The following is a 123,632-nucleotide window of genomic DNA, read 5'->3' on the forward strand; positions in this document are numbered from 1 at the left end:
TATTCTATCTCGCAGTACCCATCTATAGTTTGCAAATTAGAGTCTGTTGCCACTCTTATTTATTTTGCTTCTGTACTGGCTTAGGCACTGTCTTGGATTTTTAGGACACTTACCGCCTACACACAAAGTTCGTGGGAAATTGTGATGAAAAGATAAATATTTACAAGGTAAACTTATTTTTGGTGCAAAGATCTTTTGGAATCCGTGCAAAGCTTTTTCCTAATACACATTTTGTTAGTTCTACCACGCAATTAAGTTCTTACACGCAGCTAATTCCTGCAGCTAAGTTCTTTTACCAGGATAAGTTTGCCACCATTAAAGCCAAAATACCAGATGCAATGAGGTGCCTAGGAGGTCCTTTATTCCAGCAGGGTGAGGATGGGAGCAGAGGAGGGAGAAGAGAGAGAGATGGGAAACATCTCCTGCCATGGTGGCAGAAGCAGGCTGCAAAGGAAAAGAGGAAGGGGGCAAGATGAAGCAAGATCGGGAAAGGCCAAGCTGAAAAGCCACAGCATGAGCAGGTGGAGGAAGGAGGAAGTGAGGGAGAAAGAGCAAGTGGATGGGAGGGCAGCCATGAGGGATTGGTGGATGAGATTGTTGGAGCACAGGGGATTGGCAGGTGGGTGGGCATCAGGGGGAGAGGCCGCGAGGGATTGGTGGAGAGGGCTGTCAAGATATGGCACGATGGGGCCCAGCGGCATGGCCTAGAAGCTAAAGTCCTCACCTTGAACGCACCAGGATCCCATATGGGTGCCAGTTCTAATCCCGGCAGCTCCACTTCCCATCCAGCTCCCTGCTTGTGGCCTGGGAAAGCAGTTGATGATGGCCCAAAGCTTTGGGACCCTGCACCCATGTGGGAGGCCCGGAAGAGGTTCCTGGTTCCTGGCTTCGGATCGGCCTTGGCGGCTCACTTGGGGAGTGAATCATCGGATGGAAGATCTTCTCTCTGTCTCTCCTCCTCTCTGTATATCCAGCTTTCCAGTAATAATAAAAATCTTTAAAAAAAAAAAAGATATGGCACCATGAAAGTACAGTGGATTGGTAGGTGGTGAGAGGTGAACTTACAAGGTTACAGTAGATTGGCGGACAACAAAATTAGAACCTGAAGGTGGACGAATCTTAAGAAAACTAACCTAGGGGAAGCGGATATTTAAAATAGCTCCAAGTACAAAATGTTAAGGGCCTTCAGGGCTGATGTTCCAGTCACTCCTCACACATTTTATGTGAAAATTTTGAAAAGCTCATGTATACATAGACTTTGATTTTGTGCAAAAAAAAAAAATAAACTTACAATTTCCACAAACTTTTGAAATGTTTCTTCATATGCTTATAGTGCCTTACACAACAGAGTGTTCATCAAGATTTGTTAACTGGATGATGGGTCAAGGAAAAGGAAACCTGACAGTCCATGCTAATATGGTTTCTGTTAAATTAGGATATTCTGCCTCATTTTTGAGCCATCACGGGAGCAGCATGAACTCAAGTGAACATTTACAAAAAAGAAAGCATTCTTGCAGACACTGAAGAAATCAGTCATCTGACAAGATGGTGTAGAGGAGCATATCTCCTTCCGTGACTCTAATGAAGTCCTCCTTCCCCAAGAGATGAGGATAACCAAGGGGAGACTGTCATTCAAAACATCATAAACAAGTGCTTTCTCACATATATTTTTGATTATACTCCTGCTCTCAACCTTACCAGTTTGTACAGTCTCAGGGAAACATTGTTCAAATACCCAACCGAAAATCATTGTCCCAGTGAAGTGTAATGCCCCTCTTCAGCAATCCATGTGGACATAACTGGAAGGAAGTCGGAGAAGTCCTTTAGAGTGCACATAAGTTTACAACTTCGGAACGTCATTGACCGTAGAGGAAATAACCCTTTTCATTCCTGAATACTGGTATTATTTTGAATGCAAAATGTGGGTATATGTTTTGCTCTTTAAGATGCCTGTTCAGCCAAGGCTGCAGAAGCTCATTTAAATAATTATCTAATGAAGGGTATTGCTTTTCTAGCTTGTATATTAAGGGTGCTCAATCAGCAGAAACTCTAATTAAAAGATGTAGAAATTTAAATGGAGAACCTCCGGCTTTGGGAGTGTCTGCCAGTAAAGTTAATAAAAATTACAGCTCCTGCTGTTCATCCAAAACCAACAGCATGCTCCGCATGGCTTGGAATGCATCCATGGCCTCCCTGCAGTTACTACGGTGAGCAGTCCACCTTAAGGACACCAAGTTGCTTCCCATCCACAGCCAGGCACTTCCTGAAGGCCCGGTTGGGCTGGCATCCCCGAGGATTTTTACCCTTTATTACATCTTAAAACAAAACAAAGACTTTTGTCCCTAATTATCCAGCAATGGACCAGGACAACCTAACTTGCCAATGAAAGATTAGTAGCCAACCTAAGAAGATGAGAAGAAGAAACTAGAGGCCTGGGTACAATTTGGTTTTAATATTTTTGGCATTCAACAGCAGGAATTTCAGGAAGAGTTTTCCATGAGTAGTTATTCCATGGAATAGCCCCTTCCAATTTGTCTAGGGAAAGCTGGAGAGGCTCTTGAGACATGATGTGAGTCCTCACTTGTAAACTGGTGCCGTGGCATGTCAGGCTAATCCTCTGCCTGCTAGTCCTAGCATCCCACGTGCACACCAGTCCGTGTCCTATCTGCTGTACTTCTGATACAGATCTCTGCTTATGGCCTGGCAAGGCATTGGAGGATGGCTCAAGTCCTTGGGACCCTGCACCGTTATGGGAGAGCCAGATGAAGCTCCTGGCTTCAGATTAGTTCAGTTATGATTGTTGAGGCCACTTAGGGAGTAAACCAGTGAGTAAAAAATATCTCTGTGTGTGTGTGTGTGTGTGTGTGTGTGTGTGTAAAATCTGCCTTTCCAATAAAAATAAATCTTTTAAAATAAATTTTAAAAAGAAAAAGAAATTTGATTGCAAATGCTTCCTTAAAGAAAGTAATTTCTCACATAGAGAGTCTTAAGAAAAAAAGATGAAAAGAAAACCCTGAGAAACGGGAACTTTTCAAGGCTCTTTGACCCTGCCGATTTTCAAATAGGAAGATTCAGGACACTCTAGGTAATAACAGGAGCCAGCTGCTTCCCCAAGTCTTCATGTAGGCCCACTGGGAAAAATCTGGTCCTCTGTAGATCTGCTCTCTACATCAACAACCCATCAGCTGTTAACGGAAGCAGAAAGAGTCCCTTCACTTTTCATCTAGAACCATCCAACTTAAGGATGCACTCAGCCCAGAACTTCTGTTGGATTCTCAAGTGGTAACTCCAGTCACACATACCTTTTGCCTTGGAGTCAGTGACTGCAATGTTTGCTTTAATCATTGGGTTTTAATCAGAGATCCTGCCAGCTATGACGTGGGTAGTGTTGGTGCTGGGATACACCATAGCACTGGTGCTGCAAACTCATCAGGGTTCCTGGCTCACTCCCAACACCACTTCAAAGGGCGCCTTTGGTTTTCCCTCCTTCTCCCTCTTCTGCAGCATCTCCTTCCCTCCTTCATTTTGTTCCTTTGTTTACTATCTCATTTTGCTTCTTTTTCTCCTTAGACATTGTCCAACTCTGCTAGAATAGTTTAACACTCACTTAGTAGCTACTTACTGCTTGGAGAGGATCCATATTGCTGCAAACATGGATGTGACTGGGCACTGTCCCAGGATGCCTGCCCTTGCAGGGCCCCATTAGGGCATCGGTTGGCCTCCAGTGAGCTCAGTCTAGTTGTTTCTTACTTATTAGTTGTATCGATCACCACTCTCACAGGAATGACAGAAATTCTGGTGCAGATATTAACTCCAAAATACAGAGCAAATTTCAGCTGCCAAGAGCTATTTCAAATACTGTTCAAAAGATTAAAGAAAGGCCAGACAACTTCACCCTTCTTTTTTTTTTTTTTTTTTTTTTTTTGGTCTGACCTATTTCTACTTTCCCTGTCTGAATTGTTAACAATGTTCTATATTATTTTTCAAGCATCTTGGTCAAAAAAAATTTTAAGTTTCTTTATGAACATTTTTTATTGGATTGAACCAAGGCAAATCTCTTATAACTTGACTGCAGCAAGCCTTGGGGTGCCAGGAGGCTGGAGAAGAACATTTCCTGTGGCTGAGTAGAGAGTTTAACACCTTGCACCAAGCCCACCTGCTCCCCTGCCTTTCATGCAGGTGCTATCCAACCCATTCCCCAGCCAGCAGGTTCAATTTATAGTATTTGATTTCACAAGAATGGCACTATAGGCAAAGCGAGCTTATCAAGCAGGGCAATTTAAATCCACAATGATTTCCAATTGGATGAAAAAGCAAAAATCATGTTTTGATTTCATGACTTTGCTTTCTTTTGTCCAGTGATGGACCAGTAGTAAATGAGTGCAAGACCAAGTTCCCAGCACAGTGTTGGGTAGAAGCAAGGATGAGAGCTGATAAGAAGGCTGGAATGCTGGCTGTTGTGAGGTGTACTGTCTGGCCTCTAGCTCCTTCCCTGCAATCATCTTTCCGAATGGTTATGAAATTAAAGAGGATGATATTTGCTCATAAAGTCATTCATCACATAAAAAAGGTGATGCCATGCTATGATTACAGCGGTGCTCTGGAAAGCTCGGGTAATATTAAGCAAAGTGAATTTCCTTTTAGACCATGGCAATGACAGTAAGTGCCTACAGAGATGGCCAGTGACCAAGTCAGTAATAATGTTTATAAAATATATTGCAGATGTTGGAGGACAGCCACTAGGTGAATTGAAAATATAAAATCTTTCCCCGCCCATTTGCCTATCCAATTCAACTGAAGCTTGAACATTACTCATTAAGGAAAAACTAGGAACTAGTAATCTGAACTGGGTTGCTCCTCTGGACTACTTTCAGGTAGTGGGGCACAGCAATTATCAATCAGAAAGAAGAGTTGCCCTCCAGTGATTTGAACAATCAGTGTGAAAGCACTCCATATGTGGCTAGGACCATTACAGCACAGTCATGTCCTACATTAAGTCTCACTAATCCAAGGCATGGGTGCTACATGGCGACAATTTATAGCTGCCGTGTTATATTAAATCACACAATAAATTAGCACTCTAGTCACGCCATCATTACATGAAAAGCCAGTCCCAAGGTCCACAGTACCTTTAATTCACTCATAGATCTTTAATACAAGAACACACAGAGCCTGCATAAAGCTGAGTAGGTACACAAAAACAACACATTTGGTTCCCTGTCCAGAGATCCCTAAATTATACACTCTTTGATAAATCACCCCCCAAAAAACAAGAATAATGGATTATTGCAATTTTTTAAGTTAGATCTCTTGGCATCAAGTGAGTAAAAGCAAACGCTGTCTCTTCCATCATGCCAGGACTGAGTGTCCCCAGGCTGGAGTGGCTCTGATGCATTGGGGATGCTCTTAGTTGGTAACTAACTGTTCTTTCCATGGCATCTAGTTTAATTTATGGGATATTTTTAGAACATATCACAGAGATTAGTGTTGCACTAACTTGCAACCTTTGACAATCTACTAAATTAATTTATAATAAGGGAAGGATTTGAGAAAAATCATGGTCCTTTTACCTTCATGTTATAAAATCTTGCAGTGGTGACATGAAAGAAATAAATGGCAGATATGACTAAGATGACTTTTTAAAAATGCATCCATTAGTTTAATTTACTCATAATTGCCATAAGCCATGAACTATTGTTTGAGTTCCATTACAAAATAGTATTGTATTAAAGGTGGCTTTATTATAATACTCATCAAAACTAACAATTATTCATGAAACTAACATTTTAAAAGTAAATATTATTACCTTACCTAGTAACATGACTATGTCTTCAACAGTCCAGTAAAATTTTTAAGAATATTTTTAGATTTACGTATGTATGTATGAATGCATGAATGTTTTTTAAAGGCAAAGCAACAGAGAAAGAGATCTGTCCTAAGAGTGTGGAAACCTGCAGCACCAAGATTAGCCTGTAGGAGGGAGGAAGGATGCTGTGGTTTGAATGTGGCTTGTCCCTCCAGAAAGTCATGTCACAATGTACTGGCCAGCGTGTGTGCTGCTTAGAGGTGGGACCTTTCAGAGGTAATGGGGTCATGAAAGTTCAGTTCTCACGAGTGAATTTATCCATCCCTAGATCAATGGGCTCTTGAAGCAGCATCTTTGTTACTAAAGCAAGCTGTCTTGATCAGACTGCTCTTTCATACTCTGGGATGTCCCAGGCCATATAGCAATGCCACAAAAACAAAAACAAACAAACAAACAAAAAAACACCCAGACGCCAGGCAAATGTTGTCTACACCTGCCAGTCTCCAGCCCTGTGAGTCAAACTAACTTCTGCTCTTTGTAAACCATTCCTTCTCAACTATTTTGTTATGGCCGCAGAAAAAAAAGACTAAAACACAAGGAACTGGGGAGAGCAGATGAAGCCCTCAAATACTGTTTCTTTTCTTTCCCAAAAGCATCATCTTTCTCACTGTGGGAGATGAGATGAGCATAAATCAGTCAGGAGACTGAGCTGCAAGAACGCGAGGGGCCGGGGTTTGATTCAGCAGTTAAGATGCCCAAGGCCCACATAGGAGTGCCTGGGGTCCATTCCCAGGACCTAGTTCCGGTTTCCTGCCAATGCAGACCCCATGAGGCACAGGTGATGGTGCAAGCCATTGGCTGTCTGCCTCAGTGCTGATTGTTGTAGGCAAGCATGTGGGGAGTGAATTCACAGATAAGTGTTCCTATTATTTTCCTCCCTTCTTCTTTAAATTTATATTTTAAAAAAGATCTATCCATTTCCATTGGAAAGACAGATCCACAGAGAGAGGGAGACACAGAGAGAAAGATCCTCCGACTGCGGTCCACTCCCCAAGTGGCTGTAATGGCTGAAGCTGGGAGCCAAGAACCTCTTCCAGGTTTCCCACGTGGGCACAGGATCCCAAGGCTTTGGGCTGTCCTCTGCTGCTTTCCCTGGCCACAGCCAAGGAGCTGGATGGGAAGTGGAGCTGCCAGGGCACAAATCAGCAACCACATGGGATCCTGACACTTGTAAGATGAGGATTTAGCCACTGGGTTACCACGCCAGGCCCAAATTTAATTTTTCAGAAGAACTTGGAGCAAACCAAACCAACCAGACAACAAATTCAAGTGTGTTGTCTGCAAGTGGGGGCAGGGTAGAAAGAGAGAAAGCCTTGCTCGCAGCATTGTTCAGGGCCCCACTTTCTTCCCTCTGGGGCCAGGCAGTGCTTAACTACAATAGAACTATCGGTCTAGGAAGAAAGGATCAGCAAGTGCCATTTTTTGCTTTTTAGCAGCTTTATTAAAATATAACTCGGGCCCGGCGGCGTGGCCTAGCGGCTAAAGTCCTCGCCTTGAACGCCCCGGGATCCCATATGGGCGCCGGTTCTAATCCCAGCAGCCCCACTTCCCATCCAGCTCTCTGCCTGTGGCCTGGGAAAGCAGTCAAGGACGGCCCAAAGCTTTGGGACACTGCACCCATGTGGGAGACCCAGAAGAGGTTCCAGGTTCCCGGCATCAGATCGGCGCGCACCGGCCCGTTGCGGCTCACTTCGGGAGTGAATCATCGGACAGAAGATCTTCCTCTCTGTCTCTCCTCCTCTCTGTATATCCGGCTGTAATAAAAAATAAATCTTTAAAAAAAATATATAACTCATATGCCATATAATTCACCCAACTAAAGTGTATAACTCAATGGATTTGGGTGTCTTACATTATTTCTATTTTTAATTTTGATTAATACAGGCCTGACAGTAGCCTAACGACTAAAGTCCTCACCTTGTACGCACCAGGATCCCATATGATGCCAGTTTTAATCCTGGTTGCTCTGCTTCCCATCCAGTGCCCTGCTTGTGACCTGGTAAAGCAGTCAAGGTTGGCTCGAAGCCTTGGGACCCTGCACCCATGTGGGAGACATGGAAGAAGCTCCTGGCTCTTGGCTCCGGACCCACTCAGCACCAGCCGTTGCGACCACCTAGGGAGTGAATCAGCGAATGTAAGATCTTCTTCTTTGTCTCTCCTCCTCTCTGTATATCCTACTTTCCACTAAAAATAAATAATAAAATCTTTAATTGTGGTAAATACATATAACCTATAATTATGTATGATGCTGAGGAGATAAGCACATTCACAGTGCTGTGCCAACATTTCTTGCTACTTTTTTCTAAAAATTTTCAACAAGCATCTTTTTAACAAGTGATGGTAACAATATTCTTATCCCTTCCATTCTCTCGCCCTGACAAGATTAGTCATGTGGCTGCTGTTAACTTCAGGGCAATCTGAGAGACCATGGTTGGCAGCGAGATACTGAGCTAACCATGAAGGCCTTCCACAATTGACAGGAAGACAGAAAAAGAAGGCCTAGGGAAAACCACAGTTACACCAAAAAGGCAAGAACACTTCAGAAAATTCACGGAAAATGGAATCCAAAGATAGTTTATTCTTATCCAAAAATGTTTGAAATCACTGTGTACCAGGGAATCTTCAGAAATTTCATGGAAAATACATATTTTGAATAAAAATGCATAGATTTCCATTTTGGGAACCAAAATAAACTTGTTTTAATTCCATTTTCCATGAATTTTGAGGTCATATATATATATATATATGTAATGCAAAATCATACGGGCTACGGTCACATCTTTTGAACTGTGGTCTAAAAAAATGTATTTATGCTCCATATTTCAGGGAGATCATTAAGGATTCACCAAACATGTGTTATCTTAGTAGCTCATCATCTATATACAAACACAATGAATAAGCATCAATATTTTATGAAGAACTCATGGAAGGCAGATTTGGGAGTAAAAAAATAGGCTCTTTTCTCCTCCTTATGGCAAGTAACCATCTTTTTGAATGATTGTTTCTCTATCTAGTAGATAACTCACAGGACACACAATGCAGAAAGCACCGAGGGTCCCAGTGTGTCTCCCTCTGACCTCTATCTCAAAGCCACCACGTTTCCCCTCACAGGGACAATCATAATCACCAATTCTTTACATAGTCTTCCAGAGATGGCACTATAAGCGTAACACAGTGTATCACCCCTCTGTGTAAAGGCGTGGCAGCATATAGTATGCACTTGGCTATTTCACACACATTTTCCTAATGTATTTTAAAGATCATTGCCAAAAAGAACATGGTCTTTCATTTTTAAAAGCTATGTGTGTTCTCTTGGTTAGCTGTATCGTAAATTATTCAATCATTACTCTTTAGATAGGAATTTGGAGTTTTCATAAACTTTGGTGCAGCAAAATTGGTTGAGTGTATATGCTTTTCTGCCCATGCGCAATTATATTTCTTGGATAAACTCCCATAATGATTTACTGGGTAAAATAAAAGGGGCACCAGTTGTGGGTGTTTGAGCTAACAGTTGAAACATCAATGTCCTGTGTCTGAGTTTGATACCACATCCACCTCTAAACTCCAGCTTCCTGCTAATACACTATTGCAGGTCTTCTTGTTACTTCTTGAAAAAAAACAAATACTAAGAAAATGAGAAACTGGGAGGATGTGGAGTCTATGGAAAGGTTAACAATGGGAAAAGATCCTGTTTGGAGTTAGAGATGGTCCCGCCGTGCAGTAACAGGCAGAAGCCAGGGAAGAGTGAACTTAGGTGCAAGAGCAGGGACTTCTGACAGTGAGCTTCTACGTTGAAATGCCCTCCTGATAGACCACCGCTGTAACTGCCTCCTAATGCAAGCTTTGTACCAGTGACACCTTGAAGGAAAAAAAAAGAAAGAAAATTCCAGAGTAGGTTAGGAAGACCTATCTGAACAGCAAGTTCAGCTTAACAAGAAGTGAGCAGTCCAAATGGGCAAATACACAAAGACAAAAACCAGATTAGCCAGGGCCAGGGCCTGGGAGAATCAGGAAGAAAAGCATAGTGACTTAGAATGGGTGCAGGATTTCCTTTTGAAGTGATGAAAATGTTCTAAAATTAGACAATGGTGATGTCTGCTCAACTCTGTGAATGCAATAAAGACCAGTAATGGTACACTTAACAAGGGTAAATTATATGATATCTAAATTATATTTCAATTAAGCTGGCTTTTTAAAAAGTGATCAGCACTGCAGCCTGAAGTAGAAAGCAATCAACATCAGGAATTGGTGCTGGAATGTGAGGTGACAGTGCTCAATGAACCCTTGGAAACTCTGATCGAGACCCCTAGTATTTCCCAGGTCACACAAGGAAAAGAAACAAGTTTTTCCTGGACATTAAAGGAGAGATTGATCCAAAAATTTAAATCTCTTGAGGATGCTCATTTTTTAAAGCAGTTGAATCCTTTTCTACAGTTCACTCTTATTCAGCCCATTGCTTGTTCAGTCTCTCAGTTTTCACAAGTTCGAAACCACACACACACACAAACACACACACTCACATTTACTCCTTGTGTGGTTGAAATACTATTAATGGGGCCTGGCACGATAGTGCCTTGCCTTGCACGTGCCAGGATCCCATATGGGTGCTGGTTCTAATCCCAGCAGCCCCACTTCTCATCCAGTTCCTTGCTTGTGGTCTGGGAGGGCAGTCGAGGGTGGCCCAAAGCCTTGGGACCCTGCACCCTCATGGGAGAACCAGAAAAGGTTCCGGGTTTCTGGTTCCTGGCTCCTGACTTCGAATCAGGGGTGAATCAGCAGATGAAGATCTTTCTCTCTGTCTCTTCTTCTCTCTGTATATCTGACTTTCCAATAAAAATAAATCTTTGGAAAAAAAAAAGATATAAGGTTAATGCCAGACCACAGGAAGGTAGTGAGAATGAACTGAATCAGTACATATAAAACACTTAGCATTGCACCTATCAAATAGCAAGCATGACAATGATAAGCATTAGGTTTTACTCTTTAGAGCAGCCTGCAGTATACAATATTCTCCAATCTCCAGTAGATTTGTGAAGCATGAATGTGGGATCTGGTGTAATTACAAATTAAATAAAAGATAATAAGTGAACCATGGTGTATAAGAGACCAGCGGTGACAGGGTCATCTCATCCCAGGTTGGGTGCAGAGGTGAGCATTTACCCTGTGTGGTGAAACAACTAAACAAAGCCCAAACAATTAAGCACCTCCTCTCCACCCTGCTGGACCAGTAACATTTAAATTGCGTAACTTGAGACTTTGTGGAGTTGAAATCCTATGCTAGAATGGCATAAGCAGATAATACCAACAGTAAGAGACTTTGCTTTATGTAATTGACAATCTCAAAAATAATGACAATTCAAGGTTCAAGTTAGTTTAATACCAGGGTCAAGGCCAGTACTTCCCCCTCTCTTCCCCTTGCTTTTTTTTCTCCTTTCTCCTTTCCTCTCTTCCTGATGTTCTTTCAGTTGTTTTCTTTGTATTGTTTCTTTTTCTTTTGGCAAGATGGCAACAATACATCTGCTGACTCTTCTCCATGTCCTAGTTTGAAATCTAGTAAGACAAAAAAATGCTAAACGAGTAGTTGAAAGCATGTGAGTTCTTCAAACCAAGCTAAGTAGCCAAGTTAAGGAAATACTGATTGGATTGGCTGGGGCCACATCCTGAGATGTAGGAATGAAGACAACACTGAGTCTTACGAATGCAGAGCGGGAAGGCTTGGGATTCCATCTTGAGATCCTGTCTTACCAGTGTTCTGCTATGCTGAGATTCAGAGATTTTCTGCTCACAGACTCTCCACTGACCCTCAAGAGCAGGGGAAAGCAGGTGGGGAGAAAAACAGATCCAGAACGAGAAGTCCTGGCTATGGCTATAAAGGTGCAGAAGGTAGGGAATGAGCAGGGAGGGGGCACAGCTTCAGCAGATTCAGTGACGAATAGGAGCCTGGCAGAGCTAAGAGGGACTGGAAAGATCAAGGCAACAAATGAGTCAGGTCTGCATCCTCACAGGAAGGTTAACATGAAAATACAAGTGTCACGGCAAGTTGTCGGAACATGCTAAGAGAAAATCCAGAAGTCGATAGAGGACAGTACCCAAGATACAGAAGGGAAAATTGATATTAACAATAATTGCCATGGCACACCAGCATCAATATGCGTCGACATTTGCTCACAGTGCACTTAAAGTGTCACCCACACACATAATGTCACTATGGCCAAGTGCAAGAATGACCATCACTCAACATGCAAAATGAGAGAGCAGAGGAGGCCAGAGGGGCTAGTAGCTTGTCTTCTCCTGGCGCTTTCTTTAGGAATATCTAACTTACAATTTCCAGCTCTACAGGAATCAAGCAAAAATCTTCACCCAGGACTTCTGGCTGTAGCTCCAACATGTAAAAAGAACTTAGAGTTGTTATTTCCATCCTAACAACAGCAAGAAGAACAAACTAAAAAAAAAAAAAATGACTATTCCTGGACCCATCAGAGAACTTGAGTGACAGACCATGTCACTGTTCCTGAAGCTAGAGGGTCAGGAGAATAACCAAAAGTCACAGCTGACACCTGCTCACTTTGAAGAGAAACAATGGAACCATAAATTAGCAGAAACATTGAAATAACACCTTGGGCAAACTTCTGGAGCTTGACTATGGACTGTCATGAGAGTGAGAGGCTCCTAGGAGCCACAGTCCTAGGAGGCACACATATTTTCATGAGTGTAACCCCCAGGAACTCAACAGGTGGTGAAGAACTGTAAAAGTTCCCTTTCCCTCTGGCAGGGGAGAGGGGAGAGTAATCGTTGTGAGGGGCTGATGCTGTGATGTAGTACACTAAGCCTCTACCTGAGGTACCAGCATCCCATCTTGGGCACTGGTTCATGTCTCAGCTCCTTCACTTCCAATCCAGCATGCTGCTTATCATCTGGCAAGGCAGTGGAGAATGACTCAAGTCCTTGGGCCCCTGTACCCACAAGGGAGACCTGGAAGAAGCTCCTGGCTCCTGGCTGACTCCTGGCTTCAGGTCTTGCTAGGCTGTGCTGCTGCGGCCATCTGGGGAGTGAACCAGTGGACAGAAGATCTTTTCCTCTGTTCTCCTTTCTGTAAATCTTCCCTTAAAGTAAAAATCAATAAAGCTCTTAAAAAAAAATTAAGCAAGCAGCATCTGTTTGAAAGTACTTGAAGGTGGGTCCACAGCAGATTTCAGAATTGAAATAAAAAATATGTTCCATCAGTTAAGGACATTTCAAGCCCCACTTTTAACTTCATAAGTACTGTATAGCTTTTGACTTTTTAAGTTCCTTTCACTGGCTCACACCCCCAGCGGCCACAATGGCCAAGGCTGGAGCCAGAAACTGGGCACCCAATCCAGATCTCCCACTGGGCAGGCAGGAGCCTAATGACATGAGCCATCACTGCCTCTCAGGGTCTGCATTAGCAGAAGGCTGAGTTTAGGAGCCGAGGCAGAAATGGGAACTTAGGCTCTCTGATGTGGGATGTGTCATCTTAACTGCTAGGCTAAACGCGAGCCCCAAAGCATTGTCTTCAATCACGTAGAGAACCAGGTCCTGTTACAGCATGACTGCTTTTTGCAGAACTGCTGGCTTTCTAGGAGTTTATGTTACTGCCTGGCTCTGCTCAGCACCCCCAGGGACACGCACATGCCTGCTTGCGTGGGCCACAGGCTTGTGATCAATCTATGCCTTAGTTATCCATAACGAACTAGATAGCAGTCAGAGGGGCAGCAAAGGAGATGGCACAGGAAGGTTTGTGTGACATTGGGCTGTGCTTTAGAATCCTGTTCCAGATGAGAAAACACAGAAGGGCATAAGGCAGGGATCTGCATCCTGCAGAATGGATGTAGGAACAGGTTATCAAGGCAGGGGCCCATCACAGTGCAAGATGGAGGTGTCATCTTAGAACAAGAAGAGCATGTAAGCCGTCTGAAATGGAGGCACAAAAAAAGAAGCCTCCAGTGAAAGTCCCCTCCCACTGTCCCCCACCAAGACTCCTGGAGTTCCTTAGGGGTCTTCTGTCTGCCTGGTGCCAGGTCTGGCAGAGGCCAAAGGGCAGGGTGGGTCTGAGTTAGCAGAAAGTGTCTACTGGCTAATCTTATGTCCATTTGGCCTGGCTGTGGTGCTCTCTTGTCCTCCAGTGGCCATGCAGACTTTGATGTGAAGATGGTCTAGAAATGTGATGAACATTTGACATGTGTGGACTCATAATGCAGGTGGTCCTCTGTAACCGAGGTGGGGCTCACTCAATCAGGTGAAGGCCTTAAGAGGTACGACTGTAGTCTCCAGGAAAAAGAGCAATTCCGACTCCAGACTGAAGCAGGGACTCCCTCCCTGCCTTTCCCACCTGACAGCCTGCCCTCGGGATCTCAATCCTGCTGACCCCACAGTCACAAGTTCCTGCCCAGCTCTCCCGTGCAGCTGCTGCTTGTCTGGGGAGCCGCAACAGTGGCCTCTGCAACTGTGTCGACAGGAAAGAGTTCATCTTCCTGAACTAAGTGCAAACTCACACTTTGGGGAATCTCTTCTGTCAGTCAAACAATTACTTCATTCACTTCTCTGACAGAAACAGTAGTGTTCACCCGAACTACACACCATGTACAGCTCTGTTGCTTTTCTTTGATTCTCAGCTTCACGGAGTTACACCAGAATGTTGCCTTCCAGCACACTGCCATCCCAAGGAAGGCTTGTCTTCAAAAGTCATCTTAACTCGGGTCAACCTTTCCTCCTGCAACAAGAGGAGGGCTCCTCCGCCAGGAGTGGCCGAAAGTGGGAAAATCAGCAACCAGGATCAACAGCAATTTGCCACAGTTACCCTCACTCACCAGACTAATGATGCTAAATGCTAGTTCCCAGAGCTTGTAGGCAAAGGAGAGGCCCCCTGCTCTGCCTGTCCTGGCAGGGGCTGGCAGTTCCTTCCCTCCTTGACTCTTACACACTTCTGACTCCACATGAACTGGCATCTGATATGTATGGCTTTCATATGTGAGCAGGAGATGGTAATTTTTATTTGTTTTATGATCGCTCCCTTTGCAAGAAAACACATGCTGATTACTTCGCTGTCATTTTAATCCAGACTGCCATACATTTTTTTAATATGTCCCCAGTGGGTTGGCACCTCCCTGCCTGTTGCTGCACACCGTGAAGGCCCAGGCACACACACCACAGCAGCAGTAGAGCAGAGAGCGTCTGCCACACATTTCTGACAAGACATCTGTTAACAGACTCATAGTTTATTTTTGACAAATTTAAGATAGAAAAATATCATAAAGTGAATATAGCAGTTGCTCTTTTTGTGACATTATTGGGACACACAGTGCAACTTGAAAGATTATAGGGGAGACTCTTCCAGCTGAGCTTCAGTTATTACTGAATGATAGTTCAGCTCTTGCATTTACATGAAGGAATATTGCACAGTAAAACTGGCTTTTGAAAAAGGTTACGCCATTCAACAACAAATAGCATAAAGCAACAAACCCAAAACAACTTTTAAAATGTTTTTTTTTTCTAACTACTAAAAGCAAACTTCAGGAAAGCTAAAAACTCACGCTTTCAAAATAGCTTCAATACTTTGCTACCATAACGTAACAGAACACTTACTCTGAGAAACAAGTGAAGGAAAGTGAGAGTAAACACAATATTTCAGATGACTGTAGGTAGTAAACATCAATTCAGCACAGTTATACTTGTCATTTCAACAGTATACTCTGTGCCCAGCTGGCAGTACAACCAGTAGGTCTGTCCTCAAAACCTGCAGCCTGGGATGTCATCCTCAAACTTCAAAGCAGTCATTCCTACACTCAGTCTGTGGAGAGGGCAGCTGATGGGCTCTTGGTACATGCAGATACTCAGCTATGGCTATAATGGCAAACTAAATAAATAAATAAATAAGTGGGTCAGGAGTCTCTGAAGCCAGAACCACTGCCTGACTTAGGGACATCCCTTCCCATCCTCCCCACTCCCCTCTCTGTAAGGCCTCAGGCCCAGCAGCCTTTGAATAGACCACACAGCTGTTAATTTCACTAGCTTCCCTTCCCCACCTCTCAAAGAGCAGCCAGGAGGCCTCTCATTACCATGTGATTGTTTTCAACCTGTAAAAACAAGTGCACATACAATGTATCAGGGGCTGGCTAACTCCTCGTTTTCTATCAGATAGTCTTTCTTCATATACCTGGTGCCCCTAACTAACCTCCACACCTCCAGATAAGCATCCTTCAGGGACCTCTTGCTCCCTTCTTCAGAGAGCCCTGATGTCTGCCTGCTGCTCCTGGCCACCAGCGGGACCCCTCGGGGGCTGCCGCTGGCCCCTTGCCCACCCTGCTGCAAGCAGTCACCTGCTGCTTCGCCACCTACTGCCCCGCCATTTCCACCCTCTCCTGGCAGCTCCTCCATAACGAATGGCAGCTGGTCTCCACTTGGCTGCACCTCCTCTCCCTCCGGCTGTGCCTCCAAGTCCTCATAGTGGCTTTGCTTTCTGGTCTCCAAGAATTTGGCCACGCAATAAATGATGGAGCCCAGGGTGTTCACCACGACTCCAGCAATGAACAGAGAAGTGGGCTCCACGTCGTTGAAGGCTACCATGCCCACCGTGATGGTGGCGATGCTCTTCACCACGCCCACGAAGCTGGTGGTCACGGCCGAGTTGATGTAGGTGCAATGCAGTGTGGTGAAATTCATGGCGCAGCCGATGAGGATGCAGGCCACAAAGATGCAGACCATGGTCGGGTCCTTCCAGCCTGGAAAGGACCAGGCGTGGATGGAGTCGGTGCTGGCGAAGGAGCAGATGACCAGTAGCGGGGTGGCAGAGATGGCGATGACGTACTGCGCAGTGAGTGGCCCGTGCTCCGTGTCAGCGCTCGCCTTCTGGATGAGAACCAGGTAGGCAGCGTGCACCAGCACCGCCAGTATGCCAGTGACATACCCGATGGGGTCGCCCGTCAGGTCGCCGGCTCCTGGAGCATGCACCCAGGGAAGACAGCGGGGGGCCCATGCCGGAAAGAAAAAGAAGACACGGGGTTGGTGTCCGTGGGTAGTTGCCCGCGCGGCAAAGGCAGTGGGGCCGCGGTCCAGCTCTAACCACCCATTTCCCCAAGTGTCAGCGGATGTTCTGCTGCGGCTCCCCGGGAAGAACGCGATAGTCAACTCCAGGCAGTACACAAGGAGAGGCCCCCTCCTTATCCTACCCCGAGGTCAACCCGTCGTCACCCGGCTCCTTGAAGTGGGCGCCGCTGCTCCCACGGTACTGCCTTCCCGGCCCGCCCTGAGGGGCTCCACCAGGGAGAGCAGCACTAGCTAGGTTGGATCCTGGCCCCAGCGAGCTAACCAAGTCCGGGGCAGCAGAGCGCCTGCCCCTCCCAGAGCCTCCAGGAGTAATTCCCTTGCTCCCACCCTCTCCTAGCCAGGCCGGCCCGCCCCGGGGTCTCGACCCACCCCTTGCTCCTCGCGCCCGCAGCCCCTGAGCTAGACATCCCAGCCTGGCCCCCCGGGCGCCCTGGCATCGCTCCCAGCCCTCCCCAGCCCACCCCGCTTGACCCAAGGAAGTTCACGGTCCCGCTCCTTCCGGCTGGGTCGGCGGGCTTTGTGGACTCCGGCTTGCAGGCCCTCAGGGAGGGAGGAAGGGGTGAAGAGGGAAGGCCGGGAGAGGGCGGCGGGCAGGGATACGCAGAGGGAAGCAGGGCTTGGGGTCGGAAGCTTGACGCCAGGTCGGGGAGCTGCGGGTGTGTGGAGGAGGTTCCGCTGGATCTCAGAACTCCCCTTGGCCAGCCAAGAGGCCACGCCACCTGCTCTCAGCTCCTCTGCCTCAGTCTCCCCAACGGGAAGCGAGGGCCTTGTAGGGAAAAAAGCCACCCCCGCGGCCTCTGCCTGGCTGAGTGGGCCGGGGTGGGCTGGGGGAGGGAGGGCGCGGACCCCGCTCACCTGCCAGGGCCGCGCCGCAGGTGGTGATGAGCACGGCCGCCAGCACCCCTGGAGAGGGCACGCCGTTCCTGAGGACCAGGACGCCGATGAGCATGGTGACCAGGGGCAGGCAGCGCTTGAAGACCACGTACATGGGCAGGCTGAGACCGCGCAGGGACCAAAGCGTGAGGCTCGATTGCAGCGTGGAGAGCACCGCGACCCCCGCGAAGGAGCGCGCCAAGCTCAGGCCGAAGGGGGGCACGGCGATGAGCCCGAGGCGCCGCAGCAGCTCCAGGCTCAGCGCCGCCGTGGAGCTGGTCAAGCACTGCACCAGGGTCAAGAAGGAGAACTGGTAGCGGCTGATGAGGAACTTGAGCAGGATGTTGAGGGAGCCAGAGAAGACTCCGTGCGCGATGGCCACCGAGATGCCCAGCACGCGGCCACGGCACAGCTGCCGCATCTCGCCGGCCCCGCCGCGCCCAGCGCCCGCCGAGCTCCGGGACCTGAGCGAGTGGAGTCGAGAGGAGCGCGGCGAGGGCGGCGGGGATGCCCGCCCGGCGCCGCGGCCGTGGGCTGGGGACCCCGGCTCGGCGGCAGGGGGCAGCTCCAGCCAGGCGTTCCTCGCGGCTCGCGGTTTCGTCTCCGACTACCCCGCAACGCGGCGGAGGCAGTGACGGGGGCGGGGGATTCCGAAAAGTGGCGGGGGTGGGGTGGGGGACCGGTCTGGGAGGAGTGGCGGGAATCCCGGCGACCGTGGTGTGTGAGTAGGAGACAAGCCGAGGTAGGTTGCGTCCCGCGCTCGCTGTCGCCGTCAGGGCAGATGCTGCACGCAGGGCAGCCGGGCCCGTGGGCACCTGCGCCCACCAGCTCTCGGGGCGCAGCCCAGCCCTCCCGCGGTGCCCGAGCCCGGTGCGGCGGGCTGGGGAATCCCGGCACAGCTGAGGCCGATTTTAGAAACAGCAGCACTCCGGAATCCAGCGCCGTTTATTGGTCGCAACAAGTGACGGTGCCCCCAGCCCCGGGCCCCAGCCGCTGCTGAGGCTTTTCCGCCCACGCGCCTTCCTCGTCGGATCCCGAGTGTCAGGGGCTGCGCTGAAAAGGAACCGACGGCCCCAAGCCCAGGTCACGCGTGTTTTACAGTTGGGAGGCCGCCCCTTCCAGTGTTGGCAGTGCACTCACAGCCGCGCACCTACCAGTGACGCTCCTGGCTGAGGAAACCCCTGCAGCGCGGTGACCTGGCCAGGCGCTGGAGCCTGGGGCGACACACACCTTGAAGGTGTGGCGAGGGCGTGCAGCAAGCCCAAGAGCAGAAACCAAGTCTGCGGGACAAGTGGTGGCTCTCAGTTTCGGAGGAAAGAGCGCCAGCCGTGGGGAAGATGGTAGAAGCGCCGGGAAGTGAGGGTAGTCTGGGGCGCGCGGAGGGGCCAGGGACCCACGGCCCTTCGCTTGCCAGGACTCCAAGTCGCAGCCTGCGAGATAGTCTTGGAGTGTGTGGGTACCGACTTGCCCCAGTCAGGGCACACCTTCACCCCGCAGGACTGAGGGTTCTCTTACAGCCAAGAAAAAAATGGAGATTGTTTTTGCGGGTGCCCAAGACTAAATTATCTGAATTCAGTTTTCAGGGAAGTAGAACTCAAACTCGTGTTCACTCAGCTTTGGTGAGGGGTTTGCTCAACTGAGGTCAGGGCGAAGCGCCTGAGTTGAGCTTTGCGCGCTCCTTGAAATGTGCGCCGTGGCCGGAGTTTGGGTGTTAGGGTTGGGTCCCAGGTGGCCGCGCTCCACCCCTTTTCGGTTCTCTGCCAGCCGTGTGTCCGTGTGGCTGCCACCGAGACGACAGCCTTAGTGTTCGACGAGGCGCCACATTGCCTTGAATAGGAGCCCCTATTTCCCAGTCTTCTGCACGTTGTTTCCTACTGTGCTGAACCTGACACCTCACTCCGGGTTTTCATGTTGCGATTGCAGGGAAGAAAGCATTACAGTAGGGATCCGCGGTTCTACCTCTGTCCTTTTATGCTGCGGCGGGAGAGCCCAGTCTTGCCTCCTTCCCAAGGGTCCTGTAGCCAGCGCCTAGCAGGGCCGCCTGGCTCCTAGATCCTGATGGGTGATCATTCACGAAAACGTTTTGTGAGTGGCCCACTGTGCAACTTTCCAGGAATAACACATTGGCCAACCTCAACATTGTAAACAGGTGCTTCTGGTTCCCTGGGAAGCTCGGGTTTTTGCAGCCTGAAGTCGTGATTACACTCCACTGACCATGCAAGAGGTTCTGCTTTTGTAAGCGTGATGTTGTTTCCTTAGGAAATAAGGAAAATCCAAAGCAATAATTCAAATTCATGTGTATGTGTGTAGTGTACGTATAATATTCAGAATATACTCAGAAGCCCAAACTGTGAAATTTACCTTTTTAAAGACATCAGCAAATAACAGGTTTCTGCTTCTAGGGACCATTGCAATTAAAGGATGGCTGCCTTAAGCCGTGCTCAGCGAATATCGGAAAGAGCTTAGTCTGGAGAGATGATTCATTTCTGCCAGCAATTATACTTGCTTCCATTTGTGATACTAACATTAGGTAAAAGACAGCCTGATTCAGCTGCCTTACCCTTCCTATTTAGGCACGACTAGCTTTAATAACTGAATCCACGGTGGCATGAAATACAACACGCTTTCTCCTCTTTCTTGCATTCTATTCTTTTTTTTTTTTTTTAACTCCATCTCCCACAAACCAGTTACTACTGGATATGTTCCTAAAGAGTACTTGGGGGGGGGGGGAATTACAATACCATGTGTGTAGCAAGGTTAAAGGAATAACATGCCTACCTGAAGGTTAACTTCAAGAAGCTATGGGACTTGTTAGGTGTCAGGATGTCAAGGGTCAGGATTCAGTTAATTGGCTTTCAAGAGCATCCCACAAGGCTGGTACTGGAGGTTGCTAATAACCTTCTGTGGCCCTACATGTTTCAGTACCACTTGGTGAGAAAACCTGAGCCAAAACAGCTGAGCTTCCTACCGCTGAACTCATGACTTCCAGAAACTGAGGCAACAAACTTGATGTTTTGCACCACTAAATATTTGGTGATGCGTTACATGAAGGGAGCTAATGAAGGTATTCTTCCACCTCTGGACACTTTGTTGCTTTAGTTTTCTACTTTCCTCCTACAGCCAGGCATTCAAGTTTTATCTAACAATGATGTCAGTGAGTATCCCTGGACATTTATTCCTAAATATGTTCAAGTACCTCGGGGATCCCAGTAGAATTGTCAGGTCAGAGAAATCTTGATTGCTAAACTGCCTACCAAAAAGGTGCTTAACACTGCTCTCTCATTTTAATTAGTATCAGATATTACTAATATCTGCATGTTTGCCAAACTTATAAGCAAAAGAGATGTAATTTTAACTCACATTTGTGATCAATGAGATAATCTGGCTGAACCTTTGTGAAGCATATAGGATCATCAACAAGGTCATGAAAAATGCATGAACAATTTTTGCACCAAAATGTTATTTTTAATCTCCATTTTCCATTAACTTCAACAAACTCCCTTGAGTCAAGCATGTGCCTTTCTGCTTTTGTGATGTGCTTGACTGTTTATTGGCAATACTTTATCTAGTGTAGGTATTAACCATTTGTTATGTTGCAACCATACCATATCCTTTCATTATGTGTTATTTCTTTTAGCTTTGCAAATGGTGGATTTAGTAGGTCGTCCATATCGTTAGTCTTCCCATATGACATTTACCAGGTCAGACAGCCCAGGGACACAGACCAGTGTGAGGGAAGATGGGGATGGAAAGCTGCCTGATTTCCATAGTGTTGTTGCTGGGGCAAAGGTGCCCCAGGTCCTGGTCCAGAGGGCCTTGCTGTCGTCAGCTCAGTGAGGTTGAACCTTTTTCTGTGAGCAACCCTCTAAGCACAGAAAGGTTTTATTCCAAAACTGATGTAATTAGATTATACTTTAGATCCGTCTCTGGCAGCTGTGTTGAAGATGATGGCCGAGGGTACAGAACTGGAAACAGATGCACCACTTAAGAAGCTGCTGGAACTGTCCATGCAGAAGCTAGTTGTGGCCTGACCCGAGGCAGGGTGGTTGGACTGAGGGAAAAGACATAGAATGTAGTGATCCATTTGACTTGTGTGGATGGAGAGGTGCAAAGCAGAGAAAAGTAAGAACTGGCATTGAGGACCTACACCAGCCTTTGAGCTAGATGCTTTATTGGCAACAAATGATAAGGCACGGGAAGGAAGAGAAGCCGGTTTAGTGAGCAATACTGAGTTTGCCTGGAACAAAATGAGAGTAGAGGTTAGTGGGAGACCTGAGTGGACAAGGCAGGAGATAATTGATTTGGGAGTATTCAGTGTACACAGAAGTAAATGACAGTGGATTAGCACTTCCAAGGAAAAGCCTGTTAAATAACAAATTCATGAGAGCTCATTTTTGGAAGAGTAGTGTTATTGCTAAGATATCCAGTACAGAAAGACCAAATGCAGGAGGGACAGCTGGATCCCAGCCCGGCTCTTCTGGGGCAGGCTGGCCCTTAGAAGCAGCACCTGAGCCAGGCTCAGCGTCTTAGCACTTGGAAAGGCAATTGTGTCAGTGCTATCAGGAATAACCAACATCTCGTTACCTGGGAGTTCCACGCTGGACTTCTCCATGGGCTAATTTTTCTGTTACTCCTAAGAAAAACAGGCCATGTAGCAGACCAGTGAGCGGCTGGATTCAGTCATTCCAGACTTTCATTTTAGCTTCAGTACTTCCTGCCTATTATAACTCCTGAGATCTCGGGCTTCCTTGTCCAGAAAGCAGGGAGGGCTACCTTGCAGGGATGTGACAAAGATCAGAGGACAGCATATATAAATATATAAAGAAACACCGTGCCCCGATGACAGATCCGAGTCTGGGAGTTGTTCTCTTCCTCCACACACTCTTTCCTGTGTTCTGTCACTGTTGGAGCAGAAGCTGCCTGGGGAGGCAGACAGTATGAAAGCGCAGGGCTCAGAAGCTAGCAAACACTGCTTTTGCCATCCTGGAAGGAATGACTTTTCCTCTCAAGGTGTTTAGCTTGGGAGCTACCAAGGACTCAAAAACCTGCATTTTCTTTCAGGAGAAAATTCAACTTGCTTTCTTCTGGTTTCCTAATACTATCTTCAGTATGACCACTCAACTACACTCATATTTCTAAGACCTTGAGTTATAGGCCAATGGTCTGACATGCTATAGCAGTTAGGAAGTTGCTTGGGAGGGAGGTCTGCCTCCTATCAGGCTGCCTAGGTTCAAGTCCTGGCTTTGTTTTAATTCAGCTTCCTACTAATGCACACCCTGGGAGCAGCAGGCAATGGCTGGAGTACTCGGGCCCGTCACCCATGTAGGAGCCATGGATTAAGTCAGGGTTGCTGGCTCTGGCCTGGTCTGGCCCAAGCTGTTTTAAACATTTGATCTCAAGCTCCTTTTCTACTTTTCAAATACATAAACAGTCAGGGCTTTAAATATCTATAACATCTTTGACATAGACATGAAATAGAAATTAAGGGAGATGTCAGTTTTTAAATCACAAGTTTTGGTTTTAAAAAGATATATGGTAGACTGTGTTGTTGATAAAATCTCTTGCACTCTAAGAAAAGAATAACTCGTTATTTCATTTTCACTGTAAATATGACCCAGAGTATTTTAAAGGATGGACTGTAAACTATGTGGACTCGAAGAACCACTAGCATGAAACTGCTTTTATTGAATCAAATCTCGGTGTGATGCCATTTGTTTACAGGAAGAGAGAAAAAAAAAAGCTCCATGAAACCCACAATGGTGACAACTCTTAGGATTGGCTGAGCACTGTGTATATTACAAGCCACTTAAGTTAAGCAGTGCCCTTTTTATGGGGTCTTTCAAAAATAATTATTGCTGATTTAAGAACCAGCAAGAGCTTTACTTTCCCTGAGATTACCCATTCTATAACAAAATTTATCAAGTACCTTCTACATGCCAATGTGGCAATAAGGCCTTCCTGGCACAGGGACAGAGTCCGTAGCTGGAAATCTTAAGTAGCAAATTGTTGGCCCAGTCAGTATAACTTCCATATTTTTAAGTTCATTTCTTACTCCACCTTTTCAAAATTTATTTTGTCTCAATTTTGCAAAGACGCAGTTTAAACTTTTTTTCTGAAGCGAACAAAGAAATATATATATAACAATTATTTTCACTATTACAAGCATATTTTGTTCTTCAACATTTTCAAAAACTTAAAATTGAATTCTTACTTTCATCATTTATAACATGCCTTAATATTATATAAAGATATAGATATCAGTGCAAGCACTGTGGTACAATGAGTTAAGCCGCTGCTTGGCATGCCCACATCCCATACAGCCGGTTTGAGTCCCAGCTACCCTGCTCCTGATCTAGGCACCTGCTAAAGCAGCTGGCAAGCAGTTCAAGTACTTGAGATCCTGCCACCCACTTATGAAACCCAGAACTAGTTCCTGGCTCCTGGATTCAGTCTGGCTCAGCCCTAGCTGTTGCACTGGGCCAGCTGTTGCACTGTTGCAGCTATTTGGGGAGTGAATATTTGGGCAGAGAAAAGATATTTCTCTTTGTCTGTCTTGCTCTTTTTTCTCTCTTCTCTTCTCCTTACTCTCTTTTTCCCATTACTCTGCCTTTCAAACAAGTAAGTCTTTAAGACATACATTTTTCTAATTATTGTATATCTAGAGATTTTTCTAGGAGACTCAGGGAGGTAGCCAGGAAGCTTATGGCATTATTGAAGACTAGCTTCAAGGGCAATAGCTGGAAGCGTTAGCAAGACCTAAGACTTTATTTAATAAACAGTTTTAAAATTTTCTGATAGCAGAAAAATGGAAACAGTGTGTTATGAAAGTAACAAATACCTAACACAGCATGCAAAAAATGTTTAATAAAGGAAGCTCTTAACTCACAGCAGTTCATGCTCTGAAACCATGGTACCAGTCCTGGAGAGAATCTCACTGAGTCTGCCAGGCACACAGTAAATGCCCAACAAACAACTACTCAATAGATGAACACATGAAATGTTGATTACAGCCCTGACAACTACCTCTGGACAGGTAGTCCTGCAAATACACACATGCTGGAACAATCTAATTGAGGATATCATGAGTGATAAATTATCAAGAGACGTAGTTTATTTTGATTTCAACAGCAGTGACTATTTTCTTTTCATCAAAAGTGACATAAGAATTAAATATGTAACTATCAATATAATCTACTGATCTCTCACACTTTAGTCCATTTCACAACAGAAGTTACATTTTAATAGACATTATAACATCAATTATTCCATAGGATTTTCAGAAATATGGCTTATATACCAGGCCTAGATGAGCCAGAGTCTTTGTTAGCTGCCTCAGAACAGACTGCAGGGTAAATTTGAAAAAGTTGAAATCCGAATGGCATTTGCCAAAGCATGACAGCTGTGTTGTCACGAGTTTAATGGTGCTTTTACGCCGTATTCAGGCAACCTCTGGTTCTGACCACAGCAGATCTCAAGCAGGAGCAGCAAGACAAGCAGGATCATAGATCTTTATTGTTTCATCCCAAGAACAGTCAGCCACCTGTGAAACAGAAACAAAGAATCATATGTGGATGGACAAAAATTCCAAATGGGTTGCAAATGCTAAAGCCATTTAGAATGTAGAGCATCCACTAGTAAATGCAATTTAACTAGAAAAGCCACAAGGGTAAGTTTTTGATAAAAGGTCTATTCTTTTTCTCTTTTTAAGATACAGTTAAGGAATTGTTTCCAATGGTTTCAACTTGCCTACAAGGAATCTCCCCTCTCCTACTCAGCCTGAGAGCTTACAAGATTCCTGAGACAGACACTGGAAAGATGCCTTCTGGGACTACGAACACACACTGCTCAGTGTGTGAGGACAGAGAGGAAGCTACAGTGTTAGGTTTTGTCTTCAGAAAATGATCCATTCAACCCTGAATGTGGAAAGTGCCCTAACAGAGACTTTGGAAAGACACTAGAGTGCAGTGCCATGTGGGGCAGCGTCTGGAAGACCTGCAGATGCTGTGGCATTCACACTGGCTCTCTGGCCCCTCAAGCTGGAGCGGCACATCTGCAACCCAACTCTAATCTTGTTTAGGGAACTACTAAAAACAGTGCCACACAAAGGCAAACTCCTGATTATCTGCCTACCCTTACACTTCAGAGTTGCTATCCCACGGGACACAAAGATTACTATAGTAATTTACCTGACTCAGCTATCTGTACCTTTTCATACGCTAAGCCCTTTAGTGTGTTAAGCATCAACCACTCTGGAGAAGAGAACCAGAGAAACAAGACTTCGGCTTCTTTCTAATGCAAGGTATCTTAAAATTGACATTTCCGAATCCTTGTTCAGCAGTCTCCAGCTTCTTATTTACTCAGGATTCAGAACTGCTGATAAATGTCAAGGCCACGGCATCAGCACCGTTCATCAATCTAGACTTAATTGGTAACACAAGAAAGACCTAGAAGTGCAGTGATACAAAGTCATGAATAGATTGATTCAAATTAATGCAAATAATAACGATATTTCTCCATTAGTTAATTAAACCACATCTTGTTCCATAAATTTAAAGCTTATGATAAAAACCAAGAAGATAATAAAGAAAAGAGCACTTTACTAAACTAACCAAGAGGCTTGTAAAAAATTTCTGGTCAGGAACATAGATTGCGCCAAGGTGTTCTATGGCGAGGGGGACATGGTTTTCATTAATTACCATGCCTGGCCCAGTGGCCTCTGGGTGACAGAGCATGGCCCTTTAATTCTAGGACTGAGAGTAAACACAGGGCTCTTTCTTAATGTCCTCCATAGTCCCCACTCTGAGATGAATCAAAAAGATATTAAGACTTTGCTAACAAACAGACAAAATAAAGTAGACAGCATGGAAGAAGTGACTTTACAGGAAGGGATCCCATTCATTCTTTCCTAACCCCTATCCTGCTTCCTCATGACGAAAGCCATCCCTCCCCTTTCCAGAAACATACTCTTGGCCATGCAGAATTCTCTGGACAGAGAATGAAAGACATGACAGAATACCTCCTTTTCCACAAACCTAAGTACCCCCCTTTTCACACTGATATTCCTATATGAAGACCCTTTGCCCATGACCTTGCTTTCAGAAAAATGGTGGGGGGGCTGAAGTAGGGGAAAAGTTTTGGAGCCATTCCAGATGAGTTACCTGAATTTGTGCCTTTCACTGGAGTATTTTACAATCTGTAAATTATAGAAAACTGACAGCCACACATATGTTTTTCATTCATAAAAGCAGCCAATGAATGCTGTCCTATGGAGTCTCAATGGATGCTCCAATTTTGCCAATTTTGTACCAATTAGTACATTAATTCTGGTATTCAGTGATTCCCTACATAAGGGTACTCTGAGAAGTGTATGAGGAAATGCAATTGAAAGATAAATCTGGGATGGGCTTTTGGCACAACGATTAAGATGCTACTCGGGAGGCCTGTTTCCTGTGTCATAGTTCCTGGTTCAAACCCTGGCTCCTCTGCTTCAGCGAGAGCTTCTTATTAACTGTCCCCAGAAAGGCAGCAGATGATGGTTCAAGCACCTGGGTCCTTCCATGTGGGAAACCCAGACTGAGCTCATGGCCCCGGCTTTGACCTGGCTTCTGGCTGCTGCAGGTATCTGGAGAGTGAATTGGTGAATGCAGTTCTGTCCATTTCTCTTTAAATTAAAAAATGAAAACATAAACTGATTTTAGAAAATCAACATAAAATTTTTAAATGTTGAGATTTATTTACTTACTTTTTAAAAAAAAATTATTTTTATTGGAAAGTCAGTTATACAGAGAGGAAGATCTTCTGTCTGATGCTTCACTCCCTGAGCAGCTGCAATGGCTGGAGCTCAGCCTATCTAAAGCCAGGAGCCAGGAGCTTCTTCCAGGTCTCCCACAGGGGTGGCAGGGTCCCAAAGCTTTGAGCTGTCCTCAACTGCTTTCCCAGGTCACAAGCAGGGAGCTGGTTGGGAAGCGGAGCCGCCAGGGTTACAACCAGCACCCATACGGGATGTTGGCGAATTCAAGCCAAGGACGTTAGCTGCTACACTATTGTGCTGGGCCCTATTTACTTACTTTTTTAAGATTTATTTTTATTGGAAAGTCAGATTTACAAAGATAAAAAGAGACAGACAGAAAGATCTTCCATCCACTGGTTCACTCTCCAAGTGGCTGCAATAGCGGCAGCTAAGCTGATCTGAAGCCCGGAGCCTCTTCTGGGTCTCCCACGCAGGTGCAGGGTCCCAAGGCTTTGGGGGCCATCCTCTACTGCGTTCCCAGGCCACAAGTAGGGAGCTGGATGGGAAGTGGAACTTGAACTGCGCCCATATGGAATACAGATACATGAAAGACAAGGATTTAGCCACTAGGTCACCACATCAGGCCCAAGATTCATTTATTTTGATGCAAAAAAAAAAAAAAATTAAATTCATGGTTCCATAAGCTTTTTGACAATCCACATATGTGTCTGTTAAGATTTTTGGGTATAGATTCTTACATGAATTAAATAAAATCCTTTACACAGGTGAAGAATCTTGATTATCCTTTTTAAAATGATCATCTTGCAGTAGTCTAGTGGCTAAAGTCCTTGCATTGCATGTGCTGGGATCTCATACAGGCGCCGGTTTTAATACTGGCAGCCCCGCTTCCCATCCAGCTCCCTGCTTGTGGCCTGGGAAAGCAGTTGATCATGGCCCAAAGCCTTGGGACCCTGCACCCACATGGGAGACCCAAAGGACGCTCCTGGGTCCTGGATTCAGATCAGCTCAGGTCTGGCCATTGCAGCCACTTGGGGAGGGAATCATCAGACGGAAGATCTTCCTCTCTGTCTCTCCTCTCTGTATATCTGTCTTTCCAATAAAAATAAAAATGATCATCTTATGTGGTAACACACACAGACAGAAGTAACCATTTTTTCTATACAGCATAAAAAAATCACTTTTTTATAGGATGTAATGGTGATTAACAAAACACTGCTGTATTGAAAAACAGATATTCTAAAATGGGCAAGAGGTGAATATCATGACATTGGAAAGAAACAGGCAGAGGTACCAGAACTGCAGTAAAGTGGGTTAAACTGCAGCTTAGAACACCAGCATCCCTTTTTTTTTCAGAGTCCCACCTCCAGTCCCAGCTACTCTTCTTCTGATTCAGCTCCTTGCTAATGTGCCCTGGAAGACAGCAGAACATGGCCTGAATGCTTGGACCCCTGCCACCCGTGGTAAGATCCAGATGGAGTTCCAGGTTCCTGGCTTTGGCATAGCCCAGCCATGGTCCTTGCAACCATTTGGGGAGAGAACTTGTGGATGGAAGATCTTATTCTCTGTCACTCAGCCCTTCAAGTAAACCTTTGAAAAATAAACAAAAATTTAAAAAGCTGAGAATAACTGCTATAAGCTTGTACATGAACTGGTTTCAGTCTCACTGGCTTTGCTTCCAATCCAGCTCTTCAGTAATGTGCATGGAACACAGAAGAGGATCCAAGCATTTGAGCCCCTGCCACCCCTGTGAGAGATCTGGGTAAAGCTGTTGAGTTGAGCCTAACCTGGCCTAGCCCTGGGGAGTCAACCAGGGGACAGAACAATCTTTCTCTCATTCTGTCTCTATCTCCCTTCTTTTTTGTCTTGCTTTGCCTTTCATATAAAAAAAATCTTAAAAAAAAATTAAAGGCAGTCAATAATCTAAGATAGACAGAATTAATTTACCAGTTTATCAGAGGATATAAAAAAGCTTCCAAGTTCTAAGTACTTAATTGTAAAAGAAATATATAATATGACTCCATTACAAATTATCATTCAATGCCAAGAAAATGATTTTACAATAACATTTTTATGTGGCACTGAAAAAAAAGAAAACCAAACTTCAAATGGGTCAAAAGAATAAGCTGCAGTCTCCCAGAGGCATTTCCTAAGGCTGCAGTTCTCAAGCCAAGCCGTGAATCATCTGGGGATCACAGACAAGTGGGCCCCTCCGCACAGCCTTGTGTCCCGAGTGTGGCTCTGTGGTCAGCACCACCAGCACTGCTCAGGGCTGGTACCCAGCCAGGATTCCCTAACCCAGTGTTCACAGAACACCTTCCTGAAGTCCATAAATGCAGCATTTGCCTAAGTACACACTGCAGGGAAAAGAGGAGAGACAATTTGCAATTTCCTTCATATTCTCAATCCCTGACCCTAAACACAGTGATTCAGAGCGCTCTGCAGCTGAGTATCACAACCAGCTGCTGTTAGGCAGCACAATGTTTCTTCATAGAGCGGGAGGAAGACAGAGAAAGCAAGTGCCAGCGATCTTCCAACTTCTGGTTCACACCCCAAATGGCTACAACAGCTATGGCAGGGCCAAGCTGAGTCTATAAGCCAGGAATGTAAAAATTTTACATTCCAAGAACAGCTGAGGCCAGTGTGTGCTTCTGATAAGGCACTGCCTACCTTGACCAGGGTGCCTGCCCTGTTGTTCGTGGGATCCAGGCACAGTGGAGGCAGGGGAATGTTGTAGGCAGTGGGATCAATAAGACTAAATGAAGAACTCAAAAGTTTCAGCTTGAAGGCAACTGAACTCCATCATAAATCATCTGAGGCAACTCAGCAATCTTTTAACAGGGGAGATTTCCCTGAACCCCCTCCAGGGCTTCTTGAAGGCTGACTGCCAAGGCCTGTCATGGTTAACCCTCTTCCCCTACAGTGCAAGTGTGCATGTGGACGCTGAAGGGCAACAGCCTCCAGGCTCGGCCTCTGATTCAAGTGGAAAATGTATTCCTGCCCTCCAAGCCCGCTGTGATACATTTCATCTCAAACTCCCCTATCAGTCTTCTTTATCCTGTGACCAAAATGCAAATCTTCTCATCTAAACTCAGAATCAACAAGCATTTATGTGAAAATATCATCAAATTGTATTTCTTTATGTAATAAAAGATTCGAAGAGAAACAGTCTTCATACTGTTCTTCAGCTGCTGTTTTGCTAGGGTAGTGAATAACTAGTAAAGTAAGAGCTCATATAAGTTCTATTATTAATTTTTGCTTTGACGCAGTGTAATCAATATTTCTAACTTTAATAAGCACACTGCGGCAGACACTGCAGTTCTTCAAATACCTGGATCCCACATCAAAATGCCTTGTTGAGTTCCCCTGCTTCCAATGCAGCTAGCTGGGGAAGTAACGGCCCGCATGAGAAAGCCAGTGAAAAAAATTAAGAACCCCTGGAAGAAACAGAAGCAAAAATGAAACAGATTTTGAAGGGAAAGTGATGGAGATGCCCACTCCTAGGAACCCCATGGTATAGCTGGGCAGAAAGTCAAGTCCCTAGACACTGACCCTGAAAAGGGTTGAGAAAAGATACCTTAAAGAGCTGATTAAAACTGTCATACTGAAAAGAACTTTAAAAAGTAATTTGGGGGGCCCGGCACCGTGGCCTAGCGACTGAAGTCCTCGCCTTGAACGCGCCGGGATCCCATATGGGCGCTGCTTCCCATCCAGCTCCCTGCTTGTGGCCTGGGAAAGCAGTCGATGATGGGCCCAAAGCTTTGGGACCCTGCACCCATGTGGGAGACCCGGAAGAGGTTCCTGGTTCCCGGCTTCGGATTGCTGCAGCACCGGCCGTTGTGCTCACTTGGGGAGTGAATTATCGGATGAAAGGTCTTCCTCTCTGTCTCTCCTCTCTGTATATCTGACTTTGTAATAAAAATAAATCTTTATTTTAAAAAAAGTAATTTGGGGAAGGTGTTGCAGTATAGCAGGGCAAACTGCTACTTGGGACAGCCATATTACATACCGAAGGTCCCATCTGAATCCTGACTACTCTGCTTCCCATGCAGTTTCTTGCTAAAGCACCCTGGGAAGCAGGCAACAGATGACAGCTCAAGTACTTGGGTCCCTGTCACCCATGTAAGATATATGGATGGAGTTCCAGCCTCCTGGCTCAGCCTAATCCAATCCTAACTGCTGTGGAGTACTGGGGAATAAGTCCAAATCAAAGGATGAAAATCTTGGCCTGTACACAAATGTGTAATGTGTATATGTGTATCTAGCTATCCTCCCCACCCCACCCTCCTGTTCTGCCTTTGAAGCACATGAAAATAAGAATAAATTCCTTAAAATATAAGAATAATTTGCAGTGTGCTGGGTCAGTATGCTTGCCTGGATTTTAAAGCAATCCTCTCCAGACAAAAAAGGGAAAATGAGCAAGAGAGTAGGGGCTTCAGCAACAGGAGGCAGAGGCGAGGGTGGCCAAGGTGCCAGGAAGCCGCCCTTGCCAGGACTGTGCGAGTGCAGAGGCCGGAAGCACAGGTTGTCCCAGTCCACCCTAGGAGGGCACTGAGATCCTACAGACCTGGGCCTGGCCAATGTTTGGGGCTTGGGGAAAACAACAGGCTCTTGTTATATAACTTTCAGCTAAAAAAATTACACAATTACTAAAGCAGCGAGAGGAAACGGCAGAGACTAATGCCTGAGGACACTGAATGCTTCTGGGATATGTTCTTTTCAACTCTACAGCTTGTCTGCTCTGACAGACGCTGAAAATACCATGTAAGATCAAGAATGCACCGGACACAGCTATCCTATCAACAATGCCGGCCCCATTCTAAAACTCAGTTTTCAATCTCACATAAGAATTCTGACCTACTATCAACCTTCAAAGTTTGTTTAATTTTACTTATTTAAAAGGCAGGGCAAGAGAGAGAGAGATTTTTCATCAGCTGATTCGCTTCCTGAGTGGCCACAACATCAAGGGCTAAGCCAGGCCAATGGCAGGAGCCAAGAAAACCATCAGGGTTTATGGCATGCAGTGTCCCAGGTGGCATCTTAACCTCTGCACTACAACACCCACCCCATGCTGATAATCTTTAAGTCTGGAATTGTAGGAATAGGGATTTGAACCAAATTATAAACTGAATTTTTAAGTAATATCCATTATTTTGGTAACAAAAGAGATAATTTTAAAAAACACTTGAACTTCAAGCAACTGAGAGTCAGAACCAACTTTCAGTACCAGCTACTGAAACAAAACAAAAATACACAAAATTGGACCCTGCGCAACGGCCTAGTGGCTAAATCCTAGCTGGCATGTGCCAGGATCCCACCAAATCATGTCCTGGTGCCCCACTTCCATTCCAGCTCTCTGCTTGTGGCCTGGGAAAGCAGTTGAGGATGGCCCAAAGCCTTAGCACCCTGCACCCACATGGGAGACCTAGACAAAGCTCCTGGTTCCTGGCTTTAGATCGGCTCAGCTCCAGCAGCTGTGGCCACTTGGGGAGTGAACCAGTGGACAGAAGATCTTTCTTTCTGTATATCCTTCTCTCTGTAAATCTGACCTTTCAATAAAATAAATAAATCTTTAAAAAATACACAAGCTTTTTTTTTCAATTTTAAGAAAGTCTTTATAGTAGTTTTTCGTTCCCCGTATGGATAGACCAAGACAGTTATTCTTCTGGATGACATTTCCTGAGCATGTTGGGAGTCCCAGAAGGTGAGTTTATGTCAATAGTATAACCACAACTTTAAAAAATATGCATATGAATTGGAAATGACTGGAAATTGGGGTAAGGGTGGAGCTAATTAATATTCAGGAAGAAGTTTCTGGAATCTTAGTAACATTCTAGCTCTTAATCTGGATGGCAGTTATACAAGTATGGCCACTTCATGATAACCTACTGAGCTGAAAATATGCACACTCTTCAGTGTGGATCTTACATTTCTATTAAAGTTTTCTTTTTTTTTTAAAGACTGAAAATAATAGTAATATGGTCTAGCACAGATTTTTTCCAATAATGATAGGATCTTGATTAATCATTCCTCTCTCTTTCAAATGGAATTTCCCAAATTTCACCATGAGATGAACTTGATTAACCTTTATTTATAAATTTTATTAAACACACATCTTGGAACAAATTGATAATCTCTACTTAGAAAAAGAGAAAGAGAAGAAATAATTATGTCCCACAAGAAATGTGGGAAGATGTAAACATGGAGTCTGCCTATATACTAAAGGAAGTTTCACGGAGCATTCCAAATAGCATAACTGATACTCTAAGTAAGGACTACTAATGGTAAATTAGTACACAGAAAACCTAATCATACAAATGGGTACACTACAAGTCTAGAACCACAAGTATAAAATGTAAAAGAATATCCCATTTAGAAATAACAAGGATAAGGTGGGAAGGAGAGGACACTATGACAAATCATGATCAGAGAGGAAAAAAAAATCAAAGAAAAATTTTTCTCAAGTGAAAAATAACTTCAGTCTGGTTAACAAGAGAAATCACAGAGCATTTCTCAGCAATTATCCTTGAAGAATGACCCCAGACACTTTATTTGTCAAGTTTTAAACCTTTAAAGACTAGATCTTTCACATTCTGTCAAGAAGAAAAGTGGTATAATGTAAGAATGCCTTTCAATTTCATTTTTCACATCTTTAAGAATCCTGAAATGAGAAAAAGACTTATGACTACAGAACCTCAAATAAATCTTTTCTAAAATCAAGATTATATTAAGACACAGAGTCCCAAAGTCACGTCAGCAAGGTTCTATACTGGCTAAGATCACAAGAGACAACAGGGTTTAGAAAGCAGAGGGAAAGATACTAAGACGTAAGAGAGATACTTTCTGAGAGTAATGTATGAACAAAGGGTGAAGTTATATTAACTTGAGATCAGTACGTTTGGCCATAGTTTGTGAGAATAACAGATAAATACGACATGTAAAAAAATGATGTCAGGGCAGGCATGTGGGCTGGCAGTTGAGTCACTGGCTGGGATGCTCGCATCCCACATTAACAGAACGTGTGGCTTTCAGCCCTGGATCTACTCCTGATTTCAGCTTCCTGCTAATGCGCACACTAGGAAGCAGCCATGTTGGCTTAAGTAACTGGGTCCCTTCCAACCAGGTGGGAGACCCGGATTGTGTCCCTGGCTGTTCACATTGGCCTGGTGTGGTCTTAGCTACAGGGACCATGTGAGAAATGATCAGCATATGGGATCTTTAGTCCCTCTTTGGCTGTTGATTTTTTTTAACTTAAAAATAATAGCTGAAACCACTAAGCATACCACAAAGGTTAGTGTGGTTGATCTGAAATGACTACAAATTCTTTGCAGCTCCTCCTGTCAAGAGATGAACTTGACAATCCATATCTGAGCTGGTCTCCTGCCCTGCTCTGCAACCAAAGGATGTCAGAGGACTCCGCGTCTTCTCTTCTGGGGGACTTGCAGGTTTGGCTCTCACCCCGAGGACATAGAGCTGCTAAGTACAGAAGCAAGAGCTCCCCTGGAGACACATGCAAGAGCGCCAACATCACCCACCAGATGGGAATGGGGCTCATCTAAGATCATCCAGACCCAGGTAAGCCACAACAGGGACTACAGGTGAGACCAAAAGAAGAACTGCCAGGCTGGGTTGAGCCCAAACTGCTGATTCACAGAACTGTGAGCAAATAAAACTGCTGCTTTAAGGCAGTAAGTGTCACAGAGAGGTCTACTACATAGTAAGTGAGAAATGCAATGCAACGGAGAGAAAGACAAAAGGGTTACCCAAGAACTTGAACCTCACCTCCTCTTGAAATGAGTCCAATATTTTATGGTAAAAACCACCAAATCATGAACATATTTTAATGCATTCTGAATTACTGAGCCCCAGATACTGCATTTTTTACAATCTGAACGTTTGTGGCCACATTCTGTCAGGCAGATACACTGGTGCTAGTTTTCCACCAGCATGGTATTCACTGACTGTCACATTTTGATAATGTTCAGAATATTTAAATAATGTTACTACTCTTATTGCACTGATCTGTAATAAGTTAGTTGCACTTATTTGCATTTACTTGAAAGACATATATAGGTTTGCTCCCTAAATAGTCACAACAGCTGCAGCTTGGCCAGGGCAAAACTAGGAGTCCAGGATTCACTCTAAGTCGCCCATGTGGGCGGTAGTGACCAATGCTTGAGCCATCACCTGCAGCCTCCCAGAATACACATTAACAAGAAGCTGGAATTGACCTCAAACCAGACACTCTATGCAGGCATCTCAGGTAAAGTCTTAACTACTGTGCCAAAAAAAATTTTTTTTAATATTTGTTTATTGATTTGAAAAGTAGAGTTACAAAGAGAGGGAGATGCAGAGACAGAAGAGAGATCTTCCATCCAATGGTTCACTCCCCACAGGCCACAATGGCCAGAGCTGGGGGCAGTCCAAAACCTGGAACCAGGAGCTTCTTCTGGGTATCCCGTGTGGGTGCAGGGGCCCAAGGACTTAGACCATCCTTCATTGCCTTCCAAAGCACATTAGCAAGGAGCAGTATCTGCAGTTTAGCAGCTGGTACATGAACCGTGTCCATGTGGCAATACTGGTAACGCAGGTAGCGACTGTATTTGCTATGCCACAGCACTAACTTCCTCTCTTTCCTTGCTCCACATCCAAAACAGTATTTATTATATGATAGGGGGAGAAGAGCTGGTGAGCGAATGCAATACCACCATTGTTACTAACATAATATCACTTCCACAGCCCATGGATCAAAGAGTTGACTTTCAAGTCCTACAATTTAAGAAACACATTCCAGGGCCCGGCGGCGTGGCCTAGCGGCTAAAGTCCTCGCCTTGAAAGCCCCGGGATCCCATATGGGCGCCGGTTCTAATCCCGGCAGCTCCACTTCCCATCCAGCTCCCTGCTTGTGGCCTGGGAAAGCAGTTGAGGACGGCCCAATGCATTGGGACACTGCACCCGTGTGGGAGACCCGGAAGAGGTTCCAGGTTCCCGGCATCGGATCGGCGCGCATCGGCCCATTGCGGCTCACTTGGGGAGTGAATCATCGGACGGAAGATTTTCCTCTCTGTCTCTCCTCCTCTGTGTTTATCTGGCTGTAATAAAATGAATAAATCTTTAAAAAAAAAAAAAGAAACACATTCCATAAGGTTATAACTGCCACAGGCAGTGATTCCTCTGATGAATTCAGGCAAAGTAAATTGAAACCCTTCAGGGAAAGACTTACCTTTCTAGATGCCATTAAGGACATTTGTGACTCAAGGAAGGAGGTCAAAACACCAACATTAATGCGAATTAGGAAAAGTTGTTTCTAACACTCATAGATAACTGAAGAATTCAATACTTCAGTGGAAAAAGTGACTGCAGACATGGCAGAATCAGAGAACCAGGCTGCGGAGGGGAGGTTACCAGGTGAGACCATGCTGCCTCAGTGCTGGAAAGGGTGGAGGGTGGGGAGCGGGGAACACGCTCCAGATTCTCCAGGAGTCAATCAGAATAGGGGCTACTAAGGGCATGCTTAACAGGTGTGGAATGACTTCTGGGGGCTTCCACTGACCAGGCCATTACACTCACAGGTAATCGAGGGAGCTGAGATCACTGGTTCAGAAAGGGGAATCTGGAGGGCATGTTTGGGTGAGGCCAAGGGATTCATCCACACTGGAGAGCAGGGCTGAGCTAAGCTGCATCACCTGCCAGTGCACAGCTGCCAGTGCACACCTGCCAGGGGACAGGCTAGGCAGAGCTAGGCTGCAGCACCTGCTGGTGTGTTGGAGCAAGACTGAGCCACATCAGGCTGGGCTGCAGCACCCACTGGTATGCAACAGAACTGGGGCTGGGAGTGATTCAGCAGGGGATTTGTGGGCTTCCCCAGCTGGACTGCAGCACCAGCAGTGTGCCCGAGAGCTGCGATTGCTGGTGGGCTAGGCAGTCAAGGTTGTGACCCTCACTAACGCCAGCCCCAGGAGCAAACCAACTGGGCCAGACTGTGGTACCTGCCAGCGCATGCAAAAACCAGGTCCAGGGGCAGGCAAGGCTGGGCTGGGATATACTGCAGCACCTGGAGACACATGCAAAGGTTGGAGCTGGGAAAGGCTGGCTTGGTTTGGCCACAGCATCCACCAGCAGGTGCCGGGACCTGGGACAGAGCATGCCAGGCTGGGCTGCCACACCAGCCAACATGCTCAAGATCTAATGCTAACAGCAGGTCTAAGACAACTTGGTAAACTCCCCTGCTAGGCCACAGCTCCTGCTGGTGAGCATGAGAACCAGGGCTGAGGCTAGGCTGAGCCAGGCAAGGCTGTGTGTGTGACCAAGTCTGGGGAAAGCCAGACTGGGCTAGGTCACAGTGCCCACTGGTACATATGAGGGCCAGAACCAGATATACACTGGGCTGGCCTAGGCCACAGCACCCACTGGCACACACAAAAATCAGGGCTGGGAGTACCTAGTTATTTGGCACCATTGAGACTAGGTTGCAGCACCCATCAGGGTGCGTTAGAGCTGGGCCTCGGGTGGGCTAGTTTTTGCAAGTCCACAGCACCCCTGGTTTGCATGAGAGATGAGGCTGGAAGCAATTCTTACCAGGCAGCTGTATTTACCAATATGTGTATTGGCTGGTGAGGAAGACACATTGAACCTGACCCTGCACTCACTGGCACACAGAAGAGCCTAGTCTGAGGACTTCCCAAGTGAAGTTTCTTGGGGGACTCTCCAACTAAACCACTGGATTCAAACCCTGTCCTCAGGAAAAACCACAAGATATGCTGTCTGACCTTGGAGTACATATATTGGGACCAGGCCTCCTGAGCTGCTGATATCCATGTAGTGGAGAACACACGCAGATGCATACAAAAGACATGACAGCCTGTACATCTAAGCCAGCACAGGATGTCAAGTGGCTCATCAGAGGATGGAAAGCAGAACAGTTGGACAGTCTCTTGGCCAAGCTTTGCAGCGTCTGGGTCTCTGGATGCACTGAGGTGGACCTGGTCAGGTAACAGACCTTGGGAAGATTCCTTCAACCCTGACGCAATGAAACCAACAATGTCTCAGAACTATCAAGCATTCAAGTAGCACCCTCAGAACATTCTGCCCCACATCAGAGCTCCTAATGCATCAACAAATGACCCGCCCCCCTTCCCGGGTGCCAATGTAGTTTGATAGCAAGAATTAGCTTCCTATACAGGAGTAAAAGAACTGAAACATTTATCTCACCCACCTTCCTGTACACCTCAATCCTGCTCATCCTAATCAGAGGCCCACAAGGGTATGCATCTCTCTCAACTATGCGATCAATATTAAAAATAAATAATTAATAAGAAAAAGAAACAGTACGAGGACTAGCATTAGAAGTGCATCCTGAACTCTCAAGATACAACTATACAGGATGAGGAGCTGCTATTTATGAATGGGCAAAGAAAGTGTTCTCTTTCAGTGGAACGTGTAGTTGAACTTGACAACAACAGATTCAGAACCCCACCTATACTTAGTTGATAAAGAAAGAGCAGGGTCTGAGAGGACTGCTTTGGGTAAAATGCTATCAAACAATACTACAAGCTACAGAGAAATCATTCATGAAAGGAAGAGTGAACTGAGGCAGAACCTTAATTATCATTTATTAAGAAAACTACTGCAGTCACTCCAACCTTTAGCAACCACCACCCTGGTTGATCAGGAGTCAATTTCACTGGGGCAAGATCCTCTACCAACAGAAAGATAGCAACTTGATGAAGGCTTGGATGATCACTTTCAGCAATAAAGTACTTTTAAATCAAGGTCCATATATTGCTCTTTTACATACAATGTTATTTGCACACTTAACACAGTACAGTGTATCTTTAGATCAAAATCACAGGAGCTCTGTTTCCTTTGTAGCCTACTTCCAACACATCAGTAAATTCTACTATGTAATCTCTGAGTTAAGGCTGGCATACTTGGAAAAAATTGGTATACACAGAGGCATAACAGTAATATACACTCATGAGTAATCCTAGTATTTTCTTTTTCATTTTAGTTTATTGCATACAATCACATTATTGCTTTCTTTTTTTTTCCCTTCCTTCCTTCCTCTACTTGCTGTCACAATATCGTTAAATATTGGAGAGATAAGCTTATTACTGTGAAGTAAGTGAATATGCTGCTGTAATAATTTGGGAAAAAATAATAAGGGAGAGGGTGCTAGGGGGAAAGACGGCAAAGTGGGAGGGCAGAACTCCTATGCTTCTAAATCTGTATTGTGAAAAAGTAAAGTCTACTAATTTTTATATAAATCAAAAATACGAAAAATTCTATTGTTATTTTCAAAACGTTAGGCTTAGGAGAATCAAGATGGCGGAATAAGGAAACGACACAAATAGACGGAGAAACATTAGCCAGTGTGACGCAGAGAGGACACACTCCAGGAAATAGGAGAGGACAGAACAACAGCAGAGGGCTACCTAGAGACTGACAGACACAGGAAAGCAACGTACACAACGGTGTGGTGTTGCAGTGACTGATCCCCACTGGTATTCAATGAGCAGCAATCTGAACTGCACCTGTAGCTGGAACTCCACCAACAACAAGGTGGGAAGGGACTTTCACCAGGAGCTCAGGAGATGAACCCAAAGAACTGCTCGTCCTGCTGGTCTTTTTGATTTAACCAAGAGCAGAGACAGAGCGGCAGATCCCAGATGGGCAGTGCGAAAACAGGGTGGATTTCACAGCCCACTCCACCTCCCAGAGCTGAATCAGGCGCCATTTTTTTTTAAAGATTTTTATTATTATTGGAAATCCGGATATACAGAGAGGAGGAGAGACAGAGAGGAAGATCTTGCATCCGATATTTCACTCCCCAAGTGAGCCGCAACGGCTGGTACGCGCTAATCCGAAGCCGGGAACCAGGAACCTCTTCCAGGTCTCCCACACGGGTGCAGGGTCCCAAAGCTTTGGGCCGTCCTCGACTGCTTTCACAGGCCACAAGCAGAGAGCTGGATGGGAAGTGGAGTTTCCGGGATTAGAACCGGCGCCCATATGGGATCCCAGGACTTTCAAGGCGAGGACTTTAGCGGCTAGGCCATGCCGCCGGGCCCGTGGTGCCATTTTGTTTAAGGAGGCAAAGGCTATGGGACAGTACTGCGCATGCACTGAGCTGGGAGAGTTCCACTCATTTCTGGTTCAATGAACTGCAACAGCTTGGCATCCTAAGGTTTCCCCCAAGATAGATCCCGGTAGCCCTCGGACCTGACGGCCAGCAGATCAAGAACTCTAGTAATGGCACATCAAGCACCATTTTTTACAGTGTGGCAAAGGCTTTAAGATTGCAGGAACAAAAAAGAAAGCAAAAGAGAAAAAACAAACAGAAACAAACAAACAAAAAGACTGCAGGGACAACAGTGAGCTCTGTATATGCTGAGCTGGGAGTGAACTCACTGAGCTCAGTGCATTGCACTAGTCCCACAGGGAAAAATAACATAGACTTTAGCATCATATGGGTCAAAATAGGTTCATGTGGCTCTCTGACCTAATGGCCAACAGATTCCAGCAAGATCAGCACCACCAACAAACAATTTAGTTGTATATGACACCTGGTGTCTCCCTAATCCTGGGACCTGATTGAACCAGAAGTGAGAGAAAGGTTGTACAGACAACGGTGCAGCCTCAGCCCAGTATCACAGGAGGTGGAGAGTGGTGACCCATGAGCTGGGGTTATGAAAACCACAGTGGAAATCTAACATAAGAACCCAGACTTGCACTCGCTGGAGGGAGTGGCACAAGTGACTGCAAACAAAGAGCCTTGTGCCAACTACAATAAGTAGAATTGAACTGCAGACCTGTGGGTGACAGAGCTTAGAAACCTGCCTCAAGGAGAAGAAACTGCTAACTAGGGCCCAGCACAATAGCATAATGGTTAAAGTCCTCGCCTTGCATGCACTGGGATCCCAGCTCCCTGCTTGTGGCCTGGGAAAGCAATCAAGGACAGCTCAAAGTCTTGGGACCCTGCACCCGCGTGGGAGACCCAGAAGAGCTCCAGGCTCCTGGCTTCGGATTGGCGCAGCTCCAGCCGTTGCAGCCGCTTGGGGAGTAAACCACAGAATCGAAGACTTACTCTCTGTATTCTGCCTTTCCAATAAAAATAAAATCTAAAAAAAAAAAAAAGAAACTGCTAACTAGACGTACAATGACCAAGAACAAAAGAAGAGACAAAGGCACAATGAACATTACTGAAGACTGCTCTGTAAAGGAGCAAGGAATATGTCACACAGGAAATGAATCAAATGAAAGCTGATGATATGTCAGAAATTAAGAATACAGTAGAGTAAGTTAAAAGTACAATGGAGAGTCTCCAAATTAGAAGGAAGGAGGTAAAAGAAAGAATCTCAGAATTAGAAGACATTTCCTGTCACCAGGGAGAAACATATAAAAAGATGGAAGCAGAGCTGGATCAAGCCAAAAGAAGTGTTCAAGAATTGAAAGACACTATTAAAAGGCCAAATATAAGAGTTATGGAAGTTCCAGAAGGTGCAGAAAGAGAAACTAGGATTAAAAGTGTATTCAATGAAATAATAAAGGGAAAATTTCCCTAATCTAGATGAAGAATTGGGAAACAAGATCCACGAGGGGCACAGAACTCCCAACAGGGTTGACCAAAAGTAGTTTCATCACGACACACGATAATCAAGCTCTCTTCAATTGAACACAAGGAAAAGATCCTTAAATGTGCACATGAAAAAAATCAATCAACATATAAAAGAATGCCAATTAAACTCACAGGAGACCTCTCACAGGAAATTCTACAGGCCAGAAGAGAGTGGAGCAACATATTCCAGATTCTAAAACCAAAGAAATGTCAGTCCAGGATAATGTACCCAGCAAAACTTTCCTTTGTCTTTGAAAATGAAATAAAATTCTTTTACAGTAAAGAAAAGTTAAAAGAATATGCCTCTTCCAAACCTGCCCTACAAATGATACTTAAAGATGTTCTCTTGACAGAGAAGAGGAATAGCGCCCACCAAAACCAAAGGCAAATGTGAAGAACATCTCAGTAAAATAACAATGGAAGACTAAATCAATGAACAACCCATTGCTAAAACGACAGGACCAAATTACCACCCATTCATATTAACCCTGAATGTAAATGGCTTAACTTCATAAATCAAATGTCATAGATCTAGTAGACTGGATTACAAAAACAAAACCCTTCTATTTTTTGCCTACAGGAGACATTTCTCACCAACAAAGATCAGAGGAAACTATATCTCATGGATTTTGAATTTTTTTTTTAGTTTCATCTCTTTAAAACACTTTCTCATTAAATTCTTCAATGACTCACAGATCATACAGTAGCATCATTTTCTTCAAGAAGGTTCCTGATTTTCTTATTCATTTCTTCAACGACATTCAGTAGTGTGTTATTCAATTTCATGGCATTGTTAATTTCTTTTTTCCTCCTGTTGCTGATTTGGTTTTTTGTTCTTTTCATTTAAGGGGATATATAGTAACTGTAGTTACTATATCTAGTAGTAATGTTATTTAGTTTCATGGCATTGTAAATTTCTATTTTTCTTCCTGTTGCTGATTTTTTATTGTGGCTTTTCATTTAAGGGGATGTATAGTAACTGTGTAATGGAGACTATCATATCCAGGTGTGAAGATACAATGCAGTATACATCTCTATTTCCAGACCAAAGATGGTCTCCCAATAAAACTGTTTACTCTATGTTGACAATGGGATGTTGGAGTTTCTGCCATTGTCCATGCCTACAATGATGGACATGTGAGTGTGTATAAAGAACTATACTGCAGTAATAATACAAGGGAACTCAGTGAGGCGGAAGGGGATTGGGGAGGGAGGAAGGGAAATCCCAGGGCCTACGGAACTTATCATAAAATGATAATAATAAGAAGAAGTAGTAAAATTTTAAATAATGTTAGGCTCAATCATATGAAAGTTTTAGTATTTTCTCACATATCTTACCATTTTATATCTGTCTTTTAGATGGGCTGGTTTGACTATTTACATTTAATATAATACTTACACTACACATCTTTGAAAAAAGCATGGAAAATTTATCCATCTAATTTTTTTTTTACATTTATTTATTTGAAAGGCAAGAAAAAAAAGGAGGGAGATGAACACTGATAAAGAGAGATCCCATCTGCTGGTTCACCTTCCGAACACTCATAACAGTCAGGCTGGGCCAGGATGAAGCTGGGAACTAAGAATTCAACATAGGTCTCCCATAAGAACTCACTCACTGCCACGTCACGGCACCCACATTACTGTGAAGCTGGAGCCTGGAACCAAACCCAGGTGTTCTGTCTGATAAGCCTAATGGGTGTCTCTGCCATTAGGCTAAATACCTGCCTTGTGTATTATTTTTTTAAACAAGTTTCATTTGTTTTCACTTTTTTTTTGAAAAGAGAGACAGAGACAGAGAAAGAATGTTAATAACCGCTGTGACTAGACCAGAACTCCTGCAGGTCTCCCACGCGGAAGAAAGGGACCCAAGTACGTGAGCCTTTATCTTCTCCCCCCTGCCCCCCAACCTCCGGAAAGCTGCATTGCAGGTGAAGTAAATGAGACTCAAACCAAACACTTCAACATGGGATATGGGCAGTCCAAATAGCAACTTATGCCACTGCAGCTCATGTCCACCTCTCCCTCTATGTATTACGTTTATATTCTATCATTCCATGAACTTTCTGAAGCATCCTCATATATGCTGAATCCTTCTATCTAGGACTCCAAGTAACCACTTTCCTTTGCCTGGTTTACACCAAAAGACTGAAAACAGGCCTCTTAGCCTCCACTCTTACCTACTGTCTGTTTTCCTACAACCACAGCATCATCTTCTAAATACACAGTCCGGTCTTACCACTTTCCTGCTAAACCTCCAACAGTCTTCTAATACAATTACAATGAACACCACACAGGTTTACAATACCCTGCAAAATATGGCCGCTGTCTACTCTTTATCACCAACCCCCATCCTCTAGGCTACAATCACATTGGCCTTCCTTCTGTCCCTTAATCACACCAAACCCATTACTGTCTCAACGATCTGACATATGCCATTACCTCTGCGGAAAACATTCCTCCCCTAGGTTTCTGAATGGCAGGCTCTATTTCATTAGTCAGTTTTCAGCTCAGATTTCATGGGAGAGCCTTTGGCAGACCGTTCAAACAACGTACACCCTCCCCATCATTCTGTATCAAATTGCTCCAGTTCTGAAAAGCGCTTATTACCACACACTAATACTCAGCAGCAAATAGGCACTTGACAAACACATACTAAATTAATAGATATTTTCCCGAAGCATCCTTTGTTCCTCTATTGTAGCATTTTCCACACTACTGTAATTACCTGTTCCGCCCAGCTGTACTACTCAACAAATATGACAGAATGAAAGAGCAAATCAATGCATGTCAAAACACCATTGAAACAGGCACTACATAATAATACTTTTAATAGAATAACATACATTAAATATAAATATAAAAGCTACATTAATAAAAATTCTTCAATATTTCATTTATATGACCAGTAACACATAGTGAAAACTTCATAAAGAAACACACTAAAGAGTAGGGAATATACTAGACTGAACTGTGCTCCCTGATTAATATGTTGAAACCTTAGCCCCATGGGTGACTATATTTGGAAACAGGGACTCTAAGAAGGTGACTTCTTCTCTTCAGGCTCTACATTTGTGAATCCAACCACTGATCCAAAATATCCAGAAAAAAAATTTTTACTGTGTTGGATCTCAATACATACAGACCTTCTCTTGTACTTATTCCCTAATCAATATGGCACAACAACTATTTACACAGTACTGACATTGGACTAGCTGTCAGAAATAACCTAGAGATGTTTTAAAGTACACGGATGGGGATATGCATAGGTTACACAGGCCATCATAGAGTGGCAAGGCATCCACACACCTTGGTATCCACAGCAGCAGTGTTCCGGAGTCAATCCCAAGGAAACAGAAGGTGAGATGGCCTCATAAGGTGGAGGGCCAGGATTAGGGTCCCCCACATGAAAGGCATCTCCTCCTCTCTCTCCGCCATGTGGAGACCAAGTGAGGAGGTAGCCAGGAGAGCCCACATGGAAACCAACCCTGTCAAACACTGATCTGGAACTTTGGCTCCAGCATGCTAAGAAAATAAAGTTTTGCTGCTGATGCCACCTAATTAATCCCCAGTGTTTTGTTGGTGGCCTGAACTAATGCAGGGAGAAACAAAATTCAGTGAACAGCCTCAGTAATGATTTTTAAAAACATAACAAGACCATTAATATAAATTTTAAGAATTCTAATGCTGAGTACCCTACAACAGATCAAGAGATCAAGAGGACACACACTCCTTCCCGCTGCAGTACAGGCCTCACATTGCAAAGTCCCTGACCTATTGGCACCTCTGCCTCTGAGGATCTGTCTACTGACTCACCAGATTTTACACAAGCCTACCTTCCAAACAGACCTCTATACTAGGTCAGAGGCCTGCCCTGATGTAAGTTCCACCTGCTCTGTAGGGGTTGTTTCAGCTGTCTGTGTACATTCATTGGTGAGACAATCTGATGCCGGGCCGGACTAAATGCTCTATGAAGACAAGGGCCATGTTTATCTTTACTCACTGTTCAATGCCTACTACCTAGCACAAGGTCTGCTGAGTAGTAAAATGAAAATGTTTGCTGAAAGAACAAATGAAGGCAGAACTCATTTCTTAGGTGACTCCAGTTCTCAGAGTCCCACAATAGATGAACTCAGAATTGATTTCTAGCATAGTTGAATTGTGTAATATGCTGCTGAGCCCGTGCTTACTTATAACTCAAAGTCTCCTGCTTTGCCACTATCACTTGCTGTTAACAGCAACCACTTCCTTAGTTCAAACGGAATTTGCTTATCCAACTAACTGGAAGAGACAGATGGTAATCACCAGGCTACACACAAAATACATAGTCTGGCCATAAAATCTCTTATTATTTAAGGATGTATATCATCAATTAATAAATCCTCTTAATAAGGGTGGGTCTATGCGTGGAGGATTTAAGGAACATGTGGCACTCCTCTGCAATACCCAAGAAACGGAGCAACTGCAGGTGCTGCTGCAGGTTCCAGTCTGGCTCTCACAGATCACCTGAAGAACGGTTACTAATGATTCTTATTTTAGCATTGCTATGTTTCAACGGGCACATAACTTTTTTTTTAAAGTAGGATAGAAAACAGGCTATTAAAAAGCATCTATGGTAAACATAGTTCTTAAAACAGAAACTAGTTCATATATAGCACATTTACATTAAAGACAATGCTATTTCACTGATCATTTCAATTTTATCTCTTCTTACATGCTAGTAAGTCATTTTTAAATGATTATTTTAATGTGGAACATATTCTAATGTCTATAGAGAATATTTTAAGCCCAGAACTATATCTTCTTTAAATTAACTCTATGTATTTATTTAAATTTAAGACACAGTTATATGAAATGAGATTTTCTTTTTGTTTAACATCTAAAAACTTACCGTAAAGTATGATTCCTCAGACATACTTTATAATTTCCATGTATGATTTTGAGTTTCACTGATACATTCACTTTTTTTCAGCCTATGTTATAAATTATAAAGTACTTCATCACTGAATATATTGCAATGTTTCTACTCTGAATTTATAATTTCTAAAAATGAAACAGCAATAGCTTTTTAAAAACCCTGAAGAATATTTAAAGTACAAGAGATTTACCCCCAAATCCTCAAGGAAACAAAAGGGGAGAAATATAGAGTTTGCTCATTACAGTAACTTCTCTCCGTCTGAACTTGTTAGCTTTCCCTGGGTTGCACAGACCAAGCCTGAGGAAAGGATGCACTATGGTCTCCTTGCTTTGCAGGGGCGCAGTTGAGTCTGGTATACTCTCCTCCACCTCAGGGAACTTTCCTTCCCATTCCATCCCTCCCTCTCTCTCACTACCTCTCTCTCATGCTTCTCTCTACTACAAAACATACTCATAGCCTTCAACCTATTAGGCCAAACCCAGGGCTCTAATGATGAAATTTACATAGAAAAGATCACGTTACTTAAATGAATGCACTTAATTCCACCATAAATGGAACATACATGTTTGTTCATAAAGAAATACATGCTGCACAGACAGCTTGTTGGGAACCACATGGGCAGCAAACCATATCATGAGATAGCACCCATTACCTGAGTGGGGCTCTGAAGACTGAAATCTAAACCACAGGTGAATTCTGTATGATGCTCCACTGTTTCAAGAAGAGGATCAGGTCTTGAAAAGTTCCAGAATCTGTGAAGATAAAACAAAACGAAATAGCATAGGCACAAAAATGCTCCCAAACCCTTGTACTAAGAAAAATCAGAGATTCAACTTAGCAAAGATTTTTATCAAAACAGGCTCAATCAATTTATAAATGTAAGCTCCAGTACTAATGATCTAGTAAGAAAAAACTTTCCATTCCACCATATCAAAAAGCAAGAAAAAATTATTAAGCAATCTAGCTACATAAAATACCATTGTGTCTCCATTGGTATATCACTTGATGGAAGCTTAACAAGCATCAGTTTAAAAAACATTTCACACTGCACAAGGACATTTGAAATCAGAAACCCTGTGCCTTTGCAGCAATTTCTAAAAGCATTCATGACTGTAACACAAGAATACTGGATTAGATGAACCCTAGCACTTGGTTTTTAAATACTACTTCATTTCTCAACAACTGACTTGAAAAGATTTTAGATTCAATTTACATTTCAACAGAAATTCAACTTCTTATGAAAACCTCTTTAATTCTAAAGCTATCTCTTTTTTTGTCTTGAGGTACTAACTTATTAAATTCCTCATCAATGTAATTTCTAGAATCAAGAAATACAGAAATGTGTTTCCTGGGCCAATATTACATATTCTACTCCTCTTCCATGGACCAGGAGTGGTAATATTTACCATAAAACAGCTCTGATTTTACTGTGCAGAGAATTTGGCCCCATTTTCAATACACAAAATAGTACTTTATTTCTAAAGCTTTATTTGTTCATCATCATTTTTACTTGGCTATAAAAATGACATATTCAGAACCATAGAAATCACATTCTAATTTAGCTTCTCTAATGATCTACAACATGGAACACACTGAAGGTTTGGCAGATCCCTTTGAAATAGAGTAAATATACAGAATCAACAGTCACAGTTTGTTTAACCTGGTGGTATTCTTTTCTTAATAAATACAGAGTTGGCCCTATTAACTGCTGAAAAGGATTGTTGCTATGGATAACCCACTGCGTGGGTACCTGAGAGACAATGAATGGATTAGCTCATTTAGAAGATTACTGAAAGCTCCAGATTATTTAGGGAGGATGATTTACTTTTGCACATTTGCCTGTTTAAACAAATGAGGGAACAAGCTGTAGGTTTTCTCAGAAACCCTAAAGTAGACTCTGTTTTCATATATTTGCTTGTTCAGATCAAGACAATGAATATACCAAAATCAAATCTTCTTGATAGTGTTTATATAAGCAAAAGTAAACATGAGGTTATATAATTTCATTTCTGAAGCATGGTTATTCATTAACTTACATGATTTAAAACAATAAACAAATTATTTAACATATACCCATAATGTTCCAGGAAAAAACTCAAGATGGTTTTTAAAATACACACTTCATATGACAGAAGAAACGGAGTTAAAAGAAAATTAAAAGTAGGAAAGAAGTTGGAACTTCAGTAAGATCAGTAAATAGAACACAACTCTTGAAATTACATGTACTTGACAAAGGAGGACCTCAAGATGCTAACTTTCCTAGTACCCAAAGGAAAACCAAAAACAAAACCAGACTCCAAACTGACACTGTCCCCTGGAAGGTGACAAGAAATCACCTGAAGAACATGACACATCCAACACCTCCTAAGTCAACACAGAGAGGTGGTTTCAGGGGCAGGCATGTGGTACAGCTGTGAAGTCACCACCTAGGACACGCCTGTTCCAAAATGGTTGAGTGGCCTGGTGCCAGTCCTGCCTATTCCACTTCCGATCCAACTTCCTGCTAACTAATGCACACTGTGAGAGGCAGCAGATGATGGCTCACGGGCCTGTTTCCCTGCCACCTGCAAGGAAGACCCAGGTATCTGGGATCAGCCCTGGCCAAAGTGAGCATCTGGAACGTGAACTAGCAGAAAGAAGATCGTGGTTTGTCTCCCCCTCTCCCCTTTTTAAACTAAGTGAAAATACGTAACTTAAAAAGAGAGAGGTTTCACTGCTACTTCTGAGTCAATGGTACCACCTCAAAGGGCAATTTAGTAAAATCTATGCGGTGGTCAATTGGATATAAACCATGCATTCCGATCTCTGATTTCACTTAAAATTCAGATTTTATTTCAGTAAAACTGATAAGCTAAATATGCTTTAGTAAAACCACTAGAATTGATTTCTCTAAGAAGGATTTTTTTTTTCAATTGTATTTGAAAGGTAGGGAAGACGGGCATCTTCTATTTCCTAGTTCACTCTCCAAAATGCCCACAACAGTCAGAAGGGAGCCCAGCTGAAGCCTTTTGCCTTCTAGGATAAACATCAACAGGAAGCATGACAGGAAGCACAGCAGCTGGGACTCAAACCAGACATTTCAATATGGGATGTGCCATCATAAGCAGCAACTTCACTGCAGAACAAAATACCCCGGTGGAAGTTATAACAAGAACTCATACATATCTTCAAGCCCAGTTTCTGTTATCATTCTTTCAAGTCAGTTAAGGACCAAAGTTGCCCCAGGATGACACAGGAGGGCCTTAGGGAAATATGTGCCTGACAAGCACATGCGTGCGAAGCCATCAAGCATTCGCTGGAAAGGGTGATGAAGGAGGTCACGCATTCAACGGTCTGAGATGCTTTACAAAAAATTTCATTCACATTTGCTCTAATACACAACTAAATGGGCAGTCAATACCTCGGAGAATTCTACAACAGAGTCACAGCCATTATGATTCTAACCTGGGATAAACATTCAAGAATTAGTCTGCAAATAATTCATCAAACAACATGCACCTTATACTTTAAGGAAGCTCTTTGTTGGAGACATTCTAGTAAATGGACAGGGAAGCACAGTTCACCATTCTTGGACAGAAATCACATGTTACACAAGATATATCTAGTATTCAGTTTAAGGTTGTAAAAACACAACAGTATGGCTCATTACATGCCTAGACTAAAATGTTTTAAAGAACTAAAGCACCAGATAAAATAGAAAAATGAACAATGATCACAAAAACTTGGAAAAAGTACCAGTAAGGAATACCTGGGTAAAAACTAAGGGACAGCAGCAACCTAGAGCAGTAAATGGGCCAGCAAAGTCAGCCTTTGGTTTGGGAGGGTTTGCTTAACATGAAGAACCTAAGCAGTGGATGATGCCCCTGTACTCATGTGGGAGACCTGGAACAAGCATGAATCTTCAGGCTCCTGGCTTCAGATCGGCTCAGCTCCAACCACTGTGGCCATCTGGGGAATGAACCAGCAGATGGAGAATCTCCCTCTGTCTGTAACTTTGCCTTTCAAGTAAAAAATAAAATAAACATTTAGAAAAAATAATTATCAATACATGAAAATAGTTTTTAAAATCATTTTCAGAAAGACTGATCGATTTGTTTGAGTTAGAAAAATGGAGAGACAGACAGAAATCTTTCATCCACTGGTTTCCTCCCTCAAATGGGTGAAAACACCCTGAGAGAGCCGTGCCAAAGTTATAAACAGCCAGGAGACTTATCCGGGTCTTCCACAGGGGTACAGGGGCCCAAGTACTTGTTTGGGGCCTTCGGTCACTTTCCCAGGCTCAATAGCAGGAAGCTTGACAGGAAGCAGAGCAGGCAGGACTCAAACTGGCATCCACCCAAGATACCCCTCCATTGCAGGTGGTAACTTAACTCACTATGCCAGCCACTAAAAGCCACTTTTAAATACAGTTAATTACACAAACTAAGTTGAGAAAGTCAAAAGCTAAGCAGAATGCTTAAACTAATGATTTTTTAAAAAATAACAAAAGAAATATATGTAGTCTCTTCTTTATTCCATCTAATGCTAAACACTGCCAATGATCTGATGTACATGTATTTTGTACGCCATATTCATTCCAGTTCTACCACGATGGGATGAGTTGCAGGGAAGAGCTGACTGGAAGGCAGGTCCTTCTCCAGACTGTCTCAAGTTCTGTTACAGAAAAGGACATGGTCTTGCCCGGGAACTTTCTTCTGGGCTCAAGGGTCTCTTAAAAACCATGTATTTTAGGACCTTCAGGCACCTGCAATACACGTAAAAATGGGATCCTTTTTTATTTGGAGAAGTCAAACTACATCTCTTATTAAGTGGTCGAACAAGGCACACAATTATAAGTAAGATGTTTGTTTTGGTCTAGTATCTGGTGCCTTTTTGTCTCTTCACTGATGAAATCAGTGACTATTTAAGCTCCCTCATTGGAAGTAAATAGATTTAATAGGCCTCCAGTGATTAAAATATTAAGGAACTATAGCAACATTTTTCATTTAAATTAGAGATCATGATACAATGTCATAATAAAAACTGGTCAAGTTACTTTTTGCCTGTTGACTTCACAATTCTCTAATAAATAAAGTATGCAGCATTGTATTATTTTAAAAATTTAGCAGAAATTACTTTCTATTTTACTCAAATGTAATTTGAAGTCTCTGTACTAACAGTTTTGAAACTTCGCCAACAGATAAATTCAGCACAAAGTTTAAAATATCTTAGGAAGTTCTTTTTTCTTTCTGGTCCTTTACTTATGAGTGAGGTATTATTTCTTTGTGAATCATTGCTAACTACAAGTTCAGGGACATGCAAGGTGAGATTCAATGCCTTACTTGTACATTAACTTCAGCTCTATTTCATAATCTTAAGCACAATGTGCCATTACAATCCCCTCTGTTTCCAATGCTTGAGTCTAGCAGTCTCTAGAGTAGTGAGCCACAATTACTCCCTTCTCTCCAATAAATCCCTCATTCATTAGATAATATATGAGTCCTACCACATGCCAGGTACTGTGCTAAGCACCATAACCAACAGGCCCAAGACTTCAACCCTCCTGCAGATCAGGTCAAGAGAATACACTGACTTTTTTTGTGAAAAATCTCTAAAACATAAATGTATGAATAATTACAACTGCCATGGGCTACAGGAGAAAATGCAGGATGAAAGAAAAACTGCATACAATAAAGTGACACTCAGATGCAACCTGAAGGCTGAGGAATTCGTCAGACGCAGAGCAGAAAAGCAGCTTGCTCTTGGTCTGCAAGGAGCCTGGTCTTTGTGACAGAGACAACCTGAGGGGACCAGGACTAGGAAAGGGGGAGAATGCCACCACAGGGAAACGAGGCAGGACCACAAAGGTCTTGTAAGCCACTTGAAAATTTGGGGATTTCCCCTTAAATTTAAAACAAACTCAGCTCATAACCAAAACATTAGAGATTTTTATATAGCATAATCCTGTATTTTTTTTTTATTTTCTTTGAGAAACAGAGAGAAAAATTGAAATTTCCCATCCACCATTTCACCCCTCAAATGCCTGCCATACCAGTGGCCAAATCCAGGATACAGGCAAAATCCAGGTCTCCCATGTGAATCCACCACTTGAGTCATCACAGCTGCCTCCAGGGGTAAGCATGCATGAGCAGAAAGTTGGAATTGGAAGTAAACCTTGGACCCAAGCCAAGCACTTTTGATGCATCTTCACCACTCAGTCGAACACCTACCTCACTGAATGGTTTTAAGTACTAATTTATATGGCTAGTTTTGCCTAATTTCCAGAGTTGCAGTAATTTTATTTTAGAAAAGCTTTAGATTCACAGAAATATTTTGAAGAAAGTAGACAGTTTCTGTATACCCAAAGAAGCAGTTTCTCCTAGTACTAAGCATTTTACTTAGTACAGTCACCTTTTTCTTTTAAGGTATCTCTGATCACTGCAAGAACAGAATAAAAGACTCAAGAGAGTGTGCAGGAAATTCAGTGGGTATAAAGAGGTGATAGCAGCTTACACTTATGGTAGTGACAATGATGATGAAGAGAAGTTGAAGAATTGGAGATACACGCATATTTGGGGAGAATTAGTAGGATCAAGTGGTTAATGCAATAGAAGAAATAAAAGATGACTTCTAAGTTCAGCCTCTAACGCAGCACTTACAATAAAAACCTCTAGGCATTTCCTTCTTTAGAGATCCATCTCTAACAGGCACTAAGCTCCCTGAATTCAGGAGAGCTTATTATTTAGGCTGCATACATAAAGGGGCTTATACAAGGACACACAAAGAATGTTTCATGAAGCAATGGGTAAAGGTAAATCATCTAGTTAGTCTGGGATATGACAAGGGTATTAGAAGGTTCAAACATACTCCAAGTGATCATAAGCTATAGCCAAGGTTGAATCCTGTGACCTAGGAGTCACTTAGAATCACTGAAGTAAACTACAGGTTCAAAAATTCAGATCTGCATCAGGATCATCTGGAGGGCTTATTAAACTCAAATGCAGACAGTTGGAGAAAGGCTAGAAAACAAGACACTTTAAAAAGAGAATCTGCATTAGATGTCAGTTCCTAGGTGACACTGAGACAGCTGGCCCAAAACACACTGTGAGACCCACACATCTGCAAGTCAGTACTGGTATAAATGGATTACATGCTGGCTCTAACCACCATCTAAAGGCAGAACTCTGGGGATGAACAATGGCAGCAGACACAAAGCACAGGCTACGCAGACTTTCACAGGTGAATATGCCTGTTATTTCATATACCTAGATTTTGATTAGCTCAGCAAACCTGGCATGAAAGGCTGCTCTCATCTATGACTGTCAAAAAAGCAGTAGCACAGTATCACTGTGAGGTGCAGCTTCCCAGCAATGATGAGCACAGATGATCGCAGACTGACTTTTCCCCTCTATCAGTCCCTCCTTAGCAAGAAACAAGTGGCACATCTAGCACTTTACAGTGTGCATGGTGCTCCCACATTGTCTTATACTGCCCTGGACTACTGCAAAAACTGTCAAGGTAGATTCAATAGGTGCAGTAATTCTCATTTTTAGCGATGAGAACAGGCTCAAGGAAATCAAGCAACCCATGATGATACAGCTAACACAGGGCAGCCCAGAGCAAAAACTACACACATTGTGTCCAGTATGTTTTAAACTAAAATATGCTGCCATTCACTTTTCCTGTAGGCCTAGACCAGACCTAAGAATTCAGAAAATAGGTAGGAAGCTGACTCTGATTAACATCCTGAATGTTCAAAGAGGCTTCCCTCAAAGGACTTGGCAAATTCTGTAAGCCAAAGCCCATGCCAGGTCTCCATTAGTCAGTCAATTTACATTTAAAACCAATATCGTAAGGCAATTATGAGCCGGAATAAATCTGAATTCCCATGACAAGAAGTTTAGGAATCTCTTTTCCCCTGTACTTTTTTTATATGCACTTAAACACATCTTTACTTTATCTCTTCTACACATCACTCAATTGATTTTCTCCTTTTATAAACACAGACTTCCAATTTTTTGCAATGACCACCAAAGTAAAACATATGAAATCATGGACTTCTTACTTTATTGCCTGGATCATTTTGGGTGGGAAGTAAAAATTCAAAAATGTAGTCTAGCAAGAACAATTTTAAGTGTGAAACTTACTATTCACTTGAAAATTTTATAGCTGCTAGTTCATTTGTCTGCAATATTAAAAAACTGCTTGTGTTATTATTCAGAACCTATAATAACCAACTTTAAAACAACAAAGCAGCAACTCCCTGCTAATTGAATATATGACTAACATGGAAAAAAAATAACTAAACAATCTTCAAGGATAATTTTTTAAAATAGTCACAAACATCCAAAGATCACACACTACTATGAGGCTTCAAATTATGAAAAACAGGAATGAAAAGTTAGCAAACACTTTCCATCAACTTTTTGAAGCTCTTTTATATCTTCAAATATATAAGGTTATCCATGATAAATTTCAAACTTAGGTTGCTCTGTCAAAATGAGTGAATTATACTACTTCATAATTAAAACCTTCATTAGATCAGTTTTTCGAGGGGCAGACATGCCTACATGGCAATGCATACAATGCTCCGGGACCACACACCACAGAGCTAGAGTACTTTGACAAATTAAAGAAAACCATTAGGCTGATGGGAGACTTGCTCTCAGTATTGATGGCTGCAATCCACAGAGATGCGGGATGACTTTCTGAAGCATGGCACATCTCAACAGGCTGGAGTAAAGGAAAAAGAAGAAAAATTCCTATATATTTGTTCATAGTTTGCTAGTAGAAACTGAAGAATAATTACATAACTTTTGCAATTCAGTTCCAAATAAATATTTTACTAAAAAGAAAACAAAACAGGAAGAAGTCTCCTCATGAAAGATATCCATGCCTTAGTGACGACACCAGGCTCCAAGGGGCAGGCGTGATGGTCGGATGGGTTACCACTCGGGATGCTACATCCTACACTGGAGTGCCTGGTGTGAGTCCAGCTACTCTATGCTCCCCTTCCAGCCTTCTGCTCTCCACATGGAGGGTGATGCATCATGGCCTAAGAACTTGAGTTCCTGCTGCCTGAAGGGTTCTGCCTGATCTAACCTTTGCTGCTGTAGACATTACTAGCAAATGGAAGATCTCTCTTTCTTTGCGTGTGTGTGTGTGTTCTGTGGCTTCACCATTCAAATAAAAAAAATCACTAACACTTTTTAATTTAAAAAATAAAAAGAATAGCCTATGTACAATTAAGCTGTGACTGACTCCCAAAACGTGGCTAGCCGGAGCAAAAGCGCATTTTGCCTAAGTACTGATGGAATATACGATCAGTTGAGGCTGTTAGAACTTCAAATCATTAAATACTGAAAATCCTTGCACTTACCTTTGGCCACTTATTACCTTTAGCACCATGAAATACCCCATGTCCTCATCTCTGCACCTAGGCATTTATGAGTCAACACTGGCACTGGCAGCTGCGGGAGGTGGGCAAAGTTCACCATGGTGTTCTTTATTCCTTTACTGAACTCTCCTCAGCAGAGCAAAGAAACAGGATGGGCCTTGGAGAGAGTGCAGAGACAAACAGGGAGTACACCAAACCACTGCGCTCTCTTTTCTACTGACTGCAAGTGAAAGGCAGCAGTCTGCCGAAAAAGGAAGGGTGAGGAAATGGCTCTTAAGGTGAAGTGGTTTCAGTACCTTCCCTGGTCCTGCTACCCTAAGGCTTTTAGGACCCCCAGACCCTGAGACTATCACTCCGCTGTTGTATTAAAGCTGTACAGATGGCTTGTTTTACACAGGGATACATGTGCACTGCACACCGACACACACATGCATGCCATAAGATGGAGAAAGGTAAGGGACTCAGCTGAATTTGAAGAACTGTCATTTTTTTTTTTTAATTCTCTGTACTGCTCATTTCCTTAAGTCATATCTCTAAGAATTCAATTTCACAATACTTACTATTGCCATATTCCCACTTAGGGTTTCTAGATGGACTTCAAGGGGGAAATGATTTATCTCTGACGTCTTAGGGGACACATTAAACTTCTACAGCCTTCTACAGTTGAGCTAAATAAACAGGTTCAGTGTGTATGCACGTACTCAAAAAAGCAAAGACTGAGGTTTTCTGCTCAGTTAACATTAAAAAATACAAGAAACTGTAATTGCTAGGTTAGAATCAAGACTCACACCATCAACAGAGGCTTCTTGTAACACCCCCTCATCAACCCTTCACCCCAGGTTCACCTTAGATTCTTTCAGTTGTTTCTTTTGATAATTTGCTCTTTTTCTAATTTCATTTTCAAATATTCATTTCAAATATTACTGTTATGAAAAATGAGGTAAAGCAACATCACCTACATTAGAAAACACAAATACTATGTATTCAACAAAATTCACTCAGCCGCCTTACTGAAACCGCACAATAGAATGTTAAAAAAAAAATTAAAACGCAAATTAACTGACAAAATCCATCAATGTTCTGTTGGAACTAATCAGCACAATTCAATGTTCAAAGCAACGACTTACCCAGCATTAAGCGAAGGCTTAACATTCCTCACTCCTGTTAGATTTATCTATCTATTCATGGGCTTGCATTACATTGTGAATTAGACATGCATTTGGCTTGACTCTTAGAGAAAAAAATGTAGCACTAAATAGTGCTGAAAATGTTCTGCAGTTATAAATCAAGCTATTTAACATCAGAAGTCATACAAGATGTTTTCTAATTAATGTAGGTTGTTTACTTTTATAGGAAATTATTTTCATTTTCACCTGACATTTAACTTACAAAATAACATTTAACTTCATGAGAAGATCTTTCTTGTATAACAATAAGTAATACAAGACTTTTTTTTTTCATACAAACAAGTGGGAAAACTCTTTACAAATATATTACAAAACTAACTCATCACCAAACCTAGGAGTTACTGCTTCATTCCCTGTACCTTAACCCACAGTTACACAAAGTTTAGAGATTAGTATGTTGCATATTACAAAGGATTCCAGGGAAAAAATAGAAAAGTCTACCTACAAGTGTAGTTCACAATCAGGATACCCAAACTACAGTCCCAAGGTTGTTATGTGACAGAATCTTCCATGTCATTGGTATTGACTTAAACATAGTAAAACAGTCAATATTTCTCCTTGTAAAACATTTTCCTATCTAAACATGGCTTTCCACTTTGAAATTAGTCTTATTAATGACTGTTTTCTCATTAGCGAAGTAAACCATAATAAAACGCAACCATTTGCAAACCTTTTATAGCCAAAGTGATGACAGAGCATAGTAATTTTCCACATAATCCATATTCACTCACATCTACAAACACTAACTCTTGTACAACCATGTCCCAGGAATTAAACAACAACAAAACAGGTGAATGCTATCCTATAAGCAGGCTATGTGCTTCAATAACACAATACATACTGAATATACTAAAATGTCATTATAAGAATTAGACAGATACAGGAAGATAAAGACTGTACCATCACTCTGAAAAAGGAAAACTACAGATGACGACATTGAGATCCTTTCCTGATATCAGTGGTAAAGTCTGGCAAACCCACGCCATGATGTGAAAAATGGGATAGGGTTACAAAGACATTGTCTATCTAAGCTCTCTGAAAGGCATGGAACTTAATACATCTTATGTCACTTTAAGAATTCAATTACGGGTCTGACACGATAGCATAGTGGTTAAGTCCTCGCCTTGAAAGCCCCAGGATCCCATATGGGCGCCGGTTCTAATCCTGGCAGCCCTGCTTCCCATCCAGCTCCCTGCTTGTGGCCTGGGAAAGCAGTCAAGGATGGGCCAAAGCCTTGGGACCCTGCACCTGCGTTGGGAGATCCGGAAGAGCTCCTGGCTCCTGGCTTCAGATTGGCTCAGCTCCAGCCATTGCAGTCACTTAGGGAGTAAACCATCGGACAGAAGATCTTCCTCTCTGTCTCTCCTCCTCTATGTATATCCTACTTTCCGATAAAAATAAATAAATCTTTAAAAAAAAAAGAATTCAATCACAGTTTCTGCAACTGTTATCATGTATTATCCTGAGCGCCAAGATTTCCTGTGTCTTTGATGTGCAAATGTAGGAAAATTAAAAACAACTGTTTTGAAAAATGAGGTGCAGTGGTCACTGGGAGGTGTGCGGGCACTCACAGCCAAGTCGCTCACCTGTTTATTCTGACTGACCTTTTTTCTGGGTAAGGGGGAGTGGGTGAAGCTGAAAGGGAAGGTTTGCAAGGCAGAGTACATACTCAGCTATACTATGTGTTTACTTTGGCTGACCTTTTTTATGGGGAAGGGGGAGAAAAAGAATGATCTGCCTGTGGAAATCTCTGTGCTAATAAACATAAGGATCAAAACGCCCATCAACCACACCAAAGTTAAGACACTTACTATATAAAGGCAGATTCCGTGAGGGGAGAGGCGACAAAGATAAAAAGTATTTCTGTATCTGTTGCTACTGTTAAGATTCTCAGTTGGCTACAATCCAATTAAAGATCATTTTTCCATTCATGGCAAACCAGTCATGCACCTTATTCTATAACTAAATAGTACACGTATATTTATTAGAAGGCATTACATTTTCATTATCTTATTTTTGCAGGAATAAATACAGTTCCTGTTTTTTTTAAATGTCCAGCCTTAAAAACATTAAAAAAATATAAGATAATGAACATTCAATAACCATCTAGTTTTTCCACTGTTAAAATTTCACTGTTTTTTCTTCATCTTCACATACTTACGTAATTTTTAATGATTTATTTCTTTATTTGAAAATCACAGTTATACAGAGAAAAAGAGAGATACAGATTTTTTATTCACTGGTTCACTATCCAGAGGGCCACAATGCAAGGCCAAAGCCAGGAGCCGGGGATTTCTACGGGATCTCTCACAGGGGATCTGGTGACCCAAGCTCTTCGCCAATCTTCTACTGGTTTTCCAAGGCTATTAGCAGGGAGCTGGGTCAGAAATGCAACAGCCAGAACAAGAACTGGCAACCATACGGGATGCTGGCATTTCAGGCAGTGAGTGGATTTAGCACTACTATACTACAGCACCAAACCCAAAGTAAAATATTTTTGCAGAGTCATTTAAAAATAAAGTATAGATATTGTGACTTTGCAGTCTTTGTGATATTGCTGAGTTTTAGCAATTCTGATCATGATTAAAAGAATATATAATGATATGGTACTATGCATAATGTTTGAAGAATATATGTTCAAGTATACACGGGATTAAAAAAGAGAAAGAAAATAAACTGTGTCCCTGATATGGGCAGGGAATTACAAAAGTCCTCAACCTATGTTGAGATTCCAGCTCCTAACAATATACCTTGGGACTGGCATTATGGTATAGCTACACCACCTGCTACAACAACTTCCCATATGAGAATTTGTTAAAGTCCCTGGTGCTCTACTTCTGGTCCAGCTCTCTGCTGACGCACCTGATAAAGCAGCAAAAGATGTCCCAAATGCTTGGGTCCCTGCTATCCACATGGACGATCTAGATGACATTTCAGGTTCCTGGCTTGAGCCTGTCCACTCAGGCCCTTTGGGAAGTAAAACAGCAGGTAGAAGATCTCTTTCTCTCTCCTCCTCCTCCTCCTCCTAGTCTGTTACTCTGCCTTTCAAATAAATAAATAAATAAATATTTATAAAAAAATTTTTAAACCGCAAAATGGATAAAAGAGAACAATGCATCTCATGATTAGGAAAAAAAGCCTCAGGGAAATGTGATTGTATTAAGAAATTAAGCATAACTAAATTAAATTTTACATTAAGTAAATAAAAAATTTTATAAAGATTTATTTATTTTTAGTTGCAAAGTCAGATATACAGAGAGTCAGAGAGTCAGAGAGAAAAATCTTCTGGCTGATGATTCACTCCCCAAGTGACCGCAATGGCCAGAGCTTAGCTGATCCGAAGCCAGGAACCAGGAGCATCTTCCATGCAGATGCAGGGTCCTGAGGCTTTGGGCCATCTCGACTGCTTTCACAGGTCACAAGCAGGGAGTTGGAAGCGAAGCAGGGCTGCCGGGATTATAACCAGTGCCTATATGGGATCCTGGCACATTCAATGTAAGGACTTGAGCCGATAGGCTAAACAAACATATAGACACTATACAGTAATTTCAGGGAAAATATTCAAAATAGGCTGCAATGAAGCAGAAATGGTCACCCGGTTAAGGATGTGAATAAAAGTCCACACCATGTGATCACTGCTCTGGTTGATGCAGCACCACATTCCTGAGCTTCACTTCCCCACCTCACCCTCACAGTGTGATAAAAATGCCCACGGCAAACCGCCTGAAGCAGTTTAAGCAATACAGTTATCTTACTAATGGGTACAGCCAGTTAAAATATAAATGATTAATACCAACTATACCCAGACAAAATGGGAAATGCATTGCCGAGTATTCTCATTCAAAACACCTGCCCTTGTTCTGAGCCCTTATTACAGGTCAAGAGCATTTATAGGCACTACCTCATTTAACCCGCTGAAAACCACCTTCTGTAGGTGTCATTTCCCGGGTTTCCTGGCTAGTGAACAGAGGAGGCAGCTTTTCATTCCAAGTTTGATTCAAAGGGCCACATGCTCACCTAACCTGGCAACTGAACTTGCCTCAGGCCTCTAGAGAGTAAGGGACATGTAGGGAAAGAGCTGACTCTAGGTAACTCCCTATCCTACTTTGTGCTTCTGTCCCGAACGCAAGGAGAAGGCAACAACAAAAAGCCAGGCTGGGACCTCTGGTCTGCTTTCATTGCCACAAAACAAAAATGATTAGTTTACCTTGAAGGCTAATGCTGCGATGGATCTCAAATCCAAGGGAACAGTCTTCTGTCGCCATCCATTCTGCCACTAATAAGGACAGCAGAAAAGCCCCAGCTGACAAGTGCATTAACTCATCACAACAATCCAATGTAGCAGGTACTGTTGTTCATTCCATCTTATGGATGAGCAGCCACATGATTTCTAAATAACTTGTTCTGAATGATCCTCACTGCTGTGATCCTCGGGAATGAGTCAGGTCCTAAGAACTCCATTGAATCTGTGCCTTCTATGACTCCAAAGCTTGCATCTATGACTACAGAATCTCACATTCCATCAATGAAATGGATACTTTCAGGGTTCCCCAAGTGTATGTGTACTTTCCTCCAAGGCTTTATTCTCATCACTTCCTCAGCAAGATACTCCAAGCTATCTATTACAATGCTTGGTATGTAACAGATATGCAAAAATATGCCCCAATGTTAAAGAAAAGTACACTTGTACAATTTTGTAAAATAGTTTAACAGTTGAGTTGAAAACAATGGTTGCTGGTATAGGTAAAGTCAGAATCCCATCATACAAACTATGGATGATACGGTGAGGTATCACTGAAATTAAAATTCACTTTTTTCACATAAAAATCTTTAAGAAATGAAGTAACTGATCTGACTCATTATTAAAAAAACACCACCCACTAAAAATGTTTGAAAGGTTAGGATATTTATAAAAGTATCATGACACCAAAGAATATTACGCTAGTTGAGGCTAACTTGATCATTTTAGCTTTATCATTTTATGAAAGATATATCTTCAGAAGTCTGAGAAGCATTTACTAAACTGTAGAAATAATCAACTGTTTCTCTCCATTTAGGAAACATGTAACAGACACAGCTTACACCTCTGTTTGGCCGCCATGCCTCTCTATTTTGCTGATTTCTGATCGTGTATCAGATGATCTGATATGAAAACCAAAACAGCCATCCAGAACTCAACTTGTTGCTCATGTATGCTTACTAAAGCCATACGGTTTGGCAAGAAAAACAAGTAACCTAAGAGAGAATACACCAGGACAATGTGCTGCAATCATGATACTAACATTCATAAAAGAATGGAAATAATTTACTATAAAACATTTTGGATTCAGTACCAACTTGAGTGAAATTGGTATGTAGTACATTGCTCATTAGCAAAAGGAAGTTCTGATATTTCTCATAAAGGATGAAGTTTTCCTTAACCAAAACCATACTCAAAAATATAAAATGTCATGTTCTATATTACATTTTAGATTTTCATTACTCAGTGAAGTATAATCAGCTGCTAAATAAGAACTCAAAGCTTCTTCCTCTACTAGATATGATACCCATCCACACAAAAAAGATGCTAAATTTGCATTTCATAACACTAAAACACCCATGGATCATCCATTTTGATATCATCCACCAAATGAATTATGCTAGAATGTAACTTTTAAAGGTTAAAAAATGAAGGACTGGTGTTGTGGCAAAATAGCCTAAAACACCAGCATCCTGTATGAACACATCTGGGTTGTGACACTTCTGATTCAGCTCCCTACACATGTGCCTGGGAAAGCAAAAGAGGATGGCTCAAGCTGGCTCCTGCCACCCATGAGGGAGACTCAGAGGGTGTTTCAGTCTCCTGGCTTTGGCCTGGCCCAGTCCCAGTCATTGCAGCCATGTGGGGGAGTGAGCTGAAGCTTCTGTACAGCTAGAGAAACAATCAACAAAGTAAAAAGGCAACCCACAGAATGGGAGAAGATCTTCGCACACGACATAGGTGATAGAGGGCTGATCTCCAGAATATACAAAGAGCTACAAAACAACCAAAATGTCAAAACAAACAAGCCACTCAAGAAATGGGCACGGGAAATGGGCAAACACTTCACAAAGGAACAAACCCAAATGGCAAATAAACATATGAAAAAATGCTCAAGTTCCCTGGCAATAAGGGAAATCCAAATTAAAACATCAATGAGGTACCACCTAACGCCAGTAAGACTGGCCCACATGAATAAAAGCACCAACAACACTTGTTGGCGAGGTTGCGGGGAAAAGGGAACCCTATTCCACTGCTGGTGGGACTGCAGGCTGGTACAGCCTCTATGGAAATCAGTATGGAGAATATTCAAACAACTCAAAATCAACATACCGTATGATCCGGCAATAGCACTCCTAGGAATATATCCAGAACAATTGTTTTATGAGAAACCAACATGCACTCCTATGCTCATAGCAGCACAATCAGTAATTGCAAAAACATGGAAGCAACCAAAATGCCCATCAACAGAGGATTGGATAAGAAAGCTATGGTTCATCTACTCCATGGAATATTACTCAGCTATTAAAAAAAACAAAATGCAGTTCTTTGTGGCCAAATGGGCCAAACTGGAAACCATAATGCTAAGGGAAATGAGCCAATCCCAAAAGGTTAAATACCACATGTTTGCCTTACTTTAAGATGATATGATGTTATGTACAACATGTTATGCTATGTACGTTATATGTTGTGTATAAACTAAAATTGAAGTGTAGGTGAGGTGGTCACAGAAGGTGGCTGGGAACTCGCATTTACTTTTAACATATTGGTTACTCATTACTATGTCAATTAATTCCATAATGATGTAAATTTTTGCTGATGGTATGTTGGAGCTTTCAATTGACTGGGATGATACTCTGCTCGCTCTGCCTTCAGACCAGAGAGGGTATACCTAAGAAGCCGTTGAACTTGACTGGACAATAAGATGCTGGACTCTATGTTTGGTATACGCTTGCAATGGGGGAATCTCAACTGAACTTGAACTGTGGTTATGCAACAAGGTGGAGGAATCCACCATGGTGGGAGGGTTTGGGGAGGGGTGGGGAGAACCCAAGTACCTATGTAACTGTGTCACATAATACAATGTAATTAATGAAGTAAAATAACAAATAATTAAAAATAAATAAATAAATAAAATAAAAAAAAATTTTTAAAGTTTAAAAAACTAAAGTGAATGTAACTATGGGCACTTAGACTGGAAGAGCCCGCATTATACAGACAGAGTAGCTATCCAGAGGTTAGCAATATAGCTGTGCAATTACCAGTGCTAAAAACTAACCAGGTTATTGCAGGTCTCATACATTAAATCTCTTTTCTTCTTGCTAAAATCATTCTCCTAGCACTAAAACCAACACCAACCCAATCAAACGTAAAATGCTTCAGCGGGTAAATTTAACTCACATCACATGGGATAAAATCCTATCCAAACTACACTTTTTCTGACCTCTGTCATCTATGGTCAATACACACAAATAATGAGAAACCGGATTCACACAAGTCATTAATCCAATTAAAGTCTTGTCAGCAAATCGCTGAGTTACAGATATCCAAGTTCATATACATAATATACTCAAAAATGAAAGTTTTTTCAATTGATTTTATTTCCTTTTTAAATTTATTTTCCTTTTCATAAGTGATAATCTAATATTGGAACGAAAAATTTCAAGTTATGCTATGTATGGAGGCAAAATAGTGCTTTAGTAGCTATAATGGGTTAAAATTAACATTGCATTTCTGAAAATAAAATGATGTTGCTCTATAGACGCTGTCAAGGTTAAAAAAGTTTTGTACTCCATATGTGGAAAATGTTTACTGCTTTTTCAGAACTGGACTTGTTTGATGAGCGACTATGTCACCATCAGTGGATAGACAAAAAATAAGCAAGACCAGCAGGAAATAAGGAGTTGAGTATGAGATGGTGCCAGATGGACACTCAGGGCAACATCCAGCATGTTCATACAGCTGGATGTGTCCTGGGTGGAGAAGGGGGCTGCGAGTTCTTACTCATATTGGGAAATTAGAACACAGCAAAGCCAAAGGGAACCCGTGGAGCTTAATGGGAAGCAGGGGGAGTCCATGACATAGCATAAAGAGAAAGGGGTTAGATCACAAGCACAGAAAGTGCAATTCCCGGGACAGGAAATTTCTAAAAATGTGATCAGCAGTGTAACAAGGCTCAGCATGGCAAATGTTGACACTGCTGGGTTTAGGTACAGCAGAGATCACTGGTGGCTTTGTCAGAGAAACTTGGGTAGAGCAATCAGGAGCTTGAAGCCAGGGGTGGGGGGTGGGCTTAACCCTAAGTGCCAGAGCCTATAAGCAAGCGTCCGAGGGTCTAATGCATTAGAGCAGAACATTTTAAATAATCACTTATATTAATTATATTTTATTAAATTTAAAATTAATATAATAACATTTTTGATGGATAAATTGGTATTCAGAAACATTTCATTCAATCTGAAAGCAATTTCTAGGCTAGTGGTTTTCCTTCTCGCTCACTCCTTTTTTTTTTTGCTACACAAAAAGTCCTGAGTAAGCATAATGATTGCCAAGAAATCATAATCAATCACAAATGAATTGTGCAGTGCAAAATCATTTCCAAAGAAAAGCATAAAAATCTTTTCCACATAATTGACCCTATTTAATCAGTGATGTGCATCCATTTTGTAGGCCCCAATAATATATTGTAAGACTTCCACGGCAGAGGATCCTGGGACAGTGAGGAGTTGAGAGAGGCCCCTACAAAAAAAAAAAAAAAACTGAAGCAGACACTGCAAGCATGGTTAAAAAAGGAGAGAAGCCAAAGAGAAACACATGATAAAGGAAGACATGCAGGCAAGCAGAAAACTCAGGAGTTACAGGCTAATAGAGGAGGGAGAAGCAGCAATTGCAGGGAGCAAAGTCCTGGGTTACACAGGAGAACAAGGGATCAAGAGTACTCGCATCCAAGTACTGCAATTAGGAGCAATGAAGAGATGCAGATTTAGACAAATGTGTAGGTGGCAACTGACACAATTTGTGCTTCATTTCCATGGCTATTTTTAAAAAGATGTATATATATCCTTTTGCTGAAATTGTAGGGAGTAGGGCTCAGGAGGTGGTCTGAGACACTAGAGTTGAGAAGAGCGATTAACAATTATCACACAATTTTCAAGTATGTCTCCTCTCAGCTATTACCAATTTCCATATTACATGAAACGAAACTTGGTCGCTAAGTAACATAGGATAATCACCTACTCAAATATCTTTTTTCCAACTATTTGCTAATGCTCTACTATTTGGTATGACTTCAACTATTCCATATACTTAGAAACACACAAGCTTACAAATAGAGTAAGCACGTCTCAGAATCAAGAGCTAAGTCATTTCTCATTCAAGAGCACTGAAAATCTATCCCCCAATCTACAGATATGTTCAGGATTCAAAAACAAAGTAAAGGCTAAGTCTTTGAGAGGAAAGAAAAAAACAAAACTGTGAACCAAAAATGGTGAGGATTCTGAAGATAGTTTGGTACACATAAGATTTTACAAGTAATGCAGAACACATTCAGTCATAATAAATATTCCTCAGAAAAATGTATATGCACAAAAGCAAGGTATATTCTTTAGAGATTTTTAAGGGTACTGAAGAATGTAGATAAAACAGGAAGTGATCAGTAGAGTTAAGATCATGATTATAATTGCAAAACCCACATATAGGTTTGAAGTAGGTCTCCTTTAGTCACAAACACCACCGAAAGAAATTTAGGATGTCCCTCAGTTGATACAGTCCAAACCTCAGAAACCCAATTAAATCACTTAAGCAGGCTCCATGGCTCACCCGGCTAATCCCCCACCTTTAAGCAAGGACATTCCATATGGGCGCTGGTTCTTATCTGGGCTGCTCCACTTTCAATCTACCCTCTTGTTTACGGTCTGGGATGGTAGCACAAGATGGACCAAGTTCTTGGGATTCCCACATGGAGACACAGAAGAAGCTCCTGGCTCCTAACTTCTGATCAGCTTAGCTGCAGTCATTTGGGGAATGAACCAGTGGATGGAACGTCTTTCCTTCTCTCCGTAAATCTGCCTTTCAACTAAACATAAATAAATCTACTAAAAAAAATCTGTTAAGGACACTAAACATGAAATCATGAAAAGACTAACATGTCATTGCTGCTTGGGCCTTCAGTGGCCAGTTTAAAACACCAGCAAGGTTCTGAAATTCAAGAATGAGATTCTGCCTCGGAACTCCCTGTTGATCACCTGAGTGACACTAGCTGGGAGTGGATCCTAACTTCCTTCTTGCTCCTGTCCAGCCTGTAGGGAGGATCTAATGCTTCCAGGGATTCTCATCTGTTGAAGGACTTTACTCCAGCATTTCCTATTATACACAGCACACTCCATGGACTCTTCCTGCTCCAAGCAAGCTGTTCTCTTCTTCCTTTTTTTTTAAGATTTAATAATTTTGATTACAAAGTCAGATATACAGAGAGGAGGAGAGACAGAAAGCAAGATCTTCCATCCGATGATTCACTCTCCAAGTGACCACAATGGCCAGTGCTGCGCCGATCCAAAGCCAGGAGCTGGGAACCTCCTCCAGGTCTCCAACATGGGTGCAGGATCCCAAGGCTTTGGCCCATCCTAGACTGCTTTCCCAGGCCACAAGCAGGAAGCCGGATGGGAGGTGGAGCACCCGGGGTTAGAACCGGCACCCATATGGGATCCTGGCACATTCAAGGCGAGGACTTAAGCCACAAGGCCACGGTGCCGGGCCCTCTCTTCTTCCTTTAAATATTTTTCCTTCCCCAAAGACTCCTGTTGCTCTTTTTTGCTCCACACTATTTCCCTTTGGTTTATCCGTTCTTACAGACTTAATCATCAGTGAGTCAATGGCCTTCAAAACCATATGTAGCTTTACCCTCCAGGCAACGCCCTAGCTGCACAGCTTCCTTCTCAAAGTGTTTTGGGTAGATGGTAAGCATTGACAACTTTTCTTCCTCTGTCAGGTTGCCAGTCCTTGGCTCCCTGGCTAAACACTCTCTAACCATGCCTTACTATTTCATAAAGACTTTTTAAATACTTGGTTATGGTATCACTTTACCTGATAGCTGGGAACTAAAGTATGACTGCACTTCAAGATTTCCCTGCCTTCTCTCTTGTCTCAGTTGAGCAATCAAAGTAAGAGCACGTGATTTCTTTCAATGAATTGTTAAAAAATGTTCTATCAGGGCCTGGCAGGGTAGCCTAGTGGCTGAAGTCCTTGCCTTGCATGAGCTGGGATCCCATATGGCCACCGGTTCATATCCCAATTCCTCCCAATCCCATATTGGGATTCATCCTCCCAATCCCATATTGGCCACCGGGATATCCCAATTCCCACCCAGCTCCCTGCTTGTGGCCTAGGAAAACAGTCGAGGAGGGGACCCTGTACCACCATGGGAGACCCGGCGGAACCTGACTCCTGGCTTCAAATTGGCTTGGTTATGGCCATTGTGGCTACTTGGGGAGTGAACCAGTAGATGAAAAATCTTCCTCTCTGTGTCTCCTTCTCTCTGTATATCTGCTTTTCCAATAAAAATAAATAAATCTTAAAAAAAAAAAAGAAAATCAAGACAGAAAAAAAAGGAACAAATAAAAACTAGAGAAAATTCAGTTCCTCAACGTATCCAGGCTTCGAATTACGAATAAGAAGAAAGTTAGCAATCCAAATGATCCATCCCCCAGTGTTCCAGATCTAATCTAAGCCTTTGCAGACAACAAGAATAGTTCAGGAAAGAAGGATGGAAAGAACAAGAAAATGAGCTGGAATCAGTTAACACTGGTCTAAGACCACACCAGAAAGCACCGCTGATGCTGTGAATAACGATATTGGAAAAATATAATGTGAATTAGAATACAGATTTGAAAGAACAGAGGAGACAAGGAAATAGTCTTGGAGAGCTAGAAGTTTAGGGAGAAAGAGGATTAACTATAAAGAAACAAGCATTTAGGAACATTAAAAAAAAAAAAAGCACTAGATCAGGAGTTCAAAGCAAAGAAGTAGACAACAGAAATGAAATAAAGCTAACTGAAACCAAGAAACAAACAGGCGGGGAAGAACCCACACAATTATATCAGAAATGAAGATAAAATCACATAATGCCCAACAAAGAATATTTCACTTGAAAACAAAATTGTAGATAAGACAAAAACTAAGGAAAATCCAATGGATGAAGAAAGAAAACAGAAACAAAGTAATATAGAAGATAAGAAAATGATTCCATTAATACAGAGTTGAAGTCCTACAGACAATGAAACAATGGGTCAGAACTAAGAAATGTTATAGAAACATCATAGGACCTGGATTATACCTTTAAGAACTCACTGAACTTTCTATCCTGCAGCAAGGAAAACAGAACTGCAACAACCAGGGTCAAACAACTTACAAAAATGACAGAACGTGACTAGCATAATAATTCCCAAAGAAACAACACAAAAAGCAAGGGGATTAAAAATCAAATGCTGCATTCAAGGAGAAATTAAACTTACTATAGCACTGTATACTATATCTCTTAGAAGAAGGGGGCAAGGTAAACAGAACTTAGAAATGTTCAGGTGATGGAAAAATGACGCATAAGAAATGATAAGCTAGAGGTTTAACAGCAATCAGAAGAAAATTCATAGCCTTAATCACTTAATAAAAGAGTAAAAATAGACTCTCAGATCGAAAACCTAGAAAAAACAAAACACAATAAGCTAGAAGAAAGTACCAACAAGGAAGTAAAAAGAAAAAAGTAAAAAATGCAAAACAGATCTAATACATCAAAAATTCCACCTGCTAAAGAAAAGCAACACAAACCATTAAATAATGCAATCAATGGAGAAGTCACAATATAAAAATTCAGAAATGATCAGAGTGAAACAACCACTGAAAACAGAAGCAATTTAAAAGGCAAAAAGCATTATACATATCTATACAAACTTGAAAAGCTACACAAAAGGATAATTTCTATAACTGATCCATTAAAAATGGAAAGCTTAATGGAAGTTCCATTTTCATGATAGAATTTTTTTTAAGTTGAGAAAGAAAAAGGAATACACATGAAGTATCATTGCAGTGAACAGCTCAGGACTCTAACAGGGCTTCAGAGACTAATTTGCCTACATGCTGCATGAACAGTTTCCAGAATTTTAAAAATGGAGGAAAATGTTTTAATTCTTTTCTCTGAATCAAGTAAAATATTATTGTAAAAGCTTAAAAAGATAAATATTAGTATCATCTTTGGATATTGATGCAAAAGCTCTAAATAAAATGTCAACAATCACAGTCAAACACTGAAGTAAGGAAACTATACACTAAGAACGAGAAGGACTTAGCCTAGGAATGCCTCTGATTGAATCCTTTCATATAATGCATGGATGCAAGAGCTCGGAGAAGACAGGATTATTTCCACAGGTGCTAAAAAAAAAAGCTTTTAACAGAACTTTAGATTCATTCCTCATTTTTACAAAAGAATGCATATCACAGCATTGATAAAGAAATACGCTTATGTTAGTACAATTCATCTTAAAGCCAAACTAAGGGCATTTTCATTAATACCTTGAGTCTGCTCTAAAATGATTTAACATTGCAATAGAGACATTTGCTGATAAATCAGACAGGAAAACCAGACCTTCACACAGAGCAGCTAGGCTAATCTTCGAACAGAAATAATTTATTCATATATGTGGCAGGATCGTGAAAGTAGGAAACATATACTACAATAACAATGGTAAACAGTCACATGTACCCAGCTCACAACTGTTCATAATAGATAAACATATTAACTTGGTATTTTATTTCATTATGAAATATATTAAAAACACTGTACCTTACAGTAAAATCGTAAGAGCAAGAGGCCAGCACTGAAGCATGAAATGGTGAAAACTATAGAAAACAAAACAAAATGAAATCTCTTTGAACTTAGCAGTGATTATGCCATACTACTTCCTATGGTCATTCAATAAACATCAGTATAAACTTCAATGTAGTCAGGGATGTGTCTTAAAATGCTCTTCAACTTTACACACTTTAATTTGAGGCAAGAATCTTTTGGTCCTTTTCATACTCATCTATAGGATAAAATTTAGTTTTATATTCTCCAAACATCTAGCTCAAGCTTTTTAAAAGTTTATCTGGAATAAAATAGTTTCAAAATGTTGCTGTTCTAGGAAATGAAATGCAATTTCACACTGGCTATACTAAAGAATGACTCTTACAAATATAAAGGCTTTCTATGTAGAATAGCACACATATCAGCAATGACATAATCTAACAGCTTTATGAAAACATGATTGGTACAAATACATCAAATATTTAAATGTTACGTTAAAATCTCTAATTTTTATATAAAAAGTTAACATTTCATTATTTCTAAGTAAAGCTAATGAAAACTATCAAGGATAAAACATGCTAACTTAAAAACAACAACAAAAACAAAAAATGCTAACTTAAAAACAAGTAATTTCTAGATAAGTCATAAACATTCTTCAACAGGCTGCCCTTTGTAACTGTACTTCCTCAGCATTTGTCTTGCCAACACTGCAATAGGCACATATGTGTATATAACTACATCTGAACAGCCCTTTATAGTTTTGGTTGGTTTTTTTTGTTTGTTTTTTTGTTCAAAGTACTTTCACTCTATTACTCCATTTTGTTCTCAGAACTGTTTACTTATCAGCTACATGAAGTTGAGCACCGAACACTGTCATGACAAACTAAAACTATGTAACCAGCATAATTTTAATAGTAACCTGAATTAGAATTTGTAAAAGAGTAATATCATTATTTTATTATCAATATCAATAAGGTACTTCTCTGCCTTTAATGTTAAAACAGAATAACAGACCCCAGAGATGTCACATGAGACTGTGTTGATTGTCGCCTGCAGAACCTGTGTGAACAAAAGCTGGGAAGCTAACTCTTGTCACTGTAAGGAGCATACAAACAACTGTATCCTCCCCTGCAAGTTACAGAGAGGAAAAGTGGAAATTTTTCTGTTTCCAATATGTGTAAACATTCATATAAGGAACAAAAAGAAGTAACCATCTCTCTCTAGCAATTTCAACAAGGACAAAATACCTACCTACTCAAGGGAAAATGGAAATCAAATACCAACACTCAACGACGATAGTTTAAAAAAAAAGCAGTACTTAAGGAAGAACTAGACTGAGGATGAAAGAAACATGAAAACATTAAGTCCTGAAGGTCTACCCAGTTCTAATTCCTTTAAAAAATTATTCAAATAACTTACCTATTTTAACTTTTCAATATTCACTCATTAATTGGGTAACGAAAACATTATTTTATGTATGTTTCATTGATTGCTTATATTTTCATTCTACATACTAAAACACTTACTTTCACCCTCCTAATAGCATAGGTGTGACCAAGAAGCTCAAACGCTGGTTGTCGTACATTTCTTAAGTCCCAGCCTCTCAAACTACAATCCACTGCACCTGTGACCAGCAAATTCTGGAAAACAATTTAGATAAAAGTGAACTGTGAATTCTGACAAACAAGCACCAATAATATCTATTCTCTGGTAATTATTTAACATGAACCTAAGAGTTATCCCTCAGAAGCTGAAAACAAGTACAAAAGAAGAGATCGCAACAGACACTATATAGCAAAAATACAACACTCAACAGAAGACAACAGTCTATCTAATGTGCACTCTATCCTGCAACAATAGAACAGAAAAATGCAGAGTGTTGATAGCACTGTGGATTTTTCAGATCACCTCTGGGAGTAGAAATAAGAGATTAAAAAGTATATCTGTCAAAAAAAAGTATATCTATCAGGGCCGGGATTATGGCACAGTGGGTTAATCAGGTTCAAACCCTGGCTTCTTTTTTTTTTTATTAAAGATTTATTTATTTTTATTACAAAGTCAGATATACAGAGAGGAGCAGAGACAGAGAAGAAGATCTTCCATCCGATGATTCACTCCCCAAGTGAGTGCAGCGGCCGGTGCTGCACTGATCCGAGGTCACAAGCAGGGAGCTGGATGGGAAGTGGAGCTGCCGGGATTAGAACCGGAGTCCGTATGGGATCCAAAGGCAAGGACTTTAGCCGCTATGCCACGCCGCCGGGCCCCAAACCCTGGCTTCTTGCTACTCTGCTTCCTTCCCAGTTTCCTGCTCACATGCCCAAGAAGGCAGAAGATGGTCCAGGTACATGGGAAATCTGGAACGGGCTCCAAGCTTCTTCTGGTCCAGATTTGGCTGTTATAGCCATTTGTGGAATGGACCAGTGCATGGAAAGTCAGCGCCTGTTTCTCTTCCTCTCTCTAACCCTTTGTCTTTCAACTAAAGGGCCTTTCAAAAAATACTATCTGACAAATTAGCTGGTACACTTTTTCAAAAGGTTTAACAGGCATTGAAAATCAAGTGGACTATTATTTCAGAATATTTGCAAGAGCTAAACGTATAAATTTAATTTTTCTCTTCCTCTAAACCTAAACAAAACATTGCTCCCATCTCTATAGGGGCAAAGCCTAAAAACAAAATTTTATCAGACCTAGAATCTATGCCAATGGTGCTGAGGGTCCAACCTAGTCAGGCATAGAAATTCCCCCAGCCATAGTCCAAGATGAAGCCAGAGTTCCTTGCTGACCAGGACAGAAGCTAGGTCCACAATGCAGCTTACCCCATCATCCACAGCAGACTTCCTTGGCTATACAGGTTAGGCTTTAGTTAGCTCCTTGGAGGAAAAGTTTCTTTTGATTAAAGAATTTTTTAAGGTTTATTTATTTGTTTTGAAATTCAGAGTTAACGAGAGAAAGGGAGGAAGTAAGTAAGAGAGAAAGAGATATTCTAAGCACTGGTCTGCTCCCCAGATGGCCACAATGGCCAGCGTGGGCCACGCCAAACCCAGGAGCCAGGAGCTTCACTTGAATTTTCCACACAGATGGCAGGGACCCAACACTTAAGCCATCTCCTGCTGCCTTTCCCAGGCTAGTAGCAGAGAACTGGCTCGACATGGAATAGTCAAAATACAAATCAGAACCTACACAGGATGCTGGCATTACAGTATACCTGTCACAACAGACTCTCTTGAAAAAAAATTTTTTAATTTATTTATTTGAAAGTCAGAGGTACACAGAGAAAGAGATCTTCCTGCCACTCCCCAAACAGCCACAACAGCTGGAGCCTGAATACCGCGACATAGAAGCTTAAACCTCCGTGTGCGGTACTACATCATGTGAGTACTGGTTCAAGCACCAACTGCTCCCTGCTAAAGTGCCTGGGAAAGCACTGAAAGATGGCCACAGTGCTAGGGCTGCTGCATCCACACGGGAGACATGGAAGAAGCTCTAAGATCCTGGCCTGGGACTGGCCCAGCTCCAGTTACTGTGACCAACTGGGGGGTAAACCAACAGATGGGAAGATCTTTCACTCTGTCTCTCCTTTTCTCTCTCTGTAAATCTGTCTTTCAAATAAAAAGTTAAAATATAAATATTTTTTTAAAAAGAATCTTGCCAATACAGTAGAATGATCTTTTAAGATAATTAATTTACTAGTAGGGAAAAAAAAGAAGTCATCAATTTGCTGCAATTAGCAAAGCACTTTGGGTACATAAACAGAAACATTAACATATATTTCATCCATTTTACTATAAAGTTCAAATGCTCATGTAGTTAATTGGTGCTTTTGCAAAAAGCTATACTGGGTCACTGTTTTCTTACAGAAGCATGGAAACTACAAAATCTGAAAAGGGGAAGGCAAAACATAAAATTTAAGGTTGGTATTGTGGTGAAACAAATTAAGCTGCTGCCTGAACTAGCAGGAGCCCAGCTCAAGCCCCAGCCGCTCTACTTCTGGTCTTATTATAATACACCTGGGAAAGCAGCAAAAGATGCCCTAAGTATCTGAGCCCCTGCCACCCACGGGAGAGGCATGGTTGGCCCCCCAAGGTCCTGGTTTCAGCCCAGCCCAGCCCTAGCACTTGCAGTCATTTGGGGAGTCAATCAGTGGCTGTGCCATGTCTCCTCCTCTGTCTTTCTCTGACTCTCCCTTTCAAATATATTGTTTAAAAAACGGAAAAGAAAAAGAAATAAAATGTATAAAATGATAAAACTGCCAATTTAAAAATAAAGTTACAAACAGCTTTGCAGGCTGAGTAAAAGTGATAATGAATAGAAAAGATGAACAGAGTGGCATGGTTAAGACTAATCAAGGAAAAAATTATACAGATTTTAAAGCAATTTCCCAAAACAAACAAGTAAAGCTGCACTCCTGAACTTCTGAGAATTTCTGTTTCTTATTTTGCCTGTTTATGAGCACTTAAATCCAATTAATGCTAATGCAGGTCAGTCACAATCATTAATTGGAAATGAAAGGCCCTCATTTTAACTTAGTGGGTCCACAGACACAACCAAAGGCCACAGAAACAAAGACAAATACAATCTAGAACATCAACATGAGGAAGAGCAGCCACTGGGGACAAAGTCACACACCCTACCTCATTGTATTTACACCAGTCACAGCTCAGAATTTCCGCCTGGTGCGCTGGAACCACAATCCTCACTCCTGCCGTCTTCATGTCCCAAATTCTGAGAGTCTGGTCGCCTGGAAAAGAGGGAAGACATGGTCACTCTCCATCTTGGCACCTGGATGCTGAGGGACATACTGTGCTTCTAATGATAAACCAAGTTAAACTCTACTGCCTTCCCTGTCAGGATTCTGCCAATTTAAAACATTTTTAAAACATTAATAATGCAGAAGAATCACTGACAGTGAGGGAGTTAAAAAAAAAAGCACTGAGATAATGTTTTTGATTTAATCAAAAATCTAAATGTCACCTTGAGACAAACACAATAGTGATTACACTTCTGGTCATTCTTTCCGAGGGCAAAACGAAGAGCATCAGATTCAGTAAATGCAGCTAGCACTCTGCACACACCATTCTGTAAGAAACAACTCAGCAAGATTCCCTGTTAGTGTGGTCAAATCTACAGAGCTAAAGCAGAGAGCTGACCTCTCACAGGAAACACTACAGGCCAGAAGGGAATGGAGCAACATATTCCCGATTCTAAAAGCAAAAAACTGTCAGCCCAGGATAAATATCCAGCAAAGCTTTCCTTTGTCTTTGAAAATGAAATAAAATTCTTTTACAGTAAAGTTAAAAGAATACACCTCTTCCAAACCTGCCCTACAAATGATACTTAAAGATGTTCTCTTGACAGAGAAGAGGAATAGCAGCCACCAAAACCAAAGGCACATGTGAAGAACATCCCAGTAAAATAACAACAAAAGACCAACTCAATGAACAAATCATTGTTAAAATGACAGGACTAAATTATCACCCATTCACATTAACACTGAAAATGGATCAAACTCATCAATCAAACATAGATTAGCAGACTGGATTTAAAAAACAAAACCCATCTATTTGTTGCCGACAGGAGACACATCACATCAACAAAGATCAGTACAAACTACCTCATGAATTTTGATGTTTTTGTTTTCACTTTCATTTCTTCAAAACAGTTTTCTTCTCATATTAAGTTCTTCACTGACTCATAGATCATACAGTAGCATCATTTTCTTCAAGAAGGTTTTTGATTTCTTTTTCATTTCTTCAGCGACACATCATTCAGTAGAGTACTGTTTAACTTCATGGCATTGTAAATTTCTATTTTCCTTTCTGTTGTTGATTCTGTATTGTGTCCAGTGGCTATCATAATCATGAGTTTGGCATGTGTCCTTTATTCTATGTACATGTAACACTTTCACTACATTTTTATGGATCCATTTATATGTATAATTTCCTTGTGTGTGATGTTTCCTTCTTTTTTTAACTTAAAAACACCATCCTGCTACCTTATAAAAGGTTAAGAACCGCTTTGACAGATGAAAGTAACATTTCTGTATCCAGCTCAGAAGGTATGCATGAAAGAGAATGATGATATTAAATGTACCAAATGGAAACTGCTCAGAACTGATACAGATCAGAGCTTCAAATACCTTCAGGACCCTAAAAATAATCACTGTCCACAATTTAACCATGTAGAATTTGTTTGAGGAGTCTAAAAGCTTTGATGAAATAACCTCTATGCCCTTTCCAGGCTTTGTTGCATAAAGGTGGCTGACATACCCATGCTTGGCAACACCGTCTAGGAATAGCACATCCCTGTCCTACCAGGCGATTCTAGAAAGACCTGCAGTTGAACCCACAAAGGGGCAAGGCACACCAAGGCCAGGTATGGGATCACATTCCCTGCTCTGAATTCAGCTGACAGATCAAAGGGGTGTATTAGAGACATTTCTGTCCATAAACTACATACTAAAAATATAGTTTCAATCTCTCTTACAGCAGAACGCATAAATGATAAGATTCAGGAGCCTGTGATGGCCATGCACTGGTTAATGGGGGAAATGAGTCTGTACAGGAACAACTTCAGAAGAGACTCAGAGAATGTGTCCTGAGGGGACAAAAGCATCTCTTCCCTTCCTGGGTAAGCTTTTCCATAAATTCCACAAAAAGTAGAAACTGTCACAGTTCCAGAACTTGCAGGCAAAGGCAATTACTTATGATGAAGGAAGTAAATGGTACTCACCCAAAGCTACACTCTCTTAAAAAAAAAAAAAACAGTCCTAGAAAAACACATTTGATTCAACACAGACCTAAATGCTGCTAAATCAGCTTTCAAAAATTTATATCTAATACTAGGTCTGAAATGATAAAGTCTGCAATAGCCATGACTAACAGCATTGCCCAAGATTCAATCAGCATGGCAAGCATTGTGTTATAGGTAGGTGAAGCTACCACCTGGAATGCCAGAATCCCATATGGGTGCCAGTTTGAGTCCTGGTTGCTCCACTTCCAATCCAGCTACCCACTAATATGCCTGGGAAAGCAGCAGATAGTCAAGGTGCTTGGGTCCATGCAACCATGTGGGAGACCAAAATGAAACTTTTGACTCCTGGCTTCAGCCTGTCCCAGCCCTAACTATTACAGCCATTTAGGGAGTGAACCAGTGGAAGGAAGATCTGTGTCTCCCACCACCCCTCTCTTTGTAGCACTACCTCTCAAACAAGTAAAATGGATTTTTAAAAGTGAAAATGATTCACTGAACTTGTGTTCACTCCAATATACTACATGAACATGAGAACTGCTTAAAAGGAATAAAACATTACAACAAGCATGTGACAGATTAAGAACTAACTTTTTAACAACTTAGATGAATGAACCTCACAAGAAACAAACCAGACACGGAGCTGGCACTGTGATATTGCCAATGTAAGTGACAGTTTGAGACCCACTTCTGATCCAGTTCAGTACTAATGTACCTAGAAAGGCAGAGGAAGACGGCCAAGTGCTTGGACACCTGGCACCAATGTGGGAGACCTGGATAGAGCTCCACGCTCCTGGCTTTGGCCTGGCCAGCCCTGGGCACTGTAATTATTTTGGGGAATGAACCAGCAAAGGAGGATTTGTTTCACCCTTTCAAATAAATAAGCAAATCTTTTTAAAGAAATCAGACACACAAAGTATATAAACAGGCAGCTTGAAAGCAGAGAGATGAGGCTGGTGGGTGGAGCTTGTGGTTATGGTCTGCTCCTTGATCTACATGTTGTCACACAGATGTATTCACTGAGAAAGCTCACCAAGAGTATTCCTGATGCGTGTAGGCACTGTCCTGTATCTGTTTTGACTTCAAAAAGAGATTAAACCACACTACAACAACTAAGGTTGGGTGTGGCATTATTCTTCATTTCTCTGGCACAGTATTTTTGTGATATACTACCATGTACTAGCAGCATTAAAAACAAATAAATAAAAACAACCCAAGGCCATGGCTTTGCAGGTGAGGTATGGAGCTTAGAAACACGACAACTGCTCTGCAGGAGCAGGAATGCCACTTTCTTGGGAGTCACTGGGGCTGTACATATCTGGCACTCTGGCCTAGTCACTTTGTTTCCAGGTAAGAGAGGGAGCTTCTGAACAAAAGGCACCATGACTCACCATACTCATTAGCCACAGGAACACGTGTGCTTATGTTTTAATCACGTCTTGGGGATACTGGCCTTTTGTTTTAGTCAGACATTCATCAGGGCCCTGTGACGCTGCCACAGACGCACCTGAACTACCAACTTCTCTCATCAGTGGCCGATCTGCTACCGTCCACAGAACCCACACACTTAAACACACTTTATGGAATCAGAACTGCTGGCTGCAGCTCAACTAACTCCAAACTGGAGCAGGTAAGGAGTTAGGTAAGGAGAATGAATTTAAAACTGTGAAGTAAATTGAGTAGCAAAAGGGTGTTTTGGGCCCTGAGTAACTTTAATCTAATTGAAATGCCAGATGCCTATCAGATGGAATGTGATTTTTTTCCTTACACTGGAATGAGGTTTATTTTAACTACTGGCTGGACCCCACACATTCAGGCATGGCTATGATTTATGCAATTATATGGAGTCTGCAGTAACAGTAATTTAGTTTTCATGGCTCAGAAGAAGATGCACATAATATTAATCATCTTTATGTAAAAAGCTAAATATTCTTCCCTTCTATCACATACCATTTAGAAATAAGAAGTTTGTGGGCCCGCATGAGGGGTCAATTGGCTAATCCTCCCCCTGCAAGCACCAGTATCCATATGGGCGCCGGTTCATGTCCTGGTAGCTCTACTTCGCATCCAGGTCCCTGCTTGTGACCTGCAAAAGCAGTCAAGGACGACCCAAGGGAGAAGATCTTTATTTCTGTCTCTCCTTCTCTTTGTAGCTCTTCCTTTCCAATAAAAATACAAATAAATCTTCCCAGACAGAGCCTTGCACACTATCCTAGTGGCTAAAATCCTTGCCTTGCATGCCCCAGAATTTCATATGGGCACCGGTTCGGATCCTACCTGCCTTCCGATCCAGCTCCCTGCTTGTGGCCTGAGAAAGCAGTTGTGGACTTCTCAAAGCCTTGGGACTCTACCTGCGTGGGAGACCTGGGGAAGGCTCCTGGCTTCTGATGAACTTCAGATGAGCTCAGCTCTGGCCATTGCGGCCACTTGGGGAGTGAATCAGCAGATAGAAGATCTTTCTCTCTGTCTTTCCTCCTCTCTATATATCTGACTTTCCAATAAAAATAAACAAATATTTTGTTTTTTTAAAAAGAAGTAGTTTAGGGCTTGGCAGCGTGGCCTAGTGGCTAAGGTCCTCGCCTTGATCCCATATGGCCGCTGGTTCTAATCCTGGCAGCTCCACTTCCTCTCTGTCTCTCCTCTCTCAGTATATCTGACTTTGTAATAAAAACAAAATAAATCTTTAAAAAAAAAAAAAAAGAAGTAGTTTAACTATCATGAACTAAACAAAACACAATGTCCTTTAAGAGTTCTGCTGTGGAAGGAAACTGACACTTCACTCTAAACACTGGTCACTTTTTGTCTTAATTCTGCTAATGATAAAAAAAATTTGAATTCTATATTTGCAAATACAAATTAGAGGGTGACTAAATTCTCAGAGTAACCTAAATGCTAGTCTTATTATATTATCTTAAAATCAAAATTGTTATAAGCAGCTGAATGACAGAATTAGCTATACATGTATCACAGGAATAGACATAAACAATACATCTCAATTGCCTATCAAATAAGCTTCTGCCATAAAAGCAAGTATTTTGCAAGCTTCAGTTTAATAACTAGGAGTGTTGCACTTAAGACTATGCTCATGCAAAGATCATGCATGTTTTATAACAAAACGCCTGTATATGAGCAAGAAGACAAAACAAGAAAATTAAATATTAAAGCACATAATAAAAGTCACCAGGAAAAGGGAGAAAAAAACTAAAGAGTTCTGGGAGACAAGACACATTTTCTCTCCGACTTCAGCATTGAAAATAGTCTGTGAATTTTTTTAAGGAGATGAATATATATTTGTATAAAAACAAACATGCAGTTCCCACTATATCAACAAGAAGCAATTAATTTGGCATCTTTCTTAACAATTAAAACAAACTTTAGCTCTGGTTTAAAAATCCTAAGACAATTACTCCCATAACAACCAAAAACAGTGTTTGGCTGTTTAAGGCATATAAGTGGAAGGCTGGCATCTGCTAAGTAGTTCAACAACCTATCATTGCATTAGTAAGTAAACCTGTCTGTGTCCCTTGAAATGGCTAAGGCACTAGGAAAGTTTCAGACACTAACTTAATTTTTACCAAACCACATTCTTTCCACTATTTTTGCAAAGTTAAAGAGAAACTTAAAATTTTTTCACACTTATTAAGTATGCTAATATTTGAAAATCATCACCAAGACTATTTCAGGAAAATGCCAAATGTTTAATAAATCACTCCTCCATTGAATTTCCTAAATCATAAAAGCTGGCAGAAAAGAGGTTTGCTGTATTCCATTTCATAGGAAACATTTTGAAAGACTGCTTTAATTTTCTAAATATTTATTTATTTGAAAGGCAGAGAGATAGAAAGAGAGAGAGAGAGATCACTTCCCTCCAGTGATCAATCCCTCAATGGCCAGAGTGACGGGAGCTGGGCCCTGGGCCAGTACAAAGTCAGGATCTTAGAGCTTATTCTGAGTCCCCTTCCTGGGTGCAGGGGCCTCAACACTTGGGTCATCTTCTGCTGCTTTCCCAGGCACATTGACAGGGAGCTGGATTGGAAGTCAAGCAGCAAAGGCTTAAAATGGCACCTGTAAAGGATGCTGTTGCCACAGGTGACGGCTTTACCCACTACATCAAAGCACTGGCAGATTTTTTTAAGACATGTATTTCAGAGGTCAGCACCATGCCTCAACAGGCTAATTCTCTAACCTGTGCTACCAGAAGCCCAAATGGGTGCAGGTTCATGTCCTGACTTCCATTTCCAATCCAGCTCTCTGTTTATGGCCTAGGAAGGTAGTGGAGGATGATCCCAGTTCTTGGGATTCTGTACATACCTGGGAGACCTGGAAGAGGCTCCTGGCTTCAGATCAGCTTAGCTCTGACCTTTGCAGCTATCGGGGGAGTGTACTAATGGATGGAAAACCTTCTCTATCTCTTCTTCTCTCTGCAAATCTGCCTTTCAAATAAAAATAAATAAATCTATTTTTTAAAAAAAGCTATTTCATAGCTTACAGATTCAGTGCTTTATTATCATTAAATCCCATCACTTCTTTTTAAGCCTTTGCTATGCAGTCAATGCAATGAATATTTGTCCCCTAAAGTTTATCTACCTATTTCCAACCTATCAAGATTATTCTTTGTATGCTGAGTATGTAGTTTAGTACCAATGTCTTCCATTTTCCATTTTCAACTCAAGAATTAGGCTGGACTTAAACCAATTAAAGCATTACAATGTTTTCCCCCAGCACACGAAGTTCAGGAACATTCACATGTCCACGTGGAAACATTTGTCAACAAGGAAACATGAAACCTTCCTTGATGCCTAAGAATCTTTCACCTACTCCTGCTGGACAGAAACCAGAAAGGGCACAGGAACTGGACCTGCCAACATAATCATCACTTGTTACCTACTGATGACTTCAACAGAACACAGGCCAGCTCTAATGTTTAATTTTTCAACTACATGAGCAAATAAAGTATCTTTTCCCTTAAGACAGTTTTGGTTAAGGTTTCTTACATTTTCAACTAAAGAATTCCTGGCTGATAAGATCACTATTTACATCAACTTCTAACACAACACTGAAAGCAACACAATTAAACAAATGGTCTTTTCTTCCACGGAAGCAAATGGCTACTCCGATGATAACACTGTTTTTTATAGTGTCCATTTACACTGTGCAAAGTCTCAAATGTTAAGTTTTATAATGATCTTGCTCACCCTTTACAAACAATTAATCTTTTTTCTGCTATTTGGTCTCACACACCAAATAAATGTTCCATATGCAATATCCACAGTCAACATTATATGTGAGTACACCATGTTACACAAAAGCCAGTGTAAAGAAGAGGTGTATGAGTCAGCCCAAATAAAGGGCTAATACACACAATCATGCCCGGTGTTTAAATAAATGCAGCTATATTAGTTCACGATTTTGTTGATACAAGATTTCACATTCAGTCTTGGGCATATAAAGAATAATGACCACAAACATGAAGACAATCTTAGCACTCTACATAATAATATAAATTAACAAGCCAACATACAATAGTAGGAAAAACCTCTCAGGCATTTAAGAAGTTTTACTCAATAATTTTTTTCCACATATGTAAAACTGTACTCCTTATTAAGTTTGGTTTAACTGTGAATGTTCCCAATCAGAACCACCTGACAGACAAAGACTGTTTCTCTAGAAAGCAAGCATGCTTCTGTCCATCCTGCAGGTGCATCTATTTTTACCTCTAATTTCAGCGTTTGAAATGACTTCTCTGCCCTGAGTTAAGGCTGAAGCGCTTCCCATTCTAAAGAAAACTATGCTGATACCAATCTAATTCACACCCTTACAGGAATTTTAACTCACTCAGTGTCGGGGGCTTTTCTGTCAATGGTAAAATTATAACCCTTAAACTGAGCTGAGGGCATCTTACAACTCTGATCCACAATAAATAGGAAACAGCATTTACACTACATGCAGGTTAAAGGGTTAACTCGAACTAAGTGTATTAACACTGCTACCATTGACTTAAATACACACCCAACTTTATGATTAGCTATGGTATAGAACGATAAAACTTTTTTTTAAAAATTCAGCCTTGAAAAAGGAAATATGAGTTGGAAAAATCTATCACTGGTCCCATTCCCAAAAGACCTGATTTATTTTTACTACAAAGGCAGATAAACAGAAAGGAGAGACAGAAAGATCTTCTATCCACTGGTTCACACCCCAAGTAGCTGCACCAGCTGGAGATGAGGCAATCTGAAGCCAGGAGGCAGGAGCCTCTTCTGGATCTCCCATGTGGGTCACAGGGTCCCAAGGTCCTGGGTTGTTAGCTGTCAACCAGCGACTGCTTGGTGCACAGAGACGATAGTAACATGTGTGCACTACTGACTGATGGTCAATAGCCAAATTTTATTGAGAGCACTATTCTTTTAAAGGAAGGTTGTAAGGTAGGCATTCAGGGAGGAGGGGCTTGAACTATTTACATCTCAACAGCAAGGTACAGTCTCCCAGGCCTCTAGCAGTTCCTTCATCTAAACCTGTGAACCAGGAAGTCTCCTGCTCATTCATCTCCATATCAACTGCCCCTGGTGCCTTCAGGGGAGATTCAACCAGCTCTGTCTTCCACAATAGCAAAGATTCTGAAAGTCCTTCTACACTGGGCCATCCTCTCCTTTCCCAGGCCACAAGCAGGGAGCTGGATGACAAGTAGAGCAGCCGGGATTAGAACTGGTATCCATACAGGATCCCAGGCACAGAAGACAAGGATTTAGCCACTAGGTTATTAGGTAGGGCCCAAAACTTGATATGTTTTTAAAAAATTTAATTTAGGTTATGAGCAAAACAGCTATGATCTAGATAACTTAATTTAAAAACAGTAACAATTTTGCAAATTGTTTTTAAAAATCATTTTAGAAAACAATATTGGCAAATTTTATAAGAGAAGAAAATATTTCTTAGCTTGAGCCTCTAAACAGATTAGTCACTATCAAGATCTCATAAAATGACATAATCTACATGGATATATTTGAGTACACACAGCTTACATAAGGTTTTCATTTCTGAGTGCCTTCAATTTAATAATACTTCCAGATTTGGGAAATTTGGTCATTTAAAAAAATCAATTTTTAAAAAGCTTCTCAGTTTTTTTTTTTGTTGTTGTTGTTGCTGTTTTGTTAGAAAGCTAGAGTTACAGACAGAAAAGGAAAGAAAGATCTTCCATTTGCTGGTTCACTCCCCAAATCGCTACAATGGCCGCAGCCATGCCGATCCTAAGTCAGGAACTGCTTTCGAGTTTCCCATGTAAGTTCAGGGTCTCAATGACTTGGGCCACACTTTGCTGTTTTTTCAGGCCATAAACAAGGAGCCACATGGGAAACGAAACAGCCAGGACATAAAGCGGCATCCACATGGGATTTCAGCACCTGGAAGTGGAAGATTAGCCTGTTTGTCACTATGCCAGCCCAACAAATTTGAATTTTTTATTTGAGAGTTGAGGTAAAAGTGAGTTTCCACCTGCTAGTTCACTCTTCAAAGGCCTAGAACTATTGATGCTGGCCAAAGAGGGGAACTGGAAACTCAATCCACGTCTTCCACATGGGTGGGAAAAACCCAGTAACTTGAGCCATGACCACTGTCTCCCACGGTACACCTTGGAGGGAGCTGGGGTCAGAAGCTCAGCACTAAACCCAGGTATTCTGACAAGGGATGTTGCTTTCCGAACCATAAGGGTCAACCACATGTCCCAGTTTAAACAAAAACAAGAACATCAACTAATGGAAAGGATTTCCGTGACATCATATTTCCTTCAGAAGCCACTCAATACATTTTAACTCAGGGCATTGATACAGTTTATTCGCAAGTAGGGTACAATTATCCTACTTATTGCTTGTCTGGATGTGGGTTAATTAAATGAGGAGACAATTACAGAAGCACACTGTTACTTCCTCCAGCTGCTGTCTTAAACATCAACTGACCAAAAGAACTTTCATTTCTTGATCTCCCCTCAAGGCTCCAGCACAGGTGTCAGCAAACAGGTCCCACAAAGCATCAGCCAGCCCTTTCGGCTTTGAGGGCCACAGCTTCTCAGCTCTGCCACTAGAGCGTGACAGCAGCCACAAACATTATAGGAACAGTCACAGTGGTGAGCCAATAAAACTTTATTTACAAAAACTGTCCTTGAGTCAGTCACTATGAAGTGAGGGTAGTAGTTTGCCAAACTTTGCTCCAATTCCAGCTTCTTCTCTTTAGTCCTGCAGTCACGTCAGTTACCAGTGAAGAACCAAGGGCACAATTTTGGGTCACAAGGCAACCTGTACCTCACAGATTTAACAGTGTTTTAAAACAAAACTCAACAGCTTCTCTTGCAAATGTTTTTTCTTATCTCCATCCATGAATCTGTCCTCATCAGGAAACTGAATTATTCTCTAAGAGACAGAATCACTGAGAAGCAAACTGGGTCCCAGCTCATCCCATCAAGAGTGATGAATGAAATGGCGTTAGGAGCACAGGAGAATAGTACCTAACAGACTCAGGGATTCTCCCTGAATCCAGGGCACACAGCACCACCTAATGGGGAAAACAAGGGCACCCTCTACTGCACATAAGGCTCTGGTAAACATTTACCTGAGGCTGAAGCAAAACAGCCAGGGATGTGAGGAGACCAGATTGTGCTATAAATGACACTCTCATGGCCTGTGAAGGTGCACAGAGACTTTCCAATTGCTGGGTCCCACTACAAATAAACAGAGGGAAATACAAACTCATGCATTTTCATACACTATGCATCTATGATATACAATATACCTACACAAGCAATAGATACAGCATCAATACCTATTGTTATATAAAGCAAGATTTACTCACATTAAGGGGCCAAAATAATCTATGCTGAACTAGTAAAAACCAAAAGAAGACAATTTTAAATTCTAATAAACATTTCAATACATTTTTTCAGTACATTTCTTGAAAAGAAAATTAATGGTCCATGAAATTACAGTATATTTTGGAAAAGAAAGGATTCAGAGCATTTGTCTTTAAGCACATTAATGCTGACATACCACTTTGACAGTCTGATCCCATGAGCCAGACACCACGAGCTGTTCACCTCTGGTTTGGCTCCAATCAACACTATATACCTAAAAACATTTTAATGTGTTTAGAAAGCAAAAGGGCATCAAGTTCAATATTACATTTCATCTCTTTATTGCAGTGATAGCCAGTTAAAACAAGTAATTTACTTCATCAAAACATCAAAGTCCTTTAATCATAATAAGCTGCCTGAGAAATGGAAAGGTGACCTTGCCCAGTCCTCCGTATTTATTCCCCACAGATAGGACTCCATTCTACCTTAACACTATTCTGTGGAATACTTCCAAACCTTCACACTAAGTACACCTATTTTTACACCTACCCACAAATCACCATTTGCAGCACTACAAAGAAATGTCAAGGCAGATTAGAAAGTTGTTATCCAAAAAGCTCACTGGGTCAGTGTTTATCAGAAGGCATTAAAAATTCAATTAATATACCTATTTGGCCTTTCTTAGAAAAAGCTTATAGGAACCAGATGATACTTTCAGATCTCTTGGTAAACAGCTTTGGTTAGCCAACACTATTATATTAATGTATGTTTCACAGTCCTCTTGTTGGAACATTTCAGATGAACCATCTGAAAAATTAGAAAAATATTCATTTCACCATTTTATTCCACTAACTAGACACAGATCACTATGGCAAGTTTCAGTTCAAGAAAATATGCATAATTACACTTAATGAAAATAGGCAGACATGGACCTGCTGAGATGTCATTAGATTTGATCAGCCAGCAGGTTCCTCTGAAGCTGACAATTCTCCCTCCTACATGTGTGCAGAGAGAAGGAATGTCTGTGGGTAGGCTGTGGCATAAGGGGTGTGGGGGGAATCCCTGCTCCCTGCTGCCCAATGCTATGGCAACCAATAGCACAGCCGGGTTGCAGGGAGGGGGATCAGTAATATCGATTCTCTCTTTATTTAAAAATGTTCAGGTTTCGGGCCCAGCAGCGTGGCCTAGCGGCTAAAGTCCTCGCCTTGAAAGCCCCGGGATCCCATATGGGCGCCGGTTCTAATCCCGGCAGCTCCACTTCCCATCCAGCTCCCTGCTTGTGGCCTGGGAAAGCAGTTGAGGACGGTCCAAAGCTTTGGGACCCTGCACCCATGTGGGAGACCTGAAAGAGGTTCCTGGTTTCCGGCATCGGATCGGCACGCACTGGCCCGTTGCGGCTCACTTGGGGAGTGAAACATCGGATGCAAGATCTTCCTCTCTGTCTCTCCTCCTCTCTGTATATCCGGCTTTCCAATAATAATAATAAAATCTTTAAAAAAAAATGTTCAAGTTTCGTCACTTATATATGGCATTCAGCAAAGTGGAACTCAGAGAAACACAGAGTACAATGTAGGATGCCAGGGACTGGGGAGTGAGGAAAATGGGAATAGGCTTTTAGCTGGAAGTTCAGTTTTAGAGATTCAATGTAAAGTGTAGTCATTGTAGTTAAAAGTGCATTATACACTTCTAACTTGTTAATATAGTAGATCTTTTATGTCACCCACATACTCACATACACCCGCATACTCACACACAATGCTACCATGTCAGGTGATGGATAGGCTAACAGGTTTCCCTGGAGTTATCATTACTCAACATATACCTATATCAAAATCTTACATTATAAAACCTAAATATATCCAATTTCTATTTGAGTCACATCCTCATAAAACTAGAGATATATTGAAAAAACACATTTTATTAATCTCCCCCCCCCAAAAGGATATAATAAAATATTGGTATTTTGCTCATTATGGACTTTTTGCATTAATTTTTATCTTTCAGAACACTGAATTAACAGACTACTTAATCTCAATGCACAAGTTTTGAGGGGCACTTAAACTATGCAACCTGTGAGTAGCTCACCCACTCACCAAACCTGGCCCTGCCACTGCCTGAAATCATGCAACAGGAGATCAGCTGGGGCATGAAAGGAATCACAGTCTCCCGGTAGAGAGCGGCTTGTACAGCACAGATCCAAGAGCTGCTGCACCCAGATGCCAGTTTCAGGGGGAAAGGATGGGTTCAGAAGCAGTTGCTGAAAGATGAGCGGCCCGAACGCCTTTCCTTTGGTCTCTGAACATCCTCTACACAGGGCCATATACTATCTGATGAAACGTCTTCCATAAAGGATTATCTCTTCTATGAGGGCCAAATAGTAAATACTTCAGACTTGCAGTCACTCGGCCCCTGTAACACATGAAAGCCGCCAAACGCAATACTCAAAATGAATCGGCATGGCTGTGCTCCAGTAAAACTTCATTTGAAAAATGAACAGCATCTAATCTCAGATGACCTAGACTTCAAGCTGACAGACATCAAAAAGGACAGAGAAGGACATTATATAATGGTGAAGGGTCTGATCCATCAGGAAGTAATTACAATCGTGAACATATATGCACCTAATTCCAATGCGCCTAGCTTCGTGAAGCAACTACTTACAGACTTAAGGGGAGACATAGATACACACACAATAATAGTGGGCAATCTTAACACTCCGCTAACAATTATAGACAGATCAACAAAACAAAAACTCAACAAAGAAACAACAGAGCTCATACAAACATTAGAACAATTGGACTTAGTAGACATCTATAGAACTTTTTATCCTAAGGCCACAGATTATACATTTTTTTCAGCAGTGCATGGCACCTTCTCCAGGATCGACCACATGATAGGACACAAAGCAAATCTAAATAACTTCAAAAACATAGGGATCATACCATGTACCCTCTCAGACCACCACGGAATGAAACTGGAAATCAGCAATTCAAAAAGCCCAAGGAAATACAGAAACTCTTGGAGGTTGAACAATATGCTATTGAACGAACAATGGGTCAGGGAAGAAATTAAAGATGAGATCAAAAAATTTATGGAAACCAATGAAAACTCTGACACAACATTCCAAAACTTGTGGGACACTGCCAAAGCAGTGCTACGGGGTAAATTCATCGCAATTGCAGCTCATGTCAAGGCCCAAGAGAAGCGCCAAATACAGGAACTAACCACACACCTCCAGGAATTGGAAAAGCAGCAGCAGATGAGCCCCACACACAACAGGAAACAAGAAATCATCAAAACAAGGGAGGAAATCAACCAGATAGAAATAAAAAAAACGATACACAAAATCAATGAATCAAAAAGCTGGTTTTTTGAAAAGATAAACAAAATAGATACCCCGCTGGCCCGACTGACAAAGAAAAAACAAGAGAAAGCAAGAATTAACAGCATCAAAGATGAAAAAGGCAACATAACAACAGACATTACAACCATTAAGAACATAATTAGAAATTACTACAAAGCACTGTACTCCAACAAATCAGAAGACCACCAAGAAATGGAAAAGTTCTTAGACTCACACAACCTGCCAAAACTTAGCCCAGAGGCAACAAACGACCTGAACAAACCCATAACTGAAGCAGAGATTGAATCAGTGATTAAAGACCTCCCAACAAAGAAAAGCCCAGGCCCAGATGGCTTCACTACAGAATTCTACAAAACATTCCGAACAGAACTAACCCCAATCCTCTACAAACTCTTCAAAACAATAGAAAAGGAAGCAACCCTTCCAAACTCATTCTATGAAGCCAACATTACCTTAATCCCAAAACCGGACAGAGATCCTACAGAGAAAGAAAACTATAGACCTATCTCTCTCATGAACATTGATGCTAAGATACTCAACAAAATCCTAGCCAATAGAATTCAAAAAATCATCCGACAGATCATTCATCCGGATCAAGTAGGATTCATCCCTGGAATGCAGGGATGGTTCAACATTCGGAAATCCATAAATGTGATACACCACATCCAAAAACTGAAAAACAAGAATCACATGATACTATCAATAGACGCAGAAAAAGCTTTCGACAAAATCCAGCACAACTTCCAAGGTAGGCATAGATGGAAAAATTCACAATATAATCAAAGCAATATATGAAAAACCCAACGCCAGCATCATACTGAATGGAGAAAAACTAGAACCCTTCCCACTGAAATCTGGAACAAGACAGGGATGTCCGCTTTCTCCACTGCTATTCAACATAGTTCTAGAGGTACTCACTGAGGCCATAAGACAAGAAAAAGAAATCAAAGGAATCCGAATGGGAAATGAAGAAGTCAAGCTCTCACTATATGCAGATGACATGATTCTTTATATGGAAGAGCCAAAAGGCTCAACACAGAGATTACTAGAACTTATACGAGAGTTCGGTGGAGTGGCAGGGTACAAAATTAATTAACAAAAATCAACAGCCATAGTGTATGCTAATAGCCCCAAGTTGGAAAAAGATCTAACCAGCAAGATACCATACAAAATAACAGGGAAAAGCATGAAGTATCTGGGAATAAACCTAACCAAAAATGTAGGAGACCTATTTGAGGAAAACTACAAACTACTGAAAAAAGAAATTGAACAAGATCTAGAAAGATGGAGTAACATCCCATGCTCCTGGATAGGTAAAATCAATATCATTAAAATGTCTATATTGCCAAAAGCAATATATATATTCAATGCAATTCCAATCAAATTGCCAAAAACATTCTTCATGGAACTGGAAACAATGATCCAAAGGTTCATCTGGAAACACAAAAAACCACGAATAGCTAGAGCCATCCTGAAGAACAGGAAGTTAGCAGGGGGAATCCCAGTCCCGGACCTCTGGACATACTATAGGGCAGTGGTTATCAAAACAGCCTGGTACTGGCACAAAGATAGAGAGGAAGATCAATGGAGCAGAATAGAAACACCAGAAGGGAACCCACACAGATACAGTCAAATAATCTTTGATAAAAGGACAAACGATAATCCAGGCAAATGGGAAGGTCTTTTCAATAAATGCTGTTGGGACAACTGGTTGATAGCCTGTAGAAACAAAAAGATAGACCCACATCTCTCACCATATACTAAGATCAAATCTAAATGGATAAAAGATCTAAACCTGCATCCAGAAACCTTCAAACTTTTGGGAGAAAATGTTGGAAACACACTGCATCACTTAGGGGTAGGCCCTCACTTCCTAAAAAAGACTCCAAAAGCAGTAAAAATTGAGACCAAAATAAACAAATGGGACCTCATCAAACTAAGAAGCTTCTGTACAGCAAAGGAAACAATCAATAAAGTAAAAAAGCAACCCACAGAATGGGAGAAGATCTTCACGCACGACATAGGTGATAGAGGGCTAATCTCCAGAATATACAAAGAATTACAAAACAGCCAAAACACCAAAATAAACAAGCCACTCAAGAAATGGGCACGGGAAATGGGCAGACATTTCACAAAGGAACAATCCCAAATGGCAAATAAACATATGAAAAAATGCTCAAGCTCCCTGGCAATAAGGGAAATTCAAATTAAAACATCAATGAGATACCACCTAACACCAGCAAGGGTGGCCCACATGAATAAAAGCACCAACAACACTTGCTGGCGAGGTTGCGGGGAAAAAGGAACCCTACTCCACTGCTGGTGGGGCTGCAGATTGGTACAGCCTCTATGGCAATCAGTATGGAGAATATTCAAACAACTCAAACTCCACATACCGTATGACCCAGCAATAGCACTCCTAGGAATATATCCAGAACACTTGTTTTATGAGAAACCAACATGCACTCCTATGTTCATAGCAGCACAATCAGTAATTGCAAAAACATGGAGACAGCCAAAATGCCCATCAACAGAGGATTGGATAAGAAAGCTATGGTTCATCTACTCCATGAAATACTACTCAGCTATTAAAAAAAACAAAATGCAGTTCTTTGTGGCCAAATGGGCCAAACTGGAAACCATAATGCTAAGGGAAATGAACCAATCCCAAAAGGTTAGATACCACATGTTTGCCTTAATTTAAGATGATATGATGTTAAGCATATCATGTTATGTTATGGATATTATGTCATTTGTAGTATATAAACTAAAATTGAACTGTGAATGGGGGGTCACAGAAAGTGGTTAAGAAATTGCATTTATTTTTAGCATGTTGACTGCACAATATCATGTCAATTCAATCCATAATGATGTTGATTGTTGCAGATGGTATATTAGTGCTTTTATTTGACCGGGAAGATGCTCTGCTGACTCTGCCCTCAGACCAGAGAGGGTCTTCCCAATAAGTAGATGGACTTGTCTGGACTATGGGATGTTGGACTCTATGCTTGGCAAATTCTTGCAGGGAGGGAATTTCAACTAAACTTGAACTATGGTTATGCAGCGGGGTGGAGGAATCCACCATGGGGGGAGGGTGGGGGGGAGAATCCCAGATTCTATGTAATTACAACACAATGTAATTAATGAATAAATTTAATAAAAAAAATAAATAAATAAATAAATTTTATTCATGTAAAAAAAAAGAAAAGAAAAATGAACAGCAAATCAGAGCCTGGTCTCACAGCTGTAGTTTTCTAATCCCTGCTCTAGGCTAATGTAAATAGTCAAAAATAAGTATTTAGACTCATGGTTACAATGCCAGTTAAGATGTCCACATCCCACACCAGAATACCTGGGTTCAACACTTAGCCCGCACTGTACTGTTTCTCTAGGTTCCACTTGGCTGGATGCCAGCTCCTGCCCAAGCTTCTTGCTAACACAGCAACAGTGATGGCTCGAGCTGCTGGGTCCCTGCCCTGTCCCACATGGGTAACCTAGATTGAATTCCAAGTTCATACTCCGGCCTGGCTCAGCCCTGCTATTGCAAGATTTGAACTCTTAACTCTCTCTCTCTCTTTTTCTGTGTGTGTGTGTGTGTGTACCCGCCCTTGCAGTAAATACATAAATTTTAAATAATAGTAACAATAGCAAATTTTTATTGATCACTCTGCATTGCAGAGTTTGTTATAAGTACTTTCCGTAATCTCACCTACATGATCTTGACTTTTATGAAGTAGATGACAGAACTACTTAGCACAGGCCAAGGCCCAACTTGTGCCTACTCTGATTCCCACCTTCCTAAAAGTCGTGTTAAATAATCTTGATTTTGGACAGCTATGCTCATCCCAGTGCAACAAGCATCATATGTGTGTGTGTGTTTAATAAACTGATTGAGCCCCTCCACTTTATCTTCCAAACCTGCATCACTGCTACATTGGTAAGGAGAAGTAACTAAACACTGACATCATTGGCTCCAATTCCACTGCCTCCACACCTTTCCAGCAAGATGCAGGAGTCAAAACTTTAGGAATTCTCACTTTTTAAAATTGTTGCCTTGCCTGCACTGGGGCCCCCTGTGGACTCCAGTTTGTGTCCCAGATGCTCCCCTTCCCATCCAGCTCCCTACTTGTGGCCTGGCAAAGCAGTGGAAAGTGGCCCAAAGTCTTAGGACCCTGTACCCATGTGGAAGACCCAGAGGGGATTCCTGGCTTCTGGCTTCAGTCCAGCCATTGTACCCACTTGGGGAGTGAGCGAGCAAATGACAGATCTTTCTCTGTCACTCCTCTATAGATCTGCCTTTCTAATAAAAAAGTATTGTTATTTTTTAAATTGCAGCAACCTCCATCAGAGAAAATCGAACCCTGGTAAGATGGGTGGTACACAAATTGTGCTGAAAGCCGTGTGCTGCCAGCTCTCTCATCTGTCTCGCACACACAAGCATCTGGTCTCCTAGGACACACATGGTGCTGAGGTCACAAATAAGAGTGAATGATTAAGAAAGGAACAAAGTGCATTCAATCCACATCCTAAAATTTTAAGCCTAAAAAAGAACAGGTCAAGAGATTGGATCTAAAAACAGCAAAAGAAAAGAATTACAGATCCAAATACAAAAGAAGACTGGATTTCATGCCCAGAAGAGGATGCAAGCAGTGCATTCCTTGAGGGTTAGCTGAAGCATTAGCTGACAGACAACAGAGGGGAAACGGTGACCAGAAACCCTGCAGACATAAACAGGGACATGAAGCACCCCAGGGACTAGGGCTCAGAGTACTACAAGATAACTCCAGTGCTTTGTGCCCGGGCATTGTCAGTGGTGGTGGCATCACCAGAAATGAAAGACAGCAGGACGGAAGAACAGGTGGCATTACACACACAAGTTCAAAGTGATAGCAAGACAACCACATCCAAGTATCTGGTACAGACAGAGTTTGGCCTCTTATTTTAGACTCTTAAAAAATGTTCACAAAGAGAGGTTTGAAGATGTATGAAAAGCAATGAGTGAAGTCCATTACCCCACTCTCAGATCACTCTGACCATTTATTCAACAAACATTTACTAAGTGTCTACGCGTACAACAGCAAGTGGATGAAAGGGTGGCAGCAAGTTACAATATTACACAACACCAGCCTGCATTTATCTTGCATTTTGGCACAGCTTTGTTTTGCATTCACAAACATAAATGTAAGCCTGCTGCTCTACTGCAGGAACAGCTAGGTCAGAGGCTGGCAGGGCTAAGACCCCATGGTTAAAGGTCTGTGTGGGATTTCTCTGTAAGAGGTTATAGCTATCATCAAGCTATCACTGAAGGCTGTAGCATTCTTTTAACTGCTTTCCCCATCCAGTCTCACTACTTCCAATCCATTACCACATGTTTAATACAAAACAGTATTTAGGGCCTGGCATAATAGCTTAGTGGCTAAATCCTTGCCTTGCACACATTGGAATACCACAAGGGAGCTTGTTCATGTCCCGGCTGCCCCACTTCCCATCCAGTTCCCTGCTTATGACCTGGGAGAGCCCAAAGAATGGCCCAAAGTCTTGGGAGCCTGCTCCTGTATGGGAGATCTGGAAGAAGCTCCTGGCTTCGGATTGGCTCAGGTCCAGCCACTGCAACCACTTGAGGAGTGAGCTGACAGATGCAGTTCTTTCTCTCTATTTCTCCTTCTCCCTGTAAATCTGTCTTGATAATAAAAATAAATCTTTAAAAAAAAGAAAAAAAATAGTATTTAATATGGATTACTAACTGTACTCCCCTGTACCAAGTCTTCTCATAGCTTCTTACTCTGTGGTTCCTGCAACTTACCCTCTGCACTCAACACGGAGATTCAGCCGCACTGATTCTTACGACTGAAAGGTCAAAATCATGCAAAGCTATGCATGACTTAGGGATACATGCATATGTAGTAGAAAGAAAAAAGCAAAAGTAAAGAAAGCACAAATAGAAAATCAGGGCAGTGGTTACTCCCGGGAAGAAATGAGGATGGAGCAAAGGTAGGAAAGGAGAGATAGGATTAGATGGTGCAGCCTGGGGATACACCTGCTGTGAGTAATGTTTTATTTCTTAAGCTGGATGGCAAAAACATGCAAGAGCTCCATCTACCACTTTTACATCTCACATGTATTTCATATGTATGAAATATTTCAAGATTTTTAACATCAGCAATGTCTTCCCACTAATCTTAGCACAATGGCCACAGGCCACAGCTGCTCTTCCAGTGCACCCTTCTGGCCTTTTCTACGTAACTCACTCACCAGACTCAAAGATGCCCTCTCTCTCTGCAGTCCTGACACTCTGCCCTTACAGCACTGCCCACCTGAGACCTGAGTTCCCAGCAGCCTCAGCCTTTATCCCAGGGAGGGCAGGGGCCCAGATGGGCAAGGCTGTCTGACTTTTTCTCTGTCCAAGCAGCATACTGTGGAGTATGCTTTATGGGACAGAGAAATAAGTTCACAGCAACCTACCGTACTGCCTCTTTCCTATCCCCAATTCCCTCTCCATTCCCAAACAATGGACATAGCAAACAGTCAAATTAAATTAAAAAGACGGAGCCCAGATATGCTGAGTCTGATTTTATGCTTAAAATTAAGCAGGATCCTCTAAAGCTCTATCTTAGGAAATTACTCTTGGCAGCAGTAAAAAAAATTAATTGGGAAAATGGAAAAATGGAAGAAGAAAACACTCAACAATATTTTGTGCTGCTTTATAAAATCTGAATCGCATAAAAACCAATATCAGAGGAAAACTTTATTACTAAAACCAATTCCCAAAGAGCTCATTTTTAGTCTGCTGTAAAGTATTGCCTTTTTTTAGGGTGGTCTATTTAATTAAAACTGCCAAATAAAAACTATATCCAGAATCTCATACTGATGTATCTCAATACAAAAGGAAGGAGCACTAACTTTTAATTATTAAGTGACTGGAAAGGGCTACATATGTCTTTCAATGTGAAGCTATAGTTAAAAAAAAAATTCAGAGGCCCAGCATGATGGCTCAATTGACTAATCCTCCCCTTCCAAAGTTCCAGCATCCTATATGGGTACCCATTTGTGTTCCAGCTGCTCCATTTCCCATTCAGCTCCCTGCTTATCACCTGAGAAAGCAGCAGAGGAAAGCCCACATCCCTGGGACCCTGCAACCACATGGGAGAACCAGAAGTTCTTGGCTTCATATCAGCTCAGCTCCAGCCACTCAGCCATTAGGGGAATGAATCATCAGATGGAAGATCTTTCTGTCTCTCCTTCTCTGTGTAAATCTGCCTTTCCAATAAAAATGAATTATTAACATTCTGCCTTTACTGTTCATCTCTCCCATTACTCCCCGACTAACTGATTTGTTGGAGGATTTTCACGGAGGGGCCATGTCATGTCTAAGCACTTCAGCAGATGAGACCATTTGGGTGGTTTTTTGGGTTTCATTTCTTTTCTTTAAAAGGCAGAGAGACATACAGATAGTAATAGTGACAGAGAGACCTGCCACCCACCAGTTCAGCCCCCTCACACGGCCACAACATCCCAGGATGGGCCAGGCCAAAGCCAGAAGCTGGGAATTCCAAGTGGGTCTCTCACTTGGGTGGCAAGAAGTCAACTACGCAAGCCATCATCTGCTGTGTCCCAACTGTGGCAGAAGCACGATGTAAAGCAGTGGCAGGGCTCTAACTTAAGCCATACAATACACGCTGCAGCCATCCTCTGGGGCAGCCCAACCTGCTGCGCATCACTTGCCTGTCTGCTTTTTGTTTGTTTTTTAAACATAAGCGCAAGGCCACTGTCAACACCAGCAAGCTAACATGTTGGTCACTGACAGTCATCTAACACTGAATCCAAGTTCAGGCTTTCCTGAATGTCAACAAAAGTATTTTCCAGAGTTAGCATATCTGAATCAGCAAATAAACAAAATCCACATTTTATACTTGGCTCTTCAATCTCTTGAGTATCTTTTTTTTTTAAATTCTTTATCTTATGATTACATTTCCAAAGGCTCTGGGATTTCTCCCCCACTCTCCCCACTGATTTTCCCTATTTTATTACAATGAGTCCCACTCACCCATAATTTTGTTTTTTTTCTGTTGCTCATCCCAAGACATTTATTTTTGAAGAATCCAAGGAGTTGGTCCTGTAGAATGCCCTATGTTCTGGATTTGGCTAATTGCTTCCTTGTGGTGGTATTCAACTTTTTCCTCTCCCCTTCCTATTTCCTTTAAATTGGAAGCTAGATCTGGAGGCTTAATCAGATTCAATTCAATATTTTTTAGCTTCCTATTGTATTAGGAGGCATATAATTTCTGGATGGCCCACTTTTAGTGATCCTAGATTGTTCAGAGAATGTTTCAATCTTAAATTAATGATTTTTGCTTCCGCAGATGACCCCTGCCTAGAGTCATTATTTCATTAGGGGCTACTAAATGGTGATTTTCTAATTCTGTTTTTCCTTCTGCATTGATTAGCTAGAATCCTGTTATAACTAATGTTTCTTATCAACTTTTTGATTACTCCAGAATAAAACTCATAAAGAGAAAGACAAAATAAATGCCAGCTTCTTTACCTTCATCAGTGTTCAGAAGAATGAGTTAGTTGTCCTAATAATCTTCAATGTGGATGACTGCTTTTTCTAATCATCACAACTCCACAAGAGCAGAGAAAACACATACACACACTCAAACACACACGTGCACTGTGTTTCAATTTAAGGCTTTCGATCTCCGTGATGTTCAAGTTTCTCTTTTGTACAGTAAGAGCCCCTTCCAGTCGTCTCTCCCAAATTTTGAACATGTCACCAGAGGCCTTTCTTAGCTTTCATGCCTTCTGATGTAAGACAATTTATCTTGGATTCACCTCCCCAGAAGTAGAATAAAACACTTCTTCAAAGATCATTGCTCCATTTAGTGGGAAATGATTTAGAAGCCATCATCTGGGCACTAAAGATGTTCAATGCTACTACCCTGTCACAACTTGTCTTTGTACTACAAAAGAACAGGCAAGCATGTACGACACCTAAGACAGAGCAAAACGAAATCACAAGCTTATATGGCTATTTGTCTTCTAATTTTAATATTATTTTGGCTTTATTGTCTTTTTTTTCATTAAAACTTTTAGTTTCTAATGACATGAACACTGCTACACTTTATCTTACTACACATATGTGTATGGATTTTAAAATAACAATACTGATTTTTCTGAATGTAGCTTAATTTTTTATCAGACTTTGTCCATTAGGGATGTATAATCTCAATGCTATCCTTTTGAAGTCACTTGAATTAATATGTTCAATACTTGGTTACACATTTGAAAACCAGATTAATCTGACTGCTTTCAATAGTTAGCATTCTTAATGCTTTATTATTTAATTTGTAATTTCTAATTATGTAAAACATTTCAATGGTTCCAAGGTCAAAATTATGGGTTGTAACGATATGGGAGAAGTCAGGGGGGCAAGGACTTGGGGAACGGGGGGAGGGAAATATCAGAGCCTATAGAACTGTATCATGGAATAATAAACCAAAAAGACCAAAAAATTTTGAGTTACATTTGGAGAAAGCTTATTCCCGTCTTTCTTTTCTGTCCTCTGTTCTCCTCTCTACTCCCTTTAATGATAAACCATTTCAAATTGCTTCTGTTTCCTTCCATTGCTTTTTGTAAAATTTATATGTAATATATGTAAGACATTTTTCTGAATATTTATTTACATAATCAGAAGGCAGAGTTATAGGGAGAGTTAGAGACAGAAAGAGGGATCTTCCATCTGTGGGTTCACCCCTACTACTACCCCAAGTGGCTGCAATAGCTTTGTGATGGGCAGAAGCCACGAGCCAGGAATGCCCTACTGGTCTCCCACGTGGGTGGCAGGGCTTTAACTACACGACCACCTTTCACTAGCTTCCTAGGAGCATTAACAGAAAGCTGGATTGGAAGCAAACCAGGCAGGATTCACACTCCAATCCAAAATGCTAGTATCACAAGCACCTGCTTAGCCCTCTGTGTCTCAACACCAGCCCTATGATATATAAAGAAAATAAATAAGATATATGTAAACAAACATGCCCACATTCCTTACATAAAATGTAAATTCCACACATATTTAAATAGTTCTGTAAATTAATCTACTTGCTTTCGGCAACTTAAATTTCTAGTTTCATATGATTTAAGATTCTCAAATAACATTACATAATTCTACATACATTTCCTAATAAATTCTAAAAATGGGACCTACAGCATTCTGATTCCTATCTACAATTCACTCACTAACTTGCTTTAGAGACAGGCATTGCATTGATATTTACACTGGGCACAAGAAAGTGATACAGCAGCAGTAATCATGCAAGAAAGTTCTTTGCTACCTGAACACACTATACATACTATACTAGTTTCCCCATTTATTGAAAACGACCACTTCCTCTTCTTTAGACAACTGCAGAAATCTTGGAAGTCATATAAGGAAACTGTGATGGACTTACAAAGTAAAGTAAATAACTCTCCCTACTAAAGATTTTTTTAAAAAGATTTTATTTATGTATTTGAAAGAGTCAGAATGAGGGAGATACAGATCTTCCATCCATTAGCTCACTACCAAGATTCCTTTAACAATCAAGGCTGGACCAGGCTGGACCAGGCTGAAGCCAGGAGCTTCACCCAGCTCTCTCACATGGGTGCAGGGGTCTCAGCACTTGGGTCATCCTTTGCCACTTTTCCCAAGCCATTAGCAGGGGTCTGGGTTGGAGATGGAGCAGCTGGGACATGAATCAACACACATATGGGAATCTGGCAATCCTATGTAGCAGCCTTAGCCACTATGCCATATCAGCCCCCTTATAAAATACTGTTCAAATCAACATTTTGAATACTATAATTCCCAAAATATAAGATAACAAACATATCTACTATCTAGATATCTGTCTGTTCAACAGGAAAAAAAAAAAAACAAACACAGAAAAAAGGAGAAAAAGAAAGAGACACAGAGCTTCCATCCACTGGTTCACTCCCTGAGTAGCCATAACAGCCAAGCTCTGGGCTAGGCAGAAGCCAGGAGACATGAGCTCCACGTTGGGTGGCAGGGACCCAAGTACTTAAGCCATGAACTTCTGCTCTCCCGGGCACATTAGCAGGGAGCTGTTTTGAAAGCAGAGCAAACCACTTCAAACCACTTCAACTAGCATATATTGGGTGCTGTGTGGCAAGCTGACTTAACCAGCTGAGTCCAGCATGAGCCTCAAACTTGTAAAGTTTCAAGACTGAATGCCCATGCTTTTCCACAAAGCTTTGCTGATACTTCTTTCCAGCCAAAATGTCCTCCTCCCTAACAGCTGTCAGCCAACAACTAATTGCCAAGATTCAGCTCAAGTAGCACCTCTTTGTGACAAACCTAATTCTCTCCTGCTTGAAATTTTAATCAAATCTTATGGCAGTAACCCACTCCAAATGAAAGGCTTAGACTAAACATGCAAAATGAAATGCATTAAGTCTAACTGTTCCTGTCAATTGTTCCAGTTGTTTCCAAAAGAAAAGAAAAAACAGAAATGTCCTTTAATCAACAAATCTGTTGTGCAGTTTTAAATGTAAATCCATTTCTAGAGGGAATATGCTGGCATTAAATACATGTCTGGTTGTCACTCTGCATTATTATTTTTTATTGGTATCCATCATTATTTTCTCAGCATCTACCATTAGCACAGGGTAAATAATTTACTCATTTCTAAAGTAAACAAGATTTAACCACAGGATGTATAATTAGTATAAAACATGTAACTAAATATTTTCTCCCACAACAGAATACTAATAGTTGCATATTGAACCCAAAGCCAACTTTGTAACACTTAAAAACTTTCATGGATTAACCATTTCATTAAAAACTTCAGCAAATTTGGGTCAGCACTACGGTACAGTGAATTGAGCAGCCACCTACAATGCCAATATCCCACGAGTTCACAAGTCTCAACTGCTCTACTTTGGATCCATCTCCCTGCTAGTGCATCTGGGAATGCAGTAGATGATGTTCCAAGTGTTTCGGCCCCTGCCATTCATGTGGGAGACCCAGACAGAGCTCCAGAATCCTGGCTTCAGCCTGGCCCAAACCCCAAAACGGGGTTTGAAACTATTTGGAGAGTAACCAGCAGACAGAAGATGTCTCTCTTTTTCTCTGTGGCCCGTGACCTACCTCTCACTCTGCATTTCAAATAAATAAATAAGTAAAAAAAAAAAAAAAATAAGAGTTTCATTCAACTTTAAGCTGTAATGCACAAACCGAAAAGAGGAAATTGAAACAAATATTGTCCACTCTACATCATCTTTTAAGTCACTTCAACTCCACTTTTAATAGCACAGTGACGTATGTCAAGAGGGAGGGAGACAAAATTTTCAGTTCACCCTTTTTTCTCCTTGCTACACTTTTAAATTTTCTCTATTCTTCCATTCCTATTATATATTCAGCACTGGCTATGCCCAAAGCATTTTATGGGGCTCAGCAGATACCAGTCAAACGCAAGCGGAGAAGAATGCAACTCCAGCTTTGATGCTAAGTTTAGAAGGCGCAGCACAGACAATGTCCATGCTTTTCCTTCCTTTCACGTCATTCCTCAAAGCCTCAAATAGAGTCTTGTACTTCACCCTTTCGCTGTAGGTGACCATCTGAAAAATGATTATTACTCTTTTCTGACTCAGGTGCTCAAGGTGACTGGTGATTTTCTAATTTACTTCACACTTTCCTAACCCTGATTAGCCACCCAGTCTATGGTACTTGGTTACAATGAACCCAACAGACTAAGACAGGAACTGGGATTGAGAAGTGTGAATGTCGCCCTAATGGACACCTAAAAGGATTATTACAACATATAAGGTAAAGCATCAAAAAACCTGTTTGACGATGAAGTCCTTTAAAAGGTAATTCATACGGCTGAAAGTACTCTCCACACCTCAGATATATGACACAGGAATCTGATGGAAATTTCCTTCCAGAGACTCTGCCCTGTATTCAGTATTTGATGCTCTTGCTCAAAAAACATCTTGGGAATCTTACTGAAGCCTTGCATACAATCTCACGTTGTCTTTCTGAAAAATCCACCTGCCTCCAGGTGAAGCTACTGAAAGGCTGGCTGCTTCCTACAGCAGAAAGCCTATGGAGGACACTCAGCCCCAGCACACCACCAGAGGCATTTCCATGGCCTAATGAGAAGCCTGACCTTTTCTTTCCCAGCTCCTTAGGCCAACAGACACTTTGTTTAAATAATCAAATCCTAAGTGACATCTAATATATATAACTTGTCCCCCCAAAACATCTCCCTGTGTATCTGTCCCCCAGTTGACTGCAGTGTAAGTCTAAGCAAGGATGTCAGCCAAGTTGTCACCGATGCCCCTCCTACCTCCTGCGTGTGCTCTCGGTAGACTTGTAGGGGCCCTGCCGCTTTGGCCGTATCCCAGAGCTGCAGTGAGCCGTCGCCGCTGCACGTGACGAGGACATGTTCGTTGTTCTCACTCCAGGTCACGTCAAACAAACCATCATTCCAGTCAAAACTGCAGCAGGAAGATTGAAAACAAAATGAAAAGACTAACATAGGCAGCTATTCAGGAAAAATTACAACTTCACAGATCTCAGTTGGGTGTTTTTTTTTTCTTAGTTTAACATGCACTTTTAACATACATGAGCCTAGATGATGTTTACAAAGATGAGATGTAAAGAGAGGAGAGGTGGTACAAAAGTTCAGAAAGCTTTTGAGCTTTTTAGGACTAATTCCAGACCAAACAGGCAGGAAACCACCGAGCTGGATTACAAGACAGAACTCCACCACCAGGCTAAACGCTGTCAGCTGGGTGCTCCCCATCCTTTGTAACTCACAGGATAGGCCAGCAATCACTTCAAAATACTCATTTACACCGGCAACTTCAACCTTTCTCCGCCTGCCTTCACCTGAGCTAGAGAAGGCCTGCTACCTCAATCTCTCACCCTGAGCTATGAATAGCTCTGAGCAGGGAGCTATTTTCTGACAGAAACTCCTTTCTTTTTTTTTGACTAGCCCTGCCGGAAGTGTTAATGAGTCCAACAGTCACACAGGGAAGAAAAGAAATGAGGTGCTGGGTAATCTACAAAAGGGGTAATTCGCTCTCCACCTGACTGAAGCTGTATTACAGCAGGAGGATGGGTTAGGATAGGCCAAGTCATAGAATACACTAACTGGTGCACGCGTTTTCTTAAAACTGTGATGAATTAGAAATGAACGCCATGACACAAACTTCAGAAGAAAAGTGACTTGACTTTCAGTTCATGAAGTAAGTCCTATACTACAGAAATACCGAAGCTCCTTGCTCCTGCAGATTAAAACACTGGTCTAAAAGCTTCACCACTAGGCAGGCATTTGGCCAGATAGTTTGAAGACACCATGTCCTGTCCCGGAGGACACCTGTGGTTCCTGGCTAGTGTCCAACACTTCTGGTGATGGATGGAGTAGCTGTGTCCCAGCCATGCATGTGACTGGATTTCCTGCTCTTGGTTTTGGCTTCTGGCTCAAACTATCCAGGGCATTTAGGGAGTGAACTGGTGGTGGGAGCTTGCTCTGTCACTCTGTCTGTCTTTTTACCTCTTGGATAATGTATTAAAAGATTGAAAGCTCATGCTATGAAGGATTTCATAACAACAGAGACCCTGTATGTTTATAATTGGAGCCACTTTACCTTCGAAAAACCCTAAGCTCAGATTCATTCTGATCCAACACAAGTAAGGTTCCACATCCTGAAAAGGAAAAAAAAAAATCAAAGTTACATCACCAAACTTGCCAAAGAAATACAGAAGGTCAAGGGGTATCCAGAATTAAGTACCACACTGGTCATTACCCTTACCACCCTCCCCCTCTGACCTGAATCCAGACATGGCCCACAGGGCAAACACTGCAGTGCCCCCGTCCTCTCAGCCAGGGAGTCTGACACACACACCTGCCAAGCTGGCGCTGTCAGCTCCATTCACAGATGAGAATCCTGCAGCTAAAAGACCCCACCAACAGTGCTCCTCCACTAAACCACCCTGCCTGGCCTAGGAATCTACAGGGAGCTTTTCAAAGAATATGCAATTGTGAAAATACTCCCAGGCTTGGTGACCAAATGCTGAAAACAGCTGTCAGTACTGGCTACCCACCTAGGATGAATACTTTTACTCAAGGAAAAAAAAATACTCCTCTACTGAAGAGAGTACATTTGAATAGCAACTGCTTTTTAGACGTTTTTGCAAAAGATTCAGGGTCGTATCCCACGCTCACAGGGGTTCAGCCTAACAGCCGGCGGACAAGCAGGTGTGAAGCCTGGTTACTACATACTCAGGAGGAATGCACCTAGCTGGTGGCGCTGGCGTGGTAAGCCCGCGCGGCACATGCACCACCAATTTTGAAAATACAGGCAGGTGGGCATGTCTTCCCTTAGGAGTTGGAGAAATCACTTTTTTTTCCCCCTGCTGTGGGACCAATTAGAAAACAAAACAAAAAAGCAGAGCATAAGCATATGGATACGAAACAAAAGACAATAAAATCGGGGATGGACACACAACTGTCCACCTAGTCCACGGTCTGAGACGAGGAACGAATGTTGTGCTCGGGACCAACCAATCGAAGGCGAGCACACATGAACATCCAGCGCAGGCAAGCTTGGTGGGCAGAGACGTGGGGCTCGCGTGCAAGCGATGGGAACACGTGGGCTGGCTCTGCCAGCACCGAGTCAGCCCGCAGACCGGCTCCGTGCGAGCGGCCCCTCAGCCCACGGCCTGTGAGGGGTGTGCGTGAGGAGGCGGGCGCTCTCCAAGGACCAGGCAGGGCTGCCGGAGCGCCCGCCGGCCGACGCGCACCACGCTCTGCTCCCCCTGGCGTAGGCGCCCGGCAGCGTCCGCGCGTGGGAGGCGGTGCCGCGGGTCGCCAGGCCCCAACCCAGCCCGGCCTCACCCGCGATGCCGTAGTGCTGCGCGGTGGCACAGGCCAGGCGGCCCGGCAGGTAGGGGGAGAACTCGGCCGCATAGCCGTGGCGGCCCGGCAGCCGCAGCGCCCGCGCTGCTCCGCCGTGCGCCGCGCTCATGCCGCCTCGTCTCGGCCGTCTCGGAAACACTTCCGAGTCGGAGCGGAGAGTCGGTCGCGCCTCTCCCGGAGAAGTTAAAGAGAGGCCCGGGAAGACCGGGCGGAAGTGAGAACCCCGGGTCCGATTGGTCCACAAGGAAAGGGCGGTGATGCCGGGGCAGACCATTTTTGTTGTGGGCAAAGCCAAACTTTGTGCTTTAATGGAACAAAGCTGATGGGAATGTCTAAAAGTTGGTGAGCTTGTGTTACTTTGCATGTGGCATCTCTTGGGAGCAGTGTTGTCCAAGGTGACTTGAAGCAATGCAGAACGGAAAACCTATGAGGAAAACACCATAAGCAAAAGACTTTAAAAAGTTTCTCAACAAATACAAGTGTATTGTGTGGCGGTAACTGTTTAGCGCTAATTATGGTAAACCAAGGCTTACTAATTCATGCACTGAAACATTTGCCAAGAATATGCAGTGTGCACACAGACCATATAATTTGTCTGCCAGACTAGACACTTTTGAGAGTGAAAGAGATATAGTTAATAATTAAGCAAAACGAACAGGCATACACCAACTCTTGCAATCACCTTAATTATATATGAAACACAGCTAGGCTTTGGGATTCAAAAAGCTAAGATAGGATCTATAGCCTGAAGAGATGAGTGTCTGGTAAAGAGAAAACAGGCAGGCTGTGAAAGCATAATCCAAATACTGTGGGTGCCGTGAGAAACACGCAGGACAGTGTAAAAATGGGTGAGTTTCCAAGAAGCAGAAAAGATGAGGCCGTTGCAGGACGAGTGGGTCATATGAACAAGTTAGGAGCCCTGATCAGTGAGAATGGCGGCTGCTGGGGTTCAGCCTGGATTCCTGCAAGGGGTTTAGTGAAGAAATTGTGAATGGAGAAAAATTATGGAAAATGCAGTGGAAAAAAATAAAGCCCACTTCAATGCAATACAATTTAACATCTATGCATAGATTTTCATTATAGACATTTCCATATTTTTTGAGGACCCCTGCTTCCATAACTGGAGCATACATCTTATATGTTATGCCAAAGGAGTTGGATTTCTAGTGTTGTTTAAACTGGAGAACTGTAGTTTTGTAATGCAAGATACTAACTAGATGAGTAAACATTCACTTTTAAAATACATTTTGGAGGGGGTGCGTAGCACTATGGCCCAGCATGTTAAGCCGTTCCCTGTGGGTCCAGCATCTCATGTTGGGTTCCAGTTGGCATCCTGGCTGTTCCACTTCCAATCCAGCTTCTAGCTAATGAGCCTGGAGAGTGGCAGGTGACAGCCCAAGTATTTAAGCCCTTGTCACCCATGTGAAAAACCTGAACGGAGTTGGTGGCTCCTGGCTTCAGCCTGGCCCAGAGCTTCCTCTTGAGACTGAGGAGTAAACCAGTAGATCAGAGATCTCTCGCTGTTTCCCCTCTTGGTCATTCTGCCTTTCAAATAAATCTTTAATTTTTAAAGGTAATCTTTTGGCAACCCTAATCTGGAGAATGGAGATTGATGATGAGACCAGTTAAAAGACTTACACACTACTCAGGAAAGGTTATCGTCAACCCACGTGAAGCACCAGGATGGCTCCTGAGAGACATGGAATACGGTACAAGTGTCTGGACTCCTGCTGCCCTCATGGGACACCTGGGCAATGCTCCTAAATCCTGGCTTTGGTTAGCCCGGTGCTGGCTGGCTATTGCAATCATCCAGCGAGTGAACCAGCAGATAGAAGTTACCTCTCTGCCCCCCACTCTGTGTAATTCTGACTTTCAAATAAACAAATAAGAATTACGGTAATGGAAGTAGACAGTAAAATTGTAGTAGATTATGAAAATGGGAATAGAGAGGTAGGGTCAGATGGGGCTTAAAGTGACCCATGTTACTCATGGTCTCAGTGGTTTGGTCTTAGAGGGTCAACCTCCAAACTGTAAACTGATGGCAACCTTCTTCCTTTCTAAGTAGCTTCTCTCAACCATTTTAGTCAATGACTAAAGGTAGACTAATAAAATATTTCCACCCTCAGCCCCAAGCCGCACTTGCCCCACATTCCTTCCTTTGTCTTTGAACCTAGGATTGAACCAGTGTGTGATGGGGTACAGGTAACTCAACATGGTGCAATGGGGGTGTAGATGACTAAAGTCACAGCTAGCCTGATCACAGACTTGGGTGTGGGGAGTGGGCCTCATTATGGTTCATGAAACACTAGAATCTCTGAACACATGACTCTGTCTCTTCCAGATGTCAGGCAGATAATACTGTGCAGTGCTCATCCATGCAGAACGTGCTGTTCATGATCCACCCATGCTAACATCAAACCATCAACTCTCCTTTGGCCTGTTCCTGAAAGAAACCACGTTGACATTGAAATTTATTAAAACCATCATGTTCCAGGACCTGCAACCAAGTTTAGTGCTTGGCTGTACACACCTGAGACCTTGTCTCTGATCCTGGCTTGTTTTTAGTGATATTCTCCCAAGCACAGCTTCCCCTTCCAAACCCTCGAAAAACCCTAAATCATCTTCACTTAGGAGGAGGGTGACTCTTCTTTTTTTCTTCAGGATTTATTTGAAAGGCAGAGGTACAGAGAGAGAGGAAGAAGTGGAGAAGGAGATCTTCTGTTCACTGGTTCACTACCCAAATTATCACAATAGCTGGAGGTAGGCCAAACTGAAACCCAGAATTGTATCCTGGTCTCTCCCAGGATGCAAGGGTCCAAGAACTTGGACTGTCTTCTACTGCTTTCCCAAGCATATTAACAGGGCGCATCTTCAGGAATGGGGCAGCTTAGACTTAAACTAGTGCTCATATGGGATATAGGTATAGCAATCAGAAGCTTAACACACTGTGCTACAACGCTGGTCAGTGGTAGTCCTTTAAGCAACAGTCTGCTGTCTCATTCTATTGATAATTTATTACTTTCTCTTTCCTTCATCTCATAACTTGGTCTTCATTACTCTAATTGGGCACTGTTGACTAGGACCAGACTTCCCATAACACACTGGACTGGGTGTGTACATCTCTCAGGCAGCATGCCTCATTCTTCAGATCCTGACCTCAGGACAGTATTGGGTGACTTACAAAAAAAGAAGTTATTTATTTTTATTGAAAAGTCAGATATACAGACAGGAGGAAAGACAGAGAGGAAAATCTTCCATCTGATGATTTACTCCCCAAGTGACCACAATAGTCAGTGCTGTGCCAATCCGAAGCCAGGAGCCAGGAGCTCTTCCAGGTCACCCACGCGGGTGCAGGGTCCCAAGGCTTTGGGCCATCCTCGACTGCTTTCCCAGGCCACAAGCAGACAGCTGGATGGGAAGTGGGGCCACTGGGATTAGAACCGGTGCCCATATGGGATCCCGGGGCTTTCAAGGTGAGGACTTTAGCCGCTAGGTCACGCCGCCAGGCCCATTGGGTGACTTTTATAAGACAAATTCTTAGAACATGCCTTAGGTATAGTCATTGAAATCCCTGTGGGTTCTGTCGGTGTTTCTCGGAGTGATCCTTACACCCTGGCTAAAGTGCAATGAAAAAAAGCACATTTGGGAAAGAATTTGGCGCTGACAAGGCAATGGAAGCCAACACTGGGAACTAGAGAGAACACGCCCCAAGGAAAACAAGCTGAGAGTCTTGAGATGATCTAAAAGGGGTATGATGCATGCAGCGCGGATGTCGGTGAAAGTCATCAGAATGATAGGACATCTTCCTCCTGAGACCAGAGACCTCGAGAACCGAACGATTCAGATAAGGTTCTGGAAGCAGGAGACTCATGTCCAACACATTTGTGGAATACCAGGCTTCCTCCTGACCCAGACATGATTGTTTCTGCTTATTTAGGGAATGAACTAGTAAATGGAAGTTCTTTATCCCTCTTTGTATCTCCTGATCTCTGTGCTGATCAATCTCTCTCTCTCTCTGTTTTTCAAATAAATCTGCACCCTGATATGGGATGATGGTGTTGTAGGTAGCAGCTTAACCCACTGCACCACAATGCTGGCCTCTAGTCTCCCAAGGGACACAGGCTGCCTCAACAGCACCATATGAGGAAGTTTGAGGAGGATGCACTTCCCCAAGGGGTGACCATGTAATTCCACGTTTCAACCATCATGCAATCCTCAACAGTTAAGCATAATTAAATAAATGTTTATTTTATAAGCCCAAGAAGGTTTTCATTTAAAGATGTTAACGGAAAATAGCAAAGCCTTACTAAAAGTAAAAAGTGTATCCCCAAAATGTCAATGACTGGAGGACTTTCCAGCAAGGAGCAGGAAGGGGGACTAGAGATGGTGAAAGATAGCTCTCCCTGGACAGATCTAGGTCAACAAAATATTGATATTTAGAAATTACGGTCTAGTGAACAAGAGTCTATGAAATCATATGAGTAAATAATGGGAGAGAATACAAAGTTTTTCCTTACAGTAAAATTAATGTAGAAGAAATGATGAAATAATAAGATAATCCTTGGGTAGTCACCATAGTAATAATCATGTTAGGCAGGAATTATTCTTGGCTGTTAAAGCAAATGGGAGGAAATATAAAGAGACATAGGACATTTCCAGAGCTTCAAAATGTCTCTCAGCGGATTACTGTCCCAATGGTTTTTACTGCACTAAAATATGCGTAACATAGATATTACCCTCTTAATCATCTTAAATGTACAATTCAAGGTTATTAAATCCATTCACTTTGTTGTGTAATTGTTGCCACTATCCATTTTCATAAATCTGTTCATCTTGTAAAACTGAAACTCTATGCCTGGTAGACACCAACTCACCACATCGTGGCCGTTACCCTGCTATGTTCTGTCTCTCGTTTTAACTGCAGTGGGTACCTCATAGAAACAAAATCAGAGTATTTACCTTTTTGCAACTGGCTTATTTCACTTAACCTAAGATCGGCAATGTTTCCTTTTTAAAATGGAATAATGTTCCATTGTATGTATATATCACATTTTGCTCATCCATTGATTTGTTGTCAGGTTCCTGGTTTTTTTCCTTATTTTAATATGATGTATAATGCCGCTATAAATGTAGGTGTACAAATATTTCTTTGATATCCTTTTACCCATTCTTTTTGGAATTTTCCACTAGTGGAACTGCTAATTACACGGTAATTCTATTTCTAATTTTTCAAAAAACTGCCATAATCTTTTCCACGGTGGTTGGAACATTTTGCATTCCTAACAATGGGGCTTTGGGGTTCCAATTTCTACACATACTTGAGCACTCTTGTTTACCCTTTGTCTTTCCACAGCAGCCATTCTGGTTGTGTGAGGTGGCACCTCTTAGCTTTGATTTGCATTTCTTTAACAATTAGTGACATTGGGCATTGTATCCTGTACATCTATACAGCTTACTCTTTTTAAAAATTTTATTATTTTGAGGCCTGGTAGGTTAGCCTAGTGGCTAAAGTCTGTGTCTTGCACACGCTAGGATCCCATATGGGCATTAGTTCTAGTCCGGCCGCCTGGCTCCCCATCCAGCTCACTGCTTGTGACCTGGGAAAGCAGTTGAAGACAGCCCAAAGCCTTGGAACCCTGCACCCATGAGGGAGACCTGGAAGAGGATCTGGGCTCCTGCCTTTGGATCGGCTCAACTCTGGCCGTTGTAGCTGCTTGGGGAGTGAATCCCTGGACGAAAGATCTTCCTCTCTGTCTTTTCTCCTCTCTGTATATCTGACTTTCCAATAAAAATAAACAAATCTAAAAAGATCTATTGTTATTTGTTTAGCCTAGTGGTAGACAGAAAAAGAACTTTCATCTGTTCACTCCTCAAATACACACAAAGAAGCCAACTGGAAACTGAGTCCTTGTCTCCTCTGTTGGTGACTGGAACTCAATCATTCGAGCCATCACCACTTTGTACAAGGGTCTACACTTGCAGGAAGTTTGGGAGGACCAGTTGCAAGAGCTCGGTATTTTACACGGGTAATATGATGTACGACATCGACATTGTGACCAGCATCTTAACTGTTAGACTAAGTGCTGCCCTTATTTATATAGATCTTCATTGGAGAAATACCCCCCATTTTTTTCAGTTAGTTTGTTCTTTAGGTTTATCTGAGTTTTAGTTCTGTTCTGCTACATATAAATACTGATGATGAATCCTTTATCAGATATATGATTTGCAAGTACTCCCCATTCTGAGGATTATCTGTTTTACCAACAGTGTCTTTTGCTGTGTAATATTTTTACTTTTAAAGGAATCCAATTTCATTTGTTGCTTATGCCTTTCTTGTCAAATTCCAGAAATCACTGTCAAATCCTATGTCAGTAGCTTTTGCCCCAGATTTTCATCTATAAGTTTTAGGGTTCGGGGGTCTTATATTTAAGTCTTTTATCTAGATTCTTATCAGCTGCAAAGAGAAAAATATTAACTTTATGATGAGGAAAAACTGGCACATAGTACCTAACCAAGGGATTAAACATCACCAGGAAAGAGCAAACCAACAGCACGTGCTTGCATGGAGAGTGAAACCAAAGATGCACTCTGTCTATATATGAATGAGTAAATGAGTATGTGTGTCTGCTATCTCGGGGGTTTCTCCTGCCCCCAAGACCACCGAGGGGGTGAGGTGACAGTGTTCTTCAGCCACAAGAACTGCTGGGGACAACCTTATGGAGCATGTCCGAGCACAACTTATATAAACTAGGAAAGGGGAAGGCAGAGGGCAGTCTGTGACAATCTTCCCACCCAACAATGATGCTGCTAGAAGGCATGTCCATCTGCCTAAAGGTCTGTCCATCTCTCTGGACCCTCTATCCAAGTCACAAGTCATGTTCCTCAGGCACGACTGGAAGCTGTGCATCAGGTCACATTCACCAGTGTGGCTGGCAGATAAACTGTGAGTCGCATTTGACTTCTTTGAGTTGCTATCGTGGAAGTCTCGGTACAGCTCGTGTAAGAACAGAGAAAAAAGACTGTGGTGTAGCCCATAGTTGTTGCAGCATGCCCAATGAATAGGCCAAGTTGAGGTCTCAGTAGCTGAAACTATTGTCAGGAATTCCCCTGGGGACACGGTGTGCCTTGTGTCTACCAACTCCTACATATAGGCTAAGCAGGCAGAGATCCAGGAGCAATCTTGCACACTGCTGGTCAAATAAACATTTAAAATTTTAAACATCACTCAAAAGAACATCTAGTGAGAAATCAATCTCCTTTTTACTCTAGAATGTTTTGTTTTTCAGCATCCCTCCTCAGGGACAAGTTGATCCTCTATATCCAGGAGTTCTGCATCTTCTGACTAAATTACCACAACTCAAAAACCTTTGGGAAAGAGAAATGCATCTGTACTGAGCAGGTTCTGACTTTCTTCTCCTTGTTGCTATTCCCTGAACAACGCGATATAGTGATTATTTATGCAGTATTTACATTGCATTAGATGTTAGAAGTGATCTAGACACAATTTAAAGTGTGCCAAGAGGAAGGTATTGGTTATGTCAATACTATAGCATTCTTTCTGCAGTTCTTTTTCCTTTTGCTTTTCTTATTGTTTTTATTTTCCATGATACAGTTTTGTAGGTGTAGAAGTTTCCCCCTCCCCTCTGCAATTATCTTCTCCCCACTTTCCTCTCCCACCATTCTCTCCCATATTATTACCTTCAGCACCCATGGATGGAGCTGATCATTTGCTGTCACCTTAAAGACCCAGTGTGGGGAATAGTGTTCCGAGGCTGCTGTTTGAGTTGTCTTGATAGCTCTGAGATATTGTCAGCTTTGCTGCACCAATGTTGAGAAAATCTTCTTTTGATGAGGTACTTGATGTGCTCTTTGTCTAGATGACCTGGCTGTCATGTCTTTCATGTGCGTCTGTGTATGCTCTCTAGTGCCCTGGAGTCAGTAACTGAGGAGACCCAGTCCCAATACATGCACTTCAAGATCAGACCACATACATATCTTATAGTTTTCTCTGAGGACAGGGTTTGAAGCCAGTGGTCTAGTTGGGGAGTCCCCCAAGAAACCTCACTTGGGAAGTCCTCAGACTTGATTCTGCTGTGTGCCAACTAGTAAGTGCTGGGTCAGGATTGCTCCGTCACCCTTACTAACCAACACATATACTGGTGGATCATGCTGCAGACTGGCCCAGCCTGACCTGCCTCCCCAGACCCCGCTGCACATGCATGCCTCACAAGTGCTGCAGTATGGTTTAGCCAATCCCTACCACATTATACAAGGCACTTGAGCATCTGTGGAGTTTGCTATCTGTGAGTATTCTGGAAGTAATCTTACAGGGATACTACAGGACAAACATTTATCCATTACTGAGAAAAATAGCAGACCAGTGCTAAAAATAGGCCATTATTTATGCTTTTAAATGTGTGAATGTGCCTGAGTTGTAAAGGTATACTTTATCCATGGAATGAAATTTAAGTTCCCAGATTCTCTGGGAAGAAACAATGGGGTCACTAGCAGATAAGATGGGATAGGACTCACTACTCACTGTACACTTCCTTTAGTTTCTGATTTTGTGGCACATGTAGCTATCAATTAAAAAAGTCCTGCAACTTATCTCATACTTTGTATCAATCCAGAAGATTCCTAATCTGCTTAAAATTACATATATTCAGATCTACACCCATCCCCCACCCCAAACACAAGTAAGTGTTCCTAAGAACAGGCTTTAGAACTAACTAGATCTGCATGTGACTCCAAGTTCTACAAGCTGGGAAAATTACTTCAGTTTCCTTATCTGCAGATGTGTATAATAAGAGTCTTTAGGGTTGCTGCAAGCATTTATAGTGGTACAACTAGGTAAAGGGTCTCTGATTACGCCAGGTATGTGGTAAGGAATTTTTTTTTTTCATGATACAGTTCTATAGGCTCAGAGATTTCTCCTTCAACTCTCCCAATCCCCTCTCAGGACCACTGTTTTTGCCTATATTATCGTTAACAATACAATCTTTCAGCAACAGTCACAAGTCCATCATTCTGCTATTTAATTGTATCATGGCATTGAGATTCAGATTTCTTTCTGTCCTAGATTTTGTGTAATCTTAATAAGTTGATTACACACCAAAAAGACAAAGTTATGTTGTAGACATTGTTAACCATTATTGCTTGTAGCTGCTCTAAAAAAAATACTGAAAAGTAATTGTTGCACTGTACAGTGACTAAAACAATGGCCTTTTGAAGGGGACCTTTCATTTTTCAGGCAGACAAACCTATGAATCAGAGCACCAAGAACAGGAAAATGAAAAGAATCAGATAAATGAAAAACAAAATTGGGAAATGTTCCATTCTTACTCTTAGGTAGGTTATCCAATTTGAAGAGTTTCATCCAAAGCTGAGGTGGTTATTCGAGGCACATTCTCATCCAGCATAGTTAGCTTATAAACAACGTTGCTGCAGTTATCAAGAAATGACACAGAAGGCTCTTTCTGATACTATTTGCTATGAGCTTAATTATATCCCTGCTCCAAAATTCATCTGCCAGAGCCCCAAGCCTCCAAAGTCATTGCATTTGGGGGCAACTGAAGCCAAAACAGGTCTCAGGGATAGGACCCCAATGTTGATGTCCTTGTGAAAAGAGGAAGAGACACCATTTTTTCATTTCTCTCTCTCTCTCTCAGAAATGTTATATGAGGACATAGCAAGAACATGGTCAACTGCAAGTCAGGAGGAAAGCCTTCACCATGAAGCACATTGTAGGCACCTTGAACTGTGAGAAATTATCCCCTGTTGTTTGAGTCACCCAAACCAAATGGTTCATTTTTTTTTTCATCTCAGCCTTTGCAAATGAACACAGTAGCAAAAGGAAATTGAAAAATGTGCAGTGGCTTTTGACATTTATGCCCTGTCCTCAACAAAAATTGTTCCTAAGACAAAATATGTATCTAAGGGCTCTTGAAAGAGCTCATGAAAGATATGCATTATGAAAAAATATGCATTAATGTCAAAAAATTGTACTATAATCACATATATATATATATATATATATTATTTTAAATACACAGCTACAGAAATAGGGAGAGAGAGTGATCTTCCATCTATTAGTTCACACCCCAAATGGCCATGATGGTTCAGGCTGAACCAGGCTGAAGCCAGAAGCTTGGAACTCTAGTCATTTCGCTCATGTGGATGCAGGGGTCTGAACACCCCAGACTTTCTCCAGTGCTTTCCCAGACAAACTGGAAGGGAATTGGATCAGAAGTGGAACAGCTGAAATTCTCTCTCTTTTTTTCAGATTTATTTATTTTTATTGGAAAGGCGGATATACAGACAGGAGGAGAGACAGAGAGGAAGATCTTCCGTCCGTTGGTTCATTCCCCAAGTAACCGCAACAGCTGGAACTGAGCCAATCTGAAGCCAGGGGCCAGGAGCTCTTCCAGGTCTCCCACATGGGTGCAGGGTCCCAAGGATTTGGACCGTCCTCAACTGCCTTCCCAGGCCACAAGCAGGGAGCTGGATGGGAAGTAGAGCAGCTGGAGCTTTGGCCAAACCAGTGCCCCATAAGGATGCCACTGCCACAGGCAGAGGATCAGCCTGCCACACCACTATACCAGCCCAGGAAAGTTATTTTTAAGGCAAACTGCTAAGCCTATTGCCTATGCTTCCTTCATTCTTGCTACCTAGAATATGACAAAAATACAATTCTTTTCTGATCATGAGGTGATTCTATAAATAGAAGCTGTGAAACACAGTTATGACAGAAAAACTAATGAAGGAATCAAGATCCTTGATGGCAATGTTGCCATTCATGTAACCCAAAACAGGCTATATTTGGATTTTCCAGAGGTAAAATTTATTTGAAAGGCAGAGGAAGAAGTGAGGGAGAAGGAGAGAGAGAGAAAGAAAGAGGAAGAAAGAAAAACTCCAATTTACAATTTCATATCATATGCCTGCAGAGCTGGACCAGGCCAGAGACAGGAGCCAGTGAGTGGGAGGAACCAAGTTATTTGATGATCATCTGCTGCCTTCCCAGGTGCTTTATCAAGATGCTGGATTGGAAGCAGAGTAGCCAGGTCTCAGACCACCGTGTGATATGGGATACAGGCATCGTAAGTAGAAACTTAACCTACTGTACCACCATGTCTGCCCCTGCACTTACTTTACATGAGAGAAAAAATGTGTGTAATGTTAAACCCCACTTATTTTGGATTATGTAGTCTCTAGTATATTTGCTCCATGAGGGCGAAAATTCTTGCCTGTGCTACTCACAGGTGCATCCTAATAAACTGGCACACAGGCATCCAGGGTGTGATGCTGTGAGTCAATGTAGTGTGAGACAATGTCTAAGTTATTATTGAAAAAATGTGTATAATTCTACAAGGAAAAAAACTGGGAAATTCTGGGAGCTTTGAAATGCTAAACATGGGTTAATAAACTATCACAGTAAGCAAGCATGAAGCAGCTGGGACCTTGGCAGGGAGTGGTGCAAACAGTCTTATCCAGTCTCATCTAAAAATAGTGTGATTTCCTGGGAAGGACAGAAGCTAGCTCCAGCTGGGGTGAACTGTTTACGGAGATCCTGACCATGGAAAACATCCAGAGGACCTCTGAGGTTCTAGCTGCTTCTTACCTAGTAAAAAGGGATTAAAGTACTGTGAGATATTCCAAAATATCAACCATTACACGTATTAACAAATAAATCATATCCTTAGCACCTTGGAAAATGTCCAATATGTGGCAAGCACTTCATAAGTGTTGAACAATTCATACTGAACTGGAAAAGGAAGGAACAGGGACGTGAAGTATTCCTATCTTCTATTCTCTCTCTCCTTCCCTGGACAAGCAGCCCTCACCTCACCCATTCAGTTTTTGGTTTAATAGGTATGTTGATGAAAGTAGAGTTAAAGTAAAACTGCCCCTGCGATGCCATCACAGGAAGTTAATTCTTCTGGAATTACAAAATGATTCCAGGAAAAATTCTTCTAAATGCAAGTAGACTACAGAACAAAGAATATGGACTTCTAATCTCAATTTGCCTTACCCTTCGCTTTTAGTTTTCTCAGTTCCAAACTTCACTACTCAGTTCCTTGATTTGGTTTCTTCCTGTATAACATGGAAAGTTTTGACTAGATTTAATCAGTTCCAGCTAGGAGGACTTGAAGATTATAACAGGATAAAGCCAATTAAAATATTTCAAAAACCAGGAGAAATTCATATCTTGCTAATGCTGTAGCATAGGACAATCTCAAATTTGAATTTTCTTTATGTCTAGGCTGAACTTATCCAAATGCAACATAGTCACCTGGGTTCTCTGGGTTGACATTGACTTTTGATCAACTACTCAGAAATCATTACATTTTCTGGGGCTCAAGGAGGGTTAAGATTTGAACAGGGTTTCTGTACATTGTGTTGATCGCTCAGGTCTTGTGTAGCCTTGAAGTGTCTCTCTCTGCCATGTACATCTCCTGGTGACTCTTCATTGAAGTCTTGGAAGAGGTGAGAGTTCATTGAAGTCTTGGAAGAGGTAAGAAGTACTAGATAACGCAGAGTCCAAGAAAGAGAGGCCACTTCTTCTATCCCCTGTAACCACGGAGGCCTCTTCAAAGCCTTTGGAGCACTTAGAAAAGCACTTTTTTTTTTTTTTCCCAACTGTGCAGTCCTCATCATCAGTTGAGGAATTTGAGGCATCTGAACTAAGAGAGAAATAATTTTTAGATACTTATTTAATTTTTATTGGAAAGACAGATTTACAGAGAGACAGAAAGAGAGAAAGATCCTCCATCCGTTGATTCACCCCTCAAATGACCACAATGATTGGAGCTCAGCTGGTCCAAAGCCAGGAGCCAGGGAGCCTCTTCCAGGTCTCCCATACAGGTGCAGGGTCCCAAGGTTTTGGATCATCCTCTACTGCTTTCCCAGGCCACAAGCAGGGAGCTGGATGGGAAGTGGAGCAGCTAGGACATGGGCTGGTGCCCATATGGAATCCTGGTACATTCAAGGCAAGGATTTAGCCACTAAGCTATCACACTAGGCCAGAAAACATTTTTGTGTAAACCTTCGTTGCACCTCAGAGTTGCGTAACTTCTCAACTTGGTCAGCACTCTGGGAGGCCATTCAACTGAAATAATGTAGGTGGGCATGGCTGGATGTCAAGGTTTCTATAGGGCTCTACAATTACATTCAAATTCTTTTTTATAACTGCTATGATGACCTCATAAAGACTCTAATTGCAAACATATACCAGCCCACATCATCTTTTAAATTAGTTTATCTTCCCTATGGAATCAGACAGAAAGTAAATGAAATGAAATATGAGGTCTTTTTATTCAGGTGAATCAAGAGCCTAAGTAAATCGACCAGTTACTATGATGAAGGGTGTTTATGGTAGCTATGGAGAAGAAGTCCAGAAAAGAACTGAAGATTTGTTTTCTCCTCTGAGAACTGCCTGGCATTGGGCTAGGTGCTGAGTAAACCTTTAATCAATGTTTGCTGGAGGGTAATGCAATCATCATCCAAAAACTCTCAGCATTATCCTGAATATATGAGGGATACTTGGACTGGTGCACTCTAGAGGCCCTTCAAGTTCTCAGAGTCCATAATTATGGGATAATTATCTATGTTACTCATGTTTCTGTCATTCATCCTTTATTACTGTAGTTACACTTTCTTGTTAAAAATTTTAGAATCTGTGGCAATGTGAAATGATGCAACCACTGTAGAAAACAGTACAGCAGTTCCTCCAAGCAAACTAAACATGAAATTACTCTAAGAAGTCTTCAAAATGTTAGGAAAAAAAAAACATATATACATGTCAATGAATTGGGTCAAACAAACTTATCTTTTAAATCCACTTTCCACGGAAATTTTTCAGGACCCTTGTATAACCCAGCAATGCCACTTAGGGTATATATTCAAAAGAACTCAAAGTAAAAGCTCAGAACAGATATCGGCATGGTGTTATTCACAATGGCATCAACAAGATGCTATTGTCTGAATGCTTTTCTTTCCCCAAATTCATATGTTGAAATAAACTCACTCAAGTGATGATATTATGTAAGATTTTCACGAGGTGAATAGGTTATCAATGGGATCAATGTCCTGATAAAAGAGCCTGGTGACAGACCTCTTGCATCTTCCAACATAGGAGAACACAGCAAAACGACACCATCAGGGAAGCAGAAGGCAGGCTCTCACCAGACACCAAATCCTCTGATGTTTCAACTGTAGAATTCCCAGCCTTAGTAACTGCAAGAATTATATTTATACTGTTAGAATCTAATCATTTATATTTTACTATCGCAGACTGAAAAGATTAAAACAAATGATGACTACATAAATACAAATGATATATATAATACAAATGATATATATATAAATGATGACTACATAAATAAAAATGATACATATAATACTAAATTATATGTATCATTTGTATATATATATAAATACAATATATAGATATATATGGAGAGAGAGAGAGATAGTAGGATGTCATTCAACCTTGAAAAGCAAAGATACACAGACATGGATGAATGCTATAGATATGCTAAGTGAAATAAGGCAGGTGCAAAAGGATACATACTGCAGTGTTCCATTTACATGAGGTACCCGGAGCAGTCAAGTTTATGAAGACTGAAGGTAGTATTTACCAGGAGCTGGGGGAAGGCAGGGAAAAGAGGGTTATTGTTGGATGGGTATGGAGTTTCCAATGGAGAAGACAAAAACATTGTGCAACAGACAGTGGTGACAACTGTACAACAATGTAAATGTGTCATTGACTGTATCTGAAAGTGGTTAAAATGATAAATGTTTGGCACGTATGTTTTACAACCTAGACTAATAACTAGAGTGCTGATCTAGGAAGTGAATTTACTGCACTTCTACAAAGGAGAGAACAAATTAAGACAATCAAGCTTAATACAAACATGGGAGAAATAAAAAATGAGTGAATAATAGTTGGTACACGGATAGGTCAAATATAAGTGAATATAAATTTAGAGTATACAACAAACTCCTGGAAAAAATATGAAAATGTTTCCTTTTCAAGTCTGAGTATATGTTCCTCTAAGTTAAAAAATCAACATATGTCATTTTTTTTTTACCAACCTGAGATTCCTTCAAAAACATTTCCTTGCCTGAAAGGCAGTGAGAGACAAAGAGTGGAGAGAGAGAAAGAGAGAGAGAGAGAGATCAATTCCCCAGCATTCTTCAAATGACTGTATTGGCCAGAACTAAGCCAGCCTAAGCCTGGAACCTGGAATTCCACCCAGATCTCCCATCTGTGTGGCAGGGCCCAAGCACTTGGGTCATCATATACTTTCCATGGTGCACTAGGAGGAAGCTGGATCAGAAGCAAAACAACAAGAACTTGAACTGGTATTTGTGGGATGCCAATGTTGCAGGGGATATTTAACATGATATACCAGTTGACTACGATTTATGACTTTTGAAGAAAAAAGAATCTTAAAAGTTTCCCTCCATACTAGCAGCAGAGCAAATACACGGATAGAGGGTACAAATGAGTACAGTTGTGGTTGAGGGAAATGCATTCCAGAAATTCTCTTTGCTCCCACAAAATCATAATGGCTGGGAGTAATAGAAGTGATCATCACAATAGAATGCACATAAGTTTTAGGCTGTGTTCTAGAAAAACTGCATGCTTTCACTCAGTGTCAGAGGGACTCTGTGCAACTGAGAGAGGAATTCTCTTGGAAGTTATACAACATAACATTCATATGTATAACAAAACTCTAATGGCTTACCTATAACCATAAATGATGTGGAAAGGGTGTCACTGATCATTGGGGGAATAAATATGTAATGCTTTTATTTTTCTATGATTGATATCAACTATTTGTTTTTTTTAAGATTTATTCATTTTTTATTTGAAAGGCAGAGTTACAGAGAGAGAGAGAGAGAGAGAGGCTGAGAGAGAGAGAGAGAGAGAATGTCCCATCTGTTTGGTTCACTCTACAAACGGTCACAATGACCGGTCTGAACCCAGGAGCCAGGAGCATCTTCCAGGTCTTCCACATGGCTGCAGGGGTATGTGGACTTTAACCATCTTCCACTGTTTTCTCAGGTCATTAGTAGGGAGCTGGATCAGAAGTGGAGCAGCCAAGTCTCAAACCAGCAACCCTAAGGGAGCCCATCACTGCCTGTGCACTGTACTTGCCCTTATCAAGTATTTCTTAACGAATCTTCTTTCTACATGGTAAAAATCAGTCTTTTGCACCTGTCTATGAGACTTGATTACTAATGATGAGGGCTAAGCAAGGGCTCAGGACAACCTGTAACAGTACTGCTGTGACTTCCAATGAAAACAGGTCAGAGCTCGTAATTCCTTTAGACCACAGTGGTGAGCACAAATCACAGTGATCAACCTGGTTGCTTAGCACACCTGACTCTCTCTCCACTAGCTGCCCTTCCTCTACCTACTCTTCATCACAATGATCTGGACTTACGTCTGGGCCTCTTGTAGTAACCCAATCCAGTTACGGTGTAGTCTCTTGACCGCATGTACTCCAAAGCCAGAGGTAGTCATTTTGGAAGTTCCTTAATTATTTTCCACCTTATGGAGTTGGTCAGAGTTAATTTCCTAGAAATAATGGGTTTAAGGTGACTGGGTGCATGCATTTTATTTTTTAAAAATATTTATTTTATTTTTATTGGAAAGTCAGATATACAGAGAGGAGGGAAGACAGAGAGGAAGATCTTCTGTCTGTTGAGTCACTCCCCAAGCAGCCACAATGGCCAGAGTTAAGCTGATCCGAAGCCAAGAGCCCAGAGCCTCTTCTGATCTCCCACCTGGGTGCAGGGTCCCAAGACTTTGGGACATCCTCAACTTATTTCCCAGGCCACAAGCAAAGAACTGGATGGGAAGTGGGGTGGCCGGGATTAGAACAGGCACCCATATGGGATCTCAGCACATGCAAAGCAAGGACTTTAGCCATTAGGTTACCCCGCCAGGCCAGGGTATATCCATTACATAAGTGTTGGATTGCCATGGAGATTGTTCCACCTCTCCTCTATGAATGGAAAACACTTCCTTAGGAATGTATTGCTTAAATGTACACATTGTAGAAATTGGAGACTAAATAATTCTAGAACAAAGAGTGCATAAACTGCTTGCATAAACTAAACAACACTAAACAACGCATCACAGGCCTCTGGGATAGTGATTCAGAGGCCAGCATTCCGAAGCAGAATGCCTGAGTTCTTTGTGTAACTCCGGCTCCTGACTCTGGGTTCCTGCTAAGGCAAATTCAATGGT

At 42.0% G+C, this 123,632-nt stretch overlaps 2 protein-coding genes across 2 annotated transcripts; both read right to left on the minus strand.

Moving 5' to 3' along the window:
• Window positions 1–15,206: 15,206 nt before the first annotated feature.
• SLC35D3 (solute carrier family 35 member D3) lies at window positions 15,207–18,336 on the minus strand. Its single transcript, XM_004587265.2, has 2 exons — window positions 17,786–18,336; window positions 15,207–16,821 (listed from the first exon to the last, which is right to left on the minus strand). The coding sequence occupies exons 1-2, from the start codon at window positions 18,222–18,224 to the stop codon at window positions 15,989–15,991; spliced, it is 1,272 nt and encodes a 423-aa protein (XP_004587322.1). The 5' UTR covers window positions 18,225–18,336; the 3' UTR covers window positions 15,207–15,988.
• Window positions 18,337–24,288: 5,952 nt separating this feature from the next.
• Window positions 24,289–106,571, minus strand: PEX7 (peroxisomal biogenesis factor 7). The gene is made up of 10 exons (XM_004587264.4): window positions 106,352–106,571; window positions 105,102–105,159; window positions 103,796–103,946; window positions 87,279–87,356; window positions 86,845–86,953; window positions 76,131–76,237; window positions 73,026–73,139; window positions 71,497–71,552; window positions 47,736–47,835; window positions 24,289–25,343 (listed from the first exon to the last, which is right to left on the minus strand). Exons 1-10 carry the CDS (start codon window positions 106,479–106,481, stop codon window positions 25,275–25,277), a joined length of 972 nt encoding a protein of 323 aa, XP_004587321.2. The 5' UTR covers window positions 106,482–106,571; the 3' UTR covers window positions 24,289–25,274.
• Window positions 106,572–123,632: the final 17,061 nt, after the last annotated feature.

The sequence above is a fragment of the Ochotona princeps genome, chromosome 1 (genome assembly GCF_030435755.1).
Source record: "Ochotona princeps isolate mOchPri1 chromosome 1, mOchPri1.hap1, whole genome shotgun sequence".
Classification (NCBI taxonomy): domain Eukaryota; kingdom Metazoa; phylum Chordata; class Mammalia; order Lagomorpha; family Ochotonidae; genus Ochotona; species Ochotona princeps.

Coding starts and splice junctions, on each gene's coding strand:
- SLC35D3 (XM_004587265.2), bottom strand. CDS start 18,224: ATGCGGCAGCTGTGCCGTGGCCGCGTGCTGGGCATCTCGGTGGCCATC. Junction 16,822..17,785: donor CTGCGGCGCGGCCCTGGCAG/GTGAGCGGGGTC, acceptor TGCATGCTCCAG/GAGCCGGCGACCTGACGGGC.
- PEX7 (XM_004587264.4), bottom strand. CDS start 106,481: ATGAGCGCGGCGCACGGCGGAGCAGCGCGGGCGCTGCGGCTGCCGGGC. Junction 86,954..87,278: donor GGGATCAGACTGTCAAAGTG/GTATGTCAGCAT, acceptor GTTTATTTGTAG/TGGGACCCAGCAATTGGAAA. Junction 47,836..71,496: donor TCTTACGATTTTACTGTAAG/GTACAGTGTTTT, acceptor TTATCTTCACAG/ATTCTGGAACTTTTCAAGAC.